Source organism: Pleuronectes platessa, chromosome 20, assembly GCF_947347685.1.
Source record: "Pleuronectes platessa chromosome 20, fPlePla1.1, whole genome shotgun sequence".
NCBI lineage: Eukaryota > Metazoa > Chordata > Actinopteri > Pleuronectiformes > Pleuronectidae > Pleuronectes > Pleuronectes platessa.
In genome coordinates this window covers 17,687,175-17,809,313 of record NC_070645.1, presented here as the reverse complement: position 1 = coordinate 17,809,313, position 122,139 = coordinate 17,687,175, and the positions used below count along the sequence as shown (strand labels likewise).

The window sequence follows — 122,139 nt, the reverse complement described above, 5'->3', positions numbered from 1 at the left end:
AGATGCACTGTATGAATGTGTGTGTGTGAATGGGTGAATAAATATATATAAAAATACAAAACCATTTACCATTTACCAAAGGGGTTTTGGGAATAGGAGCGTGGAAGGAGTCGTGTATAAACCTGGTATACCAGTACCATCAACTGGAGCGGTGCACCAGTTGATGGTGGTAATGCCCCTTGATGTTGCCAATAACTGAACAAAGAAGATGCAAGCCTGACTTTGCATTTAAATAAATGTTTTTATTTGCTCCGTCCAGTCCACGCATCAAGCTGGTATAGAGTAGCTCCAGGAACTGTGCACCAACACTGTAGATGGCCGCCTTGACATTGGTGCCACCCGTCAATACTCAAGGGGAAGTGGATAAAATAGGAGAGTATATAGAAAAAGGAAGATCAGCTGGAAGGACCTGTGGGGAATGGACACAAACATCAGCCTCCTGCTAAGAGCGACCGATGACGTCCTTCCAGATGCCAACTGGGACTTGAGATGTTAGGGACACTCGGGTCTGAACAACCTCTGGTGGTTCTGTCCTCAGACGAAAAACATCTACTGCTGCTTGGCTACATACACAAGGGATATTCACCATCTTGTTGTATGTTCTAGAACGATGCAAATTTATAAAAACATGTTTAAAATACAATACAATCAATAAACAAGACTTATACTTTGAAACAGAAAACAATTTGTTGTGGCACAGACTGGATATTGCACTTTGTTATGTCATCATATCATATTAGTTTAGAGTTGTGATGGCCCGGGACACAAAGTTTCCTTGAGTCTTTTTGTTCAAGTGTCAAAGCTATGTTAGAATAAATTTTTGGCTTCATTGCACCTTTAAGGAGTTGATCCAACGACTTTACATAAATTAAAATTCACTGTGTGCCTTGCTCAATGATTTTTTCAGGGTTCACCACAAAATCACATATATAAACAATATTAAACTATCGTCTGATGATGCCACAAATCCAAAGTGCGTTCTTGTGAAATCTGATATTCTGAACTTTATTAGATGAAAAATCTGCAGTGAGAAAACAAATGTTTTAAAGAAAGTCTTAATGATATTTGGTTCCTGCTCAACAAAGTTCGAGTCCAGTTATATTTACATGGCTTTAATTTAAGATATCTCAGAGCAGTTTTTATTCCGCAAAAACAAGGTGTGGAAACCCTGAGAACATAAACCACAAGGACCAGGATTTGTCTGCAGCAGGTGCAAAGTGCATCATTTTCAAATGTATTTGCAGTTCACAGAAACTGGGACACATGCATGTCCATCAACATGCATTATACAAATAGTCTGTTGAAGTTCAGGAGAGTTTCAATCATCGCAGTCATTACTCTTTTTTTTAAAGTATTTTAAAGGAAGCCTATTTTTAAAAGCAGTGATAAATGGACGCGTGTTGTTAGGAACCTGCAGCTGCTGCTGTAACATGTAGAAAAACATATATCAGACAGAAACAGCTGATCATCTTGTTGAGGGATGAGACTCATAAAAGTCTCTAACGGCTCCTGAACAGTTTGATTAGATCTCAGTGCTCAGAAAGAGAATGACATCATAACTTATCCCCATCGCAAACAGACACAGGCTGAAAGGAACCAGTGGTGCTACGGTGCCACCTGCTGTTGGTTAAAGGGACTACAAGGACTCTTGTTAATCACAATCCTAAAAGTGCTTTTGCAGAGATTTTACTTCTTTGTTCGTTTTTTAGGGGTTTTTGGTGTGAAATTAAATTAATCACATCCTATTCCAATTAAGTGAATCTGCACAAAGATCTTTATCATTCAAATGTTAAAACATACAAAGACTCCAAAGACTTCAATAGACTATCTATTCTAGAGGGTAATTTGCACAACATGTGTCACCAAGTGTGTGTGTAACATTCTCCATCATTATTGAATCTTTTAAGTTAAATATAACATGGAACTAAACCTTTGTGCTTTTATTGTGAAGGTTACGCATAAAAACTGAGTTTTATTTTCGTTTTAACTATAAATAATGGAAATAATCTGGTAATATATTGCTTTATATTTAGTTTTATTGAACACAGTGTCAGATAAATAGATTTTTCTCTTAATGATCCCATACTGTCAAATTGCAATCAGTTTTAAAAGACACTTCCGCTTCAAATGACCACTTTTAAAATACCGAATGTTATTTTGTGCTTTGTTACACATATTCCTTAATATATTATATTCAGCCCAATTATAATAAAATGTACGGTAAGAAATGTGACGCAATCAACGTACGTCGGTTGTCGCGCGTTTGTGACGTCACATTGCGGAAACGTGTGTCGCACATGAGGATAAAAGCACGAACTGTAAAGAGCAGGTTTGTTTTTACGTTTCTTTTACATCTGATGTTCAAAATGATTTCTTTTCGTCTCGTCACGTTAACGACACGTTTCAGTAACTTCATTGGAAAACTGGAGAAAATACAAACTATACAAGCGTGTTTACGTCTGGGCTGTTTTAGTGTTTGGTTTTGGTCATAGGCAAATGGATGGTGTTTTACTAATTGTTTTGAATGCACTTTTACCATTTATTTATTTCAATGTCAGGTGGAATATGCAGGTTATACAGGCAAAGTACAAAAACACACTAACTTACAGTTAACTGCAGTGGGACAGAATAAACAGACTGGTAATTAACTTTCTGTAAGGAGAGATAAATAAAGAAGGAAGGAGGAGAACAACTATTTATATTTAAATATAATTGGTGTGGGTTTTAATGGAGTGCGATCTGATGATTTGACACAGAATTATCCAACAATAATATAACTTATTGTTGTTAAAAAGATAGAGAGGTATACTTTCCTTAAATATAAAGACAATTTCCTTCAATTTTCTTTTTGCATGTATAAAGTGATCTATATAGTTAATCGTTGAGGAAACTATTACGAGTACTGCATTCGTTTCTTTCATATTTTGAAATTGCTACCAACCCTTTTAAACGAATCACCAGTTATTATCTACGACTACAAGCACTAGTACTTTACTTTTGAAAGAGAACATGAAAAACACCAAGAACAGATGTTGGGTTGAAGTTGTGCACACACCAAACTCTGCAACCAGCTTCTCCAGGATACTCAGGATGTGTGATTCATCGTCTTTGCTCCAGACACTCGTGTTTCTCCTCTGCTCTCTTGGGTCCTGCACGCTCACTACAGCTTCACCTTGTTGTGGGCTGACAGGAGTGGAAGGCAGGACGGTCTCCTGAGCAGGCGGCTTCTCTCTCTTTCTTTCTTACCCTTCAACAAAAGATCCCTTTTCTTTGCCCTCAAGACCGTTTGTTTTTGTTTGTGTTGCAAACTCCTGGTTGCAGTCTAGACGTCGTTGTGCAAGAAAATATGAAAAGAGGCCAAAACTGAAAACAAGTTTGTCCTCAAGTTTTCATTTCAATTGTGCAAATTCATCCAACATCTGATGCTTTTTGCCATGCTCACTTTCAAAGATTTTCTAGCATGAAGAGTAGAAGCTGTTATGAGCCCCTCACTGACATCAGAATCTGTGTTGGTTTGAAGATAAGAAAACTGAAATTTTTCGAAATAAACAAATAAAAGATGCAAACTGACGTTCATTAAATCTCATGAATACGTCTGTATTGACTTCAGTTCTCTCTCCAGGAAACATGGGGAAGAATAAACTCAAAGGGTCGAAACAGAAGAACGTCTTTCGAGTGGTGAAGAAACAGCCGAAGAACAAGAACAAAACCAAACCCATCACCACGACACTCAAACACGTAAGATCTCTCCTCTGCTCTTATCTTCCTCATGAACAGTTTGTGCTCTGTTGTGTTTGTTGCACCTGCTCCAGCCTCTGCTGTGACTTCACAGATCAATGCGGTGAAAAATGAGAAGGTGGCGAGCCTCGATCAGATGTTCACAGAAGTCCAGAGGGACGTTCAGAGTGTTTCCAAGTCTGTCGCTCCCAAACCGAAGAAACAAACACAGGTAGGAGGAGGAAACTGGACATTTGAAACTTAACTCTCCTGTTATATTTAAAGATCTTATATATAAAAATACTTCTCTTCTCTTAAAACGACTGAACCTGTCTTATATTTTGTTTACTGAGGGACAGTGTGCAAACCCGGAGAAATCCCCAAATCCCACTGTTTATACTGGTTCATGATTTATAGCTGTTTGCTCTGTAAAGTAGATAAAACTTTAACCAGTACATCATCTTGGTGGTGAACACAACAACTCCCATGATCCCACGCTGCTTCACAACATCATCAAACTAGGCATTGAGACCCTTAAGCAACCGACGTCACATATCCTACGTTCTTCTCTTTGTCTCTTCAGGTCGTCAGGGAGCCGCCCAAGGAATCTGTGAATGTGGACAATGCTGCTCAGCTTTTCTCTCAGCTGTAACGCACCCGGAGAGAAAAGGACTGTGATGAATTACATTCATGAAAGGGTTGAGCCGCTTCTCTTTGCTCATTTTCCAGTTTTTGAAGTCAGGTCTCAGAGGAGCCGCTGGTTTACTTCCAGTGAAATTGGACTTTTCAGGCCCGAGACACAGACTCTGCAGATGAGTCTGAAAAGAGAGGAGGTGCGGTTGAGGCGCGTTGTTAAAAACGTGTCTTTAATTTAATCATCCTGTGTTTCCTGTGCAAAGACGAGTCTGAGCATCATCATTAGTGATACTGTGTCGGAAATATAGGATTTTCTTTTGTTTTCATTGACTTAGTGTTCCTGTAGAAATATCTTCTTTATTACGGCTGCAGTTAATGATCATTTTCTTGATTGATTCATGACTTGTTTTGTTTTTAAATGATCCGAAAATAATGAAATAACTGCTCATAATAAAATCCCAGAGCCCGGATGGATTATCATCAAACTGTTTCTTTGTAGGTCAGCGGCCCAAAACCAAATAAACATTCCCCTGACTGTCAAATATCAGAACATAAGAAAAAAGATGGAATTAGTGAATGAAATGATTCATCTGCTAAGAAAAGAAACACCATGTGGTTTTCTGATGACTAATGTTGATGTGTTTTATCTCCATCAAACAGTGTTGACATGTTTTGCATCATATTAAATCCTTCACCATGAGCATCTTTCGTTTCGTTTCATCAGGTTATTCGAGGTTTTCACACGATTCTTTCATGTTCTTCATGTCGGGGTTTGTGTTAAAGCAGCAGAGGTTCAGAACCATCAAAGCTTTTTCCCTGCAACACTTTTGTTACCTGTGGTTTTCACGGAAGTCATTAAAATTTCAGTCGTAGAATCAGTCACAGAATGTAAATGAGGGATTTCACATACAGCTCAGCAGGAGCTCTAATCAAATATCTCATTCTGGATGGATTTTTTTGATCTTTAAATAATTACAACAATATAATATGATAAAAGCTACATGTGGAATATCAATGACATTTTGTGGAGAACCCTCAGGGGGCTGATCTTGGATATCTAGCTTCACCGTCATTAACATTGTGAGATCGGGGGTGCTTCAACAATGTTGTAAATGTAATTCTGAATATTTTATAGAGGACTGTTTGGCCTTGGTGGATGTATGAGCTCTTCTGACATCATTCTAGCCTGTTTGTGAGCAGGATTATTTAAAAACTGCTGGATGGATTCCCTCTGAATCTTGGAAGGATGTGATAAACTTCTGGGAGCAAGCCATAAAGTATTTGGGGTGGTTCCAGGAATTTTAATTTCATCTTCTACATTGTGAGCTGTGGTATTTTCAACGTTTTCCTTGATTTCTTGAGTTTCATCGGTGGGTCGGCGTTTCTCAGCCGCTGCATTGTCACAAATAAAGCTCGAAACTAACAATTACCAATGTGAAGCTGAGAAATGTAATGTGGCCTCAGATATATGGGTTGATTTGATTTAAGGGGAGCGGAGAAATGGGCTCAACTAAGTGACAATCTACCTCAAGATATCTTTTGATGAGGCAGATGGTTCATTGATGATATCATACAAATGCTACATGTGTGCACTGTTTGTTTTCTAGCTGCAGACCATAGATCACATTGAGTCTGAGTCCCGGTGTCAGCTGTCTCTTGCGTTCCCTCCACCTCTGCATGTACGAGCTCTGAAGTGCAACCTGAAGATGAAGTATAGATTTTTCTCTTTCTGCGCCGCCTGTGAGCAGGTGTGGGGGGGGGGGGGGGGGGGCTGTTATCAGTATTCTGCCGCTGTAGCGACTTGACATGAAAGGTCACAGAAGTAGCGGCGCCCAGCTAATTGCTTGTCTCAATCGTGACCTCTGACTGAGTTAGTGGCTCAATAAATCTGGAGCAGGGCGAAGGCAGGGCCGAGGCTGGTAAACAAGCCGGCATGGGAGTAAATAAGCTGAGAATGACAGTTTCAAGGTGAAGATGATCGGGATGGAAGCGTTTGAGTGATGGTTTTAATCTACTTGAATGCAGATGGCTCGTGCTGTGCAGCGGAGAATAAAACAGCTGCTCGGCTTCTCTACTTACCTGGATCTGCCCTGCTGCAACTGAAGTGTCTCTCATAGTGTTTCAAGGGACTTTAGGGGCCCTACATCCAGTGAATGATGGACTCTCTTGTCTTTAACTACACCTCTAAGATTTGGCAGAAAGCTCCTGGCTTGTAGCTTCTTCCCACCATGGTTCAGTCTCCTGTAGCTGATCATATGAATGTATGAGGGTTCTCACATGATGGTCTTTTCTGTGGATCCGCTAGTCTCAGGGGCCGTCTCTCAGTTTGCGGATTTCAGGGACTTCCATGGACATGGGGCCAGGGCTGGGTCTAGACAGGCATGTATGAGGGGGCAGCCACAAATCTTGAGGGGGCATTGTGCCTAACCCTAACCCTATTTAGTTTGAGGGGGCACAACATTTATTTGAGGGGGCCAGGCCCCCTCTTGCCCCTGCCTAGACCCGGCCCTGCATGGGGCCTCGTTGTGGACCAGCCCGTCTCAAGGACCGCTTCTCTCAGCTCGGGTCCCCAAACCCTTGCCTCTTTTGTTGCAACGCCCCTTGCCGCAAAGGATCCTGGGACGGCATTACCTCTTCTCCTGTCATAAAAGGCTAGTCCAGTGTTTCCAAAGGAAGCATTGAAGCTCCTTTCCTTATTAATTACAGAATTCACCCCCCTAATGGCCGCCCTGACATACTTCTGGGTCATTTTACCTCATTTGGAATCTTCCTAAGTATTGGACCGCAGCCCAGATGACTTTCTGAGCGATGGTTTTAATCTTCCTGAATACAGATACCTTGTATTCTGCAGTGGAGGTTTTTTTGGAGCCACTTTCTGGCAACATTGGTCATATCTGATAATCATAACAAACAACCTTTCACTTCTCCCAACGGCCTTTTGGCTTTTGCATTTGTATTTTTGGCTGTTGCATTCTGTCCAACACTTCTGGGCCACCGTACCTCTCACCCTAGAATTTAAGTTTTTTATCCTTTTATCACAGCAGCTTTAAAAAACTAATATTGAACTCTGTGACGCAGGATGCCGCTGGGAAAGTGCAGCAGACTCAACAAGCAAACCACAAAAACACTCAGATACGACACGTTTGCTCTGAAATCCAGTCAACTGATGCTTGTTTGCCGAAACATTTATTTTGAGTACAGGGGAGAAGAAACGACAGCTGTCGTGTGAAGGTGTCAAGACTTTGAGCAGGTGCCTCCTGCTAGGATCCAGATGACAGCACCACAGCAGAGGCAGTGAGCTGGCACCACCGCACCCTGGGGACCCGGATCTGCCAGAACACAAATATGTCGACTTTCGAATGTGGGGAGTAGCCGGATGTGTGGGTGTCAAGTAAAAGGCGTGTTTGTGAATTTGTTTCATCAAAATTTTTCAGCATAGCCATATTTATAAAGAACATAAACCAGAGTTCGGCTTGTTGCCAAAAAACCCACCAGCTGAAGACTCCGATCATGCTTGGTGAGAGCATGTGTAGAGGTATCTCAGGCAGGTATGTCCTGAGTGTTGAGCGCCACGGACACCAGGGGTTTTATCTTAAACATCATTTATTGATGGCTATCTGGACGTGAAGATGTTCTTTAGGAGAGTTTGAGAAAAAACCAGCCATCTAAACCTTTAAGCCCTATGCCAAGATGAGGTAGAGACAGACAATTAAATGTGAGTGTATTGATTCATGAAGTAAATTATTTAAGAAGAAAGAAAAACCCTCAATCAGCTGCTTAATTGAACGTAATCAAAAGTGACACGAGATAACCACCAGAGCTGGAAGTGACCACAAGATGGTGCTCTGGATGAGCTCATCATCATGCATGGAGACAAACAGGGAGGTGTGTGTCTGTGTGTATGTGTGTGTGTGTGTGTATGTGTGTGTGTCAGGGAGTAGAGGACACAGAGAAAAGAGGAGTGTTGGGCTCGCTGCATGCCAATAAGAAGCTGAAGGCCTATTTGCAGTGTGTCGTTCCTGCAGCACAGCTGGGTTTGTTCTCTCAGACAGGACCGGCAGCGAGAGGTTACAGCACCTGCACGTCTGTGACAGAAATAAGAATCTTGTTGGAACCAGAGAGACACAGCAGCAGCATGTGTGTGTGTTTGTGTGTGTATGTGTGTGTTGTTGTGTTTGTCTCTCACCCCAGACTCTTCTCTGCTCTTGTACCAAGCGAGGCACCTTTTACTTAGATGCAAAGCTCTGTGAATTTAAAAGAGGTCTCCATAATGGTTTTTGAAAGGTCAGATCCATTCAAATTAAATTATTAGTCGTGATAAAAATGTAAATGATTGTCTTGACGGGGCCATTAAAACAAGTCTGATGCATCATTCTGCTGCACAACCTCACATTCTTATATTAACTCATAAAGTTGGCTTCGCTGAAGAACATTTGAGATGCAAAAATAGAAGCCGAGCCCTTTCTCTCGTCTGAATCTTGTCTTAATGTCCCTGAAGGCTTTTTGCCAACAAGTTACTCAGCCAAGATTTAAATTATGGCTCAAGTTGCTTCTTCGGACCAGAGTTCAGATGAGAAATGACTCAGGGGAGTTTTTAAAGTAGCCAAAGATTCTCCTCACGCTCTCAGACCTTCAGACTTTATCTCAGGTGAATCTGTATATTTTTGCTTCAATCTTTAAGTCTGGGAGCTTCGGCTGCTGCTGCTGTGCCCTCGGTGTGATCTGCTGTTTGATCGAGAATCCCTTCCTCCATTAAGGAAGAATAAACACAAGGCTGTGGTACTTTCTACCAGAGACAGCATCCCACACTGACTCTATAACACTGGAAAGGAGCTGCTGCTGTCATTGTTCTTCTTTATTCATGTTCGATAGGAAAACTTTGAGCAGGAGAGATGAGCAGAGAAGTTTACTGATGCAAATAGAAACGTTCCCAAGATACTAAACCCAATATCATCTTTGAACTCACACACGTTGGGGTTCAGTGTCTCACAAGGAGTTTTTAGCTGGTTATGAAACGTCTTATTTGTATATTATGACCTACAACAGCAAATGAGAAAATCAGGGAGAAAATTGACTTTTTCTATAAACTATTCTCAATGTCTGTAAATAAATTATCTTTTCTTTAGCATTGCGAGTTTGGGCATCCTTCAACATTTCCATAAATATCTCAGAAGAATTTAATCAAGCATTTTCAGAAGATGATATTTAATGTGAACAATTTGGTGCACATCCAAATACAAATCGTGATCTAGTGAATAAAAGGGGAATGTTGTAGCTAACACGTCTAGATTAAAAAGACTTCTTAATTATTAATTGAAAAAAGTAATTGAAAGCTGTGATTAAAAGCTGTTGTTTTCTCCTTCATCTTAAGGCAGGAGTTTAATTGTGGAGATGGGCCTCCCCAGTGAGGTTAAAGATTTAGTCAAAGAAACACTTCAGGCGCACAGAAGGTTATGGAGAATTCTATAGTTCCTCCTATTTCCCCAAGAGTCAGAAAACAATAGACATCCAGAATAATTGACTGAAACGAGTTGTAAACTAAGGTCGAGTGAAGCGGCTCATTTTGTTAAAACTCTGTCTACAGGGGAAGGTTCACGGTCTCAGACTTTGAAAACCTGGGGTTTAAAAATGCAGAAGTAGGGATCCGTCGATTTCACACAAAAAAAGAGAAAAGACTTTAGATCAAGGTCAAGGAAGAGACAGAATCTTTGACAGGCAACTCGGGTCTCTGCCTTGAAAAACTGATTTAGAGATTCGCTGCATCTAGTTGTTGATGAAGTGGTAAAAACTGGACTTAGTTTGATGAGGAGAATTTAATTCACCATGTTCAGGTCCATCTCTGCTGGAGACAGATATTCATTTTGTGAAAATGTTATATTTTGTCTGACTGTTGGGGCCAAAGTTTGGTAAAGTCTGGACTCAAAGTCTCACACGTCGCACTGTGTTCATTTCTATTATTGTTTCTATGCAAATGTTAAGTCTGGGCATGAAAACACTTTGCGTTTAAATGCCAGAAATCTAAAATCAAGAGTCAGAAGAGCACACAAGAGGTTTTGTGTCTAGTTGAGGTGGGAAAGTTCTTTTATTGATAAACACAAAATGCTAAAGAAGTGCAATGGAAATGTGTTCAATGAATAAATCATGACATGGAACAGGGATTTTAAAGTCCCCTGAAGCCTCAGCTGCACTGAGTGTGTGTTTCTGGAATTCATACCAAACAAACATGTATAAAGTTTAAAGAATTTATCTGTGAATCAGTGTTTCAGAACACTGACTTTCACCAAAGTGAGGAATTAACAAGACATATACATGCAGCTATCAGGAAGTGACATCATAGCCTCATTATCATAATTGACACAGCAGGTGAATCAGATTTTCCTCTGATTTGAGTCACCTGCCGTGTCAATTATGATAATGAGGCCATGATGTCACTTCCTGTTATCTCCCAGGTCCATATATACATGTCTTATTCTCCCTGCATTTCAGGTTTACTCAAATCTGGTTTAATAAAACCTTTTCAAATAGAATCAACAATTTCCTTTGAATATTAAAGACACACACACTCGGACTTGCAAAAGCTTGAGTTTGACCAACATGCACTCGTGGGTAAAAACTTCGATTTGCAGTCAAGATAAGAATCCATCATCACCCCCCCCCCCCCCCCCCCCCACACACACAAACTGTGTCTGTATCGCAACCAGTTGCCAAAACAAACAAACTCAAGGCTCTGCCGCTCTATTTTCCATCTGCAACAAACCACCAGAGCGTCACACCACTGCAAGCTGTTTGGCTCGTAGGGAATGAAATAGGTTTTACACTCCAGAGCACACACGCCACACAGAGTTACTTTTTTAATAGGATCCAGGGCACGTTGCTGGAGTCACCGGTGAGGTCCCACCTGCAGCTGCTGGGGCCGAGGGAGCCGGGAGGTGCAGGGCTCAGATGTGGGGAGGGAGTTTTCTGCTACACCTGTCAGATGCATGAACAAAGTACATCTGTTTCTTATCCTCCTCCTCCTCCTCCTTCTCCTTCTCCTCCGCCTCCTCTGTCACATGTCACAGACTAAAAACAGGTTTCTAAAAAAAACACACAGCACTTACGTTTGTGTGCCTCGCTGTCGCTTTGTTTTTCACACACGTATGAGCAGAGAAACAGACGCACACACGAGATGTTCAATGCGGCATAAACACAACGCAAACATAGTCTGTAAAATGCATTTCAAACATAATGGAATTTGTCGTTGCTGCTCTCTGGTGCCCTCCTGGTTTCACATTTACTCGAAACACAGTCACAGGAATAAGAAAAACACATTAAAGTATATATATATATATCATGTTTACTAAAGGAGAGAAAACTACATGGTTCAGCGCCTTCTTGTTTTCAACGTGTCACATTTGATTAGTTTCAGGGTTTGGTCCTTTACGTGATATTTATTCTTATTAGTAAAAAGAATCACACATTTGAACAAGGAAAATCAAATCTTTGTATATCTCATTACATTTTTATGTTGTTGCATCACTTACAGGGTAATGTACTGATTCTTTTTCATGCACATTATATTACTGAGTCAACTGTTGCACGGTTTTATATTTGAATTCAACATTAAAAAGTCATTTCAGAGTCAGATATGTTTGTCTCACATTTGCATCTTAATATAATACCTAGAATTCCTCACAGGCAAAGTGAAATATAACTGCAGCTATTAGTAAGGATTCTACAACCAACTGCAACCACTGACCTTTTGAGTTTTTTGTCATCTCAAGGCCACTGTAGATTTTCTTACAAGTTGATAGATGACATGGCAGCCCCCCAACAGTGAAGCCAAATCATCTTGATCACCCCCTGGTGGCTGGCTGCAGTATAGGTCTTAAACCATGTTATCAGATGGGATATGAACCAAACCAAAAAAATCAAAGTCCGGGTTAAATAAACAATGTTATGTTCAAATGTAAATGTTGATTATAATTATTTATTTGATGATGATGTAAACAATAATTTACAGCTCAGACTGGCGCGTGATTGGTCAAAAGGGCAAAACGAGATTTAAGTACAAAATAAACGTGACTCATTTGTGTTTGCTTCGTTTTTTTCCCCTCACGATAAACCAGGAAATTTGTTTTGGGATTTCATTTAAAATGTTTGCTGCAGTGTTTTGGAACAGAATATATATATCATATTTAATTCTCATCATCATCTGTGTTCTCACATAACTACTTTTCAGGCCAGTCGAAATGTGTTTAACAGAGATTAATGCTTCCTGCTGCACAAAACTCCAGTTGCTGAAATCCCAGATGATCTGCAGGAAAAAAAAGAAAACCTGCAAGTGAGAAATGAAGTTGTGATGTTTTTTATTCCAATCAGACACCGTGGAAGATCCCTGGAGTTCAGCAAGTCCCTGTTGTTGGATCTCGTCAGTGGCAGCAACTGAAAACTATAGCACTATAGGCGATGCTCAAATGTAAATAAGTATGCAAGGCTTCTGAATAAAAGTGTGCATGCTCAGCGAAACCCCCCTGCATGCATAAAATATCTCAATTTGCTATAACAATACGAAAGCAGTGGCTTTATTCCTGGTCTGCAGTTTGCATTTAGTCAGAAAAGCTTGTTGGTGAAGTCTCTTACGGAGTAAACACGATTTAACCGACACGGAAATCTGACCTCTTTACATTTAAAGCAGCAGTCGATGCCAAAATGACGAGCAACCAGTAGTTAGGGGATGACAGCGGCTGCACGGAGGAAATGTTATTCATCGGTTTCTGTAACAAGGCAGGAACATTTCCAGTGTTGGCAGAGGAGAGCGGCGAGGGAGCGAGGTCTGTGATTCAGGAGAGGGAAGGACGGACGTGATGTGTTTGTGGATGAGGGGGGAGGGGGGGGGGGGGGGGGGGTCTCAGCGGCAGAGGAGGAGACTCTCTGGTGTCCTGGCCGGGGGGTGAGCAGGTCAGTGGACCGCCGGGGATCAAGAGGGCAGAGGAGTTGAGGGTTTCACACTGGTGAGGTGGGGAAGAGGAGAGAGAGGAGAGCAATGGAGCCTGGAGGCGAGGAGGTGCAGGACGAGAGCTGTGACACCACCAGGCTTGTAAATGTCCTGTGAAGTTGATATTAAGTTGTGTTTATGTTGAACTTGAATATCCTGAAACAACTTGTTATTCCAAGATCACTTCTGGTGACAGAGGATAAACAGGTGTTTGCTTTTAGAGCCACAAACCTGTGGAGGAGTCAGGAAACATCCATAGTTACATAAGAAGCCTTTTTAGTGTTTCCTTCCTCTTACTTTCTCAATTATGATCCTGGATCTGCAGAAAGTGCTTCAATTAAATCTCTTCTTATAACATTTTTTATCACAAAGCTTTTATGAATGTTTTAAATATACAGAGCTTTCATTTTGTGCGTTTATTTTAATCCCCTGTTTTCTAAATGGATTAACTGATGCAGCTTTTCATTGCTGGTCTTTGTATTTTCAGTTTATTCTAAGGGAAATATTGAGAGTATCTTCATATATAAAATATTTGTGAGTGCAAATAAACTTTAGATGCAACCGTATTATTCTAATATGGGAGCGTTTAAAAAAGTAACTCTAAAAACAACACTTAGTGGGATTCTCCTGTTTAGTAAGTATAATAATTACACGACTATAATTACTAGTGTTACTGCTTTTCCATGTGCTGTTGTGCTCGATCATTTTATGATAAAACCAAAGAACAACATTAGGTGGAAGAGGAACGTGAGCAGTTCTCCTGCAGAAACTCCTCTTTCAGTAGGATGTCACCTTAATAAATTAAAAAAATAGATGTTTGCAGCTCATAACTGAAACGCTGTTTGGCTCATAGAGTTCGTTGCTATCACTGTTTTACAGCACGTCCAGATAAAGTCAGACACTTGTACACTGGGTGGAAAAAAATCAGTGTTTGGATGATGTTCCCCTCGACTGAGTGACATTTAAAATCCCGCCTGTCTGCCAGCGCGGCGTTCAGGCCTCTTCTCACCCCCGCAGATAAGAGCGGGGGAGAAGTTTTCAACCTGCAGACGAGCAGAGAGAAAGGTGATGACAGCGGTGCCCCCCCCTCACCCCTGGGAGGTGAGGAGCCCAGAGGTGCTGAGAAGAAATGGAATTCGGCAGTGAGGCCGTGCACCCATGCTGGAGATGGTGCAGAGAGGGAGTGCACGCTGGTAAACATGGTGGAGCAAACAGGAGGCACCGTTGAGAGTCTGAAGGGGAGAAGCAGATAAGAGTAAAAGGAAGTTTCAGGTCAATACCTGCTGTCAACAGGAGAGAGAGAGAAGAAGAGACTCGTCCAATGAATACGAGATGTACGTTAAAGCTGCTCTCAGACATGAGCTGAATTTATTTGGAGGGGCTGCATGTCCCCGTCAGCTGCTCTGGACATTCTCCAGCATTTCTCATGTTTGTCCCCTGGTGAAGACTCTAGAAACGTTATGGACGTGAAACTTGATAAACATTAAATATTATAAGTATGTCAGGATCAAGAAGAGGAGCTGTACATGTAGATGATACCGAGGAGCAGGTCAGCTAAGAAGGTTGAAGAGATTCCAGAGCTTTTGGGGAATGTGCTGTAGTCAAACTTTATACCTCATGTCCTGCCTTCTTCATGCTCTACCAAGACATCACCTCTCAAGTGGACCAGCAGGAGACCCCGGGTTAGACCCAGAGCCCGAGGCAGGGACTACATATCCCATCTGGCCTGGGGACGCCTCGGGTTCCCCCAGGAAGAGTTGGAAGCATGGCAGGGGAGGGGGACATAAGGAATGTCCTACTTGGCCATGAGCCTGGATAAGCAGAAGACGATAGATGCATGCATGTCTCAAATCTTCTATTTTATTCATGATTCCAAACATTTTGCGAGGATGGAAAGAATCCTCCATGTGAAACCGGCCTCCACAGATTATTCAGAACTCTTTCAACAAGGCTCATTTAGCTGATGTACTTTTCAGTTGAAGTGATTTTTGAGTCTCCTTCACGAATGCGAGTCAAATCTTCCTTTTGTTTGCTGTTTTTCTCCAGTTAATTACTGAGGGGAACGTTTGGCTCTTCAGCTGCTAAACGCTCCATTGTGTTCATCTCCTGTTTGTGTGTCTGTTCTCTCTGGCGTTAGTCATGTGCCCATTTTTGCAGTTTTTTTTTTCCACAGACAACGGCTTCCTGCTGCGTCTGAGAACAAAGACGATGAAGAACATCGAGGGTGAATCAGAAACTTGTAATGCAGCTTTTACTTCACAACAACACGGACACAGGTTGGTGCTTAGAAACAGGGGTTTGTTGCTTGGGGACGTCTTTCCTCTGTGATTCATCCTCGACTCGGTCACGCCACGATCACGTTGTATTTCTCCATGAACACAACTGACACTAGTGACACAAACGTGGATGAATGACTGACTTGATTCCTCAGAAGTATGATTTTCAGCATGAGGAGCAAAACGTAATGAAACAGTGTAGAAAACTGTTAATTACAGTAAAACAGGCGAAAAATAGGTGACATGTCAATTAAGAGTCAAAGCTCCAAAGATATAGTTCCTCTGGGTTACACTGTAAAAAGTACAGGCAACTTTTACTGCCATGCTTATTATCCAGACACATTCCCGTCAAATTACAACCAAAACACACTCGTAGTTAATCTACCCTGAGAAGAAAACTAAACATATTTTCACTTTTAATACATTATGCTCTGAACAAAAATAGAATTTTCAGGTTTTAAGGTCTGTGGAGTATGAAACATGAGCTGCAGCCTCTAACACTCACAATTAAAATGTCCAGATCCACAGGACCTCTCCCTCAGTGGAGATGATTCATTATTTAATAATTCTTCTGCGAATGTGCAACAGTAAGAGGAAAAACACCCGCTGATAAAAGCACAACAGGCTCTTTGCTGCCCGGAGATCCATCTGCAGTCGCCAGAGCCGCAGCCTTTGTTTTTGTCCATGACTCACACACACAGACACACAGACACACACACACACACACACACACACACACTGTATTTTCCACACAATGCTGTTCTTCACCAGGCACTCTAATGAACTGTGTGAAAACCCATCTGTGTTCCATCTCCATTCTTTGCGATGCCATTAACGACCTCGAGGACACCTCTTTAACAGCACACGACACGTTGATATGTAGAATCACAACACTGGATTATGTGCGAAGCTGAATCTCCTGTAATACCTTCATGAACGGGAATATTTCCACATAGCGAAACATTTTGAAAAACATTATCATTAGTCCTAAAATCAGAAATGTAGTAAAGATGGTTTTGTTCATTATCAGAAAGAAAAACTGCCTCAAGGGTTGTAATATCATCAGAATATGCAGGAGCGAGTGTGTGATGATATATTTTGTGTCTTAAAGCATTAACAGGGATGTAATTGTAGTTTTTCAAAACTCTTTCTGGATTGTGTGGCTTGTGCAGCAACTTACAAAAACTGAATTCTCAATAGAAAATCCAAGGAAAACTAGAATCAGTGGAGCACACACCAACGCCAAGGGACCATAAGTCATAAGTCAAATAAACTCTGAGTCCCCACCTTCGTCTTCAGGAAACCAAACTCTGCTGAAAACACAAATTTGTTATTTCCATCTGGATCAGGTGAAGTGATACAGTTTAGCCTCAATCTTTAATAAAGAGTAAAAATCTATTGCAACACTGCAAAAAACAAAAACAATCATAGGCCAATCGAGATTTTAATTCTCCTGCTCAGAGCAGCAGAAGTGTGGTTCAAATTAACTTTCTACATTTGTTGGATAAAGGATGATTGATTGATGTTTAAAACTTTTCAATGAAGCGTGTGCACACTGTATTTCAGGAGTAATAACAGTATTTCACATTCATAAAAAACCTTAAAACGCACCAGTGGAAAGAGGAAAAACAGAAAAAGCCTCACGTGTCTCCTTTAAAACAAACCCGCGTTCCAGTGGGTCTCATCTCGGACGCCTCCCCCCCGGTTGGAATCTCCGCAGCTCGCTCCTCATCCCGTCCTCCACATTACCCTGAGCAGCTGTTTGGGGAAATCTAATTATGCGTGGGGATAAAATCTCGATTCAGCTGCCGCCCTCGGTGTAAGTTATGATTTATTGTTACTGCGGAACATTAATACTGTCGTCGAGATTAAACCTCGTCCGACTCAATTTGAGCTCGGCTCCGGTCCTGACATCTTTATTATCCTTCCATCGGTTCCCGGGGGAGCATCACCTTGTGTCGGGGCCAGGCCGAGTGTCAGTCTTTGGGGTTTGTACATCAGGGCTTCCCTTGTTATGTGTAACCTTTCGAAAGGTTGCACCATTTCGTTTGACATTTCAGAAACAGCCCATTTGCTCCGGCAGGCGACGTCTTTGTTCGACCTGCTGCAGAACACGGAGCAGGAGAAACACCGAGTTCTTCAGAGCTCCACCATTCTGTGAAGCCACTTTGATTTGGAACCTTCGAGGGGTCACGCACATGTTTGTAGCCCCGGCACCTTTTTGGATTTATTTTTAATGGAGTCTTGTTGCGTTAATCCATGAAAAGAAAATCACGTTTGAAAGAGTGAGATGAGATTTGAAGTTATTATCGTAAGGTTTATCAAATACACACATGAGCTCATTCCATTTCATGCTTCTGTATCTGGATGATTAATAAAATACCAACAACGCAACTGGATGAGATTAGATTTCTGCTCATTAGCATTAACAAGGATTTAATATTTGTGAGTTGTAATGCTGGAGGAGTCACATCGTCTAACATTAAAACACAAAGAAATATGAGTGAAATCTTTCTGGAAAGTCTGTGATTGGACCCAGCGACGGCCACGAGGCACAGCTGAAAACTCTTTTAGAGGAAAAAAGCAATCAACCCGCCTGTTGTTCTCCCAGTGGGTCACAGTGGGGAGCTTCCCCTTCTTCTGCCCCCTCACACAATACCACAGCCTCGGCCCTTGCTCTGCCTCCGCCGCCGCTTCATCATCCCACTCTGCCAGTATTGATTGCATCAAGTCCCTCCAAATGGATGAATAGAATAACCCTCCTCCCTGTATCCATTTCCTCTCCCACTGATGGGCAGGAACACAGGGAGTGAGGGTATGAGGGCGAGCCTGAGACGCTGGATTCCTGCTCCACTGATCATGTGCATCGTCCGACAGCGACCTCAGACAATCCTCCTCATCCCCTCTCCCATCAGCCTTGGTTTAGCCCGACTGGCCACAGCGCGCACAGAATCAATCAGCGGTGAGATATGGGCGGCCGTCACGCCGGTGACCGATTCTGGCATGCAAGGCTCTCCCTTAATAGACAAAGGGACGGGGATCAATAGTCAATTTGGCCTCGGAATGAGGCTGGAATGGATCAAGGAAAATTCATTTTCATTTTCCCTTTTCTTAGCACAAAAAGTCGGGAAAATTGTGATGAGCATTCACGACTGGTTCACTACAGCCGTGAATCAGTCACCAGCCTGTGTACGGCTTCTGCTGGCAGCGCAGATCAGACTGTACAATCACTGGGTCTGTGAGTTTTGCAGTTTTTAAAATGTGCAGAGTGAAATATGTGATGAGAAAATGTCATCGGGTTCAAACAGAATGCAGATCTATTGGTTTTCTCTTCTCCGATAAAGTCAATAAGAACATCCACTCAAAAACTGAACCTTAGTTCACTTTCAAGGTTTTAGTTCTTTACCTGAGGTTGTTGCTCTGTTCTAAACCTTCACCGATAACAAATTCTTCTTAAACAGAATTTTGAATTCAGTATTTTAACCTCCACAACTTCACATACCCTTTAGTCTGTGTACAAAAGCCTGGAGTCATCCCTCCCTCTACAAGCACCATGTTCCCTCTCACGTTGTTCTAATGTCACGGTGTAAATGATAATTACGACAGCCGGGGACTCAAATGACAATAATTTGTGTCTGTGCATGAATGGACCGCGGGCTCTCCAGAGGTGAAGAGGATTCAGTCACCAAACCTGAAGGATTGGTTTTCTACACATTTACCGCTCGTTATAATTATGTGACAGTTCTCGGCACTGTGCTCTCATTTCCCCATTGAGATGCATAATAACGTATTTCCATTAGGAGTGCCGTCTTTGTTGGGAGCTATCAAGTGTGTCTGGGGGGGGGGCGACAGTGGCCTGCGAAGTGAGGCCACTGACTCCCGAACCTCAGAAACACGGATGTGTCTCGTTATGTTTTAGGGGAAACTCACAAAGTCACGACGAAGCCTGAATGTGATGGAGAACTTCTCCTGTGGGTTTTATTGATTCAGAGCAATTAGTGCAGAACTGAAGGGATAAGTCTGCACACACAGACTCCTCCTGTTTCCTGCAGTCACATCCTCCTCCTCCTCTGTACAGGCTGATACCTTCAGTCCTGTTTCTGCTTGAGGCTGTTTTACATCCTAATAATTCCACTAGGTGATGGACTGCTGGAACAGAATCTATACTTGGATTCTGCTTTGTTAAAGCCGCAGTAATCTGTGTTGTTGTGATGTTATCGCGATTAGACACAATGGGAATTTCTATGTGGCAAATTTGTTTTATAATCACTATTTAAACGACACACTTGCCAGATAACACACAATAGCTAGTACTCAGTGTAGCTACAATAACATTTGAGAACGTTTTTCATTCCGTGTGGCTCAGCGTTGCCAGATGGGAAATGTTGACGTATCGAACCAGAAGCTTAAAGTTCTCGAACAGGACCAGTTCAGGGATGGGACGCTCGATACTGACATGTCAAAGCTGTGTTGAGTTTCTGAAGTGATTTAGTTACTGAAACAATCCTTTTCATGGCCAGGCTCTTATTTTGAAGCATGAGACAGATTGTACAACGTAAAGAGGGAAAAACTATCGTACAAATACAGTTATCAAAGTTCATCTGGCATCACTGGTGTGGGTGTATGATTACTGGGGGGTTGTTCAGTTTTCCCCCTGTAGATCTACTAGATCTCCCATATAGCACCAACTCTTAGTAAACTACATCAAACTTAATTTTAAATAATCCATACATCTACAAACCTAAATTTACTTAATGTTCTATGTGCGATTATAATATAGGTTTATCTTCCTTAAAGTTTCTACCTCTTCTCTCTCCCAGTTTCTGCATAAGCAACAACAAACTTCCAGCTTTTTTTCTGGGACTTCCAGTTGTGACATTTCATCTTTGCTGAGGCTGCAAATCCAAACGTCACACACACACACACACACACACACACACACACACACACACACACACACACACACACACACACACACACACACACACACACCTGGTGGTGGTCCTCGTCTGATGGAGATCTAACTTGATTAACCTTTGTGATCCAACCCACTCTCCGGCCCACCTCCCCAATACATCACCACCACTTGTTTTCAGCCTTAAATTACCCAGTGATGGATATCGTCCCCCCCGCTGCACCTGAATCCATGTAATATCGTCCCAGTGGCATAAAGAAGAACCAGAGATGAACCCAATCGGGACGTTCGAATCCTCTCTCTATCCTTTCTCCACCGTTACGAGCTAAAGGCTGATGTTGGCCCCTTCGCCCCTGATGACACCGAGGCCCCTCATCCTTCACCGCCCCCATAAACTCTGCTTTATTTCATTAGGGCCTCTGCAGGGAGGAGAATCAGGATGCTGGGATTATTGGCAACATGTGCAAATTTGAATTTGTGTTTCTTTTTTTTAAAATCAAACCTCTAAAATATGCTCCTCATGCACCCCTGAGCTAATATAATATAAATGTTAATTAAGGTCTGTGTGGCGAGCGCTGGGAATGAATATGTGTGATAAAGCCCAGGATCTTCCTCTCGCTCAGCAACTTAAAGAGGAAAACAAAATTAGAGCTTTTTTATATATATATTATGTATTTATGGACATAGCTGAGGAAACATAAACAGTAAATATTTTAGTTATTCTCTTTGCCACTGGCGCATGAGGTGGCCGCAGCTGAGATGATTTAAAGATGCAAATCTCTGCACAAACAAACAGTGACATTGAAACCGAGCTGATCATTTAGTCCCCGACCGGAGGAGTTAGAATAAGTGAATTCAATCTGTCAGCCGAGTTGAGCCAAACAGGGGGAGGATAAATATGTTTAAATTGAAGATATATGCACATTCCCAGCGTTTCCAAATCAATGCAGCGTCCGGCAGCAGCAGCAGCAGCAGCGGCGATAATTTAATCTGCTTTCATTGCCACAGCTGTGAAAGTCAAAAAGTTCCATATTGAAGAAGCTCGACGGCTCCGGAGGAATTCAAATCACATGCGGTCACTTTGATTCCGCGGCCGAGCGTCATCGCCCAGTTTTCTTTCCCTGTAGAAGTTTCAGTGGTTTCTGAGGAAGTGAGTAAACTCCGGTGCATCAAGCAGCGGTGAGAAAGTTTCCTCGTACGTAGGTTAAACGGGAACAGCTGTGCACCGTCGTGCCCGCCGCCGGTAGGGGGGGGGGGGGGGGGGACTTGATACAGCGGGTTAATTGGGTGTGGCGGTGACGCTGGCCCTCATTAACCTCACTGCGTTACCTTGCACCGTGGATAAATGGCGGGCTTGGAATGTGCCATCTGTTGCTGCCCACCTTCCTTTGCCGAGTCGCTAACTGAGAGCGACACGACGAAGCCTTTCAAGGACGTGAATGTTGTCGTCTAACAAGGAAGTAATAAAACACGAGACCGCCCTGAAGAGCTCCGGCTGCCTGAAGCGAAGCCAAATACCCTTCTATTAGCATTTATTAGCTTTAATGTCAGGAGCTGATGCTTTAAGCTTCCCCCCCGTTGGATATTAAGCTGACACGCATTGAACTTCGGACAATTTCATGAACATATCCAGAGGGGGTTAGGGTCACAAATGTCCAAGTTGCTCCACAGGGCTTTTCCTGTCAGGCCCCTGGTAAAGTGTCAGAGCGAGGCCATGCAGGAAAGTGACTGGAGAATTCAAAGTGAGAGAGTTGGAGTTTAGAAGCTGTGGGAATAAGAACTGAAAGAAAACACATGATTTCCATAGCAGAACTTATACGTCATGTTTCTCTAGCCAGGCTCCACCCCTCGCCTGAATGTTCCGGACCTTTTCCTGTTGTTGTGAATACGTCTGACCCGGAGAATCTCCTGTTCCTTCTTCATATGTGAAAAACAAACTCTAGAAAATATCCGTACCTAATGAATATGTCTAAAAATTGGCTTTATTCGCTTTAATTCCACTTCATACTCATTCATTCATACTCTTTTTTAACGAGGGGGCTTCCAGGAAAAGATCGGGAGAACGTCTGGAGCAACTGACTCGGACGTTTGCGTTCTCTCATGCAGACCTTCTGGATATCTTCAGGAACATGTGCGGAGCTCAGTGCAGGTCTGGTGCCTCCTTATTGTCACAAAGTTAGAATAATCTAATTAGTGTGATGGTCGTATTGCATATAAAAAAAAAGGCTTCCAGCGATATTCACTTGCCGTCACTGTGACTGGAGCCACGAGTGAAAAACAAGGTGACGAGCGGATGTTGTGGTTTCCAGTTTTCTGCTGACTGACGTTAATTTGACGTGTTTTCAAACACCGCTCGGCACAACTTGTAGAAGTGTCAGTGTGGTGACAGGCGCGGCACAATCAACTTTATAAATCAGGATTAAGTGAGCCTGCCTGCATTGAGGGGAGATGGGGATGAAAGGAGAGAATGGATTTTTAAGTGGCACTGCCTTAATGATGACAAACCATCTGAAAGTAATTATCACGTCTTATTTACAATAAAGTCTGAGCGGGTTCCTTCGTCCTCCAGTTCATGTTTATTTGTAAAATAAAGTGTTGAAACATATTATATGACACAAACATCTCAGTGACTCATAAGAACACAAATAAGTTTCTACGACGTTGACTTTTTCTAGCCTCACAACAGTTTGGGAATAGACCGTTATTTTATCTTTTTTTTATACATGAACTGAAAATACAAAGTTACGGTAAACATGCCTCTTGATAAAAATATCTTTACAAAAAAAATGTACATTATCTATACAACAGTTGTCAGTTACATGTCAAGTCCCACGAATTCGCTTCAAACCCACAAGAATTCCAACAAACTGTCAGTATATCATTTCAGCTCTGTTTTTAAAACCTCTCTTTTTAGTCTATCGGTGTTTGGAATCATCACGAGGATTATTTACACACGGAGAACAAAACGTGAGCCGGAGAAAAATTACAACAATTAAAAGCAATGATGGTTTTTTTAATACATATTTTTGCAAAAAATGTTTGACACATCACTGCACAGTTCATTAAATAACTACCAGCAAATAAACATAAACATGAAGCAGAGCCATTTCCCTTAGTCGTGTTTCCTGGTACAAAAATAGTGCTGAATATGAATCATCATTCACCAGACACTTATTCTGTTATTTATATTTTATGGTATGGATTTTTTTTGGGGGGGGGGGCCGCGCAGCCGTGTGTGTTGACTGGTGAGTTCATGAAATTGTGCGGCGTGACTTTTCCTTCAGAATCTAAGGATTTGAAACATCTTCTTATCAACCCTCTCCGGTGATGTGGTTTCTATTTTCACCGCTTTCGTGCAAATAATACGACTCACAATGGAGTGAATGAGCTTTTGTTTCAGGTGTTAAAAAGACATTACCACAAAACCACCATGATAGTTTTCAGAGGAGCCATTTTCCACAACTCAAGGTTAAATACTAAATGTCCACAGAAGGAAATGTGCAGATTGTCCAGATGAACCGTCTCGATAAGAAGCCGTTAAACGTGTCAAATGCCAGTTTTCAAACACAACACGTGAGATTTATTTTACCTTGGCTGCAGCGTCGTGGTCATAAGTCTCAGGGGCAGACGCTTAAAACCCTGTGGAGGTAAATCCACAGCTCTCCGCTTGACTAGAGGGCACTGGGTGTGTCGGGAGGGAAAGGTTTTCTTTCTGCTATCGACAGTCAGAGTGAAATTATTCCACTTTCCTTCAGGAGCTCGCTGAGGAGGAGGAGGAGGAGGAGGAGGAGGAGGAGGAGGAGGAGGAGGAGGAGGAGGAGGAGGAGGAGGAGGAGGAGGAGGAGGAGGAGGAGGAGGAGGAGGAGGAGGAGGAGGAGGAGGAGGAGGGGGGGCTGCTCGTTTACATCAGGTGTCTGACTGCTCCATAGAATCTATGAGGCTACTAAACGGATTCCCATGAACCAACTCGGTGGGAGGATGTGGTGGGTCAGGACAGAACCAGTAAGAAAAAGGACGGGAGGAAAGTTATCGCCACTAGCTGTTTATTCTCCCATAACTGTGGTGAATAGAAACGTACACAAATATACATTTTGTTGAGCTGAATTTCTTAATTTAATCAATCTACAATATTTGTTTCATCATTTATAGCCTGTTCCGACATAATCCTCTAATTCACATCAGCATCGATAATATAAATTGGGAATTAAGATGTGTAAGCTCGTCTAAATGCCCAGAAAATACATAACAAATAAAACATGAAATATTAAGTTATTTATTTGTATTCAAAATGCAAATGTTGTAGTCCAATTAAGAAGAGAACACAAGGTTGAAACTGCACCTGAGAGAATAACTGACCAACAACTTTTGTTCTTTTAAATCCTTCAGACCTCAAGTGCAACGTGTTTAACAGCGTCCGGAAAGCTTTTACATTAATGAGGTTTTCAACATGAAGTTGGCTCAAGTACAGTAAAAACATCATCCGCCTGCTAACGGCCACATCTTAGTGTGGGGGGGAGGGGGGTGGGTGGGTTGGGGGGGGGGGGGTGGGGGGATGGAGCAAACATGATGTGAATAATTAACAGCAGAAAACGCTGGCGCCCAATCACCGGTGACATAATTCAATTTGCAGCTATTTATTTCTAATCATGTTAATTGTAATTGCTCAGCTGAAGCTCAAGCCGCTTATGAAATCTTTATATGTTAGCAGCTGCACGTGGCAGCGAGCGCTCCTGCCAAATATGAGCTGGCAGGAATCGAACCATTGATGTTGGTAAACAGTAAATCCTCCGGCGCCAGTGGCCAGTTCAGCTACATCTGCTCACGGTTTGCACTCGACCATAATATTGACTTTTACGGACATCTTGTGTTTTGTATCGTCTCATTTCAACGCAAATTACTCTATATTTACTCAGCTTTTTGAAGCAGTTGGAATCATGAACGCATATTTACAGTAAACAAGGTCAAAGCGTCACATGGTCTAGCATTTTTTAAAACCTTCCTCACCTACTTAAGACAGAATCGATACCAGAGACAGAGGGATGAGGAGGATGAGGAGGATGAGGAGGGTGAGGAGGGTGAGGAGGATGAGGAGGAGGATGAGGAGGAGGATGAGGAGGGAGGGCGTCGGCTCGTGAACGGCAGAGATCCATGTTGGGATGCACAGGCTGAGCAGCGTGATGCTCCGTGGCAGGAGGCCTGTGCCAGGGCTGGCGTTCTACCACAGGAGGCCCTGTCTGCTTCTGAAAACTTGGCAGGAGTTGGAATATGTGATGGAGCGGCCCCGCAGGGCATTTGTGTGATAAATGGATAAAGCAGGAAAAGTCATGCTCACAACTATTGAGTTAAAATCCGAACTAAAGCTTTAGTTTGTCTGAACATCACATCACTGCCGCACGTTGTTTTCTTTGTTATTTATTCATTTGCTTTCTGAGTTAGAACAGAAAATCCTTGAAAATAAGTAAAATTACATCGCAAACACGTTTAAGAAAAGCAACAACGTCAACGTCTCCCTCTTGCAACACAAGTCAATAAGTAAGTCCCTTTTATTTCCTTCAGTTGTTTTATTTTTTTTCAGGAACATGATTATCGCATCATATTTGCAGCCTCTTGCAATGAAATGGGAGTTGCACAGAATATCCAGGAGGGTCGACTTCGGGGCCGACGCATTAAAATGGATCTTGAATACATTTTCTACAGAGAGCAGATCACAGTCGGTTCGTGCTGCACAGTCGTGGCATCTTAAATGTGATTCGGCTTCTCGTGAACACACAACTCACAGTCCAGAATGGGTGTCTTGATTCCTTCAGAGATCCTTTTCAGGTCTCTTAGAAGGTGGTGATGAAATTCTGATATCGCGTCTGCGTCTTCACCCTGAAGTGACAACAAAGAGAAAACGGACTTAGACACACATCAGGCTCGTGGCTCCTCCTCCAACATGGTGGCTGTTTATCAAGCTGGAAATCTGATGAGGGGTAGGTTGAGTTTTGAGAGCTTGTCCGTTCTGAATTGGCCCCGGAAACATCCAGGGAGGTGCAGATATTGGTTGGTAGAGGGAGCCGCCTGCCTCTCTAATCCTTCTGGACATGAGGTTCAGCTCAATGTGAGTTTCTGCCCTCGGTTCGGCCTCCGGGCAAAACATTGATATATTCAACACGACCCCGAGGGAGATTTTCAGGTTTTTAAATCTATGTGCCGGGGAGGTTTAGAGACCGTGCTGAGAGCTTTGAAAAAGGGAGACATGTCGGGATGGGAAATAGATGTGCAACCTGTGGAGGAGAGTAAACCACCTGACGCCTGGATGGATGGACAGGTGAGGGAAAACCTTTGGTATTTGAGTGTGAACATTTGAACTAGAATTCCAACTATAAGAAACTTTACAGCAGTTTTATCAACAGATGTCAATGGAAAATAATACAAACTATATTTCTGGATGATAGAAAATGAGTCAGTGTTGCCAGATGGAAAACATTGAAGTATCGAACCTTAACATTATCGTATTATTTTATATTTAATTTCTGCTAATAGATCCCTTTCACCTAAGTCCCCCCCCATTGACCGTTAAGTTATTCAACTTTAATTAGATTTAACGAACAGCTCCATGAAAAGATGACAAAAGCTAAAATGTTAAAAAAAAACATCTAAATAACTCGATTAATGGTCTGAACCGAGTTTGTCTTTGCTCATCCAGCTGCAGCAGAAATCCACCGTCTCCAACTCATAAACACAGTCCAGCCCCCCCGCTATGAAACGCCAGCCAGCAGTGAGCTAACTGATGATGTGGCTGCATCATTACCCTGAGAGGCAGGGAACTTTCTACCTCAGGCCTTCACACCCCCCCCCCCGTCCACACAATTCAATTAGATGAAGGTTGTTTATGGGCAGCTCTGGCCCATTGAAACACCATTAATGTTTCCTCTGTCGAATCCGGCATTAGCTGCCCTTCACCGGAGCTGGTCGTCCAAATGTCATGGAGCTCGTGACTGAGCAGATGATTAAAGGATGTTTAGAGAAGAGAGAGGCTCCAGGACCTCGTGCTGCAGGACAACCTCTCAGATTACCTCACAGACGCTTGAACCAAAGCTCTTACCTGATCTCAGTTGTCAATATCCGATACGTGGTTTTCTATCTGAAAGAGAACAGAAGAGAGGATTTTAACTGAGCTCGCAGGTTCTCGTTCATCTTCTCTAAAAGGTCACGTGCTCGGCAGCAGCAGCCGCACTGACCTGTGGAACAGGGTTTGTTGTACATTATCACGCTCGATGATCAATGTGACCTTCAGGAAACAATTAAATCCATCCACCCTGTCTCTGAAAAAATAATCTCTGCAGTGAGCGAGGACACAGAGCTCTCATCCAGGACAGCAAACCCATCCATACGTGGGTAATGACCAATAAATATAACACGACAGAAGGAGGCCTGGTCAGAAACATGGCCACAGCTGGAACACAGGTTGGGAGATTTAAAGTAAAGCAGCTTGACCCCCTGTATAATTTGGTGTTGAGGATTTCTAAAACTCAGGATCCATATAAAAGTTATTAGTGTGAAAAATACCTAAATTTGAACATTTATATGTATATGATAATCATCATCTACATCTTATTGTTTTATAATATAAAAGCACAAAACAGAAAATACTGCCAAAATGGTCCCAGTCTTTTTTTAAAGTCTTTCAACATCACATTTTCTTTCCCATTTCACAGCTGAAAACTACAATATTACACCATTTTGTGTCTGATGGCTCAAAGTGACACAAAGCACTGAGTCTTTGTCACTTTCACACCGGCACAGTTATCATTTTATCATTCAGCGTATGAATAACAAAATGCTTTCAAGCCCGTCTCAGGAACCATAGGTGTGTTAGTCTGACGCAGCAGAATAAGATCTAAATATAGAAACATGAACACAATATCTGTGAACTACTGACACTCTTTACTTTCTGAGATATGCACATTCTGTACAGCGGGTTTATTTCACCGCAGTTGAAAATGTGATAAATGTGATGACGTCCCAATGACGTCTTTGCTTTCTGCTGCAGAAAGAGTGAGAGCTTGTAGTTTTTATAATAGATGGATGGAGACAGTATCTGTTTGGAATCAGCTATTCTGTGTGTTGTCCAAAAATAATGAATCTACAATCGAGTTTGCTGACGGAACATTTTCTCTTTTAAATCATCAAGTTCAAATGTGAGACATCGAATAAAAGTGTCATTTTAAGAATTTTTGACAGTTTGTCCAGCAAAGTAAACAAATTACTTATTATTTGAGAACGAGAGATAAAATAAAATCCTCCTCTTCCCCGTTCTACATGCAGCATTTCACGGTCAGCTCCTCAGCCGTCCATGCAGCTCTCGTCTAAACCCCCTGTACTATGTGTCTTAAGCCCTTGGCTTTAATTCCAGCCCGTGAGTGTGTACGTGTGCGAGCCCCGTGTCTGTGTGTGTGTGTGCGAGCCCCGTGTCTGTGTGTGTGTGGGCTCGTGAAGCGCCATGTTTCCGCCGTCTGAGCCGGGGTCGTCGGGGAGGAACTGTCAGTCCGGGCGCCCTCGCCATTCACTCATGTGAAGCCCTGCTCTCTCAGATCTGTGGCCATGAATAATTCTGGAAAATTAACTTTCAGAGAGCAAAGCCTCTCTGCCCACTGGAGAGCTCCCCAAAGTGCCTCTCTCTCTCTCTCCCTCCCTGTCAGCGCCCCGTCAGCCCTTTCTCTTACCAGATGGTGGCTGCCCTCCTCGTCGTAGTCGTCCTCACCTCCATCGGTCATCTCTCCCGCCTCCACGTCCAGCTCCCCGTCCCCGGCCTCCTCCCCGGAGTTCTCCGCCGTCTCCGACACCGACTCCTCGTGCAGGGAGTCACAGTTGTCCTCGTACTTTCTCTGAGATTCTGAGGGAGACACAGAGAGGGAAGTCAGCGTGACACCGAGATCAGTATCGGTTCTTCTTCCTATAGAAGCTGCAGAGTTGACTCGGCTGCTGTTTTCAGACACATAAAGGATTCTCCTGCTGCTGCTTACACTCAACTGGACACAAGCAGCTTGACCTCAACAACAGAAAATCGACTTTCTAGATATTTCTTGATACAGTTTTCAGCCGTCGTTCTTACAAACACACAGATTCTGATATTTCACTGAAGCTTTAGGAGCGTGAACACAACCAGGAGCATCTCTTTATCACTTTCCCTTCAACCTGATTAGCTACATGATTAAATGAAGCAGGCGTGGACACTGGCTGAAGCACGATTTAATATCTCTGGACTTCCACCCGGTGTTAAATCGAGTGGATCAAACATCACTAAGAGGAAACTACTCAGGTGTGATCACACAGATAAAGCGAAGCACGTTTTCATCCCGTGCAACTCAGACTGATGTGACCAGTGGAGCGAAACAGCAAATGTACCGGCTGTACATTAGCTGTGTCTATATTAAATATTACAGTAAGTGATTCGAAGGGGGGGTGGCGAAGGTGTGTGTACCTTTAAAAAAGATTCCCTTTACAATCTTTGACACAATGTTTTATTGAATACATCAATAGTTGTGTGAATATATGATCAATCCTGGTGTCTGCCGCCTTTCTTTGAATGAATCTTCTTCTTTATTGAACCATTTCAAAGAAATGATATTTTTTCAAGCCTTCACATGTCAACTGGAGTTTTCACCGTCTCTTTTATCTGCTCTTGAATTTATTCTCACTTCTAACAAACCCCACAGAAGTTTGCACGAAGAACCAAGACTGTGATTTTTCTTTTTTTGTTATTTTTGTTGAAAATGTTTTTAATAAACAGTGCAAACATGCATTTTGGAAATTGATAACACACACTTTTTTTTGACACAATTCCTTGTGACCTTCACAGTGAGCTGCACTCGGAGCCCGGCCTGTGGTGCAGGGCGTCTATAAAGACCTCTGCTATAAACTGAGTCAGCATGGTGTTGACGCCTGCTCCCTGATATGATGGAGAGCTCTGCTGCTCTTATCTCCCACAATGTCACAAAGACTTATAGCCGGCGTTGAGATCTTAATTTCCCTCCCTCAGTGGTCGCCCTCCTTCTCCCCCTTTATTTCCCTTTCCTCCCCCTCCTGCCGTGATCCTGCTCCTCACCACACTCGGCTCTCTGCTGCTTCTCAATCTTCTCCAGACGTCCGAGTAAAGAGTCGATCTTCATCTTAATCTGAGTCAGCTCCCGCTTGATGGTCTGAAGCTGGTCCGTCTTCACTGCTGAGGCCCGGAAAAAAGAAACAGAAACACAACGTCTTCATTCATAGCTTGGTTAGTTTTTCATTTAGCTCTAATGATGCCGCCTCACGCGGTTGATTACCGACTGCACGCTGTCTTCTGTTAATACGCTTGCTTTTTAATTTTGGATATCAAATCATCTCTCTTTCCTCGGGGAAGAACATCTCAGTCCGGCCAACTGCAAAGTCACCGAGCTGAAACTGTGGACCCGCTGTTTTCAATTTGAGGATTAGCACCAGGCTTACGCCCACCACCCGGCACCGCGCAGCTCATGTTCTGCACAACACTGCCAATATCCTCCAGTTGGCACGAGAAGCCAACTGAGAGAGAGAAAGTAATATGATATTATTACATAGACACTTAGCTCTTACTGTTCCCCGTAGGAGGGAACTGCTGCAGAAACTGGGGCAGTGCTCGAGTCGCACACAGCGTAGATTCACCCAGTGATAGTAAGCTCCTCTGTATCTTATCAGTGAATAACAGGAAATACAGAAATATGAAATGTGGTTTCAAGATGTAAATCAACAGTACTAAGGTTTAATATCTTTCAAAACAGTTTTTTATGGATAGTTCAGACTTTCTGACCAATAGGACGAAGACACAACCCAGGTAGGTTATGACAACAGGACGTTTGATTGTCTGTACGAGCTGAACAGACTGAAGAGCAGATCAATAGCAGCTCATGCTTTGTTTTGTGTTTTCTTTGAAATCTAAATAACCTGCAGCAGGAATTCTCGATTTCATTTTAAACTGTTTTTATTTTTTTATTAAAACCGGTCGGTCTAGTTTCAAGCTTATATGAAATTTTGATGAATTTAAATGAACTCACTCCACTGTGTTGCTTTCACACTTTATTTTGTGGCTGATCATTGATTCACTAACAGAACCACATGAGGACTAGGGGCACAACTTGCCCTCCCACAGCTTCTGTTTACCGCCTCATGAATTATTGCTTTTCCCTCTTCCCTCTTCGCTTTGGTCTCCGTCTTCACTCCACAATGTGCGTCTGAGTTTTTTTTGGGGGGAAAATGAAGCAAAACCAAATCATGGCAGAGTTTCCCTTTGATCCTCGATATGTCCCATGCAAAGAACATCTGCTGGAAATTTAAAAAAGGAAGCCGCCGTTAATTCAATCAGGCCGAATCTCACGGTTGCTGAAGAGAGCATGCTCTTCCTCAGCAGCTTGAGCCGAGCAGATTAAAGACTCCGGACCCTGAAGTAATAAAATAATCTCATTCCTTAACCCTCGGAAGCTGAGATGTGTCTTTTGAGGGAAACAGACAGCAGGAGTTGAGATGGGAACATAAAATTCTCTTTGACACCTATCAGGTTCCGTCAGGGCCGGGGAGCAGATGGATGAGCGCTCGGTAAACAAACCCACGACTTCCTGTAAAGTTGCAGCCAGAAGAACCAGCGGCGGGAGACACGCACGGAAATCAAAACATCCGCCGTGTGGCATCAGGTCGGCATGCGGCTCTTTAACTATAGTTTCTCTGTGTACATTTACACCCACACAACATCACAATGTAGAGCCCCCCCCCCCCCCCCCCCACCTCCTACATTTCTGTGCACTGCTATTTACGAGCTGAACTGATGCATAAAACATAAACATCTCCGCTCTGAGCAGATGTCAGTGCAGGAGAGCAACGTGTGACGTATTAGTCTGCACTTAACTGGATTTCCCAACAGGACGTTTTTAATCTTTCAGTAGAATTCATCCTGACAAAGAACCCGAGTGCTGCTGAGGTAGGATTCAAGGTGGTGTAGTTACTTCTTTGAAAAGCTGCAGGATTTTAGAGAGAGGGCCACACGGAGGGCGATACACATGCAGCTTGTGCGTGTGGAAAGTCCAAAGCACTCGTCTCATTTTTTTTCATGTGAAGCAGCCGTCAAGCCCTGAAGCTCCAGAGACGCACAAAATGCACCTTTGTGCTGCGGCAACAAGGAGAAAACAGAGGATAAATACCGGTATCTCCACCCGTCTCTATCTCCTCCTCGGTATCACCTGCGTGCGTGTGCACAGAGCAACTTCCACAAAACGCTCGTGTACACACTCGATTCCTTATTCCAACGCTATCTGAGCTCGCGGTGGGCAGCTTACTAGTCGTCGTTTGAAGATAAGAAAGTGTGGAACAGTTTTTTAATTTATCGCCGCCTCCAGGCCTTTTCCCCCCTTTGTGCTATCAGTCTCTTAAGCTGCGGAGAGAAAAGAGAACACGTCCTAATCCAAACGGCGTTTCATCAACACGGCATCGAGGGACGACTCGGGTTAAAGGAAACGGGCACGAAGGAAAAAAACCACATTGTTATTTAATCAGCATTAGGGAAGATTTAGGGAAATGAGAAACGGATCTAATTTAAGGAAGCTGGTGATGAACTGCAGAAATGTTTATCTGGGGGATACTGAGGGTGGATCTCCTGAATCACTGGCCTATGAAGATTAAACCGGACAAAGAGTTAGTGAGGCTGATGTAACTCAGACCAGAAATAGATGATGACGAGCTCCCAGCTCGGAGGTATTAACAGAATGTTCGGGAGAAATCTTAACATGGAATGAATGGAAACTGGATTATTTTACCATTTGAATGTTTATCTTATATTTGTGTTTGATATCACGTCATCTGAATCTAAGACGGAGTGTTTGGGACTTAATTTAAGACTAAATCTGTTTAAATCCAAGCTCAATATTGACAAACTGTAAATTGCTTTAATATGAATTCCTATATAAACCATTTTAAGATAGACGTTGTGGTTAAAGCCCCAGAAATGAGTGTAAATCATTGTAAAGTCTTCTGAGATGTGTGTGTGTGTGTTTGGATTCTCAGTGCCTGACAGAGCCTGTGACTTTATTAAAAATTATTAAGTTTAATTTCATCAGTCAACCTCATCCTCATGATCCATCCGCCTGACAGCAGATTCTTTATTTCCCCTCGAGTGAGATGTGACTCATACACCAGTCCTCCACCCTGCCCACACTGACCCACCCTGTTGGACAAGCTAACCTTATTCTCCCGTCCTATCTATCTGGGCCAAAGTCTTTACCAGCGGTGATTTTCCATGGTCCTGGCAGAAGCAAATGAGTCTCCCGATGCACGGCAGCGTGGCTCAGACACACGACAGAGGATTCGGTGACTGTGTCCAAAAAAGAGGAACGAGATGGGCTGATTTCCCCCTTCGCTAAAATCCTAAATGCGAGCGGGTTCTCCTGACAGACCTCACCAAGCTGCTGGCGCTGATAACACCGGCCGAGACGAGCAGCAATGAACAAACACTGTCACCAATTACACGGGCGGCCACGAGCGGAGAGGCTGACCAGGGCTCCACATAGATGCCCCCAATCCCACGTTAATTACATTTAGGACGTTATAAAGCATCTCCGGCTAATCAGACGACCCAATGAGATCCAGACGGATCCCCGAGCTGTTTGCTGAGCGAGTGCTGCTGCGAACGCTCAGATTGTGTTTGTGTTTGTTGTTTTTTCTCTCCCTCTACATCTCAGCGCGGTTTGTTCAGAGCGGCTGGATTGAATTAAAAAGCTTTTCTCGGCACGGTAAGAAGCACAGCTGAATCCCGTCGCCTCCTCCTCCTCCTCTCCGAGCCTCTCCGCCCTCACTCCTTTGAAAGGGACTGAATGCATATTGGCGTAATTGGACTGCGTTCCAAAATAAGTGAATCAAAAACCAAAATCTTTTAAAAACACAAGACAAGTAACCAAAAAATCAAAGAAGGATCTAATATGTTGTACGTACGTTTGAGCCCGGAGGAGGAGGAGGATGTGGGAGGTCTGGAGGATGAGGAGGAGGAGGTGGAGGATGTTTTGAGGGGGAAGGAGGTCTTCCCGCGGCGGGAGGATTGAGCGAGCACCCTGGAGCGTTTGAGGGGGATCACGGCTCTGGGTGGGGGGGCCACTCTGCCATGGTAGTCGAAAAGCCTGGAGAAATAAAAACATTTGATGATATTGCACTTCTCACACAGTTTTTATAAGTTACTGTATCAAATAACACATCTTACAGCATTTGGAAAAACCGAGGTTTATCTATTTATTTCACCTTCGGCTCATGCGCTGCATTGCTACGTTCATATCTATATGGATTTCTCTTGGATTCTTTGTCTCAGCCCGTATAAAACAAAAAGTAGACGTTCACCTGCACCAGAATCCCCTCACACATCCTCTCAAAGTGAAGAGGACAAAGAGAAGAAGCTCTGAATGTCAGATGAAGGCGTCAGCGTGGACTGTGACAGTGGACGTCAGTCACGGCTCTCAACAGGTCTGACATTTAGAAAAATGCCTCTGCAGATAATCACTCTTATCGCCCGCAGATAAACGAGGGAGACAACAGACAGCGTTCTCTGTATCGGCGTGTTGCCTCGTGCGTTCGGCCATTTTGACAATCGGACTATTTAAAGGTGCCTCTGAGGGACGGTAAGTTAAATTGAATCTGACAAGGGGGGACTTTTAATGAGGAAGAGTCAAAGTATGAAGAGAAACTGACCATTAAGTAAAGCCCTCCATCCAAATAGGTGCTGTCCGGTTTCGTCTTAGAATCATAACAAGGCATAGGAGCCATATCAGGCTTTGGATTTCTAAACATGGAACGAGTTTAGCCTTTAAAAATTAAAAACTCTGCAACAGAAGTATAAGGAATTGATCAAACACTATATTAGTTTGTTAGTTTGTCCGGCTAACTATTTTACCACAATAGAAATCTATCATCACGAGTTTATTACTACTAAGATCATCATAGACTATATGTACAGATGGACAATATGGCGGCTCCCCAAGAGTGGAGGCATATCATCTTGATCACCCCCTGGTGGCTGGCTGCAGTATAAACCCTGTCTCCTTCATGTTAGTGGATGGGACATGGACCACATCAAGTCAAATTTATTTTTCCAAAGATGTAATTTTAGATATATTCTGCCTGTTTTGCTCTCCACACACACTGTTTACCTGCAGGCAACCAAAGCCTGCTCACACGTGATTGGTCAAACTAGAAATAGAAACCAGAGGAACCTTCTGGCCCCAAAATCTCCTCCCTCACCTACAGAATCTTTATAGAGAGATTAGGGCTCAGCCATGGGGTGAATAGTTCCCTTGTTCGGTCCCAGACTTGTTGCCATGATGTGAATGGTACGTACCTGTTGTAGAAATCATCCCTGTAGTACTCGTAGTCAAACTCATAGCCACTGTAAGAGAGAGACAGAGAGAGAGAGAGAGAGAGGAGGGTGAGGCAGAGATAAAGAAAGGTTGTATAAAGAGGAGCCATTTTGGATCTTTCAGGGGATCAAGCTCAAGCTGTTCTGACTCGATTGGACGCCCTCTGGTTTTTGCCTAAAGCTCACGGCAGGTTCAGCAGCGAGCCTGAGTCACGCAAAGACCACAGATCAACAAAGAAGAAGGAAAGTTTCAGAGGTGGAAAAACACAGTCGGGGGGGAAACGAACTCCGACCCCGGAGAGGAGGATCAATGTTCAGCACACGCTCAGGATGGCAGGTCATTTAGAATTCAGAGGGAGGAATAAAACTGTCGAGAAGAGGAGGAGAGAGGAGAAGGAGCTGTTTTGAAATGTTGCTACTCTCACAGGAATTTGAATTAGTATTAATGCATCAGTTTTGCCAGTTTGGAGAAGTGTGGTGTTGGTTTTCTGCCTCTGCTCTTCCTGTTTCATAATTACCATATTACATCCTGGCTGTTTTCAGCTGCAGCTACAAAATGCAAATTAGGCTTTATGATAACACACTGCACGAAAAAATTAATTAGTGGAAAAACATCGATTCAGAGAGAAACAATAATTAACAGTAAATAGTAAATTGGTGGAAATATAAACGTTTCCAGTGGACAAGCTATTAGTGAAGAGGAAAGTGTCACATTGGGCTTTGCTGCTTTCATCTGTGTGTGACCAGGAGATGTGCACGGGCCAAAAGGAATCAGGGTGAAGCTTAATGACGCTTGTAACAACGACCTCTCCTCTGAGCTCCACAGGCCTGTGACCCATGATCTCCAGTCAAGGCTGTGGAAGATGTGGAGCGCGGTAAAAACTCTAAATATTACTCCACGTGTACGTCAGCGGCCGCAGCAGGAGGTGGAGGATGGAGAACTGAGGATGGAGGACGGGAGCTGTGAGGAGGACGTGGTGAGTGGGACGGGTCTCACCTGTACACGGCTGAGAGCGGCCGCTTGTTGCCGGGCTTGGGCCTGTAGGGCTTGGGCTCGCCTGCCATGTTTATGTCTGCAAAAGAACAAACACACACACACACACATACACACACACACACACACACACACACACACACACAGTCAGATAAATCACTCCTGAGTCATTCTTTAACACCCCCTCCCACATTAAGCATTTATGAGCAGTACATAAACCATTAATTAATGAGATAAAACCTAATATATAATTGTGCTATCATGTAGTTAAACTGCTGATGACTGATTTATCTGCCTGCCAGTAAACATTGGCCGATATGAGTGATGTATGGATATCTGTGTTTTTCTAGGATATATTATTATCCAGTTGTGATTAATTTGAAAGATATTCATTAGCTATTCAGTAGCTTAATGTATTAATACGCATACTTAATCAAATTTTTATATTATATAAGAATGAACCTCCAAGTCTTTGTGAGGTCTGAACATTTATCAAAAGTTAATGAATCTTTCACAACCGACTTTATGGATATTTTAATTTACTACAGGTTCAGTTGTACAATAGTTTACAGAAGTTACCGATCCGCTCATATGCTTCAATGTGTTCTTATTATTCATGCAGAGAAACACTGCTAATTAATACTAAATAGGGAGTTCAATTAAAGCACAATCATTTGTTTCCCGTTCATAAACACTCTCTACTGAACAGCTCGTTTTCCAGACTGAGGCTTTCCACACTTCAGTTCAACCTGCAATAATTCAAAACCCAGGAACTGTGTCAATGGAAGGCAACCACCTTGAGAAACCCTCACGCAGAGCTAGTTCTAGTGATGGTACTCCACACAGCTCGGAGCGGCGCTTGAACAGAAGGCGGCATAAAAGTACCACTTCATAATAAACGGGCGTAAAACATCTCCTGAAGCGCTGAGCTATTTCCACCTTTTCATTGCGACACTTAAATATTCAACACACAAAGCTGCAGCACTGGAGGACATGCTCGCTAATGTCGAGGTGCAACGCGAGAGCCAATTTTCTGAGGCACAACTGGAGACCTTGCTACGCCGTGCACTGGGAAGATTACAAAATGAAATTCCCGTCGCGTAGCAGGAGAGAATCCTTGAGCACGTAAGAGCAAATAAAGGAAAACTCCGACAAAAGCCGGGCGTCAGGGAGTTTTTGATTTATAGGCAGCTGCTCGTTCTTTGTGTTTAAAAGTAGAAGAAATCTGGCGCACAGTTTTGTGATCGAGCAATTTTTTCGTCCGCTATCTCTGCACTGCCAAGGGTGTCGCAAGGTCCTTGTGTTTGGTTCACGGTCTGAGTGCCGACTGGGAGACGAGCCAGGGGGTCAGAAGAAGCTTCAGAAACTTGATGATGCACACGTGAGGCTCAAGGAAAGGAAAGTGCCAGAGAACTTCATCTGAGGGTCGGAGTTTAAAGTAGCATCCTAACTATTACCTCCGCCGAACCTCCACTCCTCAAAAACTACTCTACGGATGAACACTTCAACTGGGTGGACAGATATGGTGTGAGTCAGATGGGAACCCATTACACTTTAGTGCAGATCCAGGAATATATATTTAATTTTCTTTTACAGGAACTGATATTTATAATAGTGAGACAATAGGTGGTAAAATGCCATAATTTTCTTCAGAAAAAACTAATTTTCTTTGATTCCAAACAACCTTTTGAAAGCATCTTCACATTGTTTAGAGGTGAAGGCCCCGGAAAAAGGTCATTTCATAAGCAACAGGAGAGAGTGTGAGAACAAATACATCCATCAACACGATGCCCTTGAAAGAATAAACCCAAACCTCTGCAGTGTTTTGGAGCCCCTCTGAATAAGAGCCTCAGATCACCTTAAAGACACTTTCTCTTTTGCATGGAGCCACATTTTCACTATCATTTCATCCCTTCCAGCGATACACATATGCTTAACGAATTCATGCATCCTCCCGGCACCTCCAGCACCAATCGAGCGAAGCGCCCCAATCCCCCGGAGTGGAATCACACCAGGGTGAAAATAAGCTGCTGGCAAACTCCCGCCTCCTTCTCCCTGCGGCTGCTCTTATGAGAAATAGGATTAAACCCTGGTCTGTTTGTACACCAGCTACTTAGACATGCTAAAACACAGACTTTTTATGCAGAGCTGCATGACCAAGCGATCGGTGTCTGCATACATGACGGAGCATGTTGGGATTTGACGTGATGCTCATTAACCCGAAGGTTTACAGAGAGGCAGGAGGGTCGTGCCTTTAATTAGCCGACAGAAAACAAGAAAATATAACTGATAACAAAAAGCTCAGACTGTTTAAAAACCTTCAGATGAATCTTGATGAGCCACATAGTTATTTCAGAAATATTTCCAAGTTTACGTCTTTGTTGGTGTACGACACCTTTTTCTAGAGAATGTCATGAGAAGCTGATTCAAGAAATTGCATTTTCTCTTGAAAATTTCAAGAATCGAAGGAATCGACGGACGAACCCTGCACCGGACCATCAAAGAAACATCACACAATGCAGACCACTGCAGCCACTGGCTCTGGATCTGGAGGAAAAGACCTCAAACTGGTGAAGTGAAGGACACACAGACCCAGGTCCGGGCAGCCTGCGGTGGGTCTGCATTGCAGCAGGTGTCTTTAAAGGCTGAAACACTTCATGATTCTGAAGTTTACAACTGATGAAACCTCCCTAACATCCGCTGATAGATCCACAAAGTGCGTAAAGGCCTCGGAGCGAGCTACACAGCTAACTGCCTTATTAAGTATTTGCCTTTGAGAAGATTGCGACCATCTGCTGGCGGTTTATTGGAGGTTCCCAGCATCAGGGGGAGCAGCGTTTACACACCAGCGTGTTTTACTAACCTCACATTTGTTTAGAGGCAACTAAAGCTTAACAACTGTTTAGCTTAAATCTCTCATTTAGGTTTTGGCAGAACACTTTGTGTCTCCTCAGCAGTGAAACCACGCGCACTGGGTCTGCAGTGTTTTATTCACATGTTAGTCAGTTGTGTTTTTATCAGTTGCTTCGTGCTCGTTCAGTCTGAAGCTGGGTCAGACAGGAACGGAGGTGGAGCTCTCCGTGGTGCTGAACTTACTAATGGCTGCTCTGCACAGCAAATACAATTAAAAAGGTTTCCATGTTGCAGTTACATTAACGTTTACGTGACGCAATTTCAAATTTACAGCCATGAAAGTTATTTTTAGACGTTTATGAGCTCCTTTTCTCTATTCTCACAGAGATAGAGGGCGTCGTGTCTTTCTGTCAGAAACAAGGACCGACCAGGAGTGGCTCAATATTTGAGGTGGCTTCGTTATTGGCTGAGAAAAAACAAGTCGTGCGAGAGGTAAATTGGAGTGAAGGCAATCACCGAAGACAAACCTGAGCTCTTCTGTCAAAAGACATTGGTCTGTGACTCCCTGGAGGCGCCTGCCCATGTGTTTTATTGGTCTCATTTGTTACCTTCCATCTGCGTCTCCCTCAGACTTCTCCTCCTCCTCCTGCTTCCTGTTCTCCCCTCAGCCTCACCCTATCCCTCAACGTCTCTTTCTCCATTCCCCTTCACTCTCGTTCCCTCCGCGCCCACACAAGACGATATCTAATCCCACATCACCATCCCTCACTCTCCCTCACATCCCATTTTTCTTCCCGTGTCCCTGCGCTCGCTGGGGAAGCTCATTACGAGACATTTCAGCGCTGAGCGTCACCTGTGGGGCCTTTTCTATGTGACACCTGTGCCGCCAGTGAATGCTCCGTAAGACGTATTCTTCCCCTCTTTTCATTAGCGAGGGATGAATAACAGCACCAGCGACGGAAGTTGAGGATGTGAATAACACAGGGCTGTACACTGAGCCGTATGGCTTCATATTGCTGGGGAAAACACGGCGGTGGAGAGACCCAGGAATGTAAAGGGAGTGTTGTGAGAACGCAGTGGGACAGAGAGACGCTCCTGGAATGAATGTGAATGAGCTTCTGTGGGGAGCACGAAAAAACTGCTGAAGCCACAACAAATCAGACTCTAATCCGTCGAGCCACTTTTACACAGAGATCCACTCATACTGTATTCTTATAGGGGCGTTAAGAAGACAAGGAATTTTCACAGAGCCGAAATATTGCCCCACGGCGTGTAAATAGCTTTTTAGAAAGATGGAGATGTGCTGTGTAACCATGTACTGTATATAAAGATGGACGACATGCCAGGTGATAAACCCTGCCTCCTCCATGTTAGCACATGGGGCATGGACCAAACTAAAACTGAAAAAACATGTCAATAAAAGATGGTTTCTGTACGTTCTGATATTTCTGATCACATGGATAACATCCATCAAGTGTAGACATTTCATGTTTCAGGTGATTTTAACAAACTCCACCAAAGAAATATGGTTTTTACCCCTTTTTTTGTTGTAAGCAAGATTACACAAGCTCCTGGTCGGATTACCACACAATTTAGTGGAAGAATGATGAATAAGTCGAGAGAATTTATAAATAATATAATTCTGATGTGGAGCCGGAACAAAGATTGATCCAGGATATGTTTTGTTATGTCTTTCTTTAACATTGTGTGTTTAAATTTGTACTGAATTCCTAGAGAATAATTCATGGATCTCGATGAAAAAAGGACTGATACCTATGATTATGTGCAAATTGGTGTATCTTGCTTTTAATTAAGGGGACTGTTGGTTATTTATGTTATTTGATGCTATAAAAGTCAAACTGATCGGGCGAGTGCATCATCGTGGTGTCAATTCTGCAGCTCCACTCTCTTCTACACAGACTCTGGCTCTTTGTGACGTCAAAGGCACAAAATGGCGGCACCCGAAATAAAGACATTTTGGCTTAACCCTTGTGCAGACAGGTTGTCCATCTTTATTTAATCTCCCTTTCACACAGACGTCGATCCGGCTATGTGACCATCTCCCCGACTTCCCAGGACCCCCCCCCCCCCCCCCCCATGCAACACTTGAACATGTTGCGTCAATGCTTCTTCTTTACCTCCGCTTGTCCTCTCTCTCAGACGGAGGAGGGAAAACCATCTAATAGCCCGAGGCTTCACAGGATAACGATCAGCCATGGCTAGCACAGGTCACCACTAGGTCAGGGAGAGGGAGAGAGGGATAGATTGTGTCTTGGTGAGTCAGAGAACCTCTTTGTATTAGTGTGGGCAGAGAGTTGGAAGATGGACTGATGGGCAGATTCTTTAAAATCTATTTCTCCTGCAAGAAGCTGTTCTTATCAGACATAACTCTGCTGAAATAATAATCCGATCCCTCAGCTTTCGCCGGCTCATATGCGGACGGGCTTTTCTTTAAAAATGTGGTGAGGACGATTATTGACTGGATATGAGGCGAGTCACGTCCATCGATGTAGTCAATCATAAGAACAAACGATTCAGCCGCTTTACTCTCTGAAAAACAGGCTGAACAACATTTACTTCTCCAGCAGAAACCAGGAGCCACCAGTGACTCATGTCCTCATTCTGAGTTTCACCAGCTGCACGGCTGAGAACCCAGTGAAAGCCGTAATCTGCATGTCAGACGAACTTGCTAGTCCCATGTTAAATTTCACCCGGCAACAGAAAAACACAGCACAGCTGGTTCAGTAGGTTTTCACTGCTGCAGATTCATCGCCCGCTGTGTTGAAGCAAACACGCAGTAATAGACAAAAAAACAATTTCCATCATTCAGTTATCAGCTTAGCATGTCAGAGCCCTCGTGCAGAGACGGGGAAAAAACATGCAGGGACTCGGGCTTTGGTTTGAGATCACATGGGCTTTCAAATATAGATCCAGTCCCTCTATACCCAACGTTTGATACGTTCTGTATACGAAAATGGAAAAAGTCCTTAAAACAAATGAGGAACCAATGGAAATATCCCTGTACCTTCAACTGACGGCCTTGACATTGACTGTGAGTATCATTATTTTATCTCGAGGGCCCACGTGTGTTTCTTTGCTGACAACATGAAAAACAGAGAATCTTTGTGATTCAGCAATGTCAAAGGAATAAAATCTGTGATATTTAATTTATAGGGCGGTCTCTCTAACCTCGAACATCCCGCCTCCATCAAAGAACAAAAAGTCCTTTCTCCTCCTCATTACATAAAAAGCTGCGGCGCCTCCTTCTGAGTTATATCTCCGATGAGCAGCCGGGCGACGAGGTGATTGACTGCAATAAACCTCCTTTCAGACGAATCAGCAAAGACCTTCAAAGAATGAGGAATGTGTTCCTTTCCATCTCCAATAAACAAGAGGAGACTTCAGCCCGGACCAGAGCTGATGGCTCTGCAGCACATTAGTTACTTTTTCTCTGTCATTTCATTCTCCTCGCGAACGCCAACCGTCTATTTGACGAGATAAACATTAAAGGCAGAGACGGGGGGAAAGGGAGAGAATGAGGGAAGCTTGACGCCGAGGGAGCTGCCGATCATCTCCTCGCGGAACGAGACAACTCTGCCGCCAATCTCCCCAACGTCTTAATTAATTGAGCAAAGTAACTAATCATGCAAATTGTTCCTCAGCAGGAGAGATGCGAGCAACGAGGCGAGGGAAGCGTGGAGGAGCTGAATCAGGCAGGTGATGGACGTGCAGGAGGGACCGGGACGGATGTGGGGGAATTCATCTTCCCTCTCCGGCTCCAGCGCGGTTGCTTTTTGATGTGAACTCCTCGATGAATTGTGAATCCGGTCCAGTCTGCGAGGACGGCAGAAGGTCTGAGCGGAAGGAATTTGCCACATCTAATTCCAGACGCCGTACATCATGTCCTGCAGGCGAGGCCCCGGCTGGCGTGGGCATCATGAAACGCCAGGTACACGTTTCATCTCAGGCCGATAAGGGACGTATCTCAGGTGTCGACTGACAACTTAATTGACAGATTTCCATGAAACCTCAGTGTGAATTAGAATCAAATGTGTCATCCCAGCAGATCCTGACAGGTTTTCATTTTCAGTCCTTCCGGCTTCGTGTTGAATCTGACTTTCAACTTTCTCTCGCAGACATGAGCTTTGTTCATAACTTTTTCTGTGCGTGAGAAGCTTTAAATCAAAGATCACAGGACGCAGCAAGCAGCTTGTTTATGAACAGCTCTCAACAACAGGAGTCATAGGAGGCCGCCGCAGTGGCCCCGCTGTCGTCTAATTAAATGGAAGAAAAGAGTGGCGTGGAGACGTGGGGCGACAATCTGCATATCAAAGCTTTGGTTCCAGGAAACTGTGAAGACCGAACATCACACGGGGAGATTCAGGAGAACCACGAATCAAAGTTCAAGGTGAGGTGGGGCTCTACATTTTTCTGTTTGGTTATAAGATTTAAGCTGACACATAAAAGTATCTATGAGGAATTGATGCTTTTTGTTTGTCATATATGATCATGAAATAAATGTATTTTAGTTTTGAACTGTTGGAATAACAATCTGAAGAAGTTTTCTTGGGCTCTGGGTAAGTAAACAATATTCAATTCAGTAAATATCTGCATATAAAATATGAGACTTCACAACTTCCAAAGTAACACAAGCCTCACACTTGCCGCACAACTGTAACCACGACTGTTCACAACCAACATTTTCAAAGCAGTCACCATTTGTCTGTTTTCTTCGTTGTAGAGTTTCCAGAGTTTCCTCTTCCTCGACTGCTCAGCGATGACCAAAGCTTCTAAACTCACATCCTGCTTCGATCCTCTTCCTCTCTAATCCCAGTCTAGATTCTTACGTGACTACAACAGATCATTACAGAACTGGAGCGTCCCTCTCTCTGTAAACACTCGAGCGTGACTCTCAGTCTGCTGCACGGCCTCAGCCCCTCTCTCTGCGGCTCCAGCGTTCAAACTCCCGAAAGGGGATCAGCTCATAATCCCCCGGCCCCTTCAGGCACCGGCACAACGGATAAAGGCACCGCATCGGTTTGAGATCCCATGCCTCTGTGTGACCTGTGAGAGCCAGTGAGCCGTCTCCCCCACGAGTCAACAATGACACACTTCAAAAAGCAGAGGATTTGGACGGCCGGTCGGATGAGCATGGCGCGGCGAGGGGGCTTAGCGGCGAGGGAGCCGGGCAGGACAACAAACACGGGTATTTAGAGCAAGTGTCTCCTGTGGGAAACATTGACGAGCGGCAATAATCAGGGCATCGCCTTCCACTCTCCTCACTTCAACTTTCCTCAAACAGGCCCTTTGTTGTCTCTCTGACTTGCTCCATCATCTGCTTTAAATGTCCCGCTTGGACATTTATATTTCATTTAAAAATGGAAAAAACAAAGAGAATTGCTGATTGAGAGACGTCCGACAGGCACGTCGGCTGCCGGCCTACATGCCCACGTCACTCATCCCTGCATGAGAGAGCGAAGCTGGAGAGTTCTTCAATTATTCCACCGAGTTTGAATTGACAATTGACAGATGCAAATTTTCGCCGCTCCGCGGGAATGGTGCAGTCTTATCTGTCGGCTGGGCACATTAGATCCAATATTAATACGCAGCATTCACCAAAGCCTGTTGCTCTAAATATTCTGCTTGGTCGAGATAAGAACAATAAAATCTGCTGCTCGGCTATAACCCCCCCCCCCCCCCCCCCCCCCCACCCACACACACACACACACACTTCCACGATAAGCTTATCACACACAGGACTGTGGATAATAAGGTGTCATCTACTTGTGAGTTTTTTGTCCGTGCGTCAGCGATCGTACGTGTGCTGATGTCACTATGTGTGTGTGTGTGTGTGTGTGTGTGTGTGTGTGTGTGTGTGCGTGTGTGTGTGTGTGTGTGCACATCACTGAATGCTTGTCTCTATGTCACACTGATTGGCCGGAGTCCAGGCAGCCTCCGCTTCACTGAATCCGAGCTGAGCTGCCGGTTAGAGACGAGGAGTCCGGGGGGGGGGGGGGGCGGGGGGAGACATCTTGTGACAACTCTGTCTCATAATTTCATCATGGATACAGAGGAGTCTCATTAGGTCCCTTCTGACAGATGAAATCACATTTCCGTGACAGAGGGGAGTGTGATGCGGCCGCTTGTCCAGGCCACAAAAAGAAGAAATGTGTCAAAGGCAGAGCTGGTGAATTTTCTTTTCTTTTTTTTTATTGTAGCGACGAAACTAAAGAACCTGAATTATCTTCTGGAATCGCTTATGGTTTATTCAAGAGAGGCAGAGCAGATCCGCCAAGGAGTGTGCTGCACGTGATTTGTTTTCCTTCTCATCAGCATGCAAACTGAGATTTTGGGGGGCAAAATGGAGCCAAACACACACACACACACACAAACACACACACACACACACACTTCTTCACACTCTCACATACGCCCTTGACACATGGCTTCAGATACACGGAGGACATCTGACAGACGATATAACAGCCTGCCTCTCGTGCCCCCCCCCCCCACCTCCTTCCCCATTCCCTCACCAGCCCATCATCATCATCAACACACACACACACACACATACACACACACACACACACATACACACACACAAACACATTACATCTGCAGCACAGCGAGACAGATTTCCCTGAATTTCTCAGCAGTCATTTGCAACAGTAACAAGAGGAGACCAAGACGAGACTCAGTGGATTAATAAAAAAAAAGCTGCACAGACGACTCTGGACCGAGTTTCTTTGTTTGATCAATTTTCATTAGCAGCCTTACAAAGTGAAAACCACTCAGCCGGACTCTCCTCAGGGACGAACACACACGACACAAACATGCCCACAGAGCACATCCCGGTGGTGCAGAGGGCTGGAACCAAACATTTGATCTCCACAGATTCCTGAGCTGCAAGATCTTAAATATTCATGGGCCTGAACCCAAATACTCTGCTGGTGCTCGCACAGACGCACCAGAATTAAGGCTGAGAGCTTTCCTTCTCCTAATGAAATTAATTGCAGTAGAGAAACACACGCGCTCACGGACACAGGGTTCACCTTGATAAAGAACAAAGTGAAAAGATAAATCTGCCAGTGGGTCTAACTGCACAGCGTCGTGTTTATGACGAGAAGAGAGAGTTCTCCTTTCTGAGTAACACACAATCACATATAATGAAAGCTTTTACTTTTTGTATGGCATCAATGCAGCACTGATGCAGAACACATTTCAAAATAAGAGATGCTGGTGCCAAGAAATAAATAATGAATCACTGTAGACCTACTCATCCCAGGAGTTGCACCTATACACACCTCTTCACGGTCAATCACACACACACACACAGCATTGCTGAATCCGCACAAAAAGTCGAACATGAACTGAAGGGAGTAAAAGACCAAAAACGACCAAATGCTGGATTCGTCCTCCAACAGCCTTTCTTGAAGCCGCCAGCGTTTGACGAAGCCGGGCCCGACACCAAACAAGATTCTAACTCTGCAGAAAGGTTTGACGAATCCAGATCAGCTGCTTTGAAGACACAGAACTGAGCTTTCCTCTTCAAAAAAGTGTCAGGGCTGTCACTTCTATTTTCGAAATTTAAAAACCTCAAACGTTTGGGGTAAAAGTTCATATTCAAACGTTAATGAAGTGTTTCAAATTCAAAACAGTTTGTGTAGAAGTGCATAAGACCGTCTGTTGTTCGCCCCATTATCCAGCAGAGGGCGACTCATTATCTGAGTGGACAATCACAACACCGAAGCATCTGAGAAACGTCGCCTGAAAGTTTTTGGGATTCTTCGAAGGCAACGTGATTAACAAAGATAAAGATGTTTGTCGTCTTTGTACCATGCAGCTGCCTTTTCGTACAAAAAGAGATACGTCCATCTGAAACCATGCATCTTTTACTTTGGCATCGTTGGCAACAATACATCCACTAGAGGGCAGCGCAAACATGTCAACGCTTGAGGAGGTTGTGATCGTTGAGTAACGTCTTTAGAAAGAGGCAAAAGCAGCCGCTTTGTAATCTCTCCTCGAAAAAGTTCGGCCATTGTTGAAATGTCTTCCTCGTACCCTGAGGGTCATTTAGCTTGAACTATTGGCTACACTGCCCCCTCACGATTTCCGGTAGTACTGCTCTGTTATGTCTGTATTTGTAATCTTTCAGAAGACGTTAACAAATAAGGACAAAAAGACCGGACTCAAGGATGACCTGTAGCTTTAATTTAGTTTTCCTGTTCTCTATAAAGACCCAGTTAGAAATGAGACATCTCAGCACCATCCCCTCTCAGTCTCTATGGATCTACAGCTGCCAGACAGAAAACAGAACAATCTCTTTAACAAGCTCCACATCTTCAGCCCAAGCACACATTCACTGTCTCCCTCGCTCTTTGCCGAAGGACTTCCTGGATGCCTCCTCCTGCTCTGTCTCTTGACACTGCCTCCTCCTGTGCTGAGCCCCCTGCTGTGCACAAGCTGCGTATCCACACAGTTAAGATGCAGCTCGCAGACGTACAGTGCAGACGACAGGAAGGAGAAACACGCTGTGGGCGGAGCCTGGGAGCACCTGCGGAATATTGAGCCACACCAAGTCAGCCTAATTAGCCAGCTACTGATTTTACATATCTGTTAAGAGATATCTTATATTTCAGATTTCTTTATCAGCTCTTCTGTTTATTCACATTCACTGCACCATGCATTTCTTAATTGGCATTAGATTGGGCTGCAAATCACCATCTACATCAACTGTTATAAGGCTGCAAGTAATGATTTATTTATATTCATATGATCATATTCCTCTGCTGATCACTTTTCTGGATTGAAATCATTATTTTGGGTCAGAAAACCTCTGAAATTAGTCAAACAATCATAATTATTTACAAAAACTGTAAAACAACATGTTTTATCTGACCCATTCCCCAACCTAAATCTTCCATTCCCTGGAAATTCATCATGATCAACAAGCTTGAAGTAGGTAATTCTTGCAGAAAGCAAATAAATAAACAATTATTTAAATATGCAATCCGTTGCCTCATTGATTAATCAATCAGCTGATCGATGCATCCTCTCAAATCCATGCATATGAGTTAAAATTCCCCACAGTCCACCAGCACAAGAGAAAACTACAGAAATCTATGTAAATCTGTGTGAGTGCGTGAGGAGCCGCAGCAGATCCAGTCTCATAGGAAACTGTCTTGCAGAACATCTGGTGCTGAGTTGAATCTACATTTCTAAGGTCATGAATTATAGCTGCAATACTTTGAAAAGCAGAATGAATACAGTTCTCATTGTTAACAGCGGAACTTCTGCAGAATGAACACAGGTTATAAAACAAGAGACACCTGAGCGAGGAGGAATCTTGTGAAACAACAGATTAGGATCCAGCAGGTGACCTGACTTCATATGAGCAAGCGGAGTTTAGTGTTGAAAGATGAAGAATAAAGACTAAACGCCTCATGCTGCAGGTTCAACTTTGCATATTATATTTTTTTTTTGTGTGCAGATTTATTCAATCGTGCACGAATCAAATCTCAAATATTTGCAACTTGCATTTCCTGCGGAGCGACGGGAGCCCGGAGAACAATGTCCCCGTTGACTCCTCCAGGCAGCGATAATAAAAACGAACTTACAGCGACGGTTGCGACGCTTCCCCTTGTACATGGTCATCATGTACGGGTCCAGCTTTGCGCTCGGTCAGATCCTGGATCAGAAGCCGGAGAGAGAGAGAGAGTCGGAGTCGGACTGAGATCCTGAGAGATGCGAGACTTTGGGACTGGAAACAAGAATCAGCTCCTCAGACTGATTCTGCTGCTGGAGAGGATCATACCATGATCTCACACCGGAGGGGGGTGGGGGGGCAGAGCATCTCATTCTCACAGGGATCAGCGCACTGACAGTCACAGACTCAAACATATATTTAAAGGAGATGATAAATGTGGGTCTACGAGACAAAGAGGAATCTGTGATGATTGATTCTCTTCATCTGCTCTTAATTTAGATCCAGATATTTTTATTTTTATTCTAACCACCGAAAAAGCAAGAAGCCAAATTGATCTGAGCTTATTTTCTGCAGCAAATATGATTATATGATTTTCTTTAGGGCTCAATGTTTGTTTTACATAAGCTTTAAATGTACAAATTATACCGTTTGTTCTTATCTTTTTAAATAAGTATATAAATTTCATATTATCCCTCACAAAATAAAATCCTATCTCACTATAGTACAATGAAGACATATCACATTTATCTATAGGTCAGATATTTGGAGCGACACATGTCCAACTCATGGTGGCGCTAGAGGAGACAGTTATGGGATCTCCCACATCACTGGGACTCATCCTCTGTTGACCACAATGTAAAACAAGCTGTCACTTTGTCCTCAAAGTGTTTACAGCTAATTACTATTCTTCAAATTGATCCTGCCTGTCCACCAGTTAATTCCCAGTACGCACTACGCACAATAGATTTCCTGTCAATTCAACATTTTGAAAAAAGGAAAAAATCCCTGAAATCGAGCTCCGTCTCTGACCTCCAGCACGACACTGGTCCTGTTAATGGTTTCACACGTGTGAAGCAGCTTCTGGCTGTGTGAAGAACCAGCAGGTGCTCCCTCTGCACCAACACACTGATTATTATCTTACTCCACTTTGGCACATGAACAATATTCTCCTCCATCCACAACCTCTGGGCGCTCTTCACTAAAGGTTCGTCTCATCTCACTGGCAGAAGGGGACTGTGTTGCTAAGGAGACAAGGAGGAGGAAGCACCACGGATGCTGGTTTTGTGCAATTCATCCCAGTACATTACATTATTATTGTGTGGGGGGAATGATAATTATTATTTCTTTGGGGGGTGGTGGGGAAACAAACAGCTCTGAAAGCCGACTGGATGGAGAGGAGCCGGATCTCAATCAATATTTCCGTCCTCTGAAACCACCGGAGCTCTCTCACGCTCCACGATGACAAATGTTCTTCTGCAGGTTTTTCACTTTGAAACTCAGAGACGAGGAAAATCCCTCAGAGTGGATTTGAGTGAAAACAATTAAAGTAAATCGATGCAGCGGATTCGATCAAACGCTGGGCTGTAGGTCAAAGTCATTTATTGTAAAAAGGATGAAAATGTTTCCCTCACATATCTAAATTTGTATTTTTATGGATGAGGAAAAAATCTAAACAATGATTATCCACCATCCAAGAGAAGACTCTGTATAACAGCATAGCAGAGACATCTACTGTCCAGGATGCATTAATACAACAAGCAGGGTCCAGAATGCAATATAAAAAAATGGCATAAAATGGGATTTGATCATGATAAAAAAACATTTTCTAACGTACAAATAAGGAATTATAGACACATTTACTTAATTCAGAGTTTTTTGAATGAGCGTCACACAGAATGAAGCTGGAATCGCCATTTCAATTTGTTCTTTATTAGAAATACCTAAAATAATTTCATTCATGTTTCCGATGTGAATGAAAAGTCATGAATTCATGTTTGAGAAAAAGGGATAAAAATACAATTTCCATCAGTTTTCTATTGAATGTCTTAAAACCAGAGCTCTCTGAACCAGAACTTGAATTATGATGGTTTTCTCTTATCACTCAAGTTAGATGAACCTATTGGACGTAGTAGAAACATCTGGCAGCTACAGAGCCAGATGTTTCCCTCATATGTGTGAAAAAACTGTTTATGAAGATGTTGCCATGAGAATATTTTGTCAGTATTGTATTCACAGCTTGTTTCTGCTGCCCCCAAAAGGCCGAAGCAGTCTGTTGTTTTCGTATTAATCTTGGTTCCAAGTTTAGTTTAGTTTATTTCACGTACAAAACATACAAAACCACGTCAACAGGTTAAGAGAACACTTGTATCAGTGTCACAGTCGAGATGACACAGTGTGCCATGTTTACAGTGAGGAGAAGGAGAATAAGGAGGGAGATTGATGTGAGACAACTTGCATGTTAACATTTAAAGAAAGAGCAGAATACACAGTGGGTTTCTAGAAAAGCCTCTAAAACATTAAGCTCATCATTAGCAGCTTCAGAGAGGACACATGGATCAGCATCATCCACAGAGCTCCACACTCTCACCCTCCCTCCGCCTGGTAACAAACGATCCTCATTTAGAGCTGCGATGGAGAGATGGGGACGCAGCCGACGCCCGGGGGGGAGATTTTCTACATGATGGATATAAATCTGCTCCAGCTATCAGATCTCATTGGCCTGTGACTCACAGCCTCTCGGAGCTCATTAGACAGCCACTGCTTCTGGCACAGAGTGATTGAGAACGTATCCTGTGTGTCAACTGCTGCAACTGCTTAGCAGCCTGTGACAGAAAACTGTGTCTCTTTGCTGATATTATGCTCACAAAGCCCAAAACAACTATTTGTCTGGATTCGGTCTAATTTAACAAGCAGGTTTTGAGCTAAAACTGTATATAACAGGCTAAATTTCTATTTTTTTTAATTATCTTTGACTAAATTCTACACATTTTCAACTCAGTATCCGGTCAACAGTTTGTTTATGAGCATTTCGTGACCTATTCCAGGTCTGCAGATGTAAATTAGCTAAAAATACTAAAAGAAGCTCTGTGCACAGACGACTTTATACCGAGAAGAAAAAGCTGCTGTGAAATTCAAGAAACTGACATCAGGAGTCTCAACTCATATTCTATCCGATGCATGTTTTCTAACTGCACACGAGTGTTTCTTCAAAGTGTGAAAACCTGCAGGAAACAACAGTTTCTCCAACAGGAGCTGAAAGTGCTTGTGACTGCAAACTAGAAAACCTGGAAAGACAAATGGCACCCTCTAGTGGAGAGCAGGTAGAACGACAGCTTCTTGGAACACAGATTTAAAGAAACAAATGTTTCCGGTTCACTCGTTTGATTTGTGGATTTTCTCTATGAGCTGAACATCGGACACAGACAGTAAAGATATAATACAGACAGTTTCTATAGCTGCTGCACAGATGGAAAATATTAAACTTGCTCTAATTTTGATTTAGAATTTAGGTTCAAAGTATTTCCACATCTTTCTTTAAACATCTTGTCAGATGCACAGACATTAAGAACATTGCTTTAATGTTTTTACTGTTTGGAGATTAAGTCGATGCAGGGAAAACATGCAAACTCAATTATCAGAGGCAAACAGCAGAAAACTCAATCATTTCTTGTTTTGATAAATAAATTCAATAAATCCAGCTAGTTATAAAAACTGTGATGATTTTACGCCTCGCTGGTTCCCTTTGAGGCAGAAGGAATCAAATGTTTAGAAAGAAATACAATTGTTGGAATAAAACAGGAAATAAATTCTTCTTTTGAACTCAACAAATACACAAATGAGAAAAACATGATCTAATTTACGTTGATGGATTATTTTCTAAAGCTCAGACTCGTCCTCTAATTTGCCCTCATTTTAATCAGAAAGATGAATCTGTTCATCCACCGCACAACTTCCATTCATCCACCCTCTCAAGTAAAACCTCATTTGTTTCTCTTATTTAGTTTCCATCCTCAGGATCATCCCTCCTCCCCCCCCCCCCCGCTCCCGTTTTCCTCATTCCTCCCTCGTTTTTCTGTCTCTTCTTCTCTTCCCCGCTCCCTCTCTCCATCTGTCAGGGTCAGCCGAGTGCAAAGAATCACATTAAGAAGTATTCAAATGTTGAGCTACTGGCAATTGCTATTCATACAGGCATTAAAGGCTGCCAAGTCTGATTCAGCTCAGGCGACATCAGTGCCACGCTCGTTCACCCAGTCGCCAGAGATAATGTGAACCACACTAAAACAATAACGACTCCTGGATGTAATGGAGCCTCAATGACAGAGGCATTGGACGATGAATGGTTTGTGCCAAAGGGAGTAAAACAAAGAAGAATAAATAAGGTATAAGTCACCTCGTTTCTCATTATAACCACTGTAACAATGTTAATATTATAAATATGTTTCCACCTCTTTATGGTTTCCTCACAACAGGGAGGAAATTCACTGTATTTTTCCACCACACATTTTGACACATATACTTGTCGACAAATGTTTTTATATTTATTAACCTAGGCACATTATGTTTGTTTATATTTATGGATTAGATAAAGAGCTGAGCAATAGGTCAATCGAAAGGGTTTAGATCCTTTTTTGATTTTCAGAACCATAATTTATGCATCAAAAGACATTTGAATCTAAATCTAAGCTCTATTTTTCCTAAACTAGACGCAACAGGTAGAATAGATTCATATTTTATAGGGAACAGAAAGCATTGTAGTCATATGCTGCATTTACCCACAAATGGTTATTTAAATAGGATGCACTTCTGTAACGGACCTTGTGTCGGACCTTTTTGATTTTGGATCACAGCTGTTTGCACTTTGAGTTTATTCCGGTTTTATTTTGCGGTTTCTTCCCTTTCTCCTGTTTCCTTCATCTGTGATTTAAGAGCAAAACTCCACCGAGGCCAAACAGTCCCCTTCAAAATTAAAGAAGCTGCACCACTCATCAACCAAGTTCTGTAGAAATCTGTTCAGTAGTTTTGGTTTAATCTTGTTGAAGCAAGCAGACCGGAGCAAAAACATAACTTGGCCTTTTGGTTGAGGTAATAAAGACAACTGCAGTGACCCTAAGGTATTTACATTAACTTCCATTCATTGTTTCCAGCCAAATCAACCTTATCCCTGAGCTTGACCACATTAACTTCTGACCTCAGACCTTAACCAGGTCCTCAGAAGTGACCTTTTGCATCGTTAGGGCTACTGGTCCTGATAAAGTCACTGTACTAGAAAAAGTTATCTTAAAATGTTACACACAAATTAGTATTCACACACACACACACACACACACTACAAGTAATACTCTTCTCCTACATTCTTTTGTAGCAATACTGCAATTAATGATATTGCACAAAATAATGAAGTAAAGTAATGAACTTATTTCTAAAGCTTAAAGTGGATTTCCTTTGGCTCTGTGAAACTGCCGATGTCATCACAGGAGTGGACGTGCATTAGTAAATGAAGCTGTGAGTCTAAATCTCTTGAACAGATCAGAATGAACATGTTGGCAGCTTCGCCTCCAGCACCTCAACATGATTTGTGTCAAGTCCAATAGCTCTTACACCAGGACTCCTCCGCAGCTTTCAGAGAGTGACACATGATCCTATTAAGACAGTGCAGAGCCGCCATGTTCCTCCGAGCAGCCGACGAGCAGAAAGTAAGAAATGAATCACTCTGTGAGTTGGTTCTTTATGAAGAAAAGCTGAGAGCCTTCACAGGGTTTGGAGTGTGCATAAATACATGTGACATGATTGGCTCTGAATGCACTGAGCCTCAGCGGAGGTAATGACTGCTGCCTTCCACAGTGTGGTGCTCAGTGACCACGGTGTGAGGAGCTGCCTCTGTGAGTCAGAGACACATGATTCTGTGAACTCACTCACACACGAGGCCGACACACGTCTCCAGACCCATCATCTCCAAACCGAATCAACGCTCCATGAATTACCCCCCCCCCCCCCCTTTGTTATAACAAGTGCTCGTCTCGGGCTGCGGCTCACATTTCACTTGACAGGACGGCTCCTGGCGGCTCGGGGTAATGAAGGAGGCCCATCTCGGCCTGTTAGATGAGCTGCATAAATACAGACACAGCTCATTAATAATTCTGTCACACAGGTAGGCTGCGGAGGAAACTGACACACTTAACCACTCCAGTCACAGAACTCAGCAGATACAAAGGCAGCAGGGTATGGTCACGTTCTGCAGCCGGGAAACTGAACAGCTTAGAACCGGGTAGTGATCAGAGTCCTGCTGTGACGTAGTATCTCAGAATAATGGGTCAGAACCTTCCCAGTGTAACGAGTTAGAATATTCCCAGTATAACAAGGTACACTCTTCCCAGTATAATGAGTTAAAATCTTCCCAGTATAACGAGTTAGAATCTTCCCAGTAAAACAAGTTAGAACCTTCCCTGTGTAACAAGCTAGAATCTTGTCAGTATAATGAGTTAAAATCTTCCCAGTATAACGAGTTAGAATCTTCCCAGTAAAACGAGTTAGAATCTTCCCATTAAAACAAGTTAGAATCTTCCCATTATAACAAGGTAGACTCTTCCCAGTATAACGAGTGAGAATCTTCCCAGTATAACGAGTTAGAACCTTCCCAGTATAATGAGCTAGAATATTCCCAGTATAACCAGCTGGAATCTCATTATTTTCACTGCATCTTTTTTTCTTTCAATAGCAGAAATGTGCTTCCATAATTCATCTATCAATTATGTAGTTGATTTAAATTCTTGTCAGCCCCTGTGTGTGTGTGTGTGTGTGTGTGTGTGTGTGTGTGTTTGTGTGTGTGTGTGTGTGTGTGTGTTGTGTGTGTGTGTGATTGTGACTGTGTGTGTGTGTTTTGTGCTAAATCTTCTGGTAGGACTTGCCAACTGTTCCTGTTTTCATATAATGAAACGTCTGCAGCTCCAGTTTACATCTTCATCCTGCAGCACCGAGGCCACAGGCCAATAAGAAAGTGTGAACCAGCCAGGAGGAGGAGTCAAGGTCAGGAACGCACCTCCCACCACCTGCTGTCTATTGACGACAACCCTCTGCCTGCGTGTATAGAGCTAATGTTTGTGTCTTTGTGTTCCTGCGAGGCACGGAGCAGACAGCTGTGCGTTACGACTCCTCTCCCTCAACAGCTGCAGGCGCCGCGCGGCCCTCCTGTCCGCTCAGTGCCGCGTGCCGCCTTTTATCGCCTTGGCTCTAAAAAGACGAATTCTTATCCAAAGTGAGTTTCACCGAGCGAGCAGGCCGTTCAGCGTCTCACCCCAATCTACACGGAATATGCAAAATATCCAGGACACTTTTCTTTTCTTTTTTTTTTTTTTATGAAGAGGTCTGTTCAGGTAGAGGTCATTATCACTTTATGATTCCCCTTAATTAAATCTATGGCCGTCACAAAGGAGGAGAAACTGATAAAGGAGAAGAAGCTGAGTTTGAGAAAATACTTTTAAAGCTTTGAGATAAGTGAGATTGAACCAAAAAAAAAGGCTGTAAAGGTATGAGACCAATGCACCAGACGCTTTGCCACCTCGGCTGCAGCATAATCCCTCCAGCCGCCCCCCCCTCTCCCCAGAAGAGCTCAGGTTTGAGGTCTGAGAGGCCAAGTGGCCAGTTCTGTCATGCACCGCCGCTCTGAGCAGCACCACGAGTACCTGGAGGTGGTTATGGCCTCGCTGTAAACTGCGTCTGGATGGTGTCAGAGAGGTGACTCCTATAATGCAGAGTGTTGACTGCAATAAACTTGAGGTAGTTAACCGCCCTCATGCTCGGCGCGACCTTTACCGGACAGTGGGCCCCGAGGCTGGGCGCCGTCGTCCCCGTTTCAGACACTGACGACTTGATGCGATGATTCACGGGCCCACAGCTCTACAAGCGTAATTGGGCGAGGAGGCCTCGTGAGCAGGAGGACGAGGGAACGAGGAGGCGAACTGGCGTGAGGGCAGAGCGAGGAGACGGAGGGAGAGCAAATGCAAAGTCAAATATGGAAATGTGAGAGGAAGAGTGAGCGCATGAGAGAGCGAGACATGGCTGCAGGCGAGGTTAGGGGTTGTTCTTTAACGTTATCTTGTTTATACTGTCCATCTCCATTCAGGGGGCGAACTCCCCAGCCAGTCTGCCACAGTGATTTTTAATTTGCGCACTAAGCAGGGGGGAGTCAGAGGGGGTAACGCTGCGGAGCCCTGTGAGCACAGGTCTGCAGGAACCCTCCGGGGTCGCAGTAATTATCACCGCATGTGTAATCGTGAGTCACGATCCATTACTCACACAATACGTCACCTTTTATCGCCTGGATTTCTCCTGTTCTCGCTCTGCCCGAGGTGCACATCCACAATTATAACGTGAATTAAGAAGCAGACGTGACTGACTGGATCAATTATTGTGTCAAAGGGCAGGTTTTCCTTTCCAGGGGTGTGTGTGTGTGTGTGTGGAGTCGGTCATGGAGGTTTGTGTTTGAGCTGATGCTCGGTGTTGAAAGGTCACACAGCAGTGGCCTCTTGTCATGTGTGCGCCTGCCACAAACACACAGTTGTCATGTTGGAGTATTATCTCCCAGCATGCACACGTGGAGCATCTGTAAGACACTTCATACACATCACTGAGACACATGTGATGTAAAAGCAGGAGCGTGGCAGCAGAGCGGGCAAAGCAGGTGTCAGGGGCCCTGAGATGAGAGGGGGGGGGCCTCCAAGAACAAATTATTATCGCTGTTCTCCCTCCAGATAATCTCCTGGACATTCTCCGGAGGGGCTGAATGTGAGAACACAAATATCCGAGTGAGAAAAACCTTTGCACCAGCGTGTGCTAATGATGAACCTGGACTCGTAAACATGTGTCTGTGATTATGCACAGACAGAAATGATCTGTTCTCCTTCACTGGTCCGAAGCCACTTCCCCTCGCCGCCCGCGTCTCTGCGTCCCCGGGGGGGGGGGGGGGATGTAATGTTAATGAACGCATCTTGGCCAGTATGCTTGTTAGGCTTCCAGCTAATCCTGTTTCCTCACTGTCCCCAGTGCTCGACTCAGACTGGGCTCCATCCGTTTATTCACTGGCTGCTGTGGACCACTAGAAAAGGACAGACGCCTCAGGGAGCCTCAGTCGGCGAGATAAATAATAAATGTGGCTTTGGACTTGCGGGGGGGGGTGGTCAGCTGGAGCCAGTGTCTACACATACAGTGTAAAAACTGGCTCCAAAGGAAGTCTTTGCCACAAGATGGCAGCATTCGGACTTTGGATATTATGGCTTCACTTTTGCACAACAGGAGGATGTTCATATTCTATGGCTAAAACATCAAGTTGGAAGCAATAGAAAAGTCTCAATAACGTGTCTACATTTGTGGAAAAGGGAATATCTGGTCATTATGAAGCGGTTATTGGAGTTTTCATTTTGGGGGGGGGCGGTGTGTTGCTTGTTGCTGAGGAAGCAGCTTTCTTCATTTTGCTGAAGGGCACTATGAAACATTGGCTGTTGCACGAGTATCAAAAATACAATCTGTCATATACAGCGAGCACGACGCCCTGAATCATGCATGAGTGGGATATTTTACCACAGAATATATTATGTTTTTTATTTACCGGCCTGTCGCTCTATGGAAAATTAAACGAAAGTGTCTTATTTTTTCCGCTTGACACACATATCATTTTACCTGCCGTAAACTATATAGAACCATAACTTTACAACACATACACCATCTGACTTTGACATATGAACATATGCACCCACACACACACACACACACACACACACACACACACAGACAGAGCTTTCCGGAGCGCTGAGCTCTGACTCTGATTCCCTGCCTTCTGAACCCAGGTTTCTAATCAGAGAATTAGCTGCAGGTTCCTCTGCCAAAATCCACACAGTAATCCATCTCACTTTGTCCACACTGTGACTCATGCCTCGCTAAAGCATTTGTCAGTGTGTATGAGAGGGAGAGGGAGATAGAGGAGGGGACAGAAGGGGGAGAGATCCTGGCAGCCTTCCTGGTGTCCCGGTGGCTTTATTAAAGCCTATTAAGTGCACAATGACAATCTTTACATTTCTTCAGTGTTGTTTCAACAAAAGAAACATGTTCTTATATCCTGAATACATTACAGCTCAGATAAATCCTTGGCTTGGCCACGTCTCTGTTGTTATTGTGCGGCCAAGAGCCTGCGTGCTGCCCTGCACATCGGGTTGTCGAGCGCCGGGTCGGGCCAACTGTGCATTCAGCGTCCGGCCCAGTCTCTCAGAGTGTGACTAATGAGGGAGGAGATGGACAACCAGGATGCATTTTAATCACCCACAAGGACGGGAAGAGATACGGGGGGGAAGAAAGAGGCTAAGACACAAAATAAGATCATACAGTGTGTGAATTACAATATGCGTGAGGTGGCTCGGCTCGTTTTTAAATCCTTTTATAAATGAAGCTCAAATCTAAATATTTTAAGGTTTCTTGTCTGCACAGAAAACCCACATACATGCACATGCCCAGGACGCCCTGAATACGCTCTCCAAACACAGGGACATAAAAGACAGAGGGGAGGGGGGGCCTTATGGGGTTTTCTTTGACAAGGTTCAAGCTAGGGTACGATGGGGGGGGGGGATCTGCCCCATCTAGCTGCAATACCCATTAGACCTCTCTTTCATGACGGCTCGTGCCTCTGAACCTCTCTCTCTCTCTCTCTCTCTCTCTCTCTCTCTCTCTCTCTCTCTCTCTCTCTCTCTCTCTCTCTCTCGTTCCTGAGCTGTGCAGTTATTGTAGACATTGTTCGAATTATCTATGCAAACTTCAAAGTGTGAGCGAGCCTGTGAATACTAATGGCGGGCGATGGAGAGAATCCGAGCAGCCCAGGTGGAGAAGATGCAGGAGGATTTGGATTGGATTGACATGAAAGAAAGAAAGAAAAAAGAACCCCCCCCTCGGGTTTTCATTTGTAATGTTAAGCCTGTGATAGTCAGTGTATTCAAGGAGTTACCTGTGCTCTCTGATGGGGCTGCGGCAACTGACTTGTTGCATTTTCCTTGACAAGCTCATCTTTATATGGAGGTGACATATTCTTTCTTTTACCGGGTTGCCTCTAAAACTCTTTGCTCTCACTTCCCCATATTTTGGTCGATGGTGCAAAATGGCGAGTCTAGAGAAACATCTTTTGATTCTCATTTCAGCCACTTTCAACCTTTCAGAAGCTCTTGAACATAGGGGGGAGGTCGAAACAATGATGTTCTGGTTTCTCTGAAGGTTTGCCTACAGGGTGGCTGGGCTCAGAGAAAGAGGGAGAGGGGTTCGGACATCTGGAGGGAGCTCGGAGGGGATCCACTGCTGGTGGACTTTATTAGGAAGCCTACTGGGGGGCTTCCATTGAAGGATTTCCAGGCGAGCCCAAGTGACAGGAGTCCCAGATCTCTCTGGAGTGACTGTATTACCCATCTGGCCTTGGAACACTAGGAACTAGGAAGCGTTGATATGGAGGGAGATGACAGGAATACCCTGAGTAGTCTGTTGCCAAGAAAATGAATGGCTCCTCATAGAAATAAGTGCTGCCCATAGATGCAGTGCATGAATGTGTGTGTGGACAGAATGTCCTGTAAAGCTTTGAGTGGTCATCAAGAGCTCTGTATGAGTACAGACCATTGTACATCAAATGCATCAAGGAATCAAGCCTATATTCATCCAGCAGGTGCATCAAGAGCAACACAACACACTGTAATCCCTGCTCTCTCTCTCTCTCCACCTGTCCCTGCTCAGTCTTCTCCCTCGTCCCGGCTTCTCTGTCCTGTGCTGCTTGCTATGCATCATGTTGGCCCCAAAATGACGATTGATTGCAGTGCCACTGCCTTTGTAATCCGCTTAGGATGGATTTAGCATCTAAATCACTTTATTATTTATGTGCCTAACTCTTGCCAATGCCATTTGGAGGCGGTATGATTGGTGATCCATCACACATTATCCTTCAGTGTGGTCATTAATATTGTAATGGGATGGACTTTCACCATGAAACTTCCAGGTGGATGGGAATGCAGATCTCTTCAGGGAGGGTCATGTTTCTCAAAGCAGGAGTCAACAGAAGGAGGATTATCAGGTGTTGTTGTTTCGAGGCTGACTCTCCAGAGATGCTGTTATTTTCCTCTCTCTGCTATTAACCTCCCTCTGCCGTCCTCGTTCTCCCCTCGCCGCTCCCAGGTAGCACAGAACCTTCCATCTTCATACACGGCCTCTCATAGAAAAATACTGGCTGCTGTGCTTTCATTGTCCTTTTTCCATCAGGGCTTCAATCACCACCTGCCAATCACACGCATCTGATGCCTCCGGGCAGACACACACAAGCACACAGCGACACATCAGGATATAGAAACAAGCACCTTTTACAGATGAGAAAAATAAGAGATGATGGTTTCTGATCTCATCGCATAAAGGGCCCGAGTGATGTGCACCGCAAAGTGTCTGGTGCAGAGATGTGAACGGAGTCCTCTACAATCATAACTCTTCCTTTAATAAACTCTGAAAACTTTCAAAACATCAGTGTTATATACAGTCACTGCACTGCACAGATTTGGAGACTCAGCACTGACGTGAACCGGAGGCCCGGGGCCCGCTGGGACAGCTCAGGGCAAAAAGAATCTGTCACTCTTTGTCTCCATGGCAGCCCGCAGAAGAGAGGGGGCCACAGAGATACAGCAGATAGATCTCAGCGGGCGAGGAAGGAAACCGCTCGGATGCATTTGAGTTTCATGGATGCCAGCAATCATCGTGTCACTGTGTCATGAGGAATTCCCCCCAGTACGCTCATAGCCAGAGGGGAGGGAAGAAACGGCAACACATGTGAGACGCAGACATTTTAGGAACTTGAGAAGAATTATTCCGCTCCAGTGCAGCTGACTTCAGACGGCTCCGACATTTGCAATGTTATTCTGATTGTAGCAATATTAAAAGTTTTATGTCCTAATTACAATAAGCAACGCATGGTTATTTCAAGCGAAGTATGTACAATAAGTGTTTTAGCACGATAGAGATGCAGAGAGAACCGAGGAAAGATTCATCATGTGCACTACACAAGACTTAATATTAAACATCCGTGCTCATGTGAGAAAATGTCTACAATCTTAAATGTATTCTCCTGAACTCCTATTCATGTTTAATGGGGAATGGAGCGTCCATTTTTCTCCGAGCGGCGAGGGGAGGACGGGGCTGCCAGCTGTGTTATTATAGAATTTTTGCACTCGTTCATCAGCCGTGTTTCATCACACACACACACACACACACACACACACACACACACACACACACACACACACACACACGCACAGTCTCATCTTCTGTGGTGGCGGCGGGCTATGACCTCCGACCCTTGCGTGTCATTGAGTGCACAGATTAGTCATCACCAGTGCGTCTGAGCTGCTGAATTGGATCTGTGCAGTCGCTGAGTGATGTGATTATTCCACTGACCTCTTTCCAAGTGACCACTGGCAGCAGTAAAGCAAACCTCGGCCTCCACGACATGTTGTGCTTCTCTTTGTGTGGGCAGAGGATGATCTCAGCAAACAGACACATTGATTGTTGGAACATACATGAATGCAATCCCCTGCAGCACCGCAGCAATACTAGCTTACAGATGTGATGTGGAAATGAAATTCAGGTGCAATCAGCCTGCAGGTAATAGCACTTTAATGAAACGTTTTGGAAACAGAAACACAGATCCTCGCGCAGGTCATTCCTCGACTGCAAATCATTATGAGGCTGATTCATTTCTCTGCCGTGTTAATATAAAAAGCATCAGCTCCTGAGAATGAGATTGAGGGTGTCCATAATTGTCAATTAAAGATGTATTGAAATGAGCACGGGGAGTAATGGAAATACTTTCAATTATATTTGCTTTCTCTGCCAAAATCCAGCTCCCACACGTGAAGAGAGTGAAACAATCTGTTGAGAAGTAACAGATAAATCACCAAGTCTCTTATTGTGGATATGACAGAGTGCTCAGTGGTAATTCAGCTCTGACTGATGATGGACCAGGTTGTGACTATGTTAATAAATGATGATGTTTTTCTGCAGATTTGCTGATTATCACATCCATAATGCCAAATATCAAACTAATGAAATCCCTGAAGCACAGAAAGCCATTAGCCACCGTAAATCAGACAGAAACGATCGATACTTTTCTTCTTTATATGAAGAAATGGTAAAATAAGGATTGGCCCCTGAAACACCTTCAGTGTTTTGTGATATAACATATATTGGCAGCTAGTCTGACACGCCCCCTAACAAAGCCAGAGCCGAGGCTGACATTACTATTATTATAGTAATGTCACAAATTAAATATGAACCTCAAACTGAACATAATCTGTCTCCTTTAAGATTGTTTCAATTATCAAATTCGAGGAAGACAATCTGATTCCCTTGATGTTTTCCTTCCACTGCTTCACGCATTCACAACATGACACGAAGGTGGATTTGATCCACTCATCGGAGTCTTGTTTATGTAACTAAACTTGCAGCCAGCGTTCATCTATTATAAATAAAGCTGTGGCTAAGCTGCTGCTTAGTAAGCAACGATCTGCAGGAAACATGTTTCCAGAACATTATTGCTTACTAAGTAGCATTGTGATAGTAGGGAAAATGGCATCAGAACTAAGCGAAAGTGACAGAAGTCACATTGCTATTCTAAGCACAGAGGAGCTCTCTCAGCATCAAATCATGACTAGACTTAAGGTTCCTACGGGGGCAGCGCATGGAACTCTAAAACGCTTTGCAGAAACTGGATCAGTTGCATCCGAAGCACGATCAGGCAGAACAAAAACAACCACATCTTCGGAAGATCAACAGTGGAGCTCAGGTCCCTGAGAGATAGAAGAGCTACTTCATCAGTGAAACACAATTCGCTTGATATTTGCTAAATAAAGAATGCAAAACTCCAAAATGTGCAAATGTACAATCAAAAGAAGGTTGTGTTGTGAAGGTCTCAGAGAACAAGGAGCAGTCTCTGCAGTGCAGGAGCGGCGTTTGAGATTTATGGCAGGAACAGAAGGGTGCATGGAAGGAGGTGAACAGGAGAGAGAAGGAGACCGCAGTGTATTAAACTGACAGTGAAACATGACGCTGGGAATATTCATGTCTGCTGGTGTTTTGCTTCTGTAGAGTCGGACACCTGCACCAAATTATCTAGAACCTGATGAGAGGAGAAGAACCCCTCGATTCTTTAGAGACAAGCTGCAACTTTAAATCCAAATCCGCAAATGAGTCATTACTGTCGATTGAATCATGTATGTATGAAAAGATATTCTAATATTTTATTTATAGAGTATGTAGAAGATCAAATAACATAGTAAATAAACAAGCAAAGATAATACTACAAGCTAAAGCGTGCTCTCTATGCTAACAACAGACTGGGGATGTGTTTTCTCTGGCTCCTCTCTATCTGTTGTTTAAAATTGAAAGCCCTCTGCAGCGTTGTGTTGTTTTGATTCATGACATAACGTTGGCGGTAATTGTTTTGCAGTGGCGACCTGCCGTATATCGGAGATCACTCCCCAATGTGTGATGCTGTCAGAGCTATGAATTAAAGTCACAGGCCAAACTGCCGATTATTCACTCGTCTGCTTTAACTGTGTAACGTCACCCGGTGATATTTGCACACTTCACTCCCCGGCTGATGTTCTGGGATGAAACACTAAACTAATTTCTTCCTTCACCCCAGTGTCCACCTACAGTTTATGTTCCACGTGGAGTTTATGTTCCATGTTATTACAATCACTACGATCCCTCCTGTGCTGAGTTGATTTATCCATGTGGATAGTCCAGAGGTCAGAGCCTCGATGCCAAATATCAGCTCCGTAAACATTCTGCATTTACATAATAAATTCCAAGGTGCAGAGTCTGGGCCTGGTTCCCTGAATGAAACACTTGACCTCCTACAGTGTCCCCCTCTGAGTTCCCATCGACTGGGAACTGATGTCGTTTCACATTCCTGCAGGGAACACTCTGTGTATCCTTGAGGGGAGTGACAGGGTCAAATTTTAGATGCCAAAATTAAATACAGGCCAATAATAATTGACTTCCATGTTCCACCAAACATCTCACTGTCTCCTGCAGCGTCCCTCCAGTGTCCACCTCTGCGCTGTGATTATGTTCCGTCTGGGTCGAGTTATCATCACTGCCCATGTTCTGCTCTGCTGAGCTTGATTTATCCTTGTGGAGAATGATGAGGTCAGAGCCCCGATGCCAAATATCAACCCGGTAAATAATTCCACACTCACACAATAATCCAAACAGCATATGTTACCTTCAGGCTCCACTTATGCTCAATGTAAAATACATACACGGGAAAGGACGTAGCCTTTTTTGCCGTACTCTGCGTTCATTTAGACAATAATCCAATCTGAGTCGGAGGCAATTGAACTGATCGCCCTGAACTGCCCTCTAGTGGATATATTGCTTCAGAACCATGCCAACATGAAGAGCACATGTACGTGGGCAGAAATAAATCTATCTTTGTACATTGAGGCAGCTCTAATTGAGTCTCTAAGGGAAATGTTATCGCCTTTATTCGAAAATCCATATGCTGCAGAAACGCTCACATATGTTCTCTGGATGAAACACCACAGCAATTGTAGTCCACTTCCCACCTATAGGCCCGTAAAGCACAGTGTCTGTATGTTTGCATAGGGAGGGAGCTATTATTGCCACTCATTAATCCCAGCTCTGCAGAACTTGCCGTATCCAAATATAAACTCTGCACACACTTTCAATTTACATAATGAATCCATTCCAGTTTCTCACTGCACTTCCGTCAAACACTGCCCTCTGTGATGGACTCATTATCATATTTAAACGTCTCTATCATCTTGACACTGTGATATTTGTGGTCTTCACACTAAGTCGTGATCATTTGAAAATAAACTGAACAGGAGCATTCTCTGAAATCCAACCCTGTGATTTAGAAAGATGTTTTAACAAGGTCAGGCCCAGGACAATGGCCTTCACAGACAGAGCTCATTCATTCAGACTCGAACAGATGCTTTTGTTTTCGTCCAAAACTAATTTTATAAATTTCCTCAAATTGTGTAGAAAGGCGCCTTTTGAATCAAATCTTTCATCCTCACAAATATCTTGCCTCCCGGCCATGAGAACATAAAGAAGGCTTATAGGCTAAAAGACATTTCACAGTCAACATCCACAAAAACAACCTATTACAAAGTGCATGCACACAGCTAGGATCAATGCTTGCAGTGTAATTAGTAGCTGCAACCAGTGCAACCTGACATATTCTGCTGTGCTCTGAGAAATGTCTCACAAGGACTTTGACACACTTTCTGCAAGTTGCTGCCTGGTAAGTGGTGACATCAAACTGTGCTTACATTCAGCGGTGGATCAGTTAACTGATTCAACTGGGATCCCCCCCCCCCCCTCCCCCAACCAAACAGCACGACAACAACCACAGACACTTCAGCATTTAGGAGCCAAGGGATGTTGAAAAACTAAAAAGTCTGAGAGATGCCCAAGGCCTTTCTGAGTTCCCAGGAGAGACAATCCAGCCCTCTAGCAAAGAGCAGGCTTTATTGAAACGGTCTGTATTCCAAGGGGAAGGTTTTGTGAAGTGCAATGTACAGTATCAAGCTCTTTATGAGTTCCTTATGGCATTTGCATTGGGAAACAACAAACGACTTCTTCCACAACAAACACGAGAAAAAGATGAGACTCACCGAGAGGCTGCCCAGCGATGACGCGGGTGTTTTCTCCGGCCACAGCCGCCCGAGCGTTCCTCTCGTTCACGTACTGCACAAAGGCGTAACCCTTGTGCACGGAGCAACCCACTATCTTGCCGTACTTGGCGAAGATGACCTCTATGTCGGTCTTCTTGACAATGGCTGTGTTGAGGTTGCCAATAAAGACTCTGGCGTTGAGGGAGCGCGGGTCATTCTTGTTGGTCACGTTGCTCGTCTGGATTTTACCAGTCATTCTCCTCCAGTTGCCCTCCTGGGACACACACATGGGGGGGAGAGGGCTTTAGAGGTTATGGACAGGCCAACTCCAGATAAAGCTGCTCCTGAAGAAAAACACTGCAGAACCTCAAAGTGTTAATCAAATCGGTACATGAGATCATGAAATAACATTAAATGGTATTTTATCAGTGTCTTTTGATGATACATGCTCCTAGCCTCCTAGCAGGCTCACCAACCACCACATTTCAAGTCCTAATATCCGACTTCCTAGTTGTCTGGAACGCAGCATTAGCTTTTTAGATGTGTTGTGTGTCTTTGATGAACATAATTAAAACCACAAGTCTGCCGAAACAACTTTGAATCAACCATTTAATTGCCATCTAACAAAATCTCTTTAACTGAGCTAGTTAGCTCGTTAGCTAGCCGATTAGCTAGTGTGTACAGGAAGTAACAATTGCTACGATAAGACTTTTGGCTCAGTAGCTCGTGTGAGCTTAAGTGGCAATAATGCCAAATTAACTCTGCACTAACTTATTGCTTTATGTAATTACAATGCAAAGACGCATTGCCATACTTCATCACCAGGGTTTCATATGCTACCAACTTGGGTTTCCAGTTAATGCAGCAGCGTTGTGATTTCAGATGCTGTGTGACTCTCTTGTGGTTTATAGCAGCTAGAAGCTAGTTAGCCTGCTTTCAGTTGATAAAGACAAATGGTCACAGTTGGTTAAAATGTGATATTACAATAAATTGTCACCGGCACATTTCAAAAGGGCATTTTGATTTATAAAATAAATTCAGTCGTTAAATATCATTTCATATCAATGTTTTCATTGGTTCATTAGACTTGATTATCATACTTGTTCATGTAATCATATTTAATACCTCCTTCAATTTCCTTGAACACAATATTACAATAAATGTTGCTTTATCTCAGTATTTTCACACGACCACATGATTGAAATGGTCCCACTGGATTAGTGCGTGGGAGAATTAGAAGGAGCAACAATATGTGAACAGTTTTCTCTGCTTTGTCAAAAACCCAATTCAGTGAAAGCTTTCACCACCTCAAGGCCCATATTGTTGCGTCCCTGCTGCTTTGTGTGTCACAGCATGTGCAGGTAATTACTGACAGTTTTATTCAGACTCCTTGTTCTGTCAGTGCGTATTAGAGAGTTCGTGATTTTCCGGGGAACCGGTGCTGTTATTTCTCAGTAACTTTTGCGTTCGTTTTCTTGACAGCTGATTGGCTGCACTCAGGGAATTATTCTACCCCAGGAAAGGATGCACTGTTAAACAACTCAAACTCCATATATATGTAATTACAGTTCTCTCAAATCAGATGGATTGATTGATACCACACGTTTCTCATTGCTTTTCCCATTGATTTCCTTGTTAATGAAAGCGCATGATTTCATTTTTCATACCTGTAGAAAGTTTTCATCAGCGTTTGGACTCCAAAATGGATTATTCTTACTGAATGAAATACTCTGACACATTGTGAAGGAAACACTGAATATTCAATATTTGCCTCCTCTGAGTCTCTGTCCCTGACACACGGTGATAACAACTGCTTTGAGACGAAGAACCTGAATAATGGAACCAATCCTCAGCAAATAGGATTAGTAACCAAGGTAACACAGATGTTGTTGGACTAGTGCACACACACACACACATGCACACACACATTTTCTCACTGGAAGTCTTATTTTTCTCTCGCTTCCACGAGTTCATTTCTCATTGCGAAGAGGCAGGTGACACCGCGTGGCCTCGGTATCGTCATAATTACATGATGCAGTTTTACCGTGGAGTGGTTTACGATAGCAGGGCTTGTTCGGCTAATTAAAGCGGAGGTGTAATTCACAAACCGAGCGACGGCTACATTTCCTCGTCGTGAGGTCACTCGTTCTGTATCTACAGGAGAGGAAGGAGGACGCTGACCAGTCATCCAGAAACTCGACAGCAGACGTTTGATTTACGGGGGGCAGAGCTTCCCTGTCAGGCGACCATCGTACCTGAGACTGGGATCATGGGAGACATTCGGCTGCTCACTCATGGATAAACACGAATTATTCCACTCCACAGCATCTGTTTTTAGCATTACATCACCTGAAGTCTGATGCTATTCACTTTGCCGTTATTATTCAACACCCACTGGAGGTGCTGGGTGATTCAGGACTCCCGTGGGGCCCTTTATTTACAGTGCACAGTGCATCAGCATGTGTTTTTACTGCATGTGGGTGTGGGTGTGTGGGAATGACCTGCTGATCGCCAATCTCTCAAGTGACCTTGACATTTATCAGCACCAGACAGTGAACATTAATGTGGCACAGCCACACAAACACACACACATACACACATGTTCTAACTGAAATGAGCTCAACAATTACCACCTAATGGCGGTTTAAACCCACAATCTGACACCCCCCCCTATATCGACGTGCACGGACAGGTCAACGAGAACATGACAAATCAGCGGAGGAGTGTTGGATTACCTCCTGTGTCAGATAAATCGGGGACGTGTAACGGCCACGGGGCCTTTTAACGCTCTTCACTGATATATTTCATGTTGTCTTCAGGGTTATTTTCTTTAGAGCAGGGCACTAATTTATTCCATCAGTGGCATTCCTGCTGACCTTGCCTTTTAGTTTATTTACAACCTCCATTAAGCTTCACATCCCATGAGGCGATAGCGTCGTGAGGAGAAACATGGGAGAACAACGCTGCAGGTGATAGGAGCCAGTGGGGCAATTTGCTAAATAATTGTTGGGGGGGGGACTTGACATTTGTTATCAAAAGCAGAGAGAAAGCTCTTCATCCCAGAGATGCAAACTGCTTTTAGAGTAAAAAAAAAAATCCCGACCCGGTGTTCAGAACGATCAGAGCGTCTACATTACTCTGTCAGGTTTCTTTATGTGAGTTATGTGAGTGAAGAACAGTAGAAGTCTTCATTTTCCCTTTCATGCCAGTGTGGTCATATCAGAAGAAGTGTCTCCTTTCTTTTAAATGGAACACTTTCCATTACATGAAATCCCGGCATGTCTTTTCCTCCTAATGCAGCACGAGAAAGCATTCCGTCCTCAAACGATATTAAAGAAAATGTGGATGAGTTCAGCAGAAAAAGCACCAAGGTCATGTTGTTATCAGTGCTGCTGTGTCGGGCGTGTGGCAAAGTGAGAAAAGGAGGAGGTTCACTCTGGATATTACCGAGTTCTCCCCTCGCTCTGTAAAGCACTGTGCCTTCTGTAGACAGCCTCTTAAAAGGTTGTTGTTTGGGTCTGGCCATCTGCCTGATTTATAGACATCTCTCGCGAAGGGAGGGAACTCATTGAATTGATTCCTTTCGTAATTTCCCACCACTGTACATTTCTCTCCGCCGTGCCTCAGCCACTCGGCTCTGATTGTTGCCGAGGCAGCTTGACGGGCTGAGGAAAGGCTGGAGGTGCTGCTCACTCAGACAGAACAGAGAGAGGGAGCCCGATACACCTTTTCCTCCGGTGTTGCTGCCATGTACTGCAGAGGTGGAATAATTGCTTTGTGGATTCCCTCCATTTATATCGTGTCTGAAGATGTGTCTCTCTGCCTGTGAAAGCGACGGCAACAACTGAGGACACGAACACACACACACACACACAAAAATTCCCCTCTGTTGGTAAATCAATGTTTCTATTTGCATTGTCGGCTGCGGAGAATTACTGTGGAGCAGCCGGCCGTGAATTTGTGCATGACCGGAGACTGGAGCTCTTCTGCCCCTGAGGGACAAACTGCCGTCACAAAGAAATGTATCTGCTTTACAAATTAAACTGTTGCATGGATTTAAATGAATATCAACAGCAGACTGACGTATAATAAGGTAAAGATGTTCACAGACCACTTATACCTTCCTCTTGCCAAGGCTACAATACATAAAGTAATTTCCGTGGATTATTAAAAGGAATTATTTCTGCTAAACAATATTTGCATTGAAAAAGGTCAGTGCCTATTATTTGTAATGTGTGAAAATATGTGCACTTTAATTGCTCTTAACTCTAACCTTCACAGCAAGATTAACTGAATCTGATCAATCAAAATGTCTGTGTGCAGCATGACTCAGTTATTTATCTAGAGGTACAACGCTGATGTGACGGGTCTGTGATGTCAAGTATGTGACGTGGTCGTGTTTCGTCCTCTGCCTGTCTTCATACCTCTCAGGAAGTGTCTCAGAGATGGGCAATTGTGTCTGCCTGGTATTTATTGACCTGCCATTTTGGTAATTGTTCTCAGATGATTGTGCTACTCCCGCAGGTCCATGGTGAACACGCTCTGATCCTCTGGTGCCACCGGTTATGACTCTCATGTAGTGATAGGATATAAGATCTGCAAGAATCTGCACATGATGTTTTATTAAAAAAACACAATTGACTGAATGATCAGACTTCCTGTCTGGCTCAAGCTACTTTGTGCATTTTGACACTTAGAGTTCAGCTTGGGTAGAACAGGTTTGTGAAGCAGCAGCCCACTCAGTACCAGTGAAGCATGTTGTTGAGGCCCTGAGGTCATGCACATTTAGTAGTTTGCATAATTTATATACCAAAGGAAAAATACAAACCCTTACAAACTAAATTAATGGCATTTTACTCTTGCAACCTATAATACTTCTGTACATTTTAATATTTGCAAAGCTGATCATATTCACAAGACTTCCATAATTCCAAGCTTAATTTATTGCCTTTTCCCCATGTCAGAAAAGCCTCAAGGAACTCTGGGATATTCTCAGAAACTCAATTTCGAGAGGAGGCCACTGGAGGAACGTCAAATAAATCTGTGGCAATGGAGTGTTTGCATTGATTGAAAGAGAACTGCACGTCTCCTTAATCTGTCTTCACCTACACAACTCCTGATACTTTATCCCTTCAGCAACTACATTCAAAAACACATACTCCCTAAACCTCTGTGTATTTGTTATTGTAGAGAATGCTTTTCTACTTGGGTGGTTACCACGTTTATGCTCCTGGGACAAAGTCCATACCCTGTGTACCTCATACATCTTCCCTGACTTCGGCCTCTCTCTGCAGGACCGTTTCCTCTTACCTGCAGAAAACCTCATTCCACTCCAAATAGCGGCTCTTTGCTCTGCAGCAGCTCCAACCATTTTATTCCTGCCCGACTCTGTCCTCAGAAAATGCATTGACTATTTAAAAGCCTGAAGCAATTAGCTAAAATGCAAATGAGGCCATTTCTCTATTGGCCCTTCATTCACCTGCAGTGAGGAAACTGGTAATGTGCAGTCGCTGGGAGAATATCCGACATGCAATGATATACGAGTAGAATTTGTGATTGTCCGGGAGTGGGAGGGGGGGGGGGGGGTTGATGGACAGGGGAACACTTGGACTGTAATGACAAGATTACATTTCTTCCTAGGCTAGAATGCAGCTGCACAAAGTTTAAACTAATCTGGTCAAACACGGCGAGCTGTCGAGTGCAGAATGGATCAATCTCTGTCTGCTCTTAATCCAATTTGATTTTCTTTGCACCGCGGTGTTTTATGATGTAAAACCCACTCTGCACGATTGTTTTGAAAAGCTTCCTCTCCAGCGCGGATCACGGCTCCGCAGGACGTTTAAAAGCTTTTCTCTCCACGGCGCTGAGAGACGTTCCCGTCCTCTCCAAACGTGGAGGCAGACAAATTGCATCTGTTTCTGAATTACCTGAACGCAATCAGGGTGTTTATGAGCACATCAGGCAAATCTCCTTTTCAGGAAAAAAATCGACACAAGGCAGAGGTGGAGATATGATGAAATCCTTCTTTACAGGCAGCAGCAGAAATACATTCAAGGTCAAGTGGCACTGGGCCTAACTGCTTCGTTACCATGGAGATGCATTATGGTTTATGTACTAAGCAGATGTTTTTGAAGCAAATGATTTTCCCTGACACGTAATGAAGAGTAAGTGAAGGCTCACAAAATGTTTTTAAAAACTAGACTCTACTGGGAATAAACTAAATAGACATTAAACTTTTCATCACTGCACATTTCAATGATAAATTCATTAACTCACTAGTTAAACTTTTATGCTGATTGGATTTAATTTAGCATTTAGTTTCAAACTGAAATGAAGCTATTGGGCGTTCTGCTGTGCTCACACAATGAGCTGCAGGTTGGACTAGTCCTTGTGTCTGATACAACATTATGTTCATCAACCCACTTTATGTAATACACAGACTTTAGATGCAGTTGTTTAGGTTCTGTTAAAGTTTATATATTATTGATACAGATACAGCTTGTGGAGTTTGGAGATCACACCAAAGAATCAGTCTTACCTCTCAAAACTGAGGTTTGATGCCATTTTTAAAACATCAAATAACATAAACAACTACCTTAACTTAAATAATACATATTTGGGGGGGTAAGAACAATTTAGTTTGACCTCCTAGGTTGGTCCATGCTCCACCTGCTGTACATGGAGGACACAGGGTTAATGACTTATACAGCAGCCAGCCACTAGGGGGCGATCCAGATGATTTGGTTTCAGTTTTCAGGAACGATATCCATGTCAGCCATCTTTGCAGTCTGATATGAATGTCTTTAAAATGCTACACAATATTGTCCAGCTTGTAGTTAACTCTTTATTTTTTCTGTTTAGTGCCCAGCACGTAACATACGATGCGTATTTAAATAACGGAGACAATGATGTGGAAGATGCTCTAAAATTTCACAGACGTCCACAGGAAGAAGCTGGCAGAGTTAGGTGATGACTTTCTGTACGTTTATCACTGTGAGCAAACACAAAATCTCCCAAATTCCATAAAGAGAAACTAGGTCAAAAGGAGACGAATGTCTTAACTGAAACCCAAAATGTTTATATATGCTAAGGGAATTTAAAGTTATGCTGGGATATGGTGGGTCTTATGAATTAGGCCGTTGACCGTTCTGCTCTCCCCATTAAATCTGGATGTGTCATCATTAGTGAGCTGCAGCTGGGACAAAATTTTAATGGGGGCAAATTAGCATTGGCTAACATTTACTCTGCAGGAGAAGTAAAACAAAGCTCCAACTCTTTATCAGAAGCATTAATGTGCACTTTAAAAAGGTGGATGACTGTTATGGACACACAAACTGCAGCCTGAGCCTCAGTATCCAAAACGAGCACGTAGCCAAACAGCACAGTGTTTAGTCAGAGGAGTGGACATTTCATTTAATCTTGTTCTCGGCTCCGCGCAATTAATAGTTTGCAGAGGGATATGTCTTATTTATGGGCGCCGCCGTGAGCCACACTGTGCTCAGTAGCCTGCATTGTAAACGGATGACAGGCAATTTTTGGGCTTCAAAGGCTTGGCAACAGCTCAGTGGAATATAAACGACCTTAAAATTCACAGGTTTTCGTTTATGGAATTACTATGCAGAAAATTAAGAGTATTATCCGTACAATGTCATCAAAATAAGCTATTTTCTCCAATTTTATGCACTTTGCTCTTGTTGTGGGACGTGCATGTGAATGCTGCTCGTGAGTTTCAGTTTCAGGAGGGTGCAGGAGCGACGCCTGGCTCGGGCACAGAGGGGCAGGTCGGCCATCTGTAGCCTTGAAATGACCTGTGTGTCAGCAGAGGCCTCGTCCGGCAGCAGCAGCCTTTGCCTGTAGCAGCGTCTGGCACTGAGTCTGTTCTATGGAAACACACTTGTCCGTCAGCCTCTTCGGGTTTGTGTACACACGTCCCTGCAGGTGGTGCAGCCGGACGCTGTGACTTGGAAGCACGCGGAGGCAAAGTCCTGCTCTCCGTCTGCTGCGCGGTGCAGCCACCTGACACCATACGTTCACAGTGCGAGCAACACAATCAGCGGAAATGCATTGATTTCAGATTGAGGTAAGCAGCCAGGGAAACTCAGCCTACACACACGCAGGAGCTGGCCAAGAAAGTGTTGGCCATTGCTCAGCTGTTTGCGGCCATCAGGCTTCAATGGCCCGGATTTCCTGCGTCGCTGTTTCCAATGTCAGTTTCATTTTTATTCATAATCATTTCGCCTGCCAAGTGCAAAATGGATGAGATGTTTATTCTGGTCATTCATCGCCGCCCACGTGACGGGAATAAACATTTCAGAACAACTGGAATTTCACTCACTTCTCACGTCTCACAAAACACTTATTGGTCGAAAAGGTCGAACATAAAGCAACACTAGGTGGTTTTTATGCCTTTAAATCATTTTGATGGTTCACAAAATTAAAATAGGGAGAAGGACCTGTCTGTCAAGGCACAACGTAACTCTGGTTTACCGACCTGGAAGATTACAACTTGCTTTACGGCCTATGTCTCAAACCAACAACCAGAGCTAGCAGCTAGCTATAAGAGACAACTATAGCTATCTATATCTGGATCTGTCCACTCGCAAGTTTATCATCGGACTCCAGGTAAATCCATCTCGATCGAGGCTAAGCTAACATTGTGAAATTATTTGGATTTCATCATCCTGCATCATCGCTAACTGCCTGAGGTAGTTGCTTGTTGTGTTAGCTTGTTTGCTTGTGTTCTACTGAGTTGATTTCAGGTAATGTGCAGACGTGTACTTCCAGACCTCGTCAGTTGAAATGTCTCTTTGACTTTTGAGGTGTCTCCTTTCTTCTCCTCCTTGTGTACAGCTGTGTGCACGGCAAGAAAAATACCAATATGTAAATGTGACTTAATAAAAAACAGAAAAGCATCATCGTCGTTATCATTCCCGAAGAAAGAGATGGTGATCAGTGAAAACAGCCCTGACAGGTGTGTGTGCAGGGACCTGTAGGACGTGTACATCAGTTTGAAACAAACCTCAGACGGACTTTGATGATACCAATCTCCATCATGTTGTGTTTATGCCTGTGACATGCTCCCTCCTCTCAGTGCCTGGCTAAATGTTCAAAGGTAGCTGCCGAATCTTTGTCTAATGCATCGACAAGCTAAAAAATAAAAAAACAGCTCCACAAACTTCAAAGAACCCGCAACAATTCTAAAGCTTCTTTGTGGTTCGGTGACTAATCTTCAAAGACGTGCTGAGGATTGAACTGATAGTGCCGCGGTGAACACCGGGCACAAACATCCTTGTCAGCGCCATTGAGGTGTGAGGTGTAGAGACCGGGAGATAAAACGAAAAGCTAATTGAGACAAAGTCCGTCCCTCAGCTGTGTGAAATACAAACTCTGGCTGGAGACTCTCGGTAATTACATCTGAACCAATCAGATCACATGAATACTGATGGTGGAACCGGACGTTAAGGTAAATTAAGACAAGGATCAGAGTGTTGATCCAGGATGTTCATCCCTGTCATTGTGGATCCATCTTTGCTCCTTCACTTACACTCAGCTCGTTAAATTATCTGGAGACTTGAATGTTCCCCGTTAAGAAATATACAATTATTTACCTGATGACTCTCTAAAGTTTCTCTTTTTACATTATTCCCCAATAGCTGACATTGGATATAAGTTGATATAAAGTTGGACGACATGACAGCCCCCCCAAAAAACAACAATGACACCACAACATCTGTATCGCCCCTAATAAGTCCAAGTACAAATTTTTCAAAGACGGTGATGTAGCTAATTCATCATCAGATTGATGTTTGTTCAAGTGTTTGTTCATTCGTTAAGTTTGGGTTTTATTAGTTATTTGATGGATATAAAAATGAAGTGATGGATCGCGATAGTCAGCTCACACTCACACGTGATTGGTCGAGTGCATGTGTATCGTCAGGAGCTTGATAACAAGGCGCCATCCCCCAACAGCTACTGCTCATACAAGTAAAAGAACTTAAATAGTAACTTAGCTGATTAGTGAGGAACTGTCTTAAGAGGAATTTTCAGCCCTTGTGTTCAGGCAGCAAGAGAATCAAGGCTTCTTCCCTTTGCTTGTCCGCACCAGTGAGGATTGTGTCAAACAGCAGAACACAGGTAGATAGAGATGATAAACATGACCCACTTTGCAGAAACACACAAGCAGCAAATGTTCAGGAGTTTTAGCGCAGCATTCGTGTGCTTCTTCGAAGATTTTCATATCTGAGACGGATCAATGCACAATCCTCACTTCCTACCTTTTCTTTTATGGATCTATGAAACATACAGGTATGTGTAAGAGCAAATATCTTTGTTTTAACATGAATGGATCCCAGACAATAGCCGAAGTGTTCAATTGAAAATATAAAATTGGCCTCCTGTTGTAAAGCGCCTCTTATTTCCACACTAATCAAATGTGTCTGAGCCAGAGTTGAATCTCAACAACCCAGAAATCCCAAAAGAGCCACAACACTGATATTATACTGATGCCCCGTCCACACTGATGCGGATATATAACAAAAAATTAAACACTTTCTAAAGTACAGATTCTCAAAAACTCTGCTTTCTGTGTATCTTTGTGTTCATGTAAAACTGAACATTTGGGAATCCATGACACTTGCTTCACCCATTGCCCAAAGTTGCTTTGTGTAATAAGCAGGTGCAACAACAGTGATGTTGGCCATAAACCAGTTTCTCTATGTTTGGTTGGCACAGGTCGGTCTAATTAGCAAGTTAGCAGCTAAATCCAGCATCACTGCAGCACATTACCGCCATTCACAGGTTTCTGCCTCAGACTGAGCTGGTTTGAGCGTTTATAGATGTTTTTGTGTTCTTAGATGTATTTATTTTTAAACTAAAGTTGTGTGGACAGAGATTTTTATAGAAATGGAGGGGTGCATGTATATCTGTTCAAAATAATATCCGCTGTAGTTTAGACGAAGCCTAAGGGCATGACACAATTCATATAGTCACTATGCATGGTCGGGAAAAACATGGTCGCGTCAACCAGTCGATATAAAATAGAAAGTAGAATATAGAAAGTGTTGTGGTATAAGGGGGGGGGGGGGGGCTGCTGAAGAATTGAATCTTCATCAGCTTTGTGTAATTCTCTGGCTGCATGTTTTGTCTCCATTAAAAAACTGTCTTCCACCCTCTGCCGACTGTAAATAGACACCTCATCCCGCCCCCTCATTTCATTTCCTTTAATTGCACAGCGTCTCTAGTACAACAGTAAAGCACAATTGAAGCAGTCTCAATATTTGCTGACAGCCGTGTGCTTTAAGGAGTTCAGGATGAAGAGGAGGAGCGGAGGCAATAAGACGAGCTCGATGAAGGGCTGATGCCTCTTTTACGCTTTTTTTATTGTCTCTTACAATTGGGGCCATACAATTGCAGCAGGTAGTAATTGCTGCTAATTATAACCAAATCTCTCTCTCTCTCTCTCTCTCTCTCTCTCTCTCTCTCTCTCTCTCTCTCTCTCTCTCTCTCTCTCTCTCTCTCTCTCGCTCTCTCTCTCTCCAGCTAGTAATTGCACGGCGCCGCTCCAGATTTTAAAAAGCTAGTTGAAGCCCGAGCGAAACCTCGAGGGCCTCCCTGGGCAATGGAGCCCTCAGCGAACTTCATGAAGTGTAGCACTTCATTTTTTCCTCTTCTTCTTCCTCCTCCTCCTCTCGCCGTGGCATATTTCCATTTATCAGGTCTACACTGTGAGAGCTGCAGACTTCAGTAGGATAGATCAGAGTTTGTCAAAGGGGTTTGTCAAATAGCAGCAGGTGAATTTGCACGCTCAAATGTGGACGCACTCATAAAATACACAAACAGGAGGACATGTTCAGCGGCGGACATGCACACACAATCATACACAAACACACAGATGGATGAACACAGGCAGAAAACACACACACACACACACGCTTGTGCACAGACATAAAGGCAATGGAGAACCTCACATGGCGGACCCGTCACAACCCTTGAAGTACAAGTTTTGACAGTTTGACAGCGCACGCTTTTTTTGTGTAGCAGTAGAGGATTATGGAGTGTGTCTGCTGCCCTCCACTCTTCTTCTCCTCTCAGAGAAACGAAGCACACGCACCGTACAGCTTGATGCAAACGACTGCGCGAGCCGGAGGAACTACTCTTGCATGAGACAAAACAAACAACGTACAAAAATAGACACACGAAAAAATATCGTCTCCGTCGCAGAGTTCACAACCAGCGTCGTTATATATGCTTTTGAAAAAAAGAAAACAACAGTCACGTGGAAAATCTGACTCTCTTAGAATGATTGGAGTCACAAAAATAAGGCTCAGAAGTTGCTGAAAATTTTTGTTTAAATATCATACGTGGGGATTTTTTTGTGTCTAAGCAAAAGCTCACAATTGGATTGCAAAAGACCAGCAGCCTCTTTGAGTTCTGCACCAAATCCATCAAGTCTGTTTGGACGTAGCTCTAAACTAATGAGCTGACATGTAAACTGGGGATTCTCTACTAAATCCACAATATCTCAGCCACACACTGGTGGCAGTTCCAGGTTGGTATATGCCTGGTTATTGCCGTAGTACCAATGCCTGTTGGGTTCGGGTCAGGACGCCACTGTACAGCAGCTGAACAAATCCTGTCCTCCGATTTAAACCAGAATTTAAATCCACAAGATAGAGATGTTTATTTGAATCTGCACCAAATGCACACAGATGTAAATATCAGTCCAACAAATCTGACTTTTTTCTTATCAACCTTCAGGAATCATTCCCTGGGGGATCTATGTAAATGTCAGAGAAACTATCTGTCTGTGAAAGAAAGTGGAAACAAAATCCTGGATCCTGAAATTTCTTTCTTGACCCATGTCCTGTCTGTGGGCGGCTGTGGCCCAGAGGGTAGAGTGGTTCATCTTTTAACCAGAGAGTCGATGGTTCAATCCCCGGGTTCCTTTTAAATTGTCCTCCAAGATACTGAAACCCAGATTGCCCCTGATGGTGAAAGCAAAGTGCTGCAAACAGAAGCTCTTCATGAATGTGTGTGTGTGAATGCTCCTTTATTAGTCGATAAAACCGGAAAATGGAAACGAAACATCGTCCACATCTTTCTACCATTTTTTTGCGGAAATCTGTTTGGTAGTTTTTTTCTGCACCGCTGCTGAAAAACAAACCAACAAACGGACGAAGAGAAAAACACAACCCCTCCCGGCAGATAATAACTAAATATAAAAAAAGGATTCCAGGCACTTGTACTGACAGAAACCCTTCATTTCCTCTTAGCGCCACACTGTGTGACATGTTCGCCTCAGAGTGCTGTGCAGACGGCTGACCACATAATGACATTCTTGCTGTGGATGAATGCTCACATCCTCCAAAGAGCAGAACACGGACAAATCAGTTCTTCTGAGGGGAGCGTCGCTTTGAGGGGTGAAACGCCATCTGTGTGACGACTGCTCCTCATTTCCCCCCCGATTGAAATGCACTGTCATGTCTCGCATTCTAAATAAAGACAACTTGAAATGAGAATAGGGGGAAGTGAGCGATAATATTTGTTTTTGCGCGCCGGTGGGGAAACGGCGACACGTGAAATCTGAAATCCTCGTGGATTAGAGGCTCTGTATCTGTCAAGCACTAAAATAACTCGAGGTGAAGTGAACCGCTAAACCTTCTGATCCTCCTCCCGCCGTCTTCATCTCCCTCTCCAGCCTTATCGCATCATCCATTTCCTCACTTGTTTGTGGCTGTGAGTGACACCTTCGCACTCAGCCTCATACAATGTCTGTCAGATTGCATTATTAATGCTGATCGAGCGCCGGAGGAATGGTCACGTGACCAAAGCGTCACCGCGGCGGAGGCAGAGTGCGGGAGAGGTCACGAGATGATCAGAGAGCGGCGAGGACACAGATGACAGACGGGGACGCTTCACCACACCAACCACCGGGGGCTTTGAAATACATTGATAAACAGCTTCTTCACGGACGAGTGAATCCTGTTAATTTGTGGCGCTGCTGCAGTAATAACAAGTAGAACACGATAATAAGCTCCGCTCGTGGATTCTCTCCCTGGTGTCGAACAATCTTGTAATCGCCGCAAAATAAATCACCTAAAAATCTAATTCCTTGCTCATCAGGTTATTTGCCTGCTCGCGAGGTTATGGATCGGCTTTAATGAAAGTTTCAGAGCTGTCACAGGAGAACTCCCTGCTTTGCCTTGCAGAGTTGAAGAGGATTAAGGCCGGGTTGCCTTCATAGCTATAACCCGATAATGTGTATGACAGAGCTGCAGGCGGCTCAGTGTTTACTGCCTCACATCTCACATCTCACATCTGAGGAGCTCGGAGCAGCAGCACAGACGGGCCCGGGGTTTTTCTCTCAATCACCTCTGCTCCCTCTCACACTCGATCATCCCTGATAGCCTCTGTATTAAACAGTGACTCAACGTACAGCAACTCGGCTAACACGCTAACGCAGGGTTATTAAAAGAGCCTGTTTACTGATGAGAGTGTTATCAATGCTAGATTATGTGTAAATAATAACACATGGTTGTTTCTATTTTTTATATTTAAAGATATTTGATGAATGTATTATATTTGTATCTAGATCTGGGATTTAAAGCAACACTACGCAACTTCCACTGAGAAACAGCGCCCTCTACAGCTCAGTCTTCATGTCTCAGTGATTGATGGGTTTTCATGTCAAGAAAAAGGAGTTGTATCAATTGGACAATGGATATTACCCATGATCCTCGGCTTCATGAACCAGGAGAGCTACCGCTGTAACAAATTAACCAAACTCTGTTCAGAATTCTTCATATTTTATAAGTTTCCTGTTGAATATCGGAGATAAACTCAGGTTTTTAATAACTTCTAAGTGTTTTTTAAACTGATCCACAGTTCAGCTTCACTCTGCAGCTTGCTCGATCTGGTTCTGAGACTCTCAGTCAGCTCCACACTTCTCACAGGAGATTGAAACCCACTCACCAAAGTAACATAGAGAGAGAAAACATTCTCCATATTCACTCAGACTAATATCAAAGCTGCTATTTTAAGGTCAAAATTAGATTTTTGGCCGCCGCAGCTCAAAAAGAAAGAAGTTATTATCTGTTTTGAAGCAGCTAAGTTGAACTTGTTGGCAAATGGTTACCAACAGTAGAAATCATTTTACAGTCGTTCTGTCATCCAAGACATTTAAGTAGAATATTTATTCCTTTTTACGAAAATCACGAAATGATAAGCCACATAAAGTTGAGGCTCATATATTCAAAACAATGAGGTAAAGTGCTGAAGTGTTGCTGAAGGAAAAGTCCCATGTGTCAAATGATAATATTGTTTATCATCAGGAGCTGTCAAGATACAGGAGCTGCACATGATCACTGGCAGTTTTAGACAGTATCACGACAGTAGCATTGATGCAGCACTCATTTCATTGCTGATTTGGGGTCTGTGGTTATTTGGAAAGTCAGTGACAGCATCAGAAACTGCAGCAGAGAGACGTTTTCCCGTCTCTTTTCCTTCCTATGACAACTGAGTGATGCTCCATAATGGATGTTAAAAAGAAGCAGGGAGGCGGAGCTGCACTTTGTTGAATCCCGATTCGTGCCACATGGATACACGGTGCAACAACTGTGACTTTGTCAGCGCTGACTGTGAGTCAATCTGATTCCAGCTTACCTCAGACACCGGCAGCGCTCTTTGTCAAGACAACAGGAGAAAGGAAAAGAACATGACTGGTACTTTGGGGAAAACACTTTAGTGTGGTGGAAAACCTTGAAGGCGAATAGCGACTGTCTCAAAACCAGTGTGTATATATACATATTCTTATATATGAGGCTTTTTGATCATTGTTGCCAGGTCGGCTTGCATCTTAATCTTCGAGAATAAATTCTAAATAAAGCTGCGGATTTTCAGTCAGTTGAAACCTCTTCAGTTTTTAGTTATGAACTGACTCAAGTATTTCAGCTGAATCCAGTCGGCACAGGTGCGTCTGGGCGATGAACATCTTAACGACGGAGAGGACTCGCCCCGGCTCCATTACTCACTATGCAGATGACATGTAATGACTTTCTCCTCCCGCTAACGACTCGCCCGGGAGCCTATTGATGAAAGTGTATTTGGGCGTAATAGACAGGAGGTGAAGGGGAATATGATGAAAAATTATTTGAATGAACTTGAATCTCACTTTCTGCAGCGCATGAATAAGGAGAACAAGGCAAACCTGTCAGGATGCATCACCTCGTGCACAACTCTCACACTATTCACACTTCGGAGGCAAAGCTTTAGTATATAAATATATTTGAGCCTCTGCACCAGCATAGCAGGAAGCAGGGTTTTGTTTTCACTGTGTGTGTGTGTGTGTACAAAATAACTCGATAATGCCTGGAAGGATTTTCACCAAACTTGCTGTGAATATCACTTGGGAGTGTATCTCCACATGATTCCTTTTTTGAAGCTGATCGGTCAAAGGTTTCTTGACCTAAAGATACAAAACTTCAACATTTTCTTCAGGCCTTGTTTGTGTCTAATGCTGAACTATGACCCTGTAAGAAAGTTGCTTATGAATCTCTCCCTCCCTCTCTTCCCTCGTGTCTCCTTCTCTTTCTCATTTTCTCAACACAGAAATTATCTTCGAGGCTCACAGAGATGTTGATGTTCAATTCATTTAATTGCTTTTCCCAGTGGAAGGAGTGAAGTACGCAGGAGAGAAACAAGCCAGAGGGTTCTTTAATTTAGACGATCGAGTCAATGATCCTGTTATTTATCTCACACTCCTCTGCATCTATCTCCGTGGAGGTCGTGACCTCCGACTCCAGCTGGATGACGATGCGTTGGAGGCCCCGCTCGCTTTCATCACCTCCTCCACGTGATGTCACTTCTCCGGGGCACGTCGGGCGCGCTACAGGCCGGCAGGCGAGCTGGAAACATGCCAACGTATTGATTTTGTGGCAGTTGTTAGAGTTGTAAGCTGCAGATTATTGTTGCAGCAACACATTCCGCCTCCAGGAGGACACGCGGTGCACCGTGGGGCCTCGTCAGGTCGTTGTGTTGTTTCTCCTGCAGTATTCTTATCGTGCTTCACTCTCTTGTCGTTTTAAACCGAGTCCGGATTAATTTGCAAACTGTCAAACTTCGGCTTTTTTGTTGTTGTGCATGTTTCATTGTTTGCTGGTTTATTTGGAAACTCTCACCCACTCATTTACTAACTCCTACTTCACTATATAGATACCTCTATATGGAGAACTTTATAGTGAGCTCATCAGAAAAGGAAAGAAAAAGCTTTCTACAATTATTTGAATTATGACGTGAGACAACTATAAGGTCGGCAGGTGGAAAATCCCACAGTCAAGATCAAAAGATTATTTTACACTTAGTATTAATATTTCAAAACATGTTAAATGATCATATTTAAATGTAGAATTAAACTAGTTTTTTCTCAGTTTGTGCTGAGATTTCTTTTAGACTGATAGTTTAGTACTTTAAATATTGAATAGCTTCACATTGAGCCTGTCCCTGAGTCCTTTACTTTTGATCATTGTAATACAAACATACCATACTCCTCTTTTATTCTGCTACTCAGAAATATGCAACCAATTAGGGACCTTAATTAGGGAGGAGTGATTTCAGTTTTCTGATAATTCATAATTTAGTTTTCCTCCTGACTTTGGATCCTATCCTGTCTCCTTTCTCCTTTTGTTGAATCTGCATCTGTCTTTGTTTTAAGCTCTTTCTTTAGTCTCATTACGTAAGGTTTGAATTGTGCTGTAATCCAATCCTGAGCTGCTGGATTCTGTATGTGTGGGTTATCTGAGGACGTGGAGGTTCCCTGTGGGCAGGTTTGAGCCGACAAGTGTTCATCTTTAAATCAATAAATCACTACGGGCAGATGAAGAGGTTCATCTACATTCCTGGAAAACATGCTGCCCTGTGTATGAGTAGAAAGAAGCTGACTTGACTGGGTCACTGGTGGACTCATGAATATGCTTATTATTCATGTCATTCACACACATGTAGGAGTTTATGGATGTGTGAGTTCGGCAGTGGGTAAGTGACCTGATATTTTTAATGCATCTTAAAGAGCAAAAACACAATTTACCGTGAATTTTAAATTGTAAATCAAAGTCTGTAACTCAGAGCTCCAACTCAATATCTCAACAGAGAGCTCATGTCACTTTTTCATAGAAACCAAGTACTTAAGAATAATCCATCTTTTAAAAACGGTGTGATTTGAGATATTGTGTTATTACATAGGATTCTTTTACGTGTTTAATATAAATATATACCAAGATGTAATCAGTAACTTGAAAATCAGGGTTAAAATGTGACTTATTTGCAGTAAAACCATTACATATCATGATGGACACTACCCAGAAAGTAATTTTATATTGCAGCAAATACTGAAAATCAACATGTATTTTATTTCCACATTTAAACCACAACACCGACTCGAATTTATGAAGATAATCATTGAGACTATTTAAGATAACACTGATTACACATGAAACATATGGACGTCTTTGCCCTGAAGAGTCATCCCCATACTACCCCCCCCCCCCCCCCTCCTCCTATGTGTCTCTGCTAATTTGGCTCTAAACCATGTTTTCTTAACAAGTGCTATTTTGGAGCTTCTGTGTTTTGACGGCTTTTTAATGGTTTGCATTAAAATCCCTTCTTCACGGGGGGGGGGGGGGGGGGGGGGATATCTCCATGGAACTGTACAATGCAACACAGGAGAGGGAGAATCTTAATATTCATCTGAAGTTACCCGCTAATTTCCTGCGGGGGGGTATGTTCATCAAATCCCAACTGTTTCTGCAGATGCTACACACTCTGTATCCCTCTGCCCGTAATCAATATGAGTGCTGGAGTGCGCTGCCTGGTGCTGCTGGGTCATGTTTACTATGCAGTGTATATAGCAGGCGCAGATCTTTAGTTGCTGGCGTAGAGAATTCTCTTTGAACAACACAGAGGAAGCAGAAACTGATGCTGCTGCTGCTGCTGCTGCTGCTGTTCTGCAGCTCGGCACTGTCCCGTGTTCACATTCAATATGTATGGAGATGCTTTGGGAAGATGTGATAATGCTGTGGAAGCAGAGATGCAGGTTTAACGGTTGCAATATAGATTTAAGAACAATTTTGATATTTTTTATAAAATACTTTCAGCTCATGCAATGGTTTGAGATCAAAATGGTGCTTTCAGTTCCTTCTAGTTTATTCTTTAATGTTACATCTCCTTTCACTTTCCTTCTCCTGCTCCAGAGGTTCACTGTTGTTCTGTGGAAGCCTCTGAAATCACTGTAGTTGCTGTGCACTTATATGGTGGAAAATCACTGTAATTGTGTTCCTCTTATTTTCTGGATGCTATAGGAAGCTGAGATCTCTGAGCTCAGAGTGATGGTAAAGAAATAACTGTGGCATTTTTTTATGGCATTTTGGTCAGAGGAAGAGTTCAGACAGAACGATGTGATGATGTGGCATGAAATAAAATAAATAAAGTGACAATAACATGAAAATGACTTCTACAAATACGGATTGTATTTGGTTATAACAGGCAGGAATTACAATCTATTAAACGCGTGCTTGAAAAGTAGAACCTTATCGAGTTTTAAGTGAAAACTAACTTCTCTCCGTGTAACAAAGACAGAAACACCTGCAGGAAGTTAACACCACGGTGGAGACTCAGGGCAAAAGGCCACGGACGTCAACGCTCCAGAAGAAGTCATTAATATTGTGTGGAAACCGTGGCAGCCTCAGCTCGCGGTTATTTCGTGGTCATTTTCCGCCTCAGCACAGTTAAAGTCTCCCAGTCTCTCTAAAGCCATGTTCGGAGCTCATGAAATATTTATGCAGCAAACAACAGTGTAATTATCCTCAAACACAACGAGTACACAATGGCTGCAATCAAGCCACTTCTGTCTCCGCGTCAGTCAACCCGGGGGAAAGGTTAAGTTCTCCTCCCACTCCGCTCAGTGCCGCTGACCTTTGCGGGGGTGATGTGTCTCAAACCCAGAAAAGAAAAAGTTTCCAAAGGCTCCAAATTTCCCGGGCACTTATTAAATCACTCAAGCTAAAATCAGCCGCGGGGCCGTCTAAAAATAAACAGTCTCCTTTATAGTGTGTGTGTGTGTGTGTGTGTGTGGCACTTCAGTGAATCCGGGACAAAGAGGCAGCCCTCAGCGGCTCCATCTGAAAGAAGCGTAGCCTGGATGAGACGATGACACATCCCAACACATTACTGTGACACTGGCGAAGATCCAAGCAGGAGACGCGACTTGAAAGCAGAACACGGGCCACGCAGAGCCGTCTTCAGAACTTACACGGGAGTTTTTCTGTTGCTTCTAATGTGCTGATTTGCCTCATGAGACTCGGCACAGCTGGAGAAGGTTTTTTTTTGCATTTCCACCTCACGTCAGGATTCGGTCGGTTTCTCCTGTGAGACGAGCGGAGGAGCTGGTTCTCAGGTTGAGTTCCAGAGAAGAAACGATCATGTTGTTTTAACTTGTTAAGACTATAAGACATAAAACTATATCATCAGTGTAACATGAACTGGTTGTATGTTCTGAAACGTCCTGCACCTTGTGACCTGAACCAGCAGTATGTCTGTTTACTGTTCCCCCCGGAGATTATTATATCTTCACGAGTGTGTCTGTGTGTGTGTGTGTTTGTGTGTGTGTGTGTGTGTGTGTGTGTGTGTGGGGGGGGGGGGGGGGGGGGGGTCTGTTGCTACGTCCTCGGTTGCTATGGCAACTGCTATCGGGGGAGCGGGCCAGCTGGACCCTGTCGATGTCTCCGACAGTTATCTGCCGTTTGTTAAGGCCTAATTGTACGTCTTTAAAAAGCCTGAAGCTAATTAAAGACTAAAGATGGATAATTACTTCACATTTGCTCCTAAACTATTTTCTGCAAAGAATTAGAAATGTAAACTTCTCCGAGTGGGGGCATCTTTTTAATAATCCAGGCTGGTTGGTACATCCCAGTGGACGGTGACGTCAGGAAATGGGGATCATGAGACGATTGAGAAGTACCAATGGCTGCTGGAACAGATGTGGGAGGTGAAATGCAATGTGATCCCCGTGGCAGTGGGAGCATTGGGGCGCTCTGACCCCCAAACTGGGAGAGCGGCTCCCATCAGATCCCAGGGACTTCATCTGAGGTCTCTGCCCAGTCCTATGGGAACAACCCTCAGACTCTGGGGCCACTGGTGGAGGAGCCTGAGAAAGACTCCCCATGTCTCATGTGTGTGTGTGTGTGTGTGTGTGGGGGGGGGGGGGGGGTGTCAGGGGCAAATTTACATTATCTAATCTTTCTTTCTTATTTTGTATTTGTAATATGCGTGGGGCGTTTCCATCTCCACACTGTTGTGCCCACACTGTGTCTCATTATTACCACAGCAGTAAATAACCAGACCGGCTAATGCACCGGCTGATGTTCTGCAGCTGTTTGGTGGTTACTGCTCGGACCAGTGGATGTTTAACACACATCCCTGTGCTAGAATGTGTGTAGATGAGTCCAGACAGATTCTAGAGTTACGACAGACTCCCACCGATCCTGGCAATTTGTGAAACACCGCGGTGTCACCTTCTACGTTTCATCCCCTGCTGCTGAGGCCTGTCGCTGTGCTGAGCTTTAATGGCGTCTCCGGCCACTTCCAACCTCTCCCAACACCTCCTGCAGCACCTCCTGCAGCACCTCCTGCAGCACCTCCTGCAGCACCCCCTGCAGCACCTCCCCTCGCCTCTTTGTGCCACTGGATCCGTGTGTCAGAATCAAAGCGAGGCCACAAAAGACAGAGGGAGTCAGCCCGGATGAGACGGCTGAGCCCAGGGAGCGAGAGGGAGAGACGCGCTGTGTGCAGTTAGTTGTGTAGTTGTGTAGAAAGGAGTTTTTAACTGGTTGCTGCTTTGCCCGTCTGCAGACACAGCTGGTGACGCTGTGATACAACAGACTAAAGGAAAAAAAAGTAAAGTAAAGTGAGGAGTAAAGCCTGGAGGCAAAATACAACATTTCTCCCAGAGCTAACTTAGTTTTTTTTTCCTGTAAACATTTGTATTGAAACAACTTGATTAATTACTTCAGCTCAGCACAAGCAGCTCCCATATGTTCCTGTTTAGCTTCCTCTGATGGATTCATCGCATCCACTGCAGTTAAACACTCTGGATTTAATCTGTCTTCGGCGATAAAGTGATTATTTAGTCCTCCCTGAATAGAAGATAGAATAAGCTCAGCTATGAGGTTTTTATTGTTCAGGGTGTAGAGGGGGTCCTGCCACCGAGGAAATATATAAAGACAAAAAGACAGAAAAGACGAGGCGGAGGAATGTAATGAATGAAGCAAAGGACCAAACGTCTGCGTCTCTGGAAGCTTCTGCTGGGTATGTGAGGACGGAGTGATGGGGGGGAACCAAACACCATGTTGCTTACTTTAGCATTACAAACTTTATACTATAATATGTATGTAAACATTTAAAGATGTGTGTAAGTTATAACAATAATGTACATGTGTTTATTCATATATATGTTAAGGCTTTTGAAAACCCTGAACCTCCACGAAGGCCATTTTATGATTTACCTCAATATTGCATGGGTTGAATATCATGATTCCATCTGGAGCCGAGCTAAATGTCATCTTTGCATAGATATTACTACTTTACATATGCCTAATTGTTTCCCGCTGAAAGATTAGTGCATTATCTCCTGGTATGAACATGTTGAAAAACAGGATCCGGTCTAAACTGTTAAGGTTTCTTCTTTCTGTTAAACCCAAACCCTCCAGGAAACTTCACGGAAATCAGTACTTTTGAGTAATTTTGCAGACAGTCAATGAAAGGACACATTTGCTGCCTTGAAGCTGCTCAGAATTGCATTATTAGGCTCTTTAGCATTAAAAGCTGAAGTATTTTCATTTCATTTCCATTTTCAAACTCTAAAATCCTATAAACGGCTCCGACAATCCATCCAGAATAAACTTTAATAATCTTTTTTCTTTCTTTCTTTTTCTCATGTCAATCATTGTTATTGTCTCGCTTCAGAATTTGCTCGAACTTTCATCACAGTGAATAAAATAAAGTAGAATAAAGGTTATGTGTTCTCAGGCTTCTGCTCCTGTGTGTTTGGTAGGAGGCAAAGTGACTGACCCTGTTCAACTCTGCAGCCCGGAGTTCTGTTCCTGGAAAATATTTACGCACTGCAGCTCAACACACACTCACACACACACACACACACACACACACACACACACACACACTCATAAAACGTGATGCGTACTGGCAGCTGAAGGTTCAGTTTTACGGTGAAGTCTCCCCCCGTCCTGCTCCTCGTGGTTTGGGGACCTTTCTTGTATCTTCACCAGTTTCTCCTCCTGTTAGTTTCCTTCTCTCAGTGAAACTTTAATTGGAAACTGAAATTGCTTTTCCGATTGTTTGAACTTTCAGCGACTGACCTAATTAGTTGAATGATTACGCTCGGAGATCTCTGCCTAACTGATGCGACTAATTTGAATGAATATTTCAAACCCATGTCTGCAATTAATGCCATTTACATATGTAATGCGTCTGCCTGATCTCTTAATTATGTTTATATTCCCCGATGCTGCCCCTGACAGGTGTCTTTAAGAGGACAGCAGGAAGTCAGGCAGAGGTCCTGGTGCGTCCACGTCATGTGAACGATGCAGGGACCGGAGCTGCAGGACAGAGCCTCACGTGGCTCCAGCGTCTAGGTCTGACAGAAACATTCACTGTCATCCGCCGATTTTCTATGCAGTAACTTCCCCTGTGGCAAAGAAAATATAACAAATAAATAAGGTGAAATAATAAAAACAAGTCTTTCTTCTATTTATCTATTTATCTGCCCGTAACTGTTTAGGACTGTTGTTGTCAAAGATTAGACAAATTCGTGAAAAGCGCATGTGACGTTTTTTTGGCTTTTAAGTTTGACTCATCTCCAATTCCAACATGAAACAAGCTGCTTCACTTCTGCACAGTTCACTTGGTTCATAGGATTTTCACTGGAGGAACCTCTGAACTGAAGAAAAACAAAGTCCTTCATGATCTCCGGTTCAGATTTACTCTTCAACCTGCTGGACCTGATTGTGACAGTTGAAGCTGTGACTCCGAGTGGAAGATTATGAAAAAGGAAACATTCTCCATATTCACTGAAGTCACTGAACCATCAAACTCATATTAAAGCTGCTGTTTAAAGGTAAAGAAGTTGCATAGCGTTGCTTTAACCTCACGGGGAATAAATAATTAAGTCAACTGTCTTGATGTTTACAGGAGCTTCATGAGAAACTGAAGCTTTTTTGTTTGATTCTTCAATAAAAAAAGTCAGAATCCAGATTCATGTCTGTGCTCTGTGAGGACGCTCATGATGTGTATTGGAGGAAATGGATGGAAACAGAAATAAAGGCTCTGACAGCCGCCGTTATCCACGAGAACAAACGGCAACGAGCTCTTTGATTTCCTCTGATGTCAAAACCTGAAGGGAAAAGGAAAAAATCAATATGAGGAACGAAGCCTTATTTACACGCTGCCACCTGATAGACTGTGGCTCTCTGCAAGATGTCAACAAGCTATTAATGTTTCAGGAGGCGACTGCTTTTTGAGGCTAAGTGGGGAATTAAATGATGGAGCTTCTATTTTTACCCACGAGCACGCTGGTGAGTACGAGCACCTTTTAGTGAGACAGATGTTTTTGTGTTGTTTTTTGTTCCCAAACTCACATTTCGCTCAGAGGGTGTGTGTAGCCTGAGTGTAACCAGACGGACGCCGGCCGCTCTTAATCTCAATCCGGCACGAATGCAATCCTGCACACGCACACAACCGGGATTATTTCATCTGGGCTGCTCTGGCTTTCCATCACAGGAGCCGAGCGATGTTGTAAAGCGTAGTAAAAGAAGTTGCGTGTGTAACTTTCACATGGTGGCGTCCTGCAGAATGAAACAACCGCATTTAACGAAATTTAAAAAAAGCCTCAAGTCCGTCCATATGCTGCAGTCAGTTAAGGATTCCCTGTCAGGCTCAATCAGGGTTCGAGTGTGCAGTGGAAAACGCCATCAACCTACAGCCCCCCCCCCCCCCCCCCCCCCCCCCCGCTCCCCGAGTGAAGCGTCCGTTGAGGGGAAACATAAAAGGTTTGCTCGGCGGACATGTTCTCGCCCTCGGGGGTAACACAGACTCAATCGCTAGCCGGCTAGCTAGCCCTCTCTACTCGAGTGCACCCGTGCTTTCCTCGTGGCAGACACACGGAAAATTGAGGTCGTGAACCTCGTGAGTGTGTGAGTCAAGATGCCTCCGCGTTGAAATATCTCACTTTTCTCTCAGCGTCGGGTCACATCTCTTGAAATATCCATTCAGGTTGCAATATATATATATAAACACACATGCACACACGCACACACACACACACACAAACACACACACACACACACACACACACCTTGACTTCATTACTGAGTACACACATCCAGACTGTATTATCTTCCTGTGAATCTGCAGCCCCCCCCCCCCCTCTTTGCATAATTCCCAGTTATGTCTGATTCCCTTAATGTAAATCATCTATTTTTGCAAACTGATGCTTTCAACTTTATTGTTTCCTTTATTCTTTTGGATTGAAACTTTAAAAAAACTGGATGCAGCTGAGCTCAGATTATTAATAAGAGATTTGATTTCTTGTATTTTAGTATTACAGGTTTTTAAAATCGGTTTTTCGTTGCGTTTTATAAAAAAATTAATCAGCCAAAATATCTTCTCTCCGTTTTAAATTAAATCAATACCAGGATAAGGGGGGAAAAGGGATTTGAATTCTTTCCAGGGCCACTTTAATTTCCCTTTATTAAATCTAAGCAGCAGCAAGTCTTTAATGTAAGTACACCGGGTTTATCAGAATAAAGCGCTTTATAAACATCCTAATGCAATTAGGACGCTGACCGAATCCTCTGAGTGAACGAGGTTTGTTGTCGAGTGGAATCCTGCAAACAAAGAGAAGCTGGAACTTCACGTGTGTCCTGAAGAGCAGCTGCAGGAAGTGAACGTTCAATGTGAACATTATGTGCTGGGCCCCTCAAGTGCAAATAGAATCAAATGGCCTCGAATGACAGAGACTCAATGTACAAATGATACAGTCGGACAATACATCTATGTCCTTGTCATGTTATATCTCTCAAATAATTGTGCATCTCCCCTGTAGTCTCTGCTTCTTACACTCGTCAGTTTCTGTCTCTTTGCATCTCTCTGTCTTCTTCCTCTTCGTCAAGGTGCATTACCTCCGTCCACTGTGTGTTCCTCTGTCCTACTTCCTCCTCTTCCTCCCCATTCACTACTGAGCATCTTACTCCCCTTGATGTTCGATAGCTTCTCCTTCCTCTTCGTTTCGGTGTAGTGGCGGATGGCAACCCACTGTGTTTGTTGTGTCCCTTCTATTGAAACAAAATTCAGCCTCCGTATCTCTTTCCTGTCTCTGTAATGTCAGTTTGCATCTTTCTTTATGCAAATGTTTCTCTCCCTCCTCTCTCTCCTCTGCTCGGACCAGTGGGTGTCAACCAACACAAAGGGGCATCCTCCTCTTCCTCCTCTTCTTCAAACCTCCTCGTCTTATTTTTGACTTTCCAACAACAAACATTTACACTCACTTAAAACTGCGTCTCCCAGGAGGCCAGAACAATATCTAGCTTATCGATACTCCTGTAAATGTGTCTGTCCCCACACAGCAGGGTGTCTCTGTCGGTGGAGACGCTGGATGTGTCTGTGTTCCCAGCATCCATACTGGTCACGAGCAGGTGAGAGACAGCTGATTCCTGCAGGACGACAGTGAGAACAGCTGATCCCTGCAGAGCCCGCCTGGAGTTGACCCAGATGAGGACGCTCCACTGTAATCGGCGGCCCTGAGGTAATGTGGGCGGGACATTATCCGCCTCGCTGCTTCTCTGCAGCATCTGGAGGCGTCGGCCACCTGCTCTGGGAAAACCTCACGCTGCTCCTCGGCCTCTGTTCTCTGGGTTTGTTCCTCCCCTGGACCCTGTGACCTCTCAGACAGCCTCTCAGAGCAGGGTCACACATCCGCCTGAGAATCACAGACTCAAGTCTCTGTTTGTCTGTTGGTAAGATAAAGGTTTGTCCATGAGGAGACACAGACCCAGTCACACTCAGAGGGCCGTGCACTAACCGCCCGTCTGGAATTATCAAGCAGCAAATAAAATGATCTCTCCAATTAGATGTTTCCCGTGCCCGCTGTTCAAACACCTATTATCGTCATGCCCTGGTCACTTCTAAATATCCAGTCATGCTCACTTTGCATTTTAATGTTGAATTAAATTTGTCCCGTAGGTCACTTTCTGGCAATAATCTGCATTCAAGAACAATCAGAATCTTAAACTCGACAAACTGACCTGTGAGACCTGCTCTGTTATTTTCATGTTTTCTCCTCGGTATTAATTATGTTTTAACGATCCGTTTAGTATTTAACAGTCTTTGTTTGTTGATGCTCTGCTTCGTGCTTTAATGCTTGGTTTTGTTGTTTTATGTCTCAGAGAGAGGAAGATGACTTTTCACCCTGATGTACGTGAGAAATCGAAATTATGTTCTTTTCTGAATCCTTGATTATCTCGCCTTTTAAATGTTTTTACTTAGATCTGTACTGCGTTAAGTTATTTCTGTCTGTACGTTCATTTCGTTCATTACACCTTTGCCCTATTTAAACTAACTCTGCAGGTGTTGGTATCACTTCCTGTCCATTGAGCCCTTCCACTACCCAGCATGCACCTGTAGTCTCCAACAGACATTAATAATCCCCATAATCTTATCATTGCATCGACGCTAAACTTCTGCTGCTGTAGTAAACATGTCCGACATGAGTTGTGTGTCTGTAAGGAGCCTCGGTTCTGAACGATTAGCACAATGAGGACAAAAGAAGTTTACTTTAAATTCTGTTTCATGAATGAATCTGTGGCGGCTGTGGTGATATTTTTAAGAAAGAAAAAAGAAACTTCACCAATCGCTCTGCCAAGGTCAAAAACTCTGAAGTTATGATTCGTCTCTTTCATCCCCCGGCTCCCTCTCTCTGTCATTGTTATGAATCTTTGTGTGAGCTTGTATAACGTTCATAATGTATCACGGAGCCACATTGTTGCTTCCTGCCACAACATTTCAGCCACATTTCCATAACTCTACATTTAAATATAAATGTATACGCAGTGACATTCCATTATTTTCTAAGGGGACACAGACGCGAGCAGGAAAAACCAGCGAATCGTCTTGAATGCGTCCATTTTCCTGCCTGAGGGTAAAAACTTTAACGGCGACTCTCTGCAGACGGATGAGAAACACTTGTATTAATGTGCCTAAAAGTTAAGTTTGATGAAACAAGCTTCTCACACTGAGACTCATTATTTTTCTACAAATTACAGTTTGATAAGAGGACGTCTGGTGCAGGGAGGTGAGGCCGCTGCAGAGAGCTCGACAGAAAACAACAGATTCTAAATTATTTGATGTCATGACGAATCTGTGCAGCGTCCGTGATGTAAACACATTTTTCCATTTGTGGAGATGATGTTCAAATTGCACTTTTTAGAGACTATGCTATTTTAAACAACACACTTATGATGCAGCTACATGGAAAACTGAAAAAGCTTCAGCTGGCAGATATTAATGATGCATTCAGAATTCTGCTCAGGCTTCCAAGATGGACAAGTGTGATTCACGTGTGTGACAAATGTCCCGACCTTTCATGCTCCGCTGAGGAATCTTATGCACAATTTAATGTTTCCATAACCTCCTGAGACCCGAGCTTTCGTTTATTATGCATATTTTATTTCCTCTAGCTGTTTGGGATGAGTAGGACCTGTTGAGAACAGGAAGTAGTTTATGAAGAAGAAATGATGAGTGTTTGATGAACTGGGGCTGAAACCGATGCGGCCTGGAAGCAATCGGGTTTTCTGGATCGATATTTGCACATTGAGGTAAAACTGCATGAAGTAGACTTTTCCTCATTTGGGAAACAGTTCTATTTAATCAGCGTAAAAGTCACATGTGGGAACATCTCTGATGTATCTTCCTCTCCAGGTTTAGATTTCTCCTTATCAGCATTAACCTTATTTCCTCGAGAAGAGGAAGCAGTAATTCCTCTGTGAGTTTGTTTGCTCCTGAAGGAGAAGCTGAAGCGATTTCCTGCCCTAATTGATCCTTTGTTTAGGCTCCACTGACAAAGCGGTGAGTTTCTCCTTTACACAAACACCAGCAAACACACCAACTCTCAATCTCTGACTTGTGTTCTATATTTACTCAAAGGTCAACGAGACGAAAATTAGTTTCCTCCACGAGAAAGTCACAGATTTCGAAAACTTCTCTCTGCCGTCATTAGCTTTTTGTCACGTCAAAAAAAGAATGATGAACTCAAGACCAAATGTTAATGAAACGTAACTGAAGCCAACGTTGGTGCGAAAGTCTAATAATACGCCGAGGTCTCAGCGTGTCAGTGCAGAAGGCTGATGCACTATAACTCAAACGTTCCCATAATAGACAGAAAGTCATTTAGCCCGACTCTACACTTCAGATACGGGTTTAATTGCCCAGAATATGACGAGTTAGATCCACTCACTTATCAAATGAGCAGCTCAGAAAGGGAAAGTAAAGTACTCAACACTTTTCAGGAGAATGAGACAAGGTAGGAGCTATTTTATCTGTTACAGGGAGCTGGGGGGGCTTATTGAGGGAGTTACTTATTTACATTAAGCTTCATGTGTTTTACACATTTATGTATGGCATAAACCCAGAGAAGCTGCTTCTTTAATAACTTAGAATGTGTATTTTCATGAATAAGTAGTTCAACAACCCTCTGTAAATCGAACAAATTATACACACACACACACACGTGCAACTGTGCAACATTAAATTACTCCAAAGCAAGAATTCAACATTTCACTGTTATTTTACACGTTTATTTGTTCTTATCTTGTTTTATATGGACTATTCTTATGTCCCTATTGTATATTTATTTTGAATTTCCAACATTTTGACTGAGGTGTGAAGCTGCACAGGGACATTACACATCATCTTGAAGTTGGGGTCTGGTCTATTCACTCCTCATCTTAATATTTCCCATACTGACTGAACATGTTTGACTAAAGCTGGACTGAGAGAAAACCTTTCTAACACAAGCCTCTGTGCTTCGATCTCGTTTTCTGTAGGTTAACACATGTCCTTGATATGTGATGAACACAACATCCCAGAGTGAAGACACATCACGTGTATGAAAGATGCAAAACACAGCATATTAATTATGTTTCCATTTCTCCAGCTCAGTCAGGCTGAAACTGTTTTTCCTGAGGAGCGGATAAACCGAATGTAAACACAGTTGCACACACATTCAGACGAGCACACATGCAGATGCACACACCGGGTTATTAAGCACATGCATTAGTGTGTACAACTTGTTCTGGTGTGATGATTTATTCATGGTGGCGGAGGTAAAGCCACACGTGAGCTGCCCTGTGTCTCCTGTGCGGGTCTGGCTCGGCCCAGATAACAGGGAACCTGCCTGGAGGGGAGACACAACACCGCGGGACGTAATAGAAGCTATCACGCTGCTCAGCAGGAGACGTGTCCACGAGCAGGAGACGTGTCCACGAGCTCGCACCGTGGCAGAGACACCTCTCAACCCGGGGGCGTGAAGACACGTCGCTGTGTTGTGATGGAGCGACTCGAGGATCCAAAAGCAAGATGTGGAATGTTTGATTAAAATGTGTGATTACGATTTACACAGATCCAAAAAAAAAGGAGCTATTGTAAAAGGCTCAGTTTGATTGAAGGAGGCAGATGTTTGTGATTCGTTCTGCAGAAGTGAAACAAAACAGAGGAAGTAGATGGAATCACTCAAAGGCCTTTAGCATGAAAGTCATGTCCATGTTAGCAGATTGGACCAAACTAAAAATGTTCTTAAATATGACATTTTAGCTGTAGTTCCAATCACAGTTTGGTTTTAATCAGTTATTTGACGCTATGACACATTATGATTGACAGCTGATTCTGACATTTGATTGGTCAAGCACATATATCTGTGGGACCTCAGCGCTGTAGCTCCGTCCCTCAAGATGTCAGAACTTGTAATTCAGAATATTTCAGGTTCATCAGTCGATATGAAAGAAGTGGACACGTGATGTTTATATACATTCTATGAGATTTATTTTGAAAAGCCAAACTGATCTAAATCATTTGGGGCATATGGGCAATAACAATATAATTTCCATCAATAGCAATATGAGAAAAGTTCAACCAATTTCAACCCTAATTGGCTTAAATGTTCTATCATCTTCACTCAGGAGAGAAAACAAGTCTCTAAACTTCCGAGATAATAATGTGTCATTTATCAATTTAATTATTGATATTGGTATTTTGGAGAATTATTGCTCAGCCTTAAAATCTAATCAAGGACAAAAAGTGAGAAAACACTGAGTATTTGCTTGAGAACCAAACTCTCAGGTCACATCCCTCTTCAGACTCACACCAGTGCTCTGCCATGTCTCCATGCGACCGCAGATAGAACCCCCGACTCTAAAGAGCCACTTCCCACACATTGTTTCTAAATTGTCTTCCAACTTAAGAAACCATTCAAACCTCCAGTGTGGCTCCTCGTCTATACGTCTGCTTTACGGCCTGTGTGCATCTCACAGGAGACGGGGGAATCGATGCCTGGCAGCAGCTTCTCGATACATGATAAGAACTCATCACCTCAATTGTGCTTATTAGTTTCCCTTCAGTTAAAAAGGTACGTTTTCAGTTCTATTCCATCTCAGCGCATTAAAAACTGCTCTGACTCTGATCTTCCACGGCAGCTTGTTTAATGACACCGGGACTTTACAGCCTGTGCTCAGACCTAATGGTCCGGTCTCCAATACTTTATAGGCCGGAAGTATTACACTGACAAAAAGCTGTGTTCTGTTAAACAGGACACATATGGATCAGAATGAGGGGGAAATAATGGGAGATGATGCTCCAGCTGAACTCTGCTTAAAGCCAATATTAATCTTGATTAAGCTCAAGAATGATAAAGAAACATATGGATTTCTGTATGTTTTTGACTATGGACTCAGCTTCAGCAACGTGGTAGTGATTCGTTAACAGGAACGACACACTGCAGTTTTAGAGCCTATAAGACACAGAACAGGAAAACTACTGTGACTGGTTTCAAGCTTCGACTGCATGTTATCTATTTCAACATGTTTGCATATCCTGCACCAATAATCTGAAGTTAAACCTATTTCACGGAGGATTAATACCCTCCTAAGTCCTCTTCGAGTCCCGTCAGTAGCTCGATAATCATGTCCTGCAACATCAGATTGAACTGATCCGCGAGTATTTATGGAAGCAATGAGGAGGGCACTTCAGTTTAGGAGGAAACTTTGCACACGCGTGACACAAAGTGTGGTTATCCTCCTGATTGTTTCCACCCACCGTGCTACTGCAGTTCAGAGAAACACTTCACTGCAGCAGCAATATAAATAGTTATTCCTGCCTGTGCACGTCGATATATGGATGGAGCCCTGGATACTTTATCTGTAGGAGTCATTAAAGTCGTTAGAGTGCATCCTTCCGAGGGAACCTGAATGCAGCTGCTTACATTCATTCCTCAGCTGCTCAGATTGTTGAACTCAACACACAAAGAGAACATTGTGAGCAAACGACCTGTGTGGGATTTTCCAACCCTTGTTCTTGATCGATAATTTGATTTAGGGATGATTTTTTTTTACGCACAGATCGATCACATGATCAGGTGATAAAGGAATCCTACATTCAGGCAGCCTCACAAAATAACACGTCAGCCACAGGTGCATATTTCTGTCACCTTAGTCTTTATTGTCAAATACAGAAACGTGTCACTTTATCACTCAAGCCTACCTGCAAAAGGGAAAATGTCTGTTCATCCTCGTGGACACATAAAAACAAAAACGCATTGAACTCCCCCAAGAATCAAAACTGCCCTCGTCCACCCAGCATCATCTAGTCATAAAAAAAACGACCACATCCAAAAATACTTGACACTGCCACCAGCAAAAGTATAAGGAGGAAAAAAATAAAGAGAAGCACAAAAACAAACCTGTGAGCTCGGCTGCAAGAAAAGTATCAGGTTAAAACGTTTTTTAAAAAGGACCGGATTCTCCCACAGAGAAAAGTAAAATCAAGGGTTTGACCGGGGAGATGCACCGACACATCAAAATCTCACAAAATCACAAAACTGGAAGGCAACGAACAACACTGCAAAATGCAAACCAAAGCATAGCAACAGCAGAAGTCGACAGAAACAAAAAAAATTGATATATATAAAGAAAAAAATCAAAGAGAAAAAATAAAAATGTTTCAAAACCCACCAATAAATGTTGAAAAATCTCAATACTGACAAAACCTGCTTGGTTTCGACCCTCGAAACAAAACTGCAAGCGAGTAAAAGCCTCGTGAAGACCGATCAAGCCCCCGTGCACCCTCCTGGCACCGGATCAGAATAACATGCTAAAAACTTGAGAATCAAAAACCGCTGAAAACCACCATGTCACTGCTCAAATTCAAACACCAGCAAAAGGAGGAAAAACAAAAAAAAACGGGGAGGGCAATTAAAAAGACAAAAAAATGCTTACAAAAAAAAAGCCATTGGAAAGGTACTCACCGAGCGGGGAGTAAAATGTGGCGATAAAAATGTGATATGGCTCAAAAGAGAGAATGGCGGAGCGAGGCTGAGACGCTGTGGCTGTTTCTCTAGGTCTCTGCCTCCGGTTGTGTCATGTGACTGATTGAGCCGCGGCTTCCAGCAATAAGAGGCCGGTGAGCAGCAGCTGATGCGCGGGTGAGTTCTCTCCTCACGGCTCGGCTCGCTCCACAAGTCAAAAAGAGGTAGTTCCTGCTCGTCCCGCGGTTCTGACTGAGCTGCCTCGTTCTGTTCGGGGGCTTCTGTCTTTTTTTCTTTTTTTTTTTCTGTTTTAAAGATGCAGAGCTCAGTCGGTGTCAGCGTCACGAGAGCGTCCACACATCCTGCTTCCCCGTTCCACTCCGTTCACTGGAGGAATGAGGAGGTCCGATACACACGCGCGTGTCTGAGCTTAGAGGAGGAACCAGGGGATGGAAGAGGAGGAGAGAACAGGTGGAACCAGGGGATGGAAGAGGAGGAGAGAGCAGGAGGAACCAGGGGATGGAAGAGGAGGAGAGAACAGGTGGAAACAGGGGATGGGAGAGGAGGAGAGAACAGGAGGAACCAGGGGATGGAAGAGGAGGAGAGAGCAGGAGGAGCTGGTCAATATCTGCTCTGTGAGGAAAAACAAAAAACAAAACATCATCCTCCAGAGGAGGAGAGGTGGTGAAGCACCTGCAGGAGGAACTGTCCATCCTTAAAGATGAAGGGAGCTCTGTCCATGGTGCTGAAAACAATAACATTACTACTATTATATACTGTATGATAAGGTTCTGTCCATGGTGCTGAAAACAATAACTTACCGCTATTATATTTGATGAGGATCTGTCCATGGTGCTGAAAACAAATCATTAGTGCTTAAATAGAATAAGGTTCTGTCCATGGTGCTGAAAATAATAACATTTGTACATAAAGGGATAGTTCCCCGAAAAATGAAGATGAACTAATAATCTACTAACCGCTATGCAGATGGAGGGGGGGGGAAGCCGTTTCGACTCGAAACGGCTTCATTTACACCATATTTTAGCTTGGACGTCGGCCACCGGACCTAGCGATGCTACCACGCACACCCCGTGCATCCTTGGGCGATAGCTTGTGTACAGTGTGCACACTCTGGGAGCTGTCATGTCGTCCATCTTTATTTACAGTCTTTGGCGTCAGTGCTTGTTCATGGACCTCAAACTGCAAGAGTCCACAAAACGATTTACAACAAACAATCAAATGACAGGGTGAATGTGGCTGTCAGTGTGCTCACTTTTCCTTTAACACACTTTCTGATGACACCTCTTGTATTTAAACCTGATTCTTTTTATTTAGTTGTGCTAATTTCATGTCTCAGGTCCAGAATCTGAAGAGTTTTCTTTACGTCAGTTTGACTTTAACCCACCGACATGAGTTCCTGTAAAATAACATCTCTAGATCTCTGTCTCTCATTCGTTAAGTAAACACACCTGAGAAATGTGGGTTATTGCCGATTGTGCCGGACAGGAAAGTAATAATGTGTTATTGATGCATTAACGTCTGACTGCAGTTGTCAGACAAAATTCAGAACAAGTTCATGCAGCACACAGCGCTGGAGAAAACTGTCACCATTCATTCATCATAACTGTGGTTGGTGCACTGTTTCCACCTTAAGCACTGTCTAATTTAATTTACTTTCAAGATCACATCCAAGCCTCTGGGAGGCGCAACGTAAAACGCTTTACAGTCTCTGAAGAATACACTGGGTGTCCAATAACAGTGATCAAACTTTGCCTGGAGCTAAATCGAGCAGCTTTATCACTGATTGTGTTTACCTCTTCGTTCACTTAGCCATCAGAGCCTGTTAAGCTGCTCTGGCAACAAATTGCGCCACACTGTTTTCTTTTCTCCTCTTTTTTGTTTTGTTATTTGCCTCATTCGGTGTGATATATGTCAACAGTGTCGTCACACATCGGTCCTTGTGCCGGTAAACCTAACCTGACAGTCAGCGTGTTGTCTTGCAGGACATGTCAGAGCCTAATTATCGATGCCTGGGGGTGTTCGTGACCTAACTCTCTGTCAATGAGCTGATTCCGGATGCTGCAGAGCCCTGACTTCAGAATCGGATTGTAAACAGATACAGAGATTCCAACACGTGGGCAGAGCTAAAGGTGACAAAGAAAATGACGCAATTAAGCCACAGCCGCCGTTAATCCATGTAATCCAACCCCACACTCTTTAATAAACAATGACTAACGCATGATAACAAAGTCATTTGGCTTCAAAATCGTCCTTTAACTTTCAACGCACGCTGCAGAAGATTAACAGGAGAATAAAGTATTTATGTCTCACTCCACATGTGGCTGTAAACAAGGGAGATGATTCAAGCTCCACGTGCTCCTGGGAAGCTCTAGAGTGCTGAGTTGTCAGATTCTCTTCTAACATCACTTCAATGTATTTTCTGTTCCTATTTTCGAAAAATTAAATAAAATATGAAGTCAAGCCCCATTGCCTGGTATGATATCCCCATCGGCTCGGCACAGCGGAGGGACCACGAATCGCCTTTGGCCGTAAAGAGCCAATCAGAGGCAGAGCTCAAAACATGTCGGCTCCGGGGCCTTTCTACACATCCACACGTTTCCTCTTGAGATGCATTGATCGATATTTTGCTGGTACATTATTTATCAGCTGTGTGCAACAAAATACTGATTCTTATTGTGATTGATATTAGAAAGACGGCTTCATCTTGTGATCGCAGATGGACGAGCTTGACCTCTATCAGGGAGACGTGTCGAGAACTCCTCTGTGGAGGGATGAGGTCGTTTCAAAAAGAATGTTCCACAAAATATATCTTCATCTTTCTGCCTTTTGTGCGATATCTTGTGGTCATCACCCCACACAGCTGAGACCCACTTCATTGTGCAGCAGTAAAGGACAGGACCCTCTGGCAACACACACACACACACACACACACACACACACACACACACACACACACACAAACCTTTATCAGTATGGACTGAATTACTTTCACTTATTATAGCAATGGCCGGATTTGTATTCTTTAATTAATATTTGTCAAGGAGTCTGCAGAAGTCACGCAGGATATTTTAATCAAAAATAAATGGAGTGTGCTCACGTAAGGGGATTTAATGCTCATTACAATAAATGGGTTACATTTACAAAATCTAGAGCTTGAGGTGCAAGGATTATATCTAATAAGTCAAAATACAAATTATACTCGAGAAGCCTTTTTTTTTCTTCCAATTGCCTGTGTTTGCTAATATCATCAGTAGGGTGTGGGTTTAGTAAAGTCATTGCAGGGAAGGCTTTTTTCAGCATTATGCATAATTTAAATGTTGGAAATGTGTGTGTGTCTCTGTGCGAGTGTGTGTGTGAGATTGTGTGTGTTGGCTGGCTCGGTTTGAAAAATGTCCCTCAATGCATTTCCAGGGTTCAGACTCAACTGAATGGACGTCCCATGTGATTTTGTGGCACCTTCCTTTTCCTTCCTCCCTTTGTCCTCGTCTGTGGCTGCACTCCATCCGAGCCGACTGACACACAGAGGGCTACTGGGACCTCGGGCTGGTTCACTGACGGCAGCATCACTCACCCTGTTAATAATCGTCATGTTGGAGGATCAGCTGCTGCTAAATATTTAAGTTGTTATGAATGTTGAATGTTAAAGTCAGTCAGTTGGATACATGGATGGTTCTTCAATGAATCTTAAAGATATAATCCTTAAATTACTGTTCCACTAATTTAGAGTTTCATAACATTGTCATATAAAGTTTTAAATCACTGCAGCAGAACCAGAAAAAACATCTTGATTGAATTCTTATATATGAGAAGATACATGAGCCTATTTTACCCAAGATGCAACTCAACCTCAAGTTGGAGATTTGGATGTTTTAGCAGATATTGGTAAGAAAGGACCGTTTATTCATGTGGCATTTTTATCTTAAACCCTGATTTAAATAAAAGTTTTAATAGACCTCCGGTTTTCAGAAAGCTGCTTCACTTCTCTCGGTTTTGTTCCTGGAAACACTGAGTGAACCTGTAGAAATCCCGTTCAGCACAAAGCACAACGAGGCCTCTGATGAACCAGTCAAGTCTCTTTTCAGATCTAAAACACAATGAATTCTTGCTCAGCAATATAATATTTAATGGGATTGTGATTAGCATTCCGATACTACAAAGGACTTTGTCTACCACCAGAGGAAGTGCAGCAAAGTGAAATTCGTTGCATTATTCTTCATGGGACGGCATGTTCCACTATCTGTTCTCTTCTGTCTAACCTTCAGCGGTGGCTTATGAGATTCACTGCACATAATCTCATGGTAAAAGCACCTCATTATACCAGGATGTTCACATTATAACAAGATACTGAGGCTTTATTTATTTATTTAGTGTGTTGCTGCACTGCAGAATTTTTCAGTTCACGTGTGGCTGTTAGGGTGCGATGCCATGGCCTCTGCATCATAATGAATCAGATGTTAGAGCCAGAACAAACCAGATCAACTGTCTTTGTGACTTTCATTTGTGCGTCAGGAAATAGTTTCATCAAAGTCACAAAGTGAGATGGATGTATCAGCGTTTTGAGATCCGCAACGTAAGCTCCTGATTCATGATCGCTTCCTTAAGTCAGGTAAACACAGTGAAGCTCTTTATGTGGAACTTGGAAGCGAACATGTGTATTTTCACTTTAAGTGTCGTATTAGATTGTGAAAGTGCCAGATCATCTCTATGTGACATTCAGGAGGTCACTCCTCGTCCTGCACACTGTTTTTTAATTATCCAGTGATCGTATGATGTGAACTTTGGTCCAAGACAAGATGAGTTAAAGTGTTAATGTTTTATTATATCTTGTTTTCATTCTTTTGTCATCTGTTACATTTATTTAACCACTGCTACAAGAATAAAGTTAACGTAGGTAAATAAGTTAAAATAAGTAAAAAAATACAGACAAACAGATTGATATTGAAATTATATGGATAGAAAATGATTATTGCAAAGATGAAACCGATTCATTTCTATTAGGGCTGTGAAATGATTAAAATTTTTAATCAAATTAATCACAGGTTTCTATGGATTAATCATGATTAATCACATTACCGATTTTTTCGGAATATTTTTGTGAAAACAAGATTTATGACATTTAACTTTTCTTTTGTGCTGCAACTCAGCAGTTCTTCAGCAGTTATCATTGCTTTTCCATATGGAACATTAATATAATCTTCATCCTAAACAGAATTCGGGCTCCTTAGCCATTGTGTGGTTGAATAAAACTTTTTTTTTTAAATTAAACAGAAATTATTTGAGCTTCTTAGCCATAGGATGGTTGACATTTTTTATATTTTTTGTCACACAACCATTAACCACACCATGATACAATCTAATGCCTCTAAAGGCCCTCTTAGCTACTCGTTCTTTAGCCAGTTGGTGAGGCAAACTAACTTGTTCAAATTCTCTGACAGTAAAGCTGACCGCTTCTTTTGCACAATGTGTCCGACGAGTGAGTCTGGTTTGGCGCATTCCACTTGAACGCCCCTCGCCGAGCAACACATGCTTCGCGTTGCGGTGGTTAGGCGGGTATTGCTACGGTGAAACGATAACGTCTTCTCGCAGAGTGTGCATATCACCTTGGTTTTACTGAATGTTCGATCTTTGTTTTTTTGGAACACGATCTTCCCGTCCAGAAGGTCCTCAGGTTCATCAGAATTATCCATGTTGTTTGTTTGTTTGAATAGCAGCGGCCGTCTGACTGCATTAGAGCGGCGACTAGTGCAGAGGCGGCGGAATTGGAAGGTCCTTCTGCGCATGCGTTAAATGCGTTAAAAAAAAACAACGAATTAATCCTGTAATTTAATCATAACGCGTTAACGCGTTATTTTTCACAGCTCTAATTTCTATATAAGACATATTTGTTTTGTTAAAAACTTAAATATGAGTCACCTTCAGAATAAAGTTCTTTCAATTGTCTTTGCTTTAGCTTCTCTCCACTGATCTGACACATGAAAGTCTGTTTACGGATCCTGGGGAGATGCTGTTAATGTGAATCCCTTGTTCCCACAATGACAACTATTATATCCACAGGTAATAACTGCATGTAAACAAACATAAAGCAGAAAACTATTTAGACCATAAATAGACAGATTTCACACGTCAAATTGAATTTACTTGGGACGTACGAATGCATATGTAGAAATAAAACCTATAAAGTCTCTGAAACGAGTTTGATACAGTTTGGAAAAATGTCGTCAAGTGATCTCCAACGAGAAGTTTGGATTCTGACGGATGAAAGTTTAGAAGTGTGAAAGTCTGGGGGCGTGAAGTCAGAAGGAAGTGATCTTACCAGACCTCTCTGATCCGCTCCTCATCTGCTGAAACATACATTACCTGATACGAGCGGGAGACACCTACCAGAAGCTTTCCGTGGTTGAGTTGCATTGTGGGTAAAAGGACAAATTAGGAAGAATCACAGGACGATATTTTCCTTTTGCAAGAAATTGTTCAAGACGTAACTTATTTGAGTTTGATTTCAAGGTGACAGTTTAAGTGATGGAGGCACAGAAACTCCAAAACCCACTTTCATCTTCCTTTTTAAGAGCCTGGATGTTTTCACCTGTGCTCCTGCAGACTTCTGGTGGTTGTGTGTTTGATTCCCTGCGCTGGAGTTGAATCGTCAAAGTCGTGGTTGTCAAAATAACCATCAACATTTGCTGTAATTCTCATGCAAACCCAGTTGCTCTCTTCACTGTTGTCTGCCTGCGAAATGAGACCCAATTACAGATGCTCTATATTCACCCGCACTGTTTCTTTCCCTTCCCTCAGAGTAATACTCGATTTGATGTCTTGTCAGGAGGAGTAAACAGAGGTGTGTTGACAGGACAAAGGTTCAGACGCTCAAATAGCCGAGCACTGAGCAGACAGACATTTTAAAAAACGCACACGGACATTAAACCTGATTTTGCCAATTTACCCACGTTGCACTGCAGCAGCATCTCACAGAGCATTTAAGATTTAAGAGAAAGACAGAAAAAATATGGTTGAATTTCTTTGAGCTCAGTCGGTGACAAGCAACCGGAAAAACGTCTTTAGAGGAAGGAAGAGAGGGAGTGTGAGGCCGTCTCTTCACCTTGTTACCAGCAGTCGGATGTGATAATTATAAACTCTCACGGGGACAGTTCCGGTTCAGTGTCACAGCCACGGTCGCCCACTGGGACTGACGCAGGACGACCTTTTCACTGGGAGGCATCCGGACACAGCAGGGAGCCCGGTGGAGCCGAGTCCGCTTGATTGTCCTGTGCTGCTCGTTCAAATTAATTAACGCAAACTACATGACAGTTAATTTGTTTGCGTGCAGCATCACTGTACGACCGTGAGCCCAAGGCCGGTCTCTGTGGCTTCGTGCACGTTAGGGCGAGTGGGACAGGTAGGACACGGGACTGATCTGGATTCCTAATGGTGGATCTATTAAAACTAGTTTGCTCAACCACAGGAGCATGAAATTGGTCCAACTGTGGCTGCTGGGACTTTAATTGCGTGTGACTAAAACTAAATCAGTTTTCTGAATTTGAATGTGTTATTTAAAAGTCACTTCAGCGGCACAAATTTGCCCAAAATGCTGTTGTCATTTATTGACATAAATCTAAAAGGCCCCAAAAAAGCTGTTCTCTTGAACTTGGATTTATTTTGGTAGCGAAGGGTCAAAGGTCAAGGTCACTATGGCCTCACTAAGTATGTTTATGTAGGTCACAGTTTGAGACTGGTTGTGTGAGAGCATTTTTAAAAGCAGGCCAGTAACAGAGATATGAAGACGAAGACAGTTTCTGTGGATAATGTGAAAAAAATATATAAAAACATAAATCTCATATTTTCCTCTATTCAAGTCTGCGTAGTGAATCTTTTTTTGTCTTCTTGAATCGTCTGTGCACATTCAGGGATGAAACCTAAGAAGTCCAGGTCACTGTGGTGTGAATCACAATCGTCTAAATTTAGAAACAAAACTGATTCATTAGACTGTTTGCTTTTAATTTCATAGCTGAGCGGAGCCACAGCAAAAGGCAGTTGTGTTTTTCTAAACTCCACATTGAGTCTCACCTCCTGCCCAGTGTCTGGATGTTCAGCCTCATGTGACTGATTCCTGCGTTTGTCCTTATATCTAGAGTTTAACTCTCCATTGAATATTGTTGTTTGATATTTATCTGCTGTTGATTTTGAATTTATCGATCAAATCCCCTGTGATCAGTGCGATCAGAATGTTTTAAACATGTACAACACATGATATATTTTCTTTTGTACATTATCCTTTAATGCTACAATATTACAATGGATTTATCTTGTGTTCTTTTCCACATTGAATATGATTCATATGACGCAGATGGTGAATAATTTAATTGTATTGATGTTGTGTTTGTCAGGTTGTTGAGACGAAGCAGGAAAAGGAATAAAACAACAAACAAGCTTCACAGCTGAGAATCACAATGAGATCTTTCCCACTAAGTCAAGGTGAAATATAAGGGGAAGTTAATCAATTATGCAAACCTGATAAACGTGGCGTCTGAATAACCCGATTTCTGGAGGTCACCATTGAGAGGTGGGTGGAGTATCGGCAAACACCTTGTCAGTATATTGAGTGGAGACTCTCAAGTCTTATCGTTATCTACTTTTCATATATCTACATTCTTTCCTTCACCACTGACCCTTCGTTCAGATAAACAGGTGTAAAAGAGGAGAATGTCCATGTTTGTCTGTGTGAAGCCAGATTCCCACGACTCTGCAGTGTCTCAGCCAAACTGGGGCTCTTTGATTTGGAGGTACAGGTGCTCCCGGAGCTCCCAGTGGTCCTGGCACAAACCACAGACATCCTTCTTAATCAGATTCTGCAGAAGCTGATAGTAGAAAGAAAGAAAAAGGCTTCCCAGTGGCCGGCAGCGCTTTGGCCGCCGTGCAGTTCTTCCAGACGCCAGAAGCAACTCCATGGGTTCTTGCCCGATATTGTTTCTTCCTATTTAACCTCTTGGTGGTAGTGAATGGCTTTTTCTGGTGCTTTTGGCGTGTGGAGCTTGCAGCCGCTTCCAGTCTGAGCTGTGAGCCACGAGCCTCCTGGCGTTTAAAAGGCAGAGCCCATTGTCCTGCAGGTTTGCTGCACGCCCACTTGTAGGGTCGGTGTGAACTGACATGTTTTGAATGGTACAAGCTGTAGACAGCCAAGATACGACTCTGTGATTTCTCAGCTTGTGTGAAGAGAGAGATGTTCAGTTGTGATCCAGACATGCACTGAACTCTGACTTCCATCTCCCTGAGAGGATCCAGAGGGGTTGTATGAGAGAACACAAATGTCGAAGTTTGTTCTGAAGAACTTTTCCTGCAACTAGTACGATTTTCTAGATAATCTCAAGGTTCTCAGAGAAGATTTCTGACGTCCTCTCCGTCTCTCTACAGATAAATGGCTGCACATGATCTGAGTTTTGTTTTAAAAGCGTCACAATGAAGCAGAAGAAGTTGACTGAAGCTGCTAAAACAGCCGCTTGTGACGAGAACACTGCACTCACTCATCAGGGATTTGTCTGTGAACATTAATCACGCTTCCCAACTCCTTCGCTCACACAAGAGGCTGAGGCCAAATCTAATCAGAGCTCTTTTAGATTAATCCATGAGACACTTGGAAGGAGTTCGATTCTTCACATTTGTTTTAGAGTTTAACCTGAGGAGTGAAAGCAGATGAACAAACATTTAAAACATGAGAATGACCTGATTTAAGAAAAGGTGAGGTGAAAAACACATAGAATCACTGATAAAATAGGTGTGTTCATATATAATCAGCTCATTGATACTGCAACATAACTTTTCCTGACAGTTTTATGCAGCAGCACAGTCATTTCTCTCCCCATCATCCTCTCCCTCCAACTTGACTCCACAACACTGAGATGGGACATTTCCTGAGACGAGATGTGACCTCCATGTCAAGTCAAGTCAAAATAATTGGCATATCCTCCCTCGACTGTCTGAGTTGAAGGGCTCCACAGTATCGTGAAGGGAAAAACATCCAGAAAGTAAGACGAGGGGGATTTGTTCCCGATGAAGTTCCCACTTGCTGCGATTTTTTTTTTCCAACAATTAACATGCCACGAATGTTCATCTTATCAGCGTATGGATTATTAATACTGTCGACTCCGGTTGCATGTTCAACAATCTGTCATCTCAACAGTTGACCTTTCTCAACATAATTGAAACAGATTTCATTCGACCTCTGTTCTTCATCAAGTCTCTGCTCCCGTGCTCGTTTGTATTCCTCTCTGCGTTGCCTCCTGGCGTACACATCACTGTTTGCCGTGCCCCCCCGCTGTGCCTCAGTTGTTTGTCGTGCCACGAGGGAAGGCACATGCTGAACTCCGTGTAAACCTGCCGTCGTTCCTGTTCTTTATTTTTTTTGTGTGTGTGTGTGTGTGTGGAAATTCGAGGCTCTTTAAAAAACCTCAACGGCTCATTAGCGGGTCCCTGGCAGGACAGTGGATTCACAAGAGAAGTCAGACAAACAGCGAGTCGTGATTCTGGAAATGCGGTAAAGCTTTGTTGTGAGTTCCCAACTCCCAGTCGGTGAGTCAGTGTTTTGTTTTTTAGTAAAGAATGAGAAGTGTGATTGTTGAACAGGGACGAAAATGAAAAATGCGTCATAGCCACAGACTTTTCGTGATTCTATCAAGTACGTTAAAATCTGCTCGACGGAACAGGGTTTGAAACGTTAACATCAAACTGCAAAGGGGATTCAAACAGTTTAAACCTTGTACAAAAGGATGAGGTCGGCAGATATTGGGTCAGATTTTCAACTGTCAACATCATAAATGATAAAAATTATAGATATTTACGACTTCAATGGGATAAAGAAGAAACCTGGAGTAGTCAAACTAATGTTGCATACTTGTTTAGAAAAAAAAACTCAGATGCCAAAAGCACAGTAGAAGTGTTGTCTTCATATTATGAACATATCTCTGCAAACTAACTATACAACTTTCAAGCTACCCCCCCCCCCCCCACCCGCTGCATACAGTTTTGTTTTCCTATTTTGTGCTAAACCTCAAATTCATGCTTCTGCGTTGAAGCTAAGTCGTAGTTCTGCACGTATCCTGCTTACAGAGCCGAGCGTTCATAGTTCATATGTGTTCTTCTCTGACAAAATGTTCTGTGCATTAAAAGCTAATCAAAATAACGAAGGTGAATTGAAAAAAAAAAGTAGCTTTAGCCTATTTTCTTTTGAACTGAGCTCATTACAAATATATGAAGCAACGTCTGCGTCTTGGTTTCAGTGCAAACTGTTCAAAAGAGTCTCTCCGGGGGAATGAGGCTCAACTGTCATGATTGGATTCGCCTTCATGTTCCTCGACATGAAAGCTGATGATCGTTGGCGGTTGGCGAAGACATGTAACAGCTCACGTCTCAATATTCCAGCAGTTGTTTTAAATCATCATCAGGAGAGTTTTGGATTTTCTCTCTCAACCTACAGATCTCGTTCAAAACTTTAAACTTTAATTAAATCTCAGTGGAAATTAACCCTCAAATCGTATAGATGGAAAACCTGATGAATTTTCCTGTCTCGGATGTTTTTCCTGAGTAATTATAAAATCCAAATCTTTCCAAAATTAAGAGCCTGTCTTGACTTTTGTTTGACATTCGTTCATCGCAGCCCCTCGGGTGACGAGTGTGTCATAACATGAGGTGATAGCTCCGCGTTGCTTCCGTGTGTAATTACCTTTTAATTAACTGTCTCTCCAAACGCCTCCCGAGAAACAAAACACAGATATTAAACCGGTGCCAAGAAACAACACATTAGAGGGGTGAATTTTTTTTATTTATGCAGCTATTAATTTATTCAGAGAATGTTCTCACGTTCCCCTCAAACTGTGCTGGTGACGCCGTTTAGAGCCGGAGTCTCTGCAGCAGTGATCATGGAAGAGAAGTCCCACCCACTTACAAGCTCAACCAATCACAATCAACTCCAAGCTGTCAATCATGACTTTCAGAATTCTTTCCATATCAAATGTGATGTTTATAATGCAGATGGTAAAACCATTTTCAATATGATATCATACCCACGACTTGTAACACGTAGCAAATAAAGTTCTATATCTTAATTAGAATGTTACTTCATTGTTGTCGGCCTTCTTTTTTATATAAATATATATTTTAATTAAAAAAATATTATGACTACATAATATACCATTCAATATCAGTTCCCTCAAGATCATTTTCTTTATAAAGACCCGTTAACTACTCATGTAAATGTTGCAAAACAGCTTCTGAATGCTAAAGTAAAAAAAAAACATCCCTGACCCACATATCATCAGAGTTTCATGGTGTTCAGTCCTCTGATGTTTACATAATCCTGCTAACTGATAAATAAATACAGACAAAACTTCACCACCTTGGTTATAAGTTGCTCATCTTTTTAAAAAAATCCTCCAATTATTGTGCTTTTCATCCGACTTTTGATGTTTGGAGAATCAATGAAAGTAGGTTGAACAATAAACACGAGCACAATATCTCAACGACCGTCAAACAGCAGTATCTCCGAGGCCGGATTCACCGGAGGCGGTGAAAACTTGAAAAGGAAACTTTCTCAAGGACAAAGTGGAAACACTTTGCCGCGAGTGAGTCGATGCAACGTGGCTCACAGACTGACTCGATGAAAAGATGTGTAATTAATTCATCTTTTCTCCATTCCGCTGCCTGTCAGGCATCCCTGTGGCACGCTGCGCCTTTATTATTTTGCCATTAATGACAACTCACTATCAATCACAAAGAGTTTCTCAACTCCGAGCTGCTTGATTATGGACTGCTCATCATCCCCTCCTCAACAATGAGTAATTGCCCGGGATCAGCATGAGGAGTCCGTGACAAATGAAGGTTAACAAATGAGGACTCTGAAGTATCTCGTCCCAAAGCGATTAATAACACGTGGGTGAGACGTTGATGTGGTCAACACGGGAAAAAAACTGGATTTCCAGAGACTGCGATGGTGCTGGCGTCTGTCTGAGGTTCCAGAGATTATCATCAAAGGTGCAGAGATTCAGGCTAAAGGAAGATGGAGCGGGTGGAGGAGGCGAGTTGCTTGCAGAGATTCCTCTACAAAGGCCTGGCCGGGCCGAGAGGAAGCTCCGATAAGGCGTCTGAACATATGAGTCTTTGCCAGGACTTGCGCTGTGGTGAAAATTGAAACATAACAGACAAGGAAAGATAAGCGGTGGGAAATAATCACGCCTTTCATTCTTGCGGCGGCGACATGATAGAGGCATCAATCTCACCACTGCAGCTATTATGACATTAAACACCACACAAGGCGAATTACAGCGTGAAGTCTTTAGTCCGTTTATGAGACGCAGAATATGGAATTAATCAGATTACGGAGGGAAGAGCCGAGCAGAGTGTTGGAGCGTTTGTGAGACGAGCTTCGGTGCTTTTCTCATCCAATGTGTTTTTAACTAACTGGAAATCCCTGTTGATGGTGACCACCAGTTGCACCAGTTTGAGAGAAACTTGAAAAACGACAGATTTATCAGAAACGTCATTCTGAGACAGTCGTGTGATTGAAGTGTGTCAGAGGACGCAGGAGGCTTCTGAGGCTATAGTCATAAATCATATAGACTCTTATGACTGCAGGATTATTCTGTCATTTTCATTCATTCTATTATTAGACCAGAGGTTATCTGGAAGTGAGTCTTATCATCTAGAAGTAATGTGCGTTGTATCATTATTAATTCAAGATCTAATATGATAAGAACATATTCTTGCTCCAATGTATATAAAGTATATCATATGCACTATGTTCAGTGTAAATCAATAATTAATGGATTCTACTCATATTAGCATTTTCTTTATAAATATTTAACTTGCTTCTCATTATTGTACAACCTGTTTGTGTTGAATTACAAACATAATCTTCATGCTAAATAGATTTTCGGGGGGAAAACGTTACGCCACCTCGACGGTGCTTTCACAACATCCACAGATTAATCACGTTCAGCAAATCTCCACTATGTTCTCTGCCCCGGGTTTATGGAGATGAGGCCGCGGTGAAACAAACAACATGTACAGTGTTGATGCTCAATCCAACTGGTGGAGATTAGTCAAAGATTTAAGAGCCTCTATTCTGTTTGTTCAGCTGCAGACAAGGACACAATGGAACCGGGGTGACACAATACAGTATGAGAACATGAGAAAAATATAAAACATATATAGAGATATGTAAATGCACAGATAGAAGAAAGGATATAAGAGGAAATATGGACATAAAGTGTGTGATATTCAGCACAGAAGAAAACTTTCAGCACTTGATTGTTTGAACGATTGCATGACAGAGAGTTCCCTGTGTGTGTGTGTCTGTGTGTGTGTGTGTGTCTGTGTGTGGCTCAGTTAAGAGAAACACTGAGTTCATGTTTGAATTCAGAATTGACTTGAAGCACGACACACACTCTGAACGCCGCAGCCTCTAATGAAGCTCATTTTACATCCACCTCCACTTCTCCCTGCTCCTCTTCTTCTTCAATGAATTTTTTATGATTTCTTTTTTTTTTATCACTCTTTTCATCTTTCTGACTTTACATCTTTTGAAAAATGTCTCTGATTTCCTAGATAATTATTCATGGGAGTTGATTCAAAGAAATATGTCATATTTAGGGGACCGATATCTATAAAGCAATTTGATGCGGAGCTGAATAAGGTTTTTGTTTTATTGAAATGTGGTTTTACAGAGTGGTTGGTTCTTTAAACCTGTAACTACGTGAACGTGCAGATGAGATATCGTGATGTGGCCTCAACTAAAACGTTCACCACGTCTGAATGAATCCTGTGAGTTTTTATTTTACAGCCATCGCCAGAAGGACAAATTTTATATGGTTTTATACGATAACAAATCGTTTTTAATCACAACCCTCCTCTGTTCAGCTGACTCAGCATTGACATTCTGAAAATCCCTCAAACTTGTGCTTTGCTAAATTTGTTTTTATCTGTTTTCTTACACAGGATATTCCCTCCACCTGGAGGAAGCAGCGGGTGTGCGAGCGTTATTATGTCTGAGGGTTGTGCATCAGCTGCCCGGCTGAGGTGTCCCCTGTCATTTCAGGTTCTTTCTCCAGATAAATGACTGCACTCTTTGCTCCGGTGGCAGCAGAAGAAAAATGTCTGCCAGTATGATGATACTGAGTCGAGTGAGAGCAGGGGCAGGAACTGTGAAGTATCAGTCTGGCTTCCGCCACGGAGCTGGTGACTCAGCACAGGGCGGCACTGGATTTCAATAAATCAAAAAGCTAACTGGACTCGCGGGGGGTGGCCATGGCTGAGTGTTTCTCATTACAGCTGGGTAAGTCCACAACCAGCGGAGTGACAGGCTGGAGGAGGGCCAGGGTAGAATCCACACACATTCGAGCTTGTAAGCAACTTTACTGCAGATTCTTTACTTTACCTGTTTTCCCACAATGCATCAACACTCCACTTTGATTCGTCGCTGCGGTGAAACCTTTGGATTTACTGTCTGGAGCCGCTTTGAGTTTCCTTCTTCATAAAGGCAGCGGGAGCTTCAGCCAAAAGAGACTCACAAAAAAAAGTGCACTTTAATCATTGGACGTATTTGTGCTATTGCTGAAAATGGACATGATGAGATTAAGTCCTCAGTAAAAGCCAAAATGTACAAAGCTGAGCATTAACAATATAAATTAGCTGCATATGTATTGTCTAGACAAAGGTTGTTTCTTTAAGTGAGTAACTTGAGCATAGAATAACTTTTTTTCATACAAAAAATAAATTTATTAAAGTGAAGAACAAGGATGATAAAGAATAAGCAGCACTTCTGTAGATTGTGGAAAATCGGAGGGAAATTATGTTTTGAAAGTCAAAACGGCAAATATGCTTCGAATCGACGAGAGCATTTTAAGTATTCAAAGGCATTTTCCCATTTTTTTCCCATAGGACTCACTGGTATTTATTTGCAGTCGTGCAAGTTATTATCTTATACGGTCAAGTCAGATATTGCTTCTCTTTTTAGCTCCATTTTGTTCTCCACCACCTGCTATGGAAAAAATGAAACAGGTGGAAATTCGGATTTTATCGATCGAGGTATAATCCATGAAAGTGGAATGGAAAGAGACTTTATCGTTACATATATGAATCAAGGGATTTGTTGCCTAAATACATGGAATGTGAATTATACTCTGTTACAGAAGCACTTTGAGGAAACAAATGAAAAGAGTTATCAGTGAACACTTTGCATTAAACATCCTCGTTCTGCTGAGAAGAAACACATTGCCAGTGGCACAATGCTCCTTCCCTCTGGTGCAGTGGTTAGCGCTGTGTCTTCTCAGCAGTGAGGACTCAACCTCTGGTCTGTGCATGTGAAGGTTTCCTCCAGGTTTCCTCCCACACTCCAAGAACAACCAGATCGGGTTAATTGGTGACTCTAAATTCTCCTTAGGTGCCAACAAATGCTTGAATGATTGTTTGTCTCTATATCCCTGCAGTCTTTGGCCTGAATTTCCCTTTTTTCCGTCCCAGTTACTGGGACAGGCTCATGTTGAAAGTGGTGCCGGTTCCCCAGTGAGTGTCAACTCCTCTCAAAGTCTCCTTGAGCAAAACACTAAAACCTTAATTGCTCTGCTGCTCGGAGCTTCCAGGCCGACTCTCCACTCTCAGCTCTCCAGTGACTTGCATGCGATCTATTGTATCATACACACTTCAGGGATGTATGTGGAGAAAATGCAGTATAGCTGCGTTTACTATGGTACCATATATTCCAAAATATCTGAGGTGAAATCTTATTAAACTGGGTGGACATAACTTAACAGCTATGATTATAACTGGGACATAATGGTTACATAACCAGCTGCTGTCTTTCTGCTCAGCAAAGACAAAATCAGCTTCTCTCGTTTAGCGAAATGCAAAAGAAGCCGCGGATGCTTCTTAGAGGAAGCAAACACAATTACAAGCTCTACTTACACGTGAAAACATAATTAACAGGCACAAAGTCTGGCAGTGCACCTGTTAACGTCCTAAAAAGCTCCTCCTGCCTGAGGAGGAAATCTGCTGCTGATCTGCGTCGTCTATAAAGATGCATCTCGTTCTCTTGTCTCAGTTTGGAGTAAAATTTTCAGCTCCACTGAATCCTGCCCTCGGTGCGCACACTCCAGCAGTCCTATGTGTTTAAGTGCACGTATGTGGAGCTGCTTGCATGTGTGCGTGCACGTGTGCTGCAACACTTGAATATAATGAGCTTGTGAAATCTTCGGCGCTGCTCTAATGGCTGCATCCCGAGCCCGACCCCCCCGGGCTAAAAGGTTGCGTCGCGTCGGTTTGGAGCCGAGGCGAGCACCAGCGCCTGGCAGCCTGCAGCCAAGTCATCTATCAGCACAGCTTAGGCCTCAGCACTGCTCAGCACCGTGGCAGAGGCGCGGGCTGACACACTCTGCTCTGCCTGGGAATGCAGAGACAAATCACACTCATACAAAACGTGTTGGGTTCATCACAGAGCAGCATTCAGACGAGGGGAGGATGCACAGACTCGGCAAAGACAAATTATAACGTGACATTTCAATATGCGTCCAAAAATAGCTGCAATTACTTATCTCCTTTTGGATTAAATAGATGCTTTTATTGCTGGTTAGATAGAGAGAGAGAGATAATATGAAATAGAAAAGCAAAGATCTGATATCTAAGTGTGAAGATATTACCTATACGATTGATATTTAGTTCCTCAGTGTTGTGCATTATAACACATTTGTGGCTCATAATCATCCACTGGCCCCAGTTTGATGAAAGCTAAGCCGTGATTTTTAGAAGAAGCTGATATGAGAGGGGGGGATTAGCAGCAGAATTCAGACGGGGCTGAACACGTGTCATCCGCAGCATCAAAGTTCATCTCTATTTAGGAAAATAATGAGGATCTTACTGCATCTAATAAATCTCATATGTTTCAAAGATGCAAAGATGTCTTTTTTTTTATCCAATAAAGAAATATCTGACATCAGACTGTAGCCCTCGAATTAAAAGTATTTAGCTTGTTGGACACTTTCTTAAGATCTATTTCTATAATTTCACAGAGCTTCATACATTCGTTGATCAGAAGCGTTGCCCATAAATAGCACAAGTGATTCATTAAAGTTTGCAGCGTATTGCTGAGCAGTCGGATCGGTTGTTTCCAAATCCCCATGTCACCTCATTGAGAAGACTTGATGAGGAGAATCATTAAACAGAATCAAATGTGATATATAATGCAACAAGAAAAGTTCTTCAAGACAAAGAATGAAGTCTCTGTAGTCTCCGCGGTCCTGAATATGAAGAAGAGGTCTTGATTTCCAATATAAGTCGAGTTCTTTATGTATGGCTTGATAAATAGTGTGGCCAATTCATAACAGGAAACAGAAAAGGGAACAAAAGGAGGATATCAAAGACGGGAGCGGCTTCATTCTCGTAATAATCAGATGAGTCGTTTCTCTTTTTGTAGTGCACCTGAACGATCCTTCCCTTTGACGGGGGGGGGGGGGGGCGGGGGAGCTCCAGCCATCGATCCAGGCAGTGATTGTGAGGTGGCGCTGGATCGGGTCCAACAATCACCCGCAATTACATTGATTGGATGAGTCTCCAATAGCTCGCTGTGGCTAAACAAAGAGGAAGCAGTTGGAGACCGGGGAGGACAGTGTGAGGTGATGAATGATTCACTGTGTATTCTGCACCTGTAATTTACTTTGACAAGCTGATGAGACTGCACGGCGCGCCTCCACGCATGCTAATACACCTCGTGCACCACCGTGGGCCCGACCGCCCATCAGACACATCGTGGCACATTACACCGGGGAAGTTGGAAAGAAAGGAAGACGGCGTGAGAAGAAGAGAGAGTCCCCGATGAAGACGGGAGCTGGCCTCACGCTGGGGTTTAATTAGACGTCAAGAACTTTGCACAACCTCATATTATTAGTGCCTCTAATCCGGATAAAGACAAAAACCTTGAGACATCTTCTATCTGGATGGAAAGGATCCCAGCGAGATAACTCCATGTTTGCTTCATCTTCCTTACACCTACTCATCGCTCACAAATGTGCCAGCGTCCTCTCTCTCTCTCTTTCTATCTCTCTCTCTCTCCGTCCAGAAACCATATCGCCCTCCTCCAAGACCGACGAGGCCGTCCTCCCCTCGTTCTCTTTCATTCCGTTCCCCCACCTGTGAATCCGTCCATCTGGAGCAGAGATAAAGTGGTTCAACGTTTTACTCCCATTAGTGATTTTTATTGTTCATTATAAAATGCTTTTGTATCCAAACACTAGTGGAGGCTTGTACTGAATTTAGAGAACGTACATTTTATAAGATTATCATATCTTCTTCGAATCGTTAATTGTGTCGTTAATTTCCGTAGTTTATTATTCGGTAAATTAAATGTATTTTACTGAAAAGAAGATTCAGCTCATTTCAATGTTACAGAAGCAACGTTTCCTCACAGAACATGAAAAATGATCTGTGATATCAGCCCATAAACGCTTTGGTCCTCAGATCCAAACACGTTCACACATCACATCAACACATCTGAAGTCAGATAATCAGTCAGCAGTAAAACTGCAGAGGCCAGAGTCCTGTTTCTCACCCGGGCCCATTATTTCTGTTTCTTTTCTCAGCTTTGCACGCGCTCTCATTTATTTTTGTCTTTTTGTGACTTTTCTCACACATGAGATTGGACGACTCAGTGTGGGAGCTGCGTGACACACACACACACACACACACACAGGGCGGCTTGGTTTTTGGATTACAAAGTGAAAAGTGAAAAGCTGTTTGTGTTTTGTTGTGGGAGCAACAGTTTCTGTCCCATCACATTCTCTGTGTCCACTTTCCAAGCAAAGCAGAAAAAGATGGTGGCACCGGTTTCTGGAATGTTTTAGCTTCCTTTTTGTACAGTGGGAGGAAGTGGAGACGTGTCATCCATCTTCATGTTCTGTATATTCATCACAGTGGCAACAATTTGATGAGTTACATGCTATAGAAACATCACAGAGCATACATCCATTAATCCTTTTAACATTATGATTGCAGCACTCGTTTTTTAATTCGCAAAAAAACCTTGATTTCAATGCAGGTAGCCTCCGACACACTCGGCTCCAGTGACTCTTGCATGTGAGAGACTGTCTGTCAATGAACCTGATTTCGTCCATGAGGAGAATTATGAGCTAAACTGTGCATCTAACAGAATATTGTTACGCTCAGTGATGCAGAACTCCACAGGAGAAAAGAGGAGAATTCAGCTCTCAGAGAGCCACTGTGCTGTTTGACTGTAAAAAAAAAATAAGATATGATATCAGACTGAGAAACAGTTCTTGGGTACATTATGAAGAGGTCTGCCGTGTCCCTGGATACCAGATGACGCAGGCAGGAGGAAAGCTCGGTGTGTCCTTTATGAAGAGAGTAACACTCACTTACACTTACATTCAACATTAAATATGTGTTGTCTGGCCTGGCTTGTCTGTTGGGAATTCACTCACAGAGGAAGAAAAGGCCACTGATGGTGAAAAGCTCCAAACAGATAAATCTGATGTGATGAGGCTGCGGCTGCTCGTCCAGAAATCGCCTGTTTCTCTGCTCACGACTAATTCAATTTAAAGTTTGCATGAATATCAAAGAGTTGGAAGGCATTTGATGACACAAACAATGTTTCATCACGTGACTTTTATTGTAATAAATATCATAAAAAGAAGCCTGCATGGGGAATAATTAGCCTAGTGCCACAGCAGAATTATATAATGCATCAAAAGTTTCTCTTTTAGCAGGATTACGCAAAACTAGTATGTAGTACGGTTCAGAAAATATTGTCTCATGAATTAGGTTTCATTTTTGAACTCCGGATAATCTCCAGATAAACAGATTTCTCTATTGTTGTGAACACATCTGAGCGGAGAACCTCGTGCTTTGTTGTTCACGTGTGAAATTCAAACTCCGGATAAAGTCCAGACCCAATTCTGTGGACATCCTCCGGAGTTTAGGTCAGAAAACGAATATTCCTTTTGAGCAATTTGGTGCAGATCCAAATAAAAATCCAGATCTAATGGATTTAAATGTGATTTCTTTGTAAGGTGGGTTGTTTTTTAGAGACTCTATAGTAACAAATAGAGCTAAAAACCAGTAAATACAACCAATATGTAGCTGGGATAATGTAATGGGGCCACAGCTATAAGTTAATGTTGAATTTAAGAGGAAGTGGATGTTTAGAAACCAACTAAGTTCTGGATCCTCTCTTAAAGCACCTGTCTGAGTTCTGCCTCCACCAGCGAACAAGCAAAGTTCACCTGAACTCCTGATTATCCATCTCCTTTGTATTCTCCACAGCAAACACAGAAACACCAGCGGATAGTGCTTTTTTTTTTTTCAAGGAACACCCAGGGAGGTGTTGTGAGAGACGCCGTGTGAGAAAGCTCCAAATGGATTTTCTTTTACTGTCTCAGACCTGCGAAGCAACAGAAAGATTAATGAACCCAGTGGAGTTCATCCAGCGAGACAAACAGAACGAGACGAGGAAAACACTTAAGAGCTCCAGTATCGTAATTAAACGGGAGCAGAGAGATAAA

At 43.2% G+C, this 122,139-nt stretch overlaps 2 protein-coding genes across 3 annotated transcripts; one reads left to right on the top strand and one right to left on the bottom strand.

Moving 5' to 3' along the window:
• Positions 1-2,255: 2,255 nt before the first annotated feature.
• Positions 2,256-5,053, top strand: rbis (ribosomal biogenesis factor). Of its 2 annotated transcripts, none has more exons than XM_053412324.1 (4): positions 2,256-2,329; positions 3,611-3,738; positions 3,833-3,949; positions 4,301-5,053. In XM_053412324.1, exons 2-4 carry the CDS (start codon positions 3,628-3,630, stop codon positions 4,367-4,369), a joined length of 297 nt encoding a protein of 98 aa, XP_053268299.1. In that variant the 5' UTR covers positions 2,256-2,329; positions 3,611-3,627; the 3' UTR covers positions 4,370-5,053. The 2 variants fall into 2 exon arrangements, with proteins under 2 accessions (XP_053268299.1, XP_053268298.1); XM_053412323.1 differs by having other exon boundaries at positions 2,257-2,329; positions 3,623-3,738.
• Positions 5,054-26,079: 21,026 nt separating this feature from the next.
• Positions 26,080-100,670, bottom strand: LOC128425860 (RNA-binding Raly-like protein). Its single transcript, XM_053412694.1, has 10 exons — positions 100,571-100,670; positions 66,943-67,216; positions 36,901-36,976; positions 36,079-36,108; positions 35,886-35,933; positions 34,496-34,677; positions 30,612-30,725; positions 29,230-29,399; positions 27,609-27,647; positions 26,080-26,392 (listed from the first exon to the last, which is right to left on the bottom strand). Exons 2-9 carry the CDS (start codon positions 67,196-67,198, stop codon positions 27,615-27,617), a joined length of 909 nt encoding a protein of 302 aa, XP_053268669.1. The 5' UTR covers positions 67,199-67,216; positions 100,571-100,670; the 3' UTR covers positions 26,080-26,392; positions 27,609-27,614.
• Between the last annotated feature and the right edge of the window lie 21,469 nt (positions 100,671-122,139).

Coding starts and splice junctions, on each gene's coding strand:
- rbis (XM_053412324.1), top strand. CDS start 3,628: ATGGGGAAGAATAAACTCAAAGGGTCGAAACAGAAGAACGTCTTTCGA. Junction 3,739..3,832: donor TCACCACGACACTCAAACAC/GTAAGATCTCTC, acceptor GTGACTTCACAG/ATCAATGCGGTGAAAAATGA. Junction 3,950..4,300: donor AACCGAAGAAACAAACACAG/GTAGGAGGAGGA, acceptor TTGTCTCTTCAG/GTCGTCAGGGAGCCGCCCAA.
- LOC128425860 (XM_053412694.1), bottom strand. CDS start 67,198: ATGACTGGTAAAATCCAGACGAGCAACGTGACCAACAAGAATGACCCG. Junction 34,678..35,885: donor AGGGATGATTTCTACAACAG/GTACGTACCATT, acceptor TTATTTCTCCAG/GCTTTTCGACTACCATGGCA. Junction 30,726..34,495: donor CTCCTCCTCCGGGCTCAAAC/GTACGTACAACA, acceptor GGGCCTCAGCAG/TGAAGACGGACCAGCTTCAG.